The 133,347-nt window shown below is 40.9% G+C and overlaps 2 protein-coding genes and 1 non-coding gene across 6 annotated transcripts; 2 read left to right on the top strand and 1 right to left on the bottom strand.

Annotated features, from left to right (window-relative positions):
* The first annotated feature begins 1,500 nt into the window (after positions 1–1,500).
* Positions 1,501–17,211, top strand: SIGLEC15 (sialic acid binding Ig like lectin 15). Its single transcript, XM_063076637.1, has 7 exons — positions 1,501–1,552; positions 10,444–10,503; positions 10,914–11,297; positions 12,197–12,568; positions 13,741–13,771; positions 14,983–15,099; positions 17,094–17,211. The coding sequence occupies exons 1-7, from the start codon at positions 1,501–1,503 to the stop codon at positions 17,209–17,211; spliced, it is 1,134 nt and encodes a 377-aa protein (XP_062932707.1).
* Positions 17,212–21,020: 3,809 nt separating this feature from the next.
* Positions 21,021–121,400, bottom strand: EPG5 (ectopic P-granules 5 autophagy tethering factor). Of its 4 annotated transcripts, none has more exons than XM_063077056.1 (44): positions 121,333–121,400; positions 109,023–109,967; positions 107,511–107,754; positions 106,250–106,386; positions 105,277–105,384; positions 104,342–104,415; positions 101,016–101,118; positions 98,646–98,760; positions 98,110–98,260; positions 97,867–98,022; positions 94,640–94,797; positions 91,485–91,639; positions 89,642–89,782; positions 85,026–85,190; positions 83,240–83,359; positions 82,323–82,582; positions 78,793–78,933; positions 77,510–77,654; positions 77,081–77,278; positions 76,587–76,697; positions 75,328–75,450; positions 74,262–74,428; positions 73,202–73,423; positions 71,206–71,329; positions 67,492–67,636; positions 63,985–64,156; positions 62,721–62,883; positions 54,693–54,835; positions 53,167–53,323; positions 50,599–50,793; positions 49,148–49,361; positions 46,950–47,098; positions 46,150–46,351; positions 45,534–45,606; positions 44,713–44,816; positions 39,489–39,664; positions 36,295–36,480; positions 35,540–35,749; positions 34,654–34,798; positions 29,776–30,018; positions 28,290–28,506; positions 27,571–27,786; positions 25,762–25,876; positions 21,021–23,208 (listed from the first exon to the last, which is right to left on the bottom strand). In XM_063077056.1, exons 1-44 carry the CDS (start codon positions 121,393–121,395, stop codon positions 23,026–23,028), a joined length of 7,734 nt encoding a protein of 2,577 aa, XP_062933126.1. In that variant the 5' UTR covers positions 121,396–121,400; the 3' UTR covers positions 21,021–23,025. The 4 variants fall into 4 exon arrangements, with proteins under 4 accessions (XP_062933126.1, XP_062933125.1, XP_062933124.1 ...); XM_063077055.1 differs by having other exon boundaries at positions 44,713–44,819; XM_063077054.1 differs by having other exon boundaries at positions 67,483–67,636.
* On the top strand, positions 113,217–113,321 carry LOC134362324 (small nucleolar RNA U13). Its single transcript, XR_010021600.1, has one exon. It is a non-coding gene; the product is annotated as a small nucleolar RNA U13 (small nucleolar RNA).
* Positions 121,401–133,347: the final 11,947 nt, after the last annotated feature.

Consider the following 133,347-nt stretch of genomic DNA (forward strand, 5'->3'; position numbering starts at 1 on the left):
GGGCTTTGTGGGCATGCTGAGGTGAAGATGTCTGTAGGCAGCTGAATAAACCGGTCTGGCTCTCCAGACTTGTAGCTGAGCTGGATAAGTGGGTTCAGGGTACTATAAAGACCCCAAAGTGCTAGGGGCAGAAGGGGGCAGAGGGACCATAGGACAGGTAGGTGACTAGCAGGAGGTATCAGGTCACTGGCTAAGGGAGAAATGGACAGAGAATCTGCTCCACAGTTGGATCAACTGCTCAAAGAACAAACATCTGCACATCTGCCCCATGCATCTTTGACTGGGCACTGGAGACCCTGTCCAAGCTTTGGGAACATCAGACCCTGATTCACCTGCTAGCCTGCCAGGTAAAACGTCTACTCTATTTATCCTTCTTCCAGAATGCTTGTTGTAAACCAGAGCCTCCTTGCTTACACTCTGAGCTTTCTGCCCCAACAAGGGCCCTCCCCAGCTCCATGCAAATAAACCACCTGCCCCAAACCACCTGGATCTGAATTTGCAGTTTAACAAGATCCCCAGGTGATTCTTATGGCCATTAATGATTTAGAAGTGCTGTTCTAGGACCCCAGGCCCTTTGGAGAGCTCTGTTCATGAAAGTGAACCGTCTGCTGGACCAGTCTTTTTCTTGCAAATATTGATAACTTTCCATGGCCTTATCTCAATGAGTTGTGATGTTGGCAGGCTCCTCCGCTCTGTCTTTTTTGTCATCTTGCCAAAACCCCTCTTAAGAGAGGTGTGAAGGAGAGAAAAGAAGGGACAGAAACCCCATCTGGCATACTAAAAATGTAGAAAAGGAGGGTGGGAAGGAAGGAGTGAAGGGAGGGAAGGAGGGAGGTAGGAAGGAAGGAAAGGGAAGAGGGAGGGAGGGAGGAAGGAGGGAAGGAAGGAAGGAAAGAAGGAAAGAAGCAAGGAAGGAAGGGAGGGAGGGAGGGAGAGAGGGAGGGAGGGAGGGAGGAAGGAAGGAAGGAAGGAAGGAAGGAAGGAAGGAAGGAAGGAAGGAAGGAAGGAAGGAAGGAAGGAAGGAAGGAAGGAAGGAAGGAAGGAAGGAGGAAGGGAGGAAGGAAGGAAGGAAGGAAGGAAGGAAGGAAGGAAGGAAGGAAGGAAGGAAGGAAGGAGGAAGGGAGGGAAGGAAAGATAGAAGGGGAGGCCCAGGGAGCAGTATATGGACAACAGTTTTTCACAGTGGCCGGTGGCCACAGGAGATGGCCCTGCCTCTTCCACATCCACTTGCCTGTTTTCTGTTCTGGAAAATCATCCCAGCACTTCCCCTCTTGGTTTTCCACATGACTAAACTCCACTGGTCTTCTCTAGTCATCCCTCTGGCCGCCTGGCCGCCTCTCCCCAGTTGTTCCAGCTCCCGCAGAGCCCGGCAGGGGATGCAGACCTGGGCACCCTGCCCACCCCTCGCACCCTTCTTCCCCACACCCACACCAAGTAGTGTTCTCGCTGGTGGCCTGGCCGAGTGACAGGACTGGCCTGGGGTCTGCAGATGCTCACAGCATGGAAAGGTCCATCCAACTCCTGGCCTGCATGGCGTGCATTGTCCCGATCGGTGAGTTTCCACTGTTGTCTCTGGCCCATGCTCAGAACAGAATAGGCACAGGCAAAGTCTTACGTACAGTCTTCTCTCCTTGAAGCCAAGAAGCCAAATTTGCCCAGGGCTTCCAGGCCTGTGGAGGAGGAAGAGCTGCACTTTGGGGGCTGTGGTGACAGGAACCAGTTCAAATCTGGGCTTTGCCAGGTGACTTGAGTCAGTCTCCTGACCTCTCTGGGCCTCAGTGTCCCCATCTGTACAAAGGCTGCCTGCTCCACCCATTGCTGTGAGGATCCAGGGGGACAATAGGCCAGGTATGGGGAGGACAGCGCAGGCTCTGAACAAACTTTGAGTGTTGCTGTCACCAAGTGCTTATGTCCGGATGGGCACAGCCTTGAGGACAAGCAGAGGAAAGCACATGGTTGTCTGGGGATTGTGTTGGGGTAAGGGTGGGGATAATTTCATGTGGGGAGTAGGACAAGTCATAGAGACTCTCCTGGCAGGGACCCCCAGGGGTGAGTGGGAATGCTGTGGCAGACTTAAATAACAATGTCACCATTCACTTAGCACAGCGTCCCTGGGAACAGTGTTTCTCAAAGGACACAGGGACTTTCTGCATCTGTGTCCCAGGGAGGGAGGACATTTGTTAAAATGCAGAGTCTCTGGCTCCACCCCAGACCAGCAGAAGCAGAATATCAGGCAGCAGGGCCCAGGACTCTGCATTTTAACCACCTTCTTGGGTGAGTCTGATGCCCAATGTGGTATAGGGTGTCTGGGATAGATGGCAAAGGGCGATCCTGGTGAGACCCTCTCCCAGGCCCCAGGCCCTTCCTCAGCCCCAACCTGGGATGGGCCTCTGTGACTGTGCTCCTGGACTCAGCTGTGCCACCGTGTACATGGTCGTTGCGTGCCACATGCTGACATGGAAGTGCTCTGGGCTGCTTGTCAACATTCCTCGTGTGGGGTCCCATCGCCACAACTCATTATAAACTCCCACACCTTCGACTTCTTTCCTTCCTCTCCAGTGTTTTACACAGAGCGGAGTACAGTTCGGGTCTTGTTTGGACAGTAACAGCAAGCGCCTACATAGGTCTGACTAAGTCACTCACATAAGCCTCATCGCCCTTTGAGAAGGAACTGTTTATAGTCCCTGCCCACAGGTGAGGAAACTGGGGCACAGAGAGGCTCAGTGAGTGCGATGTGAACCCGAGCATGTGTGGCTCTAGGCTGCTTCCTGCCCCACACACACGGCCATTGCCCCAGGCACAGAGTCCCCAGTGGGCACTGACAGAGAGGGTTCTGTCTTTCCTAAGTTGACCTAACTTACCCATCTTTCTGTTTTGATTTAGGGTTGGATCCCTCTAAGAGGGTGGGAGCTAGAGGAGTGGACGCTGGCCAGACAGGAGGTGGCAGATAGGAGAGCGGTTAAGGGTGTGAGACCCAGCTTTGAATCCTGGCTCTGCTATTATTAGCTGTGCAGCCATGGGTAGGTTGCTTGCCTTCCCTGAGCCCCTGTGCACTGGGGTCCCTGCCACCTGGTGCTGCTGGGAAGGATAATTCAGTCTGGATGAAAGGCTCCCAGCGCAGCTGCTGGTGCTCACTGGTTGCCCAATAAATCAAATGAAATGTTGCTGAAGTCAAATAACTTCAAAAGGGGCAAGGCTTTGGAGGTTTCAGTTTGGGGATTTTTTTCCTCCTGCTAAGGGTCAGCTGCTATGAATCAGTTAAAGACAAAACGATTTACAGGAAGCATGAGCCGTGCAGTCACATGTTCAAGAACAAAAAACAAACCACACGGGTGCTCTAGCTGTGTCGAGACCACTGAGAGAGGCCAAGCCACACATGTGAGCCGACTCCTTTACACACCAGCCGCTGCTTCACTGGTGAAACCACAAGGCCTGTGCCCCGCGGTGATCCAGGGACCCACTTCCTGAAGCCCTCTGGCTGCCATTTGCCTGTGCGCCTGTCCATGTGGCTCAGCCAGAAGATGCTCAGGCAGCAGGCCTGGCAGGCAGGCAGAGGACCAGGCGTGGCTCAAGGGGCCCGTAGTCAGTCTCTTCCTGTCACATTTCAGAGTATGGGGCCCAGGGCAGGCCCTTGGCAAAAGACAAGTGGGAGGAATTCGTCCCCGGATCCCCCTCTTCCACTTTCCACATCCTTATCCTCGAAGCCATTGCCACCTATAGCCAGCACCCTTGGGCAGCCCCTGATTTCCCAGGGGCTCCTCAGTCTCCCCTGTATTTCCTCCCTCTGCTTTTAGAAAGCTGGAGGGGCCAGGGAATGTGGAGTAGGGGGAATAACCCTGGCCTGGGAACTCTGACCACCTGGGTGACCTTCAACAAGGTCTCAGTGGGCCCACAAGCCTTTGAAAAGCTCGGGTAGCAATCACAGTAGCTGCTACCCTCAGGCACTCTGTGCCAGGCCTTTGACAGACAGTTAATTTATTCTTCACTACAGTCCTGCAAAGTGAGGATGCTTATCCCTGTTTTAGGGTGGTTCAGGGAGGTTAGGACTTTGCTGGGCGTCACAGCCTGGATGTGAACAGGAGGCTTCTGAATGCATGCCCAGCTCCTCACACACCCATGTGCAGGGAGCGGGGAGTCTGGGGCCAAGTGGGGTGCCAAGAGCTATTTACCGCACTAGCTCTGAACCACCACAGAAAACAAACCAAAACGGCAAGACAAATAGCCACAGTTTCCCCAGGACATGGGGGAGATTATTGGGGATGCAGGGGAAGGTCGGGGAGGAGGTGCGCTGCTGTCATGGGTCCAGGGAGAAATGGCAGGTTTATGAGCCAGGACACTTCTGCTCCCAGTGGCTGTGGTGGGCAGGTGTGCTTGGACTGAGGAAGTCCTACCCAGGGAGGAGTGAAGGGGAGCAGGGCCCCCTGCGGAGACCAGGGAGCAAGGGCAGGGACAGGCTAAATTGCAACTCTGAAGAGCAGCCCCATGTGGTGGGCACTTGGGCCCAAGACAGGGTCAGCCTGTGGCTCTGCACCTCTGTCAGCTCAGGTCAGCAGGGCCACATCGACACCCACAACCACATCCACAACCACATCCACACCCACACCCACACCCACACCCACACCCACAACCACAGCCACACCCACACCTACACCCACAACCACATCCACATCCACATCCTGGCTGGAAACACAAGGCTTATAGGGGAAGCTGAGACAGACCTAAGGGCAGGGGGAGAACCACCAGTCCTTTCTCTCACACTCTCTCTACCTCACCTGTTCTCTGGAACCTTCTGGGTCTGATTCACCCTCAAGAATGGAATTCCTCCTTCCTCTGCCTCCTCTCCTCTCTGGTCTCCACCCCATTCTCGCCTTTTCTCCACTGGTAACCTATCTTGACAACCTGCAAGTCCAGCCAAAGAATTGGTGGGAGCAAACTGAGGGGCAGGTGGGGACTGGACATCAGGCAATGGGCCCAGCTCGAGCCACACACCTGCCGGTGAGGTTCAACCGCCAAGATGAACTTCGCTCCTTGCCCCCAAAACACCTTCTCCTGGCCCTCCAGGCACCATGATGCCCCAGAGGCCACCACAGAAGCCACTCCCCAAGAACACCCATCTGAGCATGCTCAGGTGTCCCCAAGGAGGGTAGCCCCTTAGATAGTTGAGCTCATCAGATTGGCCACCTGTAATGTCAACCACGGAGAGGCAGGTGGGGACAGAACACAGCAGATCTCTGAGGGCCCCCAGCTCTGGGTGCCAGGACGCTATCCCTCCAAGAGGCATGGTCCATCCACGGTGACTGACCATCTAACGTCAGCTTTCCCTCCCCACTCAAAATCCATAACTTGCTCTCTCCTAAAAACTGTCATAGAAAGCCCACCCCAGCAGACCTAATCCTTGTTAAAGTGCCATTCTGTGAGAGCACCCCATATGACTATTGTCCCACCACAACCGCCACGGACGGGCTCACTTTCCTGTCTGTGACCCCCCGAAGAGGTTAACTCCATTATGAATATACCAAGTATCCACAGACAGCACTTGACCCACACTCGACGGCGAAGCCGGCAAGCAGTGTGCTCTATACTTAACCTAAGCGCGATTGCATAGGCCACCCCACAAATGATCTACCCAGAGGTTCTCACGCAGGTTCCTGCTTCCTTCCTCACCAAGGAACTGGTGGAAATCTTTGGTCAGCTGTGGCAAAACCCAGGTTTCTATCTCTGCTCCCACCCCAATGTGCCTTCTGCCCATCCAGGTTCTGCAGCTATGATTCTGTCTCCCTGGATTTCTCTCCCCTCTCTGGCACCACGGGCACCGGGCTTCTGGATATTAGGTCCGGGTTTAGTTGTCTACTCCCTTGTTGGGCCATGATTATGATTATGCGAGAGCTAATGCCTGCCGCTGTGTTTAAATCAGTCACCACGAGGAGGCATAAAGAGAGCTCTGGTGGAGAGTTTCGTAAAAGGCTGTGAAGGACCAGCAAGGCGTGGGTGCATCTCTCCAAGAAGCTGAGTTTTCTGTAGCGGCTTATTTTCAAGGACCTAAAGTCTTTGAATAAATTTAAATAGCATATTTCCAAAATGATTTATATGCTTCCTTGTCATATTTATTCAAATATCATTTTCAGACATAGACTTTTAGACTTAAAAGTCACCTTAGTAAACAAACATCTAGAAACATCATCTCACAGATGAGCCTAAGGTCTCAAAGTCAGTGTCAGAACCAGGTAGACTTGCCTAAGGTCTCAAAGTCAGTGTCAGAACCAGGGCTAGGGGCCCAGACAGACCCCTGACACCCCACCTGAGGGGTGTGTCACTAAAGCAGGACACCTCTCATAGCAATGAGCTTTTCTATGGTGACTATGGTCACCTCTGTGTATACCTGTTACACTAGCCTGCTGCAACGTCATGATGGCTCAAGGCCCTCTGGATTTCATCCTCCAATGGTCCTTTTGATGCTGTATTTTTATGCTTTCTGTCCCAAGCTGTCTTCTCATTATTGTTACTGAACCCTGCCTCTCTGAGTGAATGTCAGCTGTCACTTCTCACTGCTTTCCATGGGCCTACTAAAGAAAACTACTTTCCAGCTCTTCAATTTTTATTCTCCTGGCCTGGAAAACTGATAAATGTGTTAGAATGTGTATAACTTAAAAACAAACAGTGACTGAGCAATGGCTCAATTGTCACCACACTGAGGAAGGCTACTAATTGTCACCACCACTATATCCCCAACACCCTGCACTGTCTCTAGCACATGGAAAACTCTCAGTAAATACCTATCAAGTGAATAAATGAATAAATCAATGACTAGCTTCCAGCCAAGTTGAGGCGAGGACTGGCTACTGTACCTCAGCTGGTCTGAGATGCCAAGCTGAGCTGCACATGGTGTGATGTCAGGGTACCAGTGCCTCACCCCCTGCAGCATCACCCTGAGCGCTTCTCCACCACTGGTCAGCACCCCACCCTACTCCCTCTGTTTACACCCCCCTACGCAGGGCTAGTGAGGGAAGAGAACTAACACGTGTGGGTATTTGCTGTGTTGGGCACAGTGCCAGGTGACCTACATATGTGGTTCCATTCAATCCTCAACCCTATGAGGAGGGTGTTATGCTCCCCATTTTGGTCAGAGGCGTCTGAGACCTGGGGTATTAAGTAATTTGTCCAGAGTCCACCTAGTGTGCGAGGAGCCTGGGATGGTGCCAGGCACAAATCAAGTACTTGATAAAAGTCTGATGAAAGAATGACCAGAGGTGAGATTGTCATCTATGTCCAGCTGTGCCAAAGCTAGCATGCTTTCTACTACACCCCGTGGCCCACCATTGAGGGGAGGTATTTTGGACAACAGGAAGAATGTGGGCCTTCTGTTGACCCATGGCGGTTGACAGACGTGAGGCTGAGAGATGGTTCCAGTTCAGGAATCATCCCTCTCCTGTCTTAGCAGACAGGCATGCACTGCCAGAGGGAATGGTAAATGTCACAGGATGCTGGGGAGCTTGGATTCCTGCCAAAGCAAATGCACTTGTTCCCTAAGCAATTCCTGCTGAGCCTTCCCACCCTCACCTTGCGTCCCCAGGGCGGGCTCATCCAAAGGTCTCTGTGTGAGAGGGAGTCCAGGCACCCGCCTCTATGAAGCCCGTTCAGCAGGTAAACAGGAAGCACAGTTCCCCTCCTTATGGGAGCCAAGATCGAAATCTTGGTGAAAGGGCCTCTTTCCCTTTCTGCTCCTAGAGCAAAACCCACACTGGGAGGGAGGCCTGCCGTTTGTATCACACTTGAGGATGTTTCCAAACTAGCCTGAGCAACTGAGCGTACAATAAACGTAAGAACATGAACAAAGAAGGCACAACTACCCAGGGCTGAGCCCTGGCTCTGCTAGTGGGTGGTCAAATGACCTTGCCAAGTCACTTGGGCTCTGCAAGCTCCAGTTCGCCCTCCTTTAAAAGGGGGTGAATGATAGCGCCTCATGGGGTTGTCATGCATTTTAAATGAGATGAGGAATGTCTCCCAATGATCCCCCAAAGCACTCTGGCCTCCTTTCCCATTGAGCCCCACAACCTCTATGCTAGTGTTTATGCCTCGTGGTTTTGCTCTGCCGCTCCCATTTCCTAGAACGATACCTCCGGGTTTAATGAAATTCCCCTCCTTTCTCAAGGCTCTGCTAAAATGACATCTTCTCTCTCATCTCCTCTCTCCCTACCTGCGTAATATCTGCACACCACTCTTCGCCCACCCCCACACTCTCCAGCCACCCTGATCACCTGCCTTCTGTTCTCACATAGCATTTCAATTCAACATCGATTACTAGGTGGCAGGTACAACACTGGGCAATAGCAACACAAATAGGACCACACAGACACGGTCCCTGTTTCTGGGTGTCTGGGCAGGACACAGTTAAACAGGCAATGCCCATACTGAGGAAGTACCTATGCCAGCCTTGGGGCACAGGTGAGGAGACCCAGGCTTGGGGCTCAGGAAGTCTCAGCAGAGACCTGAGGATGGATAGAGGGAGCTGGTGAGTGAAGATGGGCCGGGAACCATGTTCAGACAGAGGGAGTATTGTTCATGTCCATCATTAAAGCACTTGCAAGCTAGTGTAATTATGCGTACACAGATCTGTCTCCCTCTCTGAGCTGTGAGCTCTAGCAGGCTGGTAAAGTTTCCTGTCCATCTTGTTACTGCAGCTTGAATCCCAGTGCCTGGCACAGTGTAGGGAAGCGTCTGATAAATGTGCCAAATTGATGAACGCACAATAGCAAACAATACACGGGGATTCAGCGCTTGGCTCTGTGACACCTGCAAGATGCAGGAGGCCAAAAGAGGTTGAGGTCACAGAGAGCGGGATGTGGCAAGGACACGGAGGCAGCGGCTGAGCCTCAAGATCAGGAAGATGCTTTCTGCAGCCAGAAGTACTGACTGAACAAGCAAAACCTTCAGACAGGGTTTCTCAAATTCAGAACTAGACTCTGATTACTAACAACTGAGCAAACAAGCTCTTACTAGGCATAAATGCCAAGTCCTCCACTTGAGTTCAAAAATATAATTCCACTTGTCCAGAAAAAAAGACGTTAGGCTTAAAAGCAGGTTATATGAAAAAAGAACTTGTGGGTTTACTTGATGGCAAGCTGTGCATGAGCCCACAGGGGGACTGTACTCAAGGCACAGCTCCCACACCCGCAGTGGCACCACGGGGCTCATGCCACGCTGCAAGTGTAGCACACCTGCAGCCATCTGAGTCAGGACACTACACTGCAGGGAGAGGACAGTGAGGATGGGGAGGAGAAGGTGAGGGACCAGGACTTTCCCACCAGAAAAGGGGAGGCTTAATAGGTCCAGGATAGCCCTGATGGGATCCTGGGAGGCCCATCCTGGAGAGAGATTGTGCATGCTCCAGAGAGCAATGGCGGGCCTGAGAGTGGCAGAAGATATTGGTCTGTGCAGGACAAATGTCCTGGCCTGTAAGTCATTCATAGATGGATGGGCTCCCTGGAGGATGGTTGGCCAGTGATGGGCTGGACAGATTCCTACCCAAGGAGTGAATTGGGCTAAATTACCTGAAAGAGCAAAGAGCATAGGGCTTGGAGTCAGAGAGGCTGAGTTTCTCCCAACTTTGACTCGCGTGACTCTGCATCTTCATTTTCTCATCTGTAACAATATCTGCCCTGCCTTTCTCCCCTTGGGTGTTCTGAGAGTCACATGACATGGTGTATACCAAAGAGCTGTGTAATTGTAAAGTCCTTTGGAAATACAAGGGCTGCTATATTACTTCCTCTAAAGATCCCTTTTGTGAACTGCACCCCAGGGCACTGGCCGCGCATGCTTAGCAGTCTGCCCTCCCTCCTCAGGGAGGCACCACCCCTGGCCTGATCTTCTGAGGCTCAGCACTGACACCCACCCACCCACTGCTTCCCCTCCCGCGCACACACACAACAACGGGGGGCCCTGTGGCTCATCAGTGTTCCGTGGGCTGGAGGCAAAGCTCATCTTCCAGACTTTGGCTCAACCTTACTTCAGTGGTTCACAGGGTGGGAGGTGGGGAAACTGAGACCAGAGGCACTTACACAGAGCAAGGACACAGACTAACAGCCCACCATTCTGGTCTGTCAGCTCCCTCCCTGAGCACTGTCTTTTGGGAAATCAGTCAAGGCACAGTTCATTTGGGTTGACCTGGATGAATCTCAACCACCAGCTGAACACATTAGCTTCAGAACATACTGTTCCCTCCCAGGACCTCAGCTTCCCCTCTGTAAGTGGGAGTGTTGATGTCCTCGGATGAGCCCCAAGGTTCCCAGCCTCTAGTGCACTAGAGTGCGGGCTGTGGAGTGAGGCAGTCCTGAGTGTGATCGCTGGCTTTGCCTCATTCTGGCTGTGTGACCCCAGACAATTACTCAACTTTTCTGTGCTTCCTCAGTTTAACATGTAACGGGGGATAACTGTGCTTACCTGTAGGATCATTTTTGAGAACTAAAAGAGATACTACTGAGAACTTGTTCAACACAGAGGTGCACAGTAAGTGCTTTTATTATTGTCACCATCCTGGGGATCTTGGGACTCTATTGTAACCACAGGATACGGGGCAGCAGGGCAGGTTTTGATGGGGTAAAACTAAGAGTATGGGGTCACTGGGCTGGTAGGTGAGGCGGAATGTACCATGAATGAGGCAAATAGTCTCAGAGAAGAGGGGAGAGGGTCTAGGTAGCTCCCGAGTCATGGGAGTGCAGGTCCCCAATGATACCTCTCAAGTCACAGTTCAGGGTTTCGGATCCCCAAGGTGGGAGGGCACTTCCCGAGTCCTGGGGAGTTTCCAGGATCCCGGGGTCAGAGGCTGGGGGTGGGGAGAGGGGCACTTCCCGAGTCCTGGGGCTCCCAGGCCGGGGGTGGGGTGCGGGCCGGCCTGACGCGCCCTCCCCCGCCCGTAGGCGCGCCGGCGCAGCGCTGGTCCATGCAGGTGCCGGCCGAGGTGAGCGCGGCGGCGGGCGATGCAGCGGTGCTGCCCTGCAGCTTCACGCACCCGCACCGCCACTACGACGGGCCGCTGACGGCCATCTGGCGCGCGGGCGAGCCCTTCGCGGGCCCGCAGGTGTTCCGGTGCGCGGCGGCGCGCGGCAGCGAGCTGTGCCAGACGGCGCTGAGCCGGCACGGCCGCCTCCGGCTGCTGGGCAACCCGCGCTGCGGCGACCTCTCGCTGCGCATCGAGCGCCTGGCGCTGGCCGACGACGGCCGCTACTTCTGCCGTGTCGAGTTCGCTGGGGACGTCCACGACCGCTACGAGAGCCGCCACGGCGTCCGGCTGCGCGTGAGCGGTGAGGCGTGCGGCCGGGGTGGGCGCGGGCCCCGCTTCCTCCCTTCCCTGGCCCGAGGGTTTGCTGGATGCCAGGCGCTGTGCCCGCCGCTGCGATAGCAAGGGCAACCACATCCAGCCCCTCTCCTCCACCCCCGGGGGTCTTAAACCTGGGGGTGATTAAGGGCCACCTGGGAACTTGGCGAAAATGCAGAATCCTGGTCCCAGGGAGGGCTGGGAGGGACCCGGAATAAACATTGTAATGAAGCTCGTAGAGAGTGACTGTCCCGAGTAGGTCGCAGAGAAGGGGAGAGAGAGAAAAACAAGTGGACAATGAGCCTAAATATGGCAAGGGCTGCAATGGAATGTGTGCTACCCGCACTGAACGACACGCGCAGCCTCTCGAGGGGTGCACAAGGAGCCCGCCAAGTGCCCAACAGACTGCTAGACCCAGAGATATAAAGATGCCTGGACCAGGGTCCCCGTCCCTAGGGCAGTGGTTCTCCATTCTGGCCCCAACCGCGCACTGCAACAATAATGACCGCTTAGTGAGCACTTGCTATACAAGGCCAGGCCCTAGACCGAACACCCCAGAAGGATTAATTTGCGATATCTTTCCAATAACACCATAAGGTAAGTGCTGTTAGGATCCTTATTTTACACATGGAGAAACCGAGGCACCTAGAGGTGGACTAGCTGGCTTAAGGCCATACCTGTATTGGGACCCAGACAGCCTGGCGCGCGAGTGCCCACTCCTTCCTCTCCGAGCCCCCCACTCCTCCAGCGCTCGCGCCCGGTGGGCTGAGGAGAGGGGTACCCTTTGCTTTGCCCGCTGGCTCACTGCAGTCTGCTTTCTCGCCCCCTGCCTCCGTGCGCCTTGACCGCCGCTCGGTGACCGTCGCTCGCCTTCTCCTTGAGCAGCTGCGCCGCGGATCGTCAATATCTCGGTGCTGCCGGGCCCCGCGCACGCCTTCCGCGCGCTCTGCACGGCCGAAGGGGAGCCGCCGCCCGCCCTCGCCTGGTCTGGGCCCTCGCTGGGCAACGGCTCGGCTGCCGTGCCGGGTCAGAGTCACGGCCACCAGGTGACCGCCGAGCTGCCCGCGCTGACCCACGACGGCCGCTACACGTGTACAGCCGCCAACAGCCTGGGCCGCGCCGAGGCCAGCGTCTACTTGTTCCGCTTCCACGGCGCCACAGGGGCCTCGGCGGTCGCCCTCCTGCTGGGCGCACTCGGCCTCAAGGCGCTGCTGCTGCTCGGGGTCCTGGCTGTTCACGCCGCCCGCCGCAGTCTAGGTGGGTGCGCTCCAGACCCGGGTGGGCGCGAGGGGCGGGGCCAGGGCTCTCCTGTTAGGAAGACCATCTGGCTGACCACCTGGCATGACACAGCCAGAATGTCCTTTTTGCACCTCTGCATCATCTCACTTTCCTCTCCCTGCATCAAACCCAGCAGGTGGGAACCAGAGTGAGCCTCAATTTCCAATAAGGAAGCTGAGGCTCAGACAGATTAAGTAACTTTTGCCTAGAGCCACAGAGACCCAGAGGTGTCTAGCTAGCTCTGGAGCCGGCCCCTTTACCACAACCCCGTAAATGTAAGGGATTTGTAAGGGTCCCAACCACAAACTTTCCCAAATAGCACCATTCCATTATGTTACAACCAACATCCTGAGGGCCTACTACGTGCTGCATAGACGCTGGGAGTAGAAAAACGAATAAGCGCAGGTCACTGCCCTCCGGATGGGATGCTGAGGAGTAAGCAGATCATTGCAACATGCTGTGAGAAGTGCTCTCCTAGGCCCCAGGTTCTGCAGAAGCCAGAGGACAGTGCCTCTCTCTGGTGGGGCGTCAGGAGAGGGAAGGCTTTACACAAGAAGGGAGGTGAGCACTAAACCAAAAAATACAAGTAGGCATGAGCTGGGAAAACAGAACCAATGGTGTTTCTAGCAGAGGAAACGGCCTGTGCAAAGGTGTGGCAGCTTGAACTAGCAGGGGGTCCTTAGAAAGCTGCCACGTGTCGCTGAACTGCATGGGAAATTCACTCTGTACCCTAGAGAGGAAGGGGGCTTCCCAGAGCCTTTCAGACCTTCCAGGTCAATAGCACTAGCCTCAAGCTCTCCCAGGATGAAATCCAAGATTTGTCACAGTCATCCTGGATGCTGCCTCTGCTGTGGCCGCACTGGCTTTCTTGCCAGTTCTTCAAACTCGCCAAGTATTTTGTGCTTCGGAGTTCCCAGAAAGGCGTTTTTTTCTGTAGGACCACTCCTCGCTCCACTCTTTTCAGTCACCCTCTGGTCATCTTTCGGGTCGAGGCTTCGGTGTCACTGCTTCACACTCTGCTAGTCTGCTGTCTGTGGCACATTTCCTTGAGACCACTTTCCCCTGTGGGGGGGGGTGGGGTGGGCGGCAGGCATGCAGGCTGGAGGCAACAATGGAGATTTATGCCTCCTCTCTCTCTATCCCTCCCACAGAGCATCTGGCCACCCAGGGCACCCCTCCACGGTAAGTGCACTCCCTGCCTTCACCCCACCCCACCCCATCTAGTCCCCATTGACCAAGTGTTACAGGCTTCTCAGGGCAGTGACATGAGGAGAAAGAACAGGCAAAGGGACCGGGCTGGGGCCTTTTCTTTGCTAATTTACTGCCACACCAAGGCTCCTGAATCAGAAAGCAGACTGTGATTCAGTCATATAACAAATGTTTATTGAGTACCTACTACGTCAGACACTGGTTTGAATGTTAAAGACAGAGCAAAATACCTGACCTCGCAGAACTCACATTCCAACGTGGAGCATTTTAATAAACACATAAGCAAGATCATCTTAGACTGTAAAATAAGAGCTGAAAAGGAAATGGACATGGTGGTGAAGCAGAATCCCTAGTGACAGGGTGGCCACTGGGCTCCTTTAGATCAGTATGTTCTGAGGGCATGACATTGAGGGGACCTGAAGACGGAGGCTAGGGCCTGGGGGTGGGGGCGATCCAAGAAGGGGAAAGGCTGTAGAAAGGCGCAGGTGAGACCCAGGAAGGAGGCGGGCATGGCTGGAGCGTGGGACACAGGGAGGGCAGGCACACTGTGGCAGTTGTTCTGAGTGTGACAGGAAGTCACCAAGTGGTTTTAAGCAGATGAGTGAACAAGAGGGTCTGGGAGACCTGGGAGGAGGCTGCTGGCAAGGCCGAGGCTGTCCTGGCCCCTTGGTCACAGGCAGCAGGGGGAGAGGTGGGAGAGGTGGGAGAGCCGTGGGCAGCACGCTGTGAGGCAGGAGCCAGGATGCCCAGGGATAGAGCCCGAGCCCTGGGTGCCATTACTGGGATGCAGAGGGGAAAAGAGAGTAGGTGAGGTGTCAGGATCATGCAAAGTATGGTTTGACATTTAGGTTTGAGATGGCCATTAGAAAGTCCCAGGAGAGAATCAGGAAGGAGGTCAGGCCTGGAGATATCAGTCTAGAGGTCAGGGACATGGAGATGGTTTTGGAGCCTCATACGAGACCCCTTCAAGAAGGGAAAAACTGTGCAGTCTGGATGCTGTCACTCATGGCAGCCCCTCCCTGCTCCTGATTCTGCCCCTGACATTGCTGGTCTCCAAGCCCTGCTGGTTGTACCCCACAGCCCCTATCTCATCTCCCCTTCCTGGCCCATTGCTTGGGTACAGTGTGGGCAGTCAGTACCTCCCCTCTGTATCGGGTGGTCAGTCAACTTTTTCCTGTCTGCAGGCCCCAGGCTCAGGAGTCCAGTTATGAAAATTTGAGTCAGATGAACCCCCAGCGCCAACCAGCCACTGCGTGTTCCCCGTTAGGCACCGTTCGGCCACCAGCATCCATTTGTGCGCTGTGAGGAATGAAGACGGGTGTGAGGCTCCTATAGCCCTTCTTGTTTTTGAGCACCTTGGCAGCCCCTAGCCAGGCGACACCCGAGGGCATTGGACCTTGATCACAGAGGTTCAGATGGTCTCCTACAGGACATCTGTCTCGGGGCCCCATGATACTTATGCCAGTGGGGCCGCAGTTTGAAAGAAGGTGCATGTACATGTGGGTATGCACATGTGAGCCTCAGCCTGAAACGTCTGAAAAATTCCCCTCACTCTTCCTTACCTAGAACACCATAGTCAAGCAGACAGGAAACTGGTCAGAGGGTCTGGAGGCCCAGCTTCCATTCTACTCTGACACCAACTTGCTGTATGGACTGGGACACTTTCTTCACATCTCTGGGTCTCATTCACCCACTGTTGAATATGGACAATAACATTCTTCTCTCCTGGCTGGTAGGACTATGAAGATCTGAGAAAATAACAGATGGGAAGGGGCTTTGGAAAGTACAAAGACATCTGCAAGATGTGTGACCTTTGGATGTACAGAGTCCTTGGATAAGTGTGGCACCCATATCAACCTTGCAGAGAACAGGTTATAGAGAGTAAGCCTGGGGCTGGGGATGTGCAGACCTGCGGTCAGAGGAACATCAAATCCTGGAAACTCAGCAGTACAGAGAGGCCTGGAGTCCTGCCTCCTGGGTCTCCACTGTGACTGTTCCACCCCTCTGCTCACTTCTCAGCACATTGGCTGCTCCACACTGCCTTGAGCTGGGACTCCTGAGAAAAGGAAACCAAACACTCATCATCTCAAAGCATCTACGAACCACTGCCTCAAGGACTGAAAACTGGGAGACCTGAGGGGAAGTCTGGGCTGCAGGGTCCTCAAGGGTAAAGCAGTGACAGCTGTGACCGCTTTGCACGACCTGCATCTTCCCAGGATGTGCAAAGTCCAAAAGCACTGGCAATTTCAGCCCATTTGCCCAAGTCTAGGCAGGCTGACTTTGGGGGTGCTGCCTTCTCAATTTATACTTCAGTGTGAATGTGTTGATCATATTAGCTCCTGGGAGAGGAAGGGTGCCTGGGACTCTGGTGGGCTGGCAAGAGATAAAGGGATAGAGGGTAGGGAACTAAAGAGGCCACGATGCTTTTCTGGGGAGATGGCCCAAAGGTTGAGAGATCTTCACAAGTTACTAAGCAGGACAGTACGTTAAAAGGCTTCTCTCCTTGCCAGAGCCTTCTCCAGGGCACGTTTGTGATGGCAGCTCATGGTTGACTTGGGATCCAATCAGAAGCCTGTCTGAGCTGTTAAGAGGTCAGAGGAGTTGGCAATTGTACCTCCTTGTACAGGGATACTCCTGGACACCTTCCTGGAGAGTCCTGTGTCACCAAGGAAGAAGTTAAGGACATAAGAGTAATGTGTGTTGGAACATCTGCTTGGTCTTTGAGGCCAGTGGCACAGCCAAGAAAAAATGTGATATGAATTATTCCTTATGTGTCTGCTTTATGCTAGGAATTGGGCAAGCTGTTCAGGTATACAAACATGAATAAGGCATGTGTGTCAGTCAGGGTGGGCTAGGCTGTGCTATGATAACAAACCCCAAATCAAAGCTACATGCACATCACAGATCAGCAAGGTGGTCTTTGCTCATTGTTGTTACTTGGGACCCAGGGATCCACCATCTCTAATGTTGTGGATTTCTGGGTTGGAGGTAAAAAAGCTCTGGAGGGCCTCCCACTTGTGCTCATAGTTCATTGGCCAGAAGAAGTAGGTAGGGGCTCTGTGGGAGCACATAAAATGGTAAGGCTTCCTGGAGAAGGGGAGGACACATGGAGATGCTGCAACATTGGCCGTGCAAACAGGGGAAGCCATGGCAGAGAATGGAGGTTGGGAGGCAAAATAAGGGCATTCTGAGCAGAAGGGACAGTGTGAGCAAAGACCCTTTGTTTTGGACACAGCATGATGTTTAAGCAGTAGTAAGTTCCAGGGTTTAGTACCCCATACCTTGTCCTCCACAGCCTATCCCAAGTCCTGCCTGCCAGTGATCTCAAAGGGCCCCCAGAGCTGAAGATTGCCCAGGAGAGTCCTCGTGGAGACATTGGCCCCACACTTTCACCAGAAGCAGCTGTGACCTGAAGGTTGAGGAGGAGGGCGGGGGTGGGGTAAAGGAAACTAAGGACACAGAGGGAGGGAAAGTGGAGGAAGTAGAATGAGGGCCCTTAAGAAATATTAAGGAGGAAGCAGCAGAAGACAAGTCAACCAGGGAAGGCTGGGAGATTGCAAGGGAAATCTGGCCTAAGCTACAAATTTAAGGGTATATTAAAACATGGTGTCCAGGCCAGAGTCCATTTTGGTTTACTATGACCAGGAAGGTGGGTCTGTTTCCTAAGAAGGTTTAGGCAAACGAAGTCCAGGAGGAAAGAGGTCTGTCTTCAGAAGAAGAGCAATTTTTGGAAGATCTGAGCTCCTTCATCCTTAGATGAAGACCTTTTCTGAGTTGCCTTATGGCAGCATGGACCACCTCCAAGTGGTGTTTCTTTAGGGGAGTGTCCCTACAAAAATGCCTACTGGTCTGGAGATGATGAACTTGATTCCTACTCTAAAAGGAGGTGGGACAATGTGCCACTTTCCCACCCTTAAGTCTTGTGGCTCTATCTGGAAAAAGAAGCCACACCCAGACAAGGATGGGGAGGCACATCCCACATTTAAAAGGTCCTGTCCCTGGGGAATCCCAAACTGATGTTAAACCCAAATTTAATGTGCAGCCCTCCTACCACACCTTGGCACATTCAAGGTGTCTTACAAATGTTAATGAAATTAACACTAAAGAGGAACTGCCTGGCTTCCCAATGCTGAAGGTGGATTTCTCCAGCAGAACTTGACCAAGCTCAGGTTACACTGGCCTCCAGATAGCTCTCCCCTCCCAGAGGCACCCCCAGCCCCCACCCCGTCACAACTCAGGCTGGGAGCTTCTGTGCAATTTTATGGTTCTCTTCCTACCAAAGTTGAGGTGACATGACAGACCTGAGGGAAGCTCTCTTGACTTCTCTGGGATCACCAGGTGGCCTCCTGTCCATGCCAATTCTTAAATGCCCAAGTTATAAATTCTCTTTGAAATTAGAGGCCTTGCCCATTATAAAGAAACAGAATATTCTACCCATTACAAGCTTTCTAATTTAAAACTTTTCTTAGTGTGGTTTATGTATGAAAAGACCAACAACCAACTTGCCAAAAGCAATGAGACAGGCCTGCCATGTTGTAAATTAAATTTGAACCTCGTTTATTTGCAGAATTTTACTTAACCCATTCTCATTTTTTCCTATTTCTCACCATTATATAAAAACTCATACTTTACACAAGTACATAAAATGCTGAATATTGCACATTTAATGACCAAAATAAAGTTGTGGTTTTTAAAGTGCACACTAGACATGTAGGAAGGAAGAATTGAACACACTTAAAAAGTGTTTGTCTCCACATAAGTCATTTTAAACCATTTGAAAGAATAAATTCTAACTCTCAATGCTCAATGAAAGATATCTGTACATTAAAAAATAAGTACAATAAGTATAATAAACATAACACTTCTTCGTGATTTCATTATCTCAAAATAGGATTAGTAGTTTAATTTTCAAGTTATTGTCATCAGGAAGCAGGAACCCATCCAGAGTGAAAGAAATTTCAAACACAGAGCTGCTGCAGGACACATGACGCCTGAGGCAGCCTAGAACCCAGAGTATGCTCATGGACTAGAACAAAGCCAGCACTAGTGCCTGGCTGTAAGGCGATAACTGTCCCCAGCATGCAAATGGAAGAGCACAGAAGGGAACGCTATTTTTAAAAGCGACACGTGCTTATTTCCCAACATCGTATTCTCCATTTTGCTTAATAAGACAAAGTTAACTGAGCAGAAAAACAATCAGCTACTACCTCAAAATAAGATGTAAGTTGGCCCCAAATGAAGAGCAGGCAGTAGTAAAGGATCGAGTGCAAAGTGCCTTATTGTTAGGCCCATCCTGCAGATATGGCATGAGACTGGTCTTCAGCAGCAACGTATTAAATTGAGGTCTGGAATTTGAAATTGCCACTAGTTTAATATGTCAACCACAAGTCACAGCTACTGAAAGCCAGTGCAACCCAAGTGTCCACACTGGTGTGACTGTCATCCCAGGCCAGGGACAGCATAAGGCAAGTGAGGCACCAAGGGCACAGGATGTGACAAGCACCCTCTCTTGGCACCTGCAAGCATGTACCTGCTTGAATGTGTGCCCTAGGTGTCTCACTCATCTCGCCATAGTCCTGGCCTGCTCAGCCTGGGCACATCCCTTTTAGGATAACATGGATTAAAAGTGCAGCCCTGTTGGACACGTGTGGAAGAGGACTAACTGGAGACATTGGGGCATTTAGCCTGAAGAGGACTAAGTGGTGGGGAAGCTGGTGGGGGCAGGAAGTGACGAGAGCTAAGAATGTCTGAAGATCTGTCATGAGGGAGTAGGAGAGCAGCCCAGCCTGGACAGCTGCAGGCAGAACCACAACCAATAGGCAGAGCTGCCAGGAGGCGCTCAGCTCGGTGTGAGCAGAACTACGGATAGAGCCCGCCAGTGGCAGCCTGGGCTTGCCAGCAGGGGCTGAACTACCAGTCACTGGACGGGGCAGAGGAGAGGCTGGAGGATCCCTGCCGAGGGAGAGGTGGACTAGATGACTTTTAATGCCCCTTCTGGCTTTAAAAGTCTATGATTCTAGGATATTTGCTACCTGTTCCAGAATGATTTTAGGAATAGAAACCCAACGAAAGACTATTATTCAAAAGGAAGAAGAGCGTAAACACTATTGACTTGTACAACATGGACACACTGATTTGGGCTGTCACTTGGATGAAGGTAGTTAGGCTGGTCTGTGGGTTTTCGTTTTCTGGACTAGCCTTCCCCCAACCTCAAAGAACTGAGAGACCAGGCACAACCCCAGGGAGGTAGAGGTGGCCAAGCCAACCAAATGCTCATGAAACTGAGAAACGAGTCATGCTTTGGAGCTGAGGTCAGGAGTGTGTAGCAGCTTGGAGACCAGGTACAGGCGAGTCCTGGCTCCACCGGCTACTGCTACACTGTGCAGACACATCCAGCAGGACCTCTCCTGTTTAACATCCTGTGCCCTCCAGCTTTCTGCCCTTCACTTGTTCTAGTTAGGCGGTGGAACGGGGAGATGGGGAACCAAGTCTGCTTCTGTGACCCATCTGTGCATTGTAGGGTGGGGAGTGATGAATGGAGAAGCAAAAAGGCACTTTCCATTGAGATCAGAACACTGCCTCCCCCTGCTCCCAGGAAGCTGCTGGACAGCCTTATCAGAGCCAGATACCACTGTGCAGGATGGGCCAGAGTGTGCAGCAGTTCACCTTCCACACTGCTCGGCCCACGAGGCAGGCCTTGGCCTTGCTGGATCCCAATATCGACATGCAGCACCCATCCCTTTCTCTGAAACTGCAGCCCTGCGCTCTCTGGAGGCCAACAGTTTTTTCAAGCAAAGGCTTGTTACTCCTACAAGTCAAGGGCAGGTTTGTCCATCTGCTACCCTTCTCTCCCAGGGGGCCACAGCAGTGTTGTCATGATCTCAACTATCTCAGTATCTTTAAAGCTTTAGCTTCTTGCAGGAACCTAGGAGATGAGTAAACCTTTAATGTTAAGCATGAAGGAGTTAAAGAGGAAGCACTTTTCCTGACCATCTCTGGTAATCAGGTTACAGTGTCAAATAAATGAGATGACATCAGGCATAAATGTCTACATCAATTTTAACTGAATACAAGACTGCGGGATAGCCCTGTAATTCAGATTCTTATCAGTGATAACCAAAGATTGATTTTATTTTTCATAATTTTTACAGACTAAATAAATTATAAATATTATAAACTTCTAAAGTTAACAAATCATAATTTTCTTTAAAATGTACATACTGTCACTCAAAAAATTCACATTCTAGGATATCGATAATTACATCCTCCTCAAAGAAAACAGCACACAAAATATTTCCTGTCATAAAGTCAGTGCTGCCAAATCAGTCAATTAAACTGTCCACAGCTTCTAAAATTTTCTTATACACAAGATGAGAAGATGACTGATTTTGAAAGTGGAGAGAAGCAAATACAAGGCATTCTGAGACATGTCCCTCTGAGATGGACACTTTGTGGCCTGCAAAACTCACACTGAACATGGATGTTCTTTATCAGAGCTCCAAAGCAGTTCAGCGAAGCAGAACTCTTCTGTCCAACTAAAAAAGTTCAAAATAAAGCTCTCCTACAAATTTCCCAATGTTGGAAGCACTCCAAAAGGATGTTTGAGAAGCAATTATCACTCTGGTAATGGTATCTCTTTCCCTCTACTAAAGGCTCTTAGTGGCTGTTTAGACATTTTTAGGTAAATACTCCTGGACTACAGACAACCTTCAGACAAAGACACATTATGTAAGGTAGACAAAACCCATTTTGAGCCAATAGAATTATAAATATGATGACAGAAGTCAAATTGCTAATTCCTGGGGGAAATAACATGAGCAAGAAGATGAAAACAGAACAAGGCAATGTTACAGACAGGCTTTGGTAATGAATGAACTGTTAGCAACAACAGAAGGCATGTGGCCACTGAGAAAAAGCCAAATTTCTGTAATTCTCCTGACCTGACCCAGTTTCCGTGGACAAGTGTTTCAGCAGGTCCACTAGCTTCATTCAAGTTTAAATATGGAGTGAAGAAACAAGCAGAGAATAGAGAACCAAATCTTCAGGCTGTCTATCTCTCTACAGTGGGGCCTTCAGAGACCAAACTCGGTGTCTATGAAGAGTTGCAAACCGAAATGTCGAAGGGGCAGAGTAAGTGATGTGAGGGATGGCTGGGGGTAGAACCCGAGGGTCTGTAGGGACTCTGGTGACTGCAGAGTCAGCCCTGACTGCACTCCCCGCAACGTGAACCAAACAAAATACATCTGTGCACAGCATGCCCATCACAGACTGCCAGCGTGCCACCCTGATTCAGAGAGGTAGCTCCTTTATGAGGACTCATGCTGGATGGAGATGGACTCGTCACAATCTCTGCTGTGCACTAAAGTCAGGATCACATGACTCACTTCATTCAGCATTTTTAATCTCCCTTCTGAGAAAAATAACATAATACTTTTAAGCTGATCTTATTTCCCCACATTTGACAAATGTAGAAATTTTTCAAGTTGACTTTTTTACTTGGAGGAACACAAACAGGGTTGAAAGCAAGGGTTCTCCGTCACTCTTAAAACAGTCAGACCTGGCACAGGAGTCTTGACATTTAACTAAAACAGGGGAGGCAAAAGTTGAGACATACAAAGTACCCCATCTGGAGGTCCTGTGACAGGACATTCAGCAACTGTGGGTGGCTCTGTACCCAACTGGAACTTAGCAAGTTTCTCTTGAGGATAGAACATAAAAGCTAAAAAGTCTCTGGGAAGTTTTAAGAGCTAAGAAACACACACACACACCACACCACACACACACACACACACACACACACACACACACACACACACACACACACACACACACACACACACACACACACACACACACACACTCCTCTCTCTCTCTCTCTCTCTCTCTCTCTCTCTCAAAATGCCTCTGGGAAGTTTTAAGAGCTAAGAAACACACACACACACCACACCACACACACACACACACACACACACACACACACACACACACACACACACACACACACACACACACACACACACACACACACACACACTCCTCTCTCTCTCTCTCTCTCTCTCTCTCTCTCTCTCTCTCTCTCTCAAAATGCCTCCCGACTTGCATCTCAGTCAACTGCCTACTCCGTGGCTGAACTGAGCTCTGCAGCAAAATCAAGTATAGTTCCTCATGCAACAGCAAAGTTACATGTAAACATAAACGGCACCGGGGTTCCAAGAGCTTCAGTGGGACTATCGTATGTTGTCCAAATAATGCACTTCTGGGTAGAGAGAGTTAATGAGAAGAGCCAGGAAGCTTTTCCCATCTTGGAGGCAATGGCCAGGATGTTTTATAAATTGGGCAGCTTGCAATATCTGATCCTGGTATTCGACATACTGCTTATTTGATGTCATGGATTCAAGAGTGTTCAGAGCCTAAAAGACATGGAAAAAGAGAAGGTTAACTCCATAGATGCACATACCTTGATTACCAGAGCACATCTAACATTATTATATCTGGTTCAGCTGTGAGCCTCAAGGGAAGAAAGCACACAGAACTGGAAGTAGGAGTCTGGAAGCAGGCACTGATGAACTACAACCCAAAGGAGTCCAGCAACCCAGCTTCTCTGTAGCCTTCCACATTACATCCAGCCTTTCCTCTTCTTGACGCCAGCTATTTCCCGATCCTTCCTTGCCAAGAGTCACTGCTGTGGAGGCTGGTCTTACTGCTGGACTCCTGATCTGCCGTGCCCATTTCTGAAGCCTGCCTTGGTCTTCTTCTCCCCTGTCCCACCTGTGGGGTCCTCTCCACCAATCATCTGCTCCCTCTATTCCTAAAGTCCAACTGGAAATCACAGGCACCAGCTGCATTTCCATGACACCTGTTTGACTTGCTATTGGGTTTGTTCTTAGGTTACAAAATAATGTCATATTAAAGTGTCTAACTAAATGGAATTCTGAAGAAACCAGTTGCTAAGTGCTGCTGAGTGTAAACAACAAGGTCAACAAGCATAAAGCACAGACCAAGTTCCTTCTGATTCCATCTGACAAATGGCACAGAATCGATGGAAGAAAACGTTCCCATACCCCTCTTCTGAGGAATAAATAAAAGTATTATTTGATTCCAAAATTTTAATTTTTCCTTCCTTCATAGCAGGAGAAGAGAAGGAGAAGAGACTGTATATGGAGGGGGAAAAATAATCAGAACAGTAGTTCTTGGGGGTAGGGATTTTGTTACCAACTGCACAAGCTCATCTACTCCAAGGATTCTGAACACATTCCCCTCCCCACTGGGGCACACCCACCACACCCTCCCTTCCCGTTTATGGGAACCACTGCAATGGAGAATATATATTAAAAGATGGAATTTGCTTAGTTCAGAGAACAAGGAAGAAGTAGATTTTTGAGGATGGTAAATGAACTGGAAGCCTAGAAATAAATTACCAGGCATGCTATAGATATAAGTCTTAGAGTTAAAAATAAATAACTTGAAGGGATTTTGGTACCAAATTAAGAGCTCTATGAACAGAATTTAATCTAAGAACAGGAATCAATGGAGACAGGTACTCCCATGAACCATGGTGTCCCTCTGTCTCTCTCCTCCTCCCTTTCTTTTGTTTAAATTTAGTCCCCAAAATGGTCCACTTTGACAGTTTGCCTAGGACTAATCATTTTATAAAAAGATGACATTTTTCAAGTCTGAAAATTCTGATGACAAGTTTGCATAAGACATGCAGGGAGTCATCACTGTAAGTCTAAAGAAGTGCAGGCAAAGAGAGGCAGGGCATGGGTGAGCTGTGGCCACAGCTAAACGCATTGAACACCTCTCCAGTATTTCCTGCAATGCATCTCACTGACTTCACAACCCGCCCTTGGAAGACTCATCTGCCCACCCAAGATGTTTCCTGTAAGACAACAGGGATTCAAACAGCAGTTGTCTAGTCAGTGAGTGACAAGTATCAGGTATTTTATAAACTGAGATCCCTGTGAAGAACCTGCCAATCAAACCATCTGATCCTTGCTCTTAATAACCAAGAACTCACATGGCACGTAGCTGGCTTAGACATTACAAAGCTGCACAAGAAGAGGAGCTGTGGGGTCTAAGTTCTTACCACTTGACAGAGACACTCCCGTGGAGTGGCATGTGGGGAAGCCTGGAGCCACACTGGCCAATTTGCGGGCTCCCAGCCCCCAAGTTACTAGCTATGTGATTTGGGACAAATTACTTAGTCTCTCTCTGTCTCTGTTTCCTCATCCATGAAACCAGGATAATAACAACCCTGTAGCATAGGAACTATTATTATGAGGATTAAATGAACTAAAAATTTAATTCATTAACATGAAGTGAGTTAAAACTTAGCACAGTGCCTGGTATGTAGTAATCACTCAAGAATGCTAGCCATCACTTCATACTGTGAACCTCAGTACCTGGCTGGCCTTACAGATGAAAAACAGAGTTATAGGAATGGGACCACTGCCACGTGGCCTTCCAGGTTTTTAGAACAGTTATTTCTCACAGCTACCATTTTGTTTGTGTTAGGTTATTCCAGCATCAGCCAATAGTGGTCAGCCTTCAGACTCACAAAACAGGAACTACTTCGTTGGTTCCAAGTTACAACTCAGCTAATTTCCATTCATCTCAACTATGGCCGCATCTTCTGCACTAGCCCTTGGCCCCAGCCTGTGGCAGGTCGGTGCATATTCACGCTCATCAAAACCAAGTTCAATCCTAGACTGGCTTGCCCATGGCCTTACTTCTTCTACAATGATAGTAACAGTGATCCAGGCAAGTGCCTATAAAAATAGCTTTAAAATCTGAGGTGGGCACATGTGGTACCCATTTTCCAATAAATAGAGCACACAAAAGAGAACACTGTGCTACCAGAGAGAATCATATCATGGTGTGTACAGGCTACAGCTGCCACCTCCCCACCTTCTGGGGAAGCTGTGCTGGAAAACTTCTAACCCAGTAAATCTGTTTTTACTGACCTGCTGAGCTTTTGGGGTCAAATGTAATTCAGAGCCAGGCTTCAAACGGATCTGATCTTCTGCAGGAACCTGAACTGAAAGGAAGGCAGCCATGCCTCGGGCAACCACTCGGAACCTGAGGTGTTAGAGAGAAGTCAGAAGAAGTAAAAGACTATTAAAGGAAGCATTTAAAAATAAACACCATATTTTCTATTTAAACAAAAAACAAACAAGATAAACAGAGATCTACTGTGTTGTTAGCCTCTTCAGGAAAATCTTAAATATGATGTAGAAGGAGCTTTAATTTTCCCTTCAATTACCAACCAGACAATGGATGCATAATTCAGGTTCAAGAATGATGGTGTTGGCAAAGATGTGGAATAACTGGCACCCTCATACATTGCTGGTGGGAATGTAAATGTGCAGGTGCGAATGTAAACGTGCAGGTGCTATGGAAAACAGTTTGGCAGTTTCTCAGTAAGTGAAACATGGAGTTACCATATGACCCAGAAATTCCGTTCCTGGGTATATACCCAAAAGTGAAAATAGATGTTCTAACAAAAACCTGTATGTGAATGTTCCTAGCAGCATTATCCACCATAGCCAAAAGGTTGAAACAATCCAAATGTCCATCAGTTGATGAATGGGTAAACAAAATGTAGTATATCTGTACAATGGAATATTACCCAGCCATAAAAAGGAATGGTATAATGATACATGCTACAACATAGATGAACCTTGAAAATTTTATGCTAAGTAAAAGAAGTCAAACCCAAGAGGTTGCATGTTATATGATTCCATTTATATGAAATGTCCAAAATAAGATTTAATACATAAAGTCATAAAGTCAATTAGTGGTTGCCAGAGACCAGGAGGAGAAAGGAATGGAAGTGACCGCTTAATGAGTACAGGATTTCCCTTCGAGGTGACGAAAAGAGTCTGGAACTAGATAGTTGTGATGGCTGTAACAATATTGTGAATGAACTAAATGTCACTGAATTGTACATATTAAAATGGTTACCATGGTAAATTTTAAGTTATGTGTATTTTACCACAATTAAAAAGAAAAGAATAAAAGCACCTGATTTGAGCAAAAGACACATAAGCCAAATTTAAGTGAAACAAAATCATACAGTCCTGCTAAATTCTACCATGAACAAAGAAGCACGATGTTAACTGGTTTGGAATGAGTGGTTCCCAAAGCTGCAACAACATGAAGAGCTATTCCACAAGAATGCTGACATCAGAATGGTATGAGATCCCTTTTCAACACTGACATGGGCTTGAAAAGAAAACGATGATATAAATTAAGTGTTACAAGATAAAATGGGAGGCTAATAACAATCCTTTCATGCCTTGGGATTTTTAGCAACAAAAACCTAGACTCGTTTCTTAATTACGCTTCTTACCAACTGACTTCAACCCATCTCCACTAGACTGAGTCTCTCACAGGTTCTAGATTCCCCTGAACTCACAGCATGATTATCAAGTGCCTGCAATGAAGCAGCTAACTGGGGTATTTTAATCTAATCTCACACATCATCACTGGCTAAAAACCAAAAAGAAATCAGTAGTGTAGTCAGGTTACAAAGTGAAAACACAAGAGATACGACTAAAAAAAATACTGTTTGAACATAAAGTTGTTTTAAAGTGAGGAAAAACAAACATGCTTTTTATAATACAGAGATGTGATCAGGCTCTGATTTTTTTTCCTCAATCTTTTCAAGAAACCTAGTCCCTAAGTCGAAAAACGACTCAAGTATCACAACCTCTAAGTAGGTGCAAATATTTGAGACCTATTTAGAATAGAAGTGGTAGGGGCTTCTTCACCTGTTAGACAAGGGCGACTTCCGGCCCAACCCGATTGCCCCCAGAATCCCAGAGCTGACCCTCTCCTCGGCCACGAGGCTCTGCCTGCTCTGAAGCATGAGCAGAATTCGAATGATGGATTCTGTAAGGATCGAGTCATTCTGCTCCACCTGAATCAGGGACAGCTGCAGGACTTGGTGCCACCACAAAAACAGCTTTGCTTCTTCCTGCACGGAGCTGGAGGGAGGCACCAGAAGAACATAAAATTAGAAGTGGATTCTTCCCACTCCCATTTAACTGAAAGTCCACATTCGAGTTTTAAGTATAGGAGACATTTCACACTTGAAAAGCTTAGGCTAATACGTGATAATGTCAATAAAGCAATGGGATAGTAACAGCTACCATTTATTGAACACTTACTATATATAAGGCACTGGGTATGGGTTTTATGTTCTTACAATTAATCCTCATAAGAACCCTATGAGGTAGAGATTTCTTAACTGATAAAGAAGCTGAAGCTTGGTGCTTCAAAATGCTTACTTTAGGAAATAAAAAACCTGCTCAGAAAATTGGCCCATCAAAGTAAGAATTTTTCCAAAATAAGTGTCACTGTACCTCATAACCTTGTTTGTTTTTATGCACCACTTGGTTCTGTGTACTTAAATACATGCTTACTTAAGCCTTAAGTTCCAAGCTAACCAAATGCAGCAAGTTTGATACAATGGCCAGAAGGACGATACCTTGGATACACCTGTTCCAACCACTTGCTTAAGATGAGCAGCACTTTCATTTCGTTCCTCAGCGTTTGCTCACCATTTAAGCACTGAAGCAGGTAGACATAAAGAGTCAAGTAACTGCCAAGGGCTAGGCACTCCTGCAGAAATTCTTCTATGGTGAGCTCAGGAACTTGAAGGGACACCAGAATGGGGCCCCATCCTAAATTTTGATTGAGAGAGCCTAAAAAAAGAACACCAAGAGGAGACATCAATATATAAGAAAGAATCAAATTATTTAACTACTCTAATGAATTGTTTCACTTTAAGCTGTACGTCAAAACAACATTTCTCACATTAGCCCTAGAGGCCGCAAAAGTGAAATGTACCTTGGGGCTTAGACTGGAGAGCCCTCAAGCTAGATGCCTGTCTCCAGGCTAGGGGTAAGAAATCAGAATTTGGAGCAGTGTATTTATAAATCACCTTTCTCAACATTATTATGATCATTAAAATCACATGTAGATACTGCCTATCTGAGTCATCTAAGAGTTTTATCTAATACCATTTTAAAGTATGTATGAATAATTATGCTTTTCCAAGGGAAATTGTTATCACTGTGTGTCATAATTATTTTTGCTTATCAAAGCTCAGTTTGACTCATAACTCAATGGCAAACTTTTGATTTTAATAACAAGCAAATATGGAACAGGAGTGTTATCTTAATAGTTCTTAACTCTTTGGGAAGAGTGAGGGTGGGGTGACACAGTGACATGCACAGCACCTCATGGGTGGACATGGACTGTTCATGGGTTGTCAGGACAGGACAGATGACAGGTTATGTGCACTTCCTGGATCTTCACTTTAATATACTTCTTTCTCTCCCACTGTCTGCAGTATAATGTCTACCTGGATATCAGAGCTGAGAAGTGCTATTCTGAGCAATTCTTAATCAGACCAGGTTGTTTACAGAATCTGAAAGTTTAGAGGCAGGAAATAAGGAAGATTAAATGGGGGGGTCAGGGGGACATGGGAGTGACCCCATCATAATAGTTTAAAAGGTGTGACGGAAAGCAATAAATGTACTTTTATGAAAATTTGTTTTAACAAAAGTGATGAAAACAGGGAAAATTAACATCACAGAGCATTATTATATAGATTCTGGTTTATACCATTTGTTTTGAGGACTCTGACTTGGCCGGTGACTTAATGCAATTTGCCTATCACAAAAGGGTTGGTCTGGTGCTCAAAAAACAATGTAAAATGAATTAGAGATTTTCTTCCTTGAAACTTGATTGTACCAACAGACATATCATAGGTTCTTATGCTAACTGCAGATCTTTATGAAAAAGACAAAATATATTCTGAAATATCAATAACATTTACAGAGCAGAAATTAGAATGGTACAGTTTCCTCACTAGGAAGGGTCTGGAAAGATATCTCCTGATGACAAAGCTTTAATCTTTCCTGGAAAATACCAATATAATGAGAGCATAAGATGACATCCTCTCTTACTTTCTTTGAAATAGGCAGTGATGCAGGCTTCTGCAGTCTCAGCCATGTGGCGGACAGAAGCCAGGCTCTGGCAGGCTGCTGTTAAAAGGGGCAGCACCACCAGCCCATGCACTTTTTGGCCAATCCATGTCCGGATACTGCCCCGAAGGAATTCTGCCGTTGGAACAGTCGCATTGTTCATCATCATTAGGACTTCCATAAAGAGGCTGCTGAGGGCCATGTGGCGCATCTGGCTGTCCATGTCTGCAGGGGAACACAGACACACTAGAGAAAGGCTGCTGGAATGGTGATAGGAATGTGATCAAGAGAACAACAGTGCTTCAATCTTAGCTGCTCTCTGGCAGATTTTACAATTCTAGTGGCTGATCGCAAGGGACCAATAGGAAAGCCTTGCACGGTGTTTTAGCTTTTACGGATGGGATGTGGCACATAAGTATTTTGTAAGAGCAAAAGTAGAAGCTACTATGATTTCCCTGGGTACAGCAGTGTGGTAGATCAGTACCTTAATAAATAGACATACATCAAGCTGCTGTGAAAGAGTAACTAATTTACCAGAACACACCTAATCAGTCCTTATTTTCCAAACTTTGCTCATGTAAAACCAAATACATAGATACTGGCAGTCACTTGGTAAACTTGGTAAAATTAGCAACAGTATTCCCCACCCTCTCCACTACCATTGCCAATGCTGCTGATATTCTAGGGTAATTTATACAGAATAAAAGTTATTACTTAAAACTAAATATAAAAGTAAGGGAAAACCTTTTTAAAGGTTCCTAACAGCAGCTCGTTTGTTTCTTTGTTCTTTAAGTATACAGACTGGTAATATAAATGGGTCTTTCAAAAAAGAAGTGGAGGTGAAAGAGTAGAATGCAAGAAAAAGAGCAAATTCATTTTATAAGAGAATTGCAAATGAGTAGGAGAAGGTCGCTGAGGGAGATTCCTTCTTCACATTCAAAGACAGAAAATATATTTCACTGATAGCTAACAGGCATAATTTTTGCCAACTATTGTTTTAGCTCTCCTTGAGTCAAAAGGGGGTGAGGGGGGCAGGGGGAAGTACAGGAGTGACCCCATCATAACAATTTAAAAGGCGTGAAAGGAAGCAATAAATGGACTTTTATGAAAATTCATTTTAACAAAAGTGATGAGAACAGGAAAATTAATATCATGGATCATTATTATATAGATTCTGATTTATACCATTTATTTTGAGGACTATGACTTGCATAAATTTTTTTTTATGGAACAGAACTGTGGCTTTCTCACCACAAGGATTAAGTATTTTCATCAATGGGAACCATAAGAAGTTGGGAGATCTTACTCATCACATCTATCAAAACAAATTCACCTACCTGTCCAGCGCTAAATAAACCCTCACTTAATGTCACTGTAAGACCTACTTATTATCAGGCAGGAATTGAGAGATTAACAGTATATGTGTGTGTGAATATATATTTTTTCATGTATTTCTGTGGGTATAAATATTCTTGGTAATAAAGACCCTATCTCTGAATTTCAACTGAACAGCAATTTTAATTTTATCTTTTTTATGACTCATAGGAACAAATTACTACACTGAGTCTCCTAACAGAATCCAGCCTCTCCTCTTCCTGTTCATCATCAACATGGCCAACAAATGTTTTCCTAAAAACCAGAGCTGATCCTATCACTCTTCTGATTAAGATTTTTTTCCCCTCTCTCTGATCAGCAATTACTCAACCTTCATGGCCCAAACACATATGACCAATTCTAGAACAGTCTCTCCAGCACTGCTTGCTGATTTTTCTTTCTTTTCTAACATTCATTGAGTGTTACTGACTTACCAGGCTGGTGCTAAAACTTTCGCTCTATTATCTCATTCAGTACTTACAATACCTATATGAAATAGGTATAATTATTAACAAGGTTTAGCACCTTTTCATATGTTTGTTGGTCATTTGGATATTTTTCTTTTATAGAATGTCAATTCAAGGGTCTTGCCTATTTTTTTCTACTGGGTTGTCTTCTTTTTCCTCATTTTATCCAGCATGACAATTTTAGTCATTCACATTTAATGTAACTGCTGATGCAGTTGGGTCTAAATTTACTACCTTACTATATGCATCCTATTTGTCTCTCCTATTTTCTACATTCCTTTTTCTCTCTTTTATTTGCTCCTTTTGGATTATGTCTTATTATTCTACTTTTTCCCTTTTAGTTTGGAAGTTAAACACTCTCTTAATATTCTGATAGTGGTTATCCTACAAATTACAACATGCATTCTTGATTTCAAAGTCTAATGTTGATTGGCTCCCAGACAATGCAAGGGCTTTGGAACATTCTAACTCCTTTCACCTTCCCCTCTTTTGCCCTAACTCAGTAAGTAACACATTACCATTATTATTGTTTTGTATTCATATAGTCAGATTTTATTTAGATTTACCCACACGTATGCCAGTTTCATTGTTCCTCATTCTTAGTCTCTTCCTATTTATCTTCTCTTTATTATTTCCTTTCTTCTACAGTTTTTGGTTTTATTTGGCTGGGGTTTTTTTTTTTTAATAATTTCTTATGCTGGATGCTTACCTTATTAACTTTTACTTTTTCAAAAATTCTAACATAAGCATATAAGACAATGAAAGAAAGTCCCACTTTAGCTGCATCCCACAAGTTTTGATGAACTATATTATTCAGTTCTAAATATATTTAATTTCTATTATGATTATTTCTTTGGTTATTACTTAAAAGTTTGTGTCATAATTTCCGACATACTGTATAGCTTTTTTCTCCCCTAGCTATATTTTGTTACTGATTTCTAAGCTCATTACATTGTGATTAGAATATGTAGTCGGTTTGATATCAGTCCTTTGAGGTTGACTGGGTTGAGACTCGCCTTAAACCTATTAAGGGGTCAAGTTTCTTAAATGTTCCACGTGTGATAGATTTTGCATTTTGCATTTACAGGGCATTGCATTTTCCATTTACAGGGCATAGCATTTTGCATTTACAGGGCATAGCATTCTCTATGTATCCATTATATGGAGCTATGCTATTTGAATTTCCTATAGCCTTACTGATTTTCTGTCTACTTGATCTGTCAATTACTGTGACACATGCTAAAATCTCCCACTGTGAGTGAATTTGACATTTCTCTTCCTAGTTCTGCCAATTTTCACTTCCTGCATTTAAACTTCTACAGTTTTATTAGGTACAAATTAGTTTAGAATTATTATATCTTCCTGGTGAATTAAGCCTTTTATCAATTTCCAATGATTCTTTATTTCTACTAGTGCTGATCTCTATTAATGCTTCTTTTTTGTTTATTTTTTGTCATGCAACTTCAGGGCAGGAAAACACACTAGAGATTATCTGGCTGTTGTAATGCTTTCTGCCTTACAGTCCTATTTATCTAATATTAATACATCTAGGCCAACTCCCTATTTTAATATTTGTCTCATATGACCGTCTTATGGAAAGCTTACTGTATCCCTTTGCTTTAGATATACTTCTTATAGAAAGCTGAAAGCTAGATGTTGTTGATTATTAACCTAGTCTAGAGCTGGTCAGGTTGCTCAGTTAGAGCATGGTGCTGATAACAACAAGGTCCAGGGTTTGATCACTGAACCCGCCAGCTGCCAAAATAAATAAATAATCTAGTCTGACAATCTTTTTCTTTTAACTTGAGCACTGGTCCTGACTCTGTTGACTAGTGTTCTGTATAGACTTTTGCTTGTGGTGCCTTTTTTCCTTATGTTTTGTGATTTTTTTTTTTTTTTTTTTTTTTAACCGTGAATTCCTTGGAACTTTGAGGCCTGAGTTGAAGATGAGTTTCTCCAAAGAAGATCTATGGTTGCTTTCTGCCAGATGTCTGCTGGCATTGCCAACCCAAAACTACATTAAGTACAAGTGGTGACAATTTGCTTTATACTACACGGATATTCATAACGAATAAAAATAAATTTTTTAAAAATAGAACTACATTAGCTAAATTCTTAGATTGAGGTTGTGTTTGTTTTGGAAAATCTAGGTTGTATGAATTCTTGCTTCAAAACCACATGAGGGTCAGTTTGTACTTACCAATTTTCAAAATAGATATCATCTTCCCTGCCACAAAGACATCTGTTCCATCACCAAGGCCAAAACAGAAAACTGTCTTTGCTTTCCTCTCATAAGAGCAGGTTTATTTCTAGCTCATTTTCTACAGTAAAGATGTCATCCTGTGGATTATGCATGGGATCTCCTTTTCGGATCCCATCTTAGGTAGGCCCTGGGCTTTTTCGCTTTCCCTAATACCCTAAGAACGGTCAGCAAAAGCCTTCAGGGTGAAAGCCAGCCTCAGTCCTCCATCTACCTTTATGGGTTCCTCCTTTCACTTAGTTTCTAGCCTCACAGATGTCCTTACCTTTTTGCCACTTCATTGGTATAAGTTTAATTTTTGGTTTCTTAAAAACAATTTATCCAGCATTTTTAGTTGTTTTCAGCAGGACAGGCAGTCAAGATATTTAGTTCACCAAACTGCTAGGAGAAGAAGTTCTTCATATAAAGTTTCCTTACAAGTCTACAAGTGATTCTGGAGTGCTTTCCCAGTTAGGTGCCAAAACCCCTAGGATCACTACTTAGAAGGTCTCCTGTTATCTCCTGATAATTAAATACAGTTGTCCAGCTTAATCTTCAGTCCAGTTCACCTCACACCAGCACCTGCCAGTGTCAACCACTCCTCAGGCTCTTAACATTCATGCCTCCCCCAATGCTGAGTGTCCCCGGTGTCTACACATCTGTGACCACTGCTCCCCTGGAAACAGGAATGACCATGTCCTGATCATCTTCCTGATCTCACAAGGCCTTACAAGGAGTTCACTGACTGAATGAATATGTGACTTCCCACTGGTCACTTACCGGGTGGGTTAAAGACAATGATATCATCTAAGAGCTTAGACATCTCCTGTTCCAGGACTGCTAAGGTGATTTTTCCGTTTTGTTCCAGGGTGCTGAGGAACTGAACCATCTGATGAGTGAAAGCTCGGCATTTTGGAACTGCATCCTGATAAACAAAAAAAGGACCATTCAAATGAATCCAAGCAAGGAATGTTAACTGAGTTTTCCCTGGGTGCATGGCACTGCACTGAAAGCTTGTGCAGAGTGGAGAGGACAGATCAAGAAGCTATATGAAGACCTAATCCCAGGTGGCCCAAGGGCCTGTGTCTAGGGATATGCCAATGTGTGGTAACACTGACTGGAAACCGTGTTCTCCCAAATTCCAGCATAACACTCTTCCTTTTTTTACTACATTAATATCAACACTAACTAAACACTACCTTACTTTGCCAGGAACTTTTCCAAAAACTTTTATGTGATTTATCTAATTCATTCCTCATCACAACACTTTGAAGCAAGATATTATTTGCAATTCAGTCAAACACTAAGGGACCTGCCCGGGGTCAGAATGGCAGTGAGTTGGAGACCTGAATTTGTCAGACCTCAAGCTCATACTCATAACCCTCCCTGCTATTCTGCTGCCAATGACACTGAGATCACAAAACCAGCAGTGCATTGCAGCCTCAATCCTTTTGACCTCTCACCAACATGTGACACTGTTAGTAAGTAAAGGCTGACCAAAAGGGAGAAATCAGAATAAAAGATGCAAGAGGCCAAAGTATGCATATACAGTGATATACAGCCTTCAACTTTCTCTGCTGGGCAGTCACCAGGTTCAAGACTGTCCTCAGTTGCACTTATGCTACTAATCAGTCCCAAAGTCTTTTAAACTACGCTCTCAACTTACAAGATGTTTCTGGCTGTCAGTAGAAATGGAAAGGCCCGCAGACACTTTTAGGAGCTTCACAATTAATTCAGCAGAAGATTCCTTTGCCAGGATGATGGACGGTGGGTAATGACTGCTGAAATAACCTAGCACACTCTGGTATGACACAATATCCACAAGATGCCATGAAAGTGAGCTTGTCTGCCCAAGGAGACTAAGTAAAGGTGAATCCTAAAAAAGAAACACATATCCCTTTAGTTCCAGAGCTCCCATTATCCTAGAAATATGTGTCTCTAACTAGTCTGTAGAATAACCACTAAGATAGCCTATGATAATAAGCACAGAACTGTTGTCAAGTAAGTATCTATTCAAGGTAGGAGTACCAGTGAAAGCAATGACCAAAGTCTTGGCAAAAACACATTAATGTTAAGATTTACCAGTAGTTAGAGCACAATTTTCAAAGGAACTCTGTGCTCTGGTGGTACATACCAAAACTGACTTCACAAAGGATATAGGACATTAAGCTAAGGAATTAATGAGATGTAAAACAAAACTGATTAATATATTCTAACTCATTATGGTCCTTTTCATAATTTTGAATTAGATAATGAGTTATTCAAGAAAATCAAGCATTTAACTGAAGGTATATCTCACATGACAAACATCTATTCACACTGATAGAGGCGTTAGAGGAAGAACTGAAAAACTACAACCTAGTAGAAAGTGAGGACCTAAGGACCCTTGCCAAGTCTTTATCACAAACTCCCCAAACTTACTGTTTGGTCTACTAGTTGGACCTCCTTTGCCAATAAAATCATCATGAAAAGGAGGCAGACAATCATGCTCTGGGTTTCTGGGTGGGGACTGGGATTCCAGGCATCAGAGAGCACACTAACCCAATTGACTTCACAGAGTACAGACCCCAAAAATAAGAAACAGCTCTTGGGACTTCCTCGTTCCACCTAAAAGGAAATAAATTAAAATCAGTGTTTTGCTTTATGCTGTCTATGTACTTCAAAAATATGTATAAATCAATGTTTCATAAATTATATCTTAAAAACCAGTACTTCCCCACATTATAAATATCACACATAATGCCACCCCCCAGAGATTTATAATTATAATATTTATAATATCTTTCTTTCCATGTTCAGTGTATGTGTGCAATTTTGAGCCTGTCTGTTTGTTCAGATTTCATTATCCATTTCAATAATCTTAACAGGAAAGGAATGACCTTCCCTAACCCAACCAAAGTGAAGAACCCCTGCCACAGTAAGTCCCTGGAGCTGCAGGGAGCACATTGGGATCCTCAGGTGTGCCAAGTCAGGACAAAAGTTGAGATCTACTTGAGTAGGCATCAGAACCATCTGGAGGATCTATTAAACACAGATTGCTGGGCCCACCCCTAGAGTTTTGAATTTCCCAGGTATGGGCTGGGAACAGGAATGTATGTTTCTGATAAGTTCCCAGGTGATGCTGATACTGCTGTCCCCAGGACCACACTTTAAGACCTTCTACACTAGTATATATAATATTTGTACTGCCTTTTAACGCAATGTTATAATATAAAAACGTCTCCACATCATTAGTCTTTATAATTTTTGATGACTGTATAATACTTAAATTCTATTTTAAATATATTAGAGATGGAGGGGAGCAAACGTACTATAAAGTACATAATCAACTTCAAAGTTATCTTTTATATGCCTATTTCAATATTTCTAAATTATTTAAAATAAAATATGGCTAATCACAAATTTTTCCTTTAAAAATGAAGATTAAAAGCACTACTCCATTTATAAAATCATTATGAATGGAATTTGGTGATGAATCCCTTCTTCCCATCATAGTTATTATACTATGCTAACTACTGATTCTCTTCCTTTCAGAAAACGATTCTTCATCCTCCTTTACAATCTGTTCTCTATCCTCACCCTCAACCCTGCAAAAAAACCCATTTTATTATGCCAATGAGATACAAATAATTAAAATATTCCTAGCTCCTGGGCACGTCAGGGCCATCTACCATTGGAATAAAACCCCTAGAGACAGAGAGTCTACAGCATCCCTTAACAGACCATTCTACTATTTAATCTGTCTTATAGTTAAGGTATCCCTCTTACTTAGTTAAGATTCTATCTTACAGCTGTTTAAACCAACTTTCTCTCATGTGTTCATAATGGTAATAAATATCTACTTAGTGCCTGCCGCATATTCTAAATCTAACTGTAAAATCATTCCTAAACCTGGTATTCTAAAAGAACTGCCCTCGGCTTTCCTTAGAGATCAACTACAGAGGAAAGGCTGATGAGAGCAGCACTGGGTGGGGTTTTGTTAATAGCACCGAAAGACTCAAGTACATTTACCAATTGCTATCGTTGGGAAAGTGAAGGAAAATGGTCAGGGGCCCCTCAGATGTTGAGAATCTTGCCGAGCATTTGATGTAAATATGCACATGCATCCAGGTGTTCCTTGGTTATTGTCTAATGTAATTGCACATGTGCACCCAGGTGTCCTGGGTTACGGACTTAAGTATAAAGGAGGAGTGGCACTGACCCACAGTCCACAGTGCCCCCCACCCTCGGATGCCCCCGGAGAGGCCACTACTGCTGCTGGAGGCTGTTGCTGCCAGTGTCCCCGGGATGCTCCAAGAAGCTGCCACCGCTGCTGCTGGAAGCTGCTGTTAGCCACTGCTACTGCTGCTGCTGCTGCGAATTGAGCTCATGTTGTCTGCCAAAGGCTCCTGGGATCTTTCCCAATTACCTAGCATGGACCTACGTGTGAGGGGTCTGGGGACCCAGCCTGGCATATCAGGGGTCTGGGGATCTAACATGTACAATGGGTTTGAAGGAGCTGAGCCCTGGCCCTGACAATATAAATGGAAATTTAGTATCTTTAGTTATGATCTGCCTTACTCAACAACTGGCATAGTTGTGTAGCTTTACAGTCATAAATAACTGTAGACATGTATCAGTTAAAGCACTTAAAGTGTCTCAATAATAAGTGTCTCAGTAATAAATCATAAATGATAAAAATTAAGAGTAAACACAAATGAATTGATGGCTATGAACAAGTGAACTGAAACTATCGTAAAAACCTAAGATTATAAAGGGTTTATTTTTTTTTTTTTTTTTTTTTTGACTGGTAAGGGGATTGCAACCCTCGGCACGGTGCTGTCTGCACCACATTCAACCAGAGAGTGCACCGGCCATCCCTATATAGGATCCGAACCCGTGGCCTCAGCGCTACCAGCGCCGCACTCTCCCAAGTGAGACATGGGGCCAGCCCATAAAGAGTTTTTTTAAAATAGAAAATAAGAACAACAAAAACAGCTCCAAATGCCTGACTGACACATAAGTTACACTACAGAGCTTGCTCTCTGTAACTATTCCTTCTACTGCAAAGACTCACACTTATCGGCACTTTCTTCAGGTGATTTCAGGTCTTCATCTGATTATGATGCATCATCAGTTGCTACAATGCATTTTATCATCTATAATCTCATTATTTACTTGTGAGACTACAAATGAAACTAATGGCTTAAGCACCAATTTGCATTTTGCTTTGATAGAACATTTAACAACAAGTAGTACTAATGACACTATCCCAGAAAAACATGCATACACACAAACACCCACCAAGACTGAGAGTGACAAAGTCATTAAACTATGCCCTCACACAACATCATTGCGAAAGCCTGTGGGATGACTAACATACTACAAACAAAATCTTTCTCTTGGTTTTAAAAATGGTCCTAAAGACGTTTCCCAATCATCTACTGACACAATGAAATGCTTCCCATGGGACACTGCTTCCCATGGGACACTGCTTCCCACAGCACCATTTAGGCAACACAGAATGTGGGCACAGTCCGCTGTGACACACACTGCCACGTGCCCAACCACAGTGAACAGGCTGCTGCTAGAAGCCAGAGCTGCCCAGGATGTGACCTGGAGAGTGGAGGGCTTACTTTGAAGAAGGCCTCCATGAGCATCTGGTCGGGGTGGAGGTCCTTCCACTGGAGTTTCTGGTATGCACTGTGAAGAGCGTACAGAATGAACTCTGGCATTTTAGGTGCTGTACATGCTTCACAATAATGCATCAGGTGTAACCGAAGGGCTCCTCCGTCACCTGGCAACAGCTTATCTGAAATTCAAGAAAATACAGCTGAAGACCTTTGGTTTATCATTAAAAAGAAAAAAAAAAAAAAACCAATACAAAACACAAATTTGAACTGAAAGTCTAAAATCTAAGGTTCTCAACATTTACCCAATTTCAAAGATTTTTATGTTGAGGGGGCTGATGGGGGATAGACCACTGGCAGATTGATAATAAAGAACGGTACTTATTTGGAGCAAATGGTGTGTGGGAGATATTAGGGGTAATCAGTTTTTCTTCAAAACTTCTAAATATATGGCTTTTTAACTCAAATGCACTTCTACAGTCTGTTGTCCTCAGCATGTATTCAGTCTCATACAATTAGTGCTTCATTCATTTGGCACCTTGGAGGAATCCAATATTTCTCAAAAAGAAATGTTTCAAATGACTAAAACTTAACCCTTGGTGCAATAAAACTAGACTATTAACTCATTCATGTAAGACATTTTAAAATGAATCTCACACTTTTCTGCAACCTGGATTACTACATATTATCCTTACAAGTATCAATTCCTTTAATGCTCTTGACGACTAATGGCTATATAAGGGGCATTCAGTCTAAAACAAATGCAGACTTTCTGGTTCTACACAAAAGAATATAACACAGGGAAAAGAGAGCAACACTCAACGAGAACAGAAACCTGAGTGTTTCTCAACACTGATCTTCTGTTGAAAGAAGATCAAAATGGCCAATGAGCATCAACACATGGTACCAGAAAATTATCATTTCTAACATTCCTGTGCCCTCAATTCCCCGACCCTTCTTTTATTCTATACCATGAAACATTAATGCATGTTTTTTAACAACTTTAAGACAGTCGTTATATGGATAGCATGTTTTATTATTGATAAAAGATAGTTCATCTAGAAAAAGATGGATAAGTTCATAGAAGACATCCAGGAGGACAAGACACAAATAAGCTTTGTGACATCAGATAAATTCATTTCACTTTTCAGGTCTGAAAGGGATGGCCCGGAGTTGCAAAGAATTACACCGAGAGACAGATACTCAGCCAGAATGTATATTGGAGGGCTTCAGGGGCGAGCGGGTGGGCTGCCCTCTCAAAGCGGGAACAGCCGCATGCAGAACTAGGGAGTGCCTTATATATCCTAATAGGTCGAGCTGTCTCATTGTCATTGGACAAGAGGACCAAGCGAGAGTTTAAACTGAGCTGGGACTTTCCTATAGGTGGGGAAAATTGCACAAATGGGAAGGTGATGTGGCGATGGGGGGGGGGGGTTGTCTTTTGTGGTTCTCAGAAAATGTGAAACTTTCTGCAGTCATTTTGGGTGTTCTTCCTGTCCACCTGCTGCCATTTTAGACTGACATTGGTCATCACATAATTGGCTAACAAGGTCCCCATTTTTTCTTATCAATAAAGGAAAACAGCTGGATCAGATGATCTCCCTAAAAGACTACAGCTTAATACTTCTTCATCCTGCTTTGTGTAGCTCTCCTGCTCTCTCTCTGAACCCAGCTACCAGTTCTTTTTTTAAATTTTTTTCATTATTTATTATAAGCATATTCACTATTAAAAATCATGATTTTTCTTTATGCCCTTTACCCAACCTATGCCTCCCCAAACCCCCACCATGCCTCCCCCCCACCTCTAGCATCCTTAGGTTTGTTCTCTCCTTCTTTCATCCCTCCTTCCTTCCCTTCCTTCCTTCCTTGTACCCAGTTATGAGTGAGAACACGTGGTATTTCTCTTTCCTTGTCTGGCTTATTTCACTTAACGTAATTTTCTCCAGACCCATTCATGTTCCAGCTACCAGTTCCTGATGTTGCCTGTGTGTCCTCCTGTTCCTAAGCCACTTTCTTATTTGATATAAACAGGACTAAGGGAGCTTCCCCCTATACTAAGAAATTAAATATATAGCCTTTATAACTTGAATTTGATGCTCAAATTTTTTTCTCACTAATCAAAAAATTCTGGATGATAAAAGCAACTAAAAGTCTGCCCTTCACCCTGGGTTCCCGAGCTGGGACAGTGGGGGGAGAGGGCTTTTGCCGCATCCCCCTAACATCTGCACCCAGCCCGGCAGTGACCAAGCCACTGCTGGAAACCCCCTGGTCTCCCCTGTGGGAATGAGGGGGGTGCCACAGTCCTCAATCCCACACCTCCTCCTTCCTCCTTCTTCCATCCCATTTCCTTCCCCTTTCCCCTCTCCCCCCCAACATCCTAGAATGTACAAAATAATATTAATAAAATTACATTTTCTTTAAAAATATATAAATAAAATTAAATTTTTATTTAAGAAAAATATAAAATTTTTATTTAAGAAAAATAAATAAATAAACAACATAAAAGTCTGCCTTTCAACAAAATATACTGAAGTCAAGGGTTCAGATCTCAGTACTAGCCAGCCGCCAAAAAAAAAAAAAGAGTACTATTACAATTTCATGTGTTACTTACTAAACTAGTATTTATCAAACACTGAGACTATGGCATTATCTTAGTATTTTGAGGGATAAAAAGAAGTAAAGAATAACATTTCTGTCCACATAGAGTTTATGCTTTATATTTTGGGCAAAAGACAGGATCAGATATGTAAGGTCAATCAAAAAATACCAGATGAGGTACATTTAGACAAAAAGAAATGAGCTCTCAAGCCACGAAAAGACATAAAGGAAACTTAGAAGAAGCCCATCAGAAAAGGCTACACACCGTATGATTCCAACTGTACGACACACTATAAAAAATGCAAAACTATGGAGACGGTAAAAAATCAGTGGTTGCCAGGGGATGAGGGAAGAAGGGATGAATAGGCAGAGCACAGAAGATTTTCAGGGCAGTGAAGCTATTTTGTATGATACTACAATGGTAGACACATGTCATTACACATTTGTCAAAACTCAGAATGTACAACACCAAGAGTGAATGAACCCTAATGTAAACAAACTATGGACTTCAGGTTACAATTATGTATGTGTCAACATAGGTTCATCAGTGGTAACAAATGTATCACTCTGGTGAGGGATGTAGCAAGCAGGGGAGCCATATTAGATGACATATGGCAAACCCTATTACTAAACACCACACAAACACGTGGTGGCCACACAGGTGCACCACTCAGATTGCCCTTTAAACAGAACTTGCTGATCCAGCACCTTCAGGATCCACCATAGCATCTGAGTCAAGGGCTTCCCAGGCAGTCTTCAGCCAACAACTAAGCACAGGCCTGGCCATTTTTGCCCAATGTGGGGCTCCTCAGTAAGGAATTTTTGTACTGGAACTCCCCATTGGGCTGGTCAGTACTTTCTCAGAGCTGCCCGGGAGTCTGAGGCTCTTTCTGGTCTCTCTCCTTTCATGGGTATCAGACTTGCATTAAGGTCTGGAGGCTTTCCTTTCCTGTTCCTGCTCCTGGCCCTCTTCTCTTCACAGGCATAACCCCAAATGAATCTCTGGAATTCTAACTCCATCTTGGTGTCTGCTTCCCAAGGACTCAAACTACAACAATGTACTATGAAGATTCAGAGGCAGGAGAGAAATGTATGAGCACAAACAGATACGCAGAATATAAAGGGACCGAGGTTTCATCCAGGAATCAACATGAATGAAAGAGCAGTAGCAGGAAGGTCCAAGGACTCTAGTGAAGAGTGAGTAGAGCAGTATGGCTCAAATGGAGTGTTTCCAGAAAACCATCACATAGTGTTGTTGAAGTACACTGGGGCCAGAGACATTTTAAATGCTGAGCTAAAAAAATTAGACTTAAACGTTTCTGAATAGGAATATCATCGTACACAAATAGTATTTTAGGAAAATTAAGTTAGTAAATAGGCAGGAAGAGAAACTGGAGATAGGAAAAACAGTAGCCTCCTACAAGAATATTAGTTGGGTGGACCTAACATCCTTTTAAACCTCCCAATATAAAATATTCAGATACACTAAGCTAAATATAACAGCTCTGAAAATAAATAGCTAGGTATACTCAGTAGAAGAAAACACCAGGGGTCAGAAGTAAAGAGAGACTAGGAAACCAGAGTGTTAAACTGATGCTGAAACCACAGTTGCCCAATGACTATTTGTTTGTGGGTTTTTAACAACACAAGGAGACAGAAGATCTTCTAAGGACTATATCCTCATTGAAATGGCAGACTTAAGAAAAAAAAGGAACTTTCCCTGCCTTAGCCTGAACTCTCAGTCAGGGTAGAGAAAAAAGTTCACTGTGAGAATTGAGGCCAGCCTGTGAGTCTGGGATTCGAGTTCATATAACTTGTAGTATGAGAAACCCCAAACCAAGAAATTAAGTAGTTCCAATTGACAACAAATACAGATCTTCTTGGGAGGCCTTCACACACACAGCCTGGGCCTTACAGGGATTTCCATAAGTAAACTCTCTCTAGATATGGGCTCACAATAAAAAATTACAAAACAACACAATGAAACAAGCCTCCAAGAGTAAGAGTCAGAAGGAACATCAAACAGGAGCATAAGGGACCTCCCAATAAGAACTTCAGATAATGGAATTATTGTATTTGGATCACAAGCTAAACACATTTAAACATTTTAAAGAAATAAAAATTAGAATTTTAAACAAAAGAAAGAAAGAAGATGCCACCAAAAAGGATCAGGGTAGATTTTAAAAACAGATCTTCTAAAAATGGAAAATAGAATCACTGAAATGAAAAATTCAGTGGGTATATGTTAAACACATTAGACATACCTGGAGAGGAAGACTAAGTAACTAGAAGCGAGACTTCAAGAAATTACCCAAGTTGAAGTACAAAAACGTAGAAAATGCAAAAAAAGAGGTTAAGAGTCATGGATGAAGTTTATCACATAGGACAGGCAATATATGAAGAGAGAACTGGTGCAAATTTTCCATAACTGACAAACTCAGAGCAACCTCACAAAAAAGAGGTTACAAACTTAACACTAAATTATTCTATCAGTGACCTTTCTTTAGTCACAGATAACTGCCTGTCAACTAAAATAAAATTAAATACAGTAGGAAAGCAGAGGCAAAAGACTGACTGAATGACTTGGGGGAAAACAGAAAACTAACCAGAGACATACGTGACATCATCCTACCTTTAAAACTCTTGTGCAGTGAGTCAATACAGTCAGTGAACAACTCTACGATGCTCGAGGCCACCGCAGCATCACTTTCCAGCCAGGGGTAAAGTCGCTGTTGGCTGCTTAACAGAAAGGAAACACACACTTAGAAATGAAAGTGCCTGGGTTTAAATTACTGTAGGTCCCAGAGTCTAGTGCTGACCTAAGTCCTAGAAAACCCCGCATTATGTAGCTCTAACATACGTATAGACCATGCCAAAGGCTGTAAGTTCCTAAAGCTAAATTGTAGCTCATAACATCAACCATATAATTTTATTTTCTCTCCTTCCTACCCTTTATTCCAATGCAATTACGTTTTAGAAGTATACTATCTAAATAACTCAAATTAACATCTTTTTACATCCATTTACACCCTTGAACATCTCGTTTACATTTCAAATGCTTTAGAAAAACACCTAAGATGTTTTCTCTGCCCAAAGCATGAAAAACAAATAAATAAAATCCATGTAAAAAAAGACGGCCAAAAATTAACAAGCAGGAAATAGCCAAAGAAATTCTTTTATAAGAAAATTTTAATTTCTGAATCTGTAGAAAACTGGAAATGAGTGTCCAGTTTCATTCCAAAATTAATACTAAGACAATATCTCTGATCACCCCAACTAACAATTCCATAAATAGAAAATGTCTTAAGTTTCATAAAGAAGCATTTTCTAAATTTTAATATGGCCCTACACTAAAAATTAAATCTGCAAACTCATCACCCCTACCAATCACCATTATAACTTTTTTAAGTATATAAATTTCAAAGGAATTCGAATCTTTAAAAAAATTTTTACCTTTCATTGTCCTCTAAAACCAGGATCCATGGCTTAAAGAGCTGGATGATTACTGAATGTAGGGATCTCAGCACTAAAACAGCAAAATTTTTAGAAACAAGCTCATCCTTTGTCACTATCATTCACTGGTAACATTATATAGAAAACCTACTTCTTATCTGTATATTCATAAATCTATGTTGATGTACAAATAACATGCTTAGTGTGACAAAGTATGTTTGTGTTTTCATTTGCTGCAATGAAATTTCTTTGAAGATTTTTTACTACACAAAATGTCACAGATAATTTTATAACATATATTTTTTCCAAGATAAATGCTTAAATATTCAGAACCATTTCCTTAGCTAGATATGTAACAGGAAGAAGGAACTGGAGATACAAACCAATCTCTTCATACCCCACCCTACAAAGGAGGAGCAGACACAAGCCGTAGCAAGCACCTCATGTTCACTACATAAGGCATATAGGTATGACACATATATAGGCTCACATCTGTACTATATATCTTCTATTTCCTCTCCTTGACACTCGCTATAAATCTCCTAATGTGTCTATTCAAATCACTTTTAATGGAAAGTCAGAACACTTAGCTCCATGCTGAACTAAAAGCACATACCTGTTTTGCTGTTGGCAGATGGGTCTTGGGCCAAGCAGGCCATTTCTAAGTCAATTAGCCTTTTCACAAGATAGCCCAAGAGTGTCTTCACATCAGCCATGTAAGGACTCCATTTTGAGAATAAGCCAAAGCTTTTAAAGTCCAACTTGGATAACCGAAGCTTATAAAAAAAGTCTGAAAGCCACTGTATAGTCTCAATTACCTGGAAGAGACAACCAGTCAAAAAATGCTTACTGAATGTCTACTCTTAGCAGAGTATTATGATAGACTGTGATGGGGGTATAGTAGGTCTTTGACAATATAATACAGTTGCAAAATAAAGCATATGAAAAATAAATCAATGGGTTTCAAATTCTTTTTCTAAAGCAGTGGAACAATTATTTCAAGTAAATTCTTGTGTAAACCCATATCTGATAGAATTGATAAAACTGAGAGCTCTGTGGGACACTGCATGGAAACCCAACCAGTGGGCTCAGGGTTGAGTCAGATAGGATCAGACGAGAAGAGAAGGTTTATACAGAGGGTGCACCTGTCCTAGTCTTGGAGAGATGGATAAAATTAGACTCAGAGATAGGAGAGAAAGGCGATCCAGGCAGAGGGGTTCACAGGGGAAGCAAAGGACTGTCAAAGGAAAACACAAAGCTCTTAAATATAATACATAAACAGCAGCTTTTTAGGTAAGAGATTATCCAAAAGCAGCTTTTTAGATCATTTTAAATATGCTCCAATTGTTTAAAAAATAAACAGCAAGGGAATGGGAAAAAAATGCCCAAACACATCAGAGACCAAAAGCTGCACACCTGCTTGTCTGATAAGAGAACACATGAAGAGCTTGGAAGCACCGAGCTCTCAGCAGATGCTGCCCTCTGCTGGCAGCTCAGGGCACAGCAGCCCAGGGCTCTCAGAGTGGCTTTCCAACACTCCCGGCTCAGCAGCTGCTCAGCAGAGCCTGTGGACAGGGACAGAGAAGAGCAAATCAGCATCTTTCCCAAACTAACTTTTCCAGCTTGAATCAAAGCACACATGTACTATACAAAGGAATGAAAATGAAGTACAACTCCAAAACAATATATGTGGTAACTCTTCAAAGTAAAGAAGACTTATTAAATGAACTGACCACTTGATCATTTGACTTTGCTTTTCCTGGTACCCTGCTGGGAGTGAGCACAGCTGAAGCCACTGGAGCTTGAACTGACCACCCACCGACCCTGATGAGAGAATGGTGAAGGTGCCATTTTCCCTGATGGAGGATAGCAGATGTCTACGGGTATGATAGAGAAGACAGAAACAGAACAAGCAAAACTGGGTGCAGAACACAACTCCAGAGTCTAGACTCTTGGGAAGGAGTCTCCTACTACCCCTGAAATTCCACTCCTACATTTGGCAAAACCTAAACCAAAACCCAGAGGCAGCACGGAAAAGTGGAAACCAACTAGTCCCAACTCTGCTTAGAAACCTCCCATCCCAGAGAACAGGAATAATACCTCCTAAAGTACTTTCCACCTAGAGGGGGCATGAGAATCAAGTAGGACAACAGAGGTTCACAGGAGCAGGTCTGATGGGAAAGACAAGGAGGCCAGTTGCAGTGTGTCAAGTTGAGGTAGCTAGGGGACAGTGAAGGGTCTGTGTCCAATGGCTACGGCAGTCTAGACCTTAGGACAGAGGCCTGGAATCAAGCTATCAGTGTGAGAGTCATGCATGCCTAGAAAATGGCAGTGAAGCCAGGGAAAACAACAGGCTCACCCGGGGAGAATGAATACTGTAAAACAAAGGATGGAACCCTGGGAACACCAACATGGTAGCCAGGAAGGGAAGGGAAACCAGGAGGCTTTAAGTCATGGAATCTGAGAGGTGTGACACTGTTACTCTTAAGCCTCTAACTGAGATACTTTTCCTGGTAAGTATAAATTCCCTGCTAAATACAAGTCAATGGTGGCCTATATAAACAGTTTACAATCTCTTTAAAAGGTTTCAGGGGAAAACCCACAATACATACATTATCAAATTCTGAACGTTTAGAATAAAAATTAGCTATGCACATATTCATTAAAATTTGCACAAATATATTTCCCTACCATCATTCTCTACCCACTCTGCAATTTGCCTCTGCAGGAAACAAAGCTTAAAGTGCTTTGAAAATGAGAGGTCATACATTTCAGGATCCTTTAGGTAACCAAATACATTAGATCATTAACTTATGCATTAAACAGTTTCTCTTAAGTAACACAAAGATTTGGTATAAAGTAAAATTTAGTTTTCCATTATATCTATCAACAGTATGAAGTTCACATGAAATGAGTGAATACTATCTCATTTATCAAATTTCAGTAAAATTCCTGCCTAGTGAAATTCCAAAAATTAAAAAGCCCACACCCTTTATTCCTCCTCTAATCCCAACACTCCTATGGAAAATTGCAGGAAATAGAGGACAGAAATGGCGGGGAATGTGAAAATTGAATGCTGCTCTTTTCCTTAGCAAATATAGTCTATTATTATATAGGGATAAAATTCATTTGCAAAAAACAAGAATCAAAAAATTAGGAGGAAAAAACAAATCCCAAAACTCTATCCACTATTTGGAACTAGAGAAAAACCAATTGGCATATTAAACATATTGTAAAGGGACACCTTCTCTCCATCACCAGATCCACTGTCTGCAGAGTACGTAGGCTCCCTCCCACCCCACTCACTTCCGGACAGCTGTAAAGTCAAGGTGAAGAGGTAAAAAGCACATGACTGTGGACTCGAACACCAAAGACTAAGTGCTGCTTTGCCCAATTAGGGCCCATTCTAATACTTAGGACAAAAAGTGACCATTTTTACAAATATCAACTTTTTGGGCATTATTCATTGAGCCCTTTAGGTAGCGATTAGTGATTCTAAACTTCTGTACTCATTAGTGACTCTAAACTCCTGATATCTGCATAATGGTAAACATGATATTGATATTAAATATTCACTGAGATCTAGTTAGTCACAATTAAATGACAATACTTACTCTGCATCAGCAGCCTGAGAATGTCACTGTACTGGTCAGGGAACTGGTAGAGAAGAAGATAAGTCCAGTGCTTACAGAAAAGATTAAATGGCATCAAAATATCTTCATCTGGTTCAAGGCCCCAGGCAGTAAGTGCCAAATGAATGGACTCCAGAAGCCTGGTACGATCAGACAGAGGAGGTTTAATGGCATTTAACCACTGCTTAAGATCGAACTAAAAAGAAAAAGAAAAAGAAGCAAGAAGCAATTTTATTTACACTAGAAAATTAACTGAAGTAGACAGAGGTCTGTGCAAACTTAGTTTTAAAGTCAAAGATTATCTAGCATTTACCTTTTTTATAAAAATTGAAACTAAGATGTAAACGCAAAGGTACTTCAAAAAGTTTGTGGAAAAAGAATTAAAAGATAATACAAATCATTCCAAGAACTTTCTGAAGTACCCTCATAGAAGTATGCAAAAGGATATAAGAAGTTCACTAACTGATTGGTGCCATTATGTGTCCATCTCTACTTCACTCTCTGTGTCAGAGGCAGAGTTTTCTTAGCTCTGCAGGCTATTTTTTTTTATAATTTAAAACCTTACTGACCATGCATTACTGGTAAATAGTTTTATTCTGTTCCTGAAAGATCCATACATTTCTGTCTCTTTTATTATGCTAAGTTTCTTCTCCAAGACCTGGATCAGAACTTTGAAGGTTCTCCTTCACTGGTCAGAGTGTCACAAACAAGCAGCCACTTTATGGAACTGTCTCAATTTAACATCCATGTCTCTGAGTTTGCTTTAGTTACCTGTGTCAATTAATAAAAATTCAGACTGTTGATATTACCTTCCAGAATCCCAAACAATAAAACATGTTCTCCTCTACTACAAATTGAGATCAGTCTCTAGATCCTAAAAAAATCCAAGGTCTTATTGATTCATAGATGTTGGAGAAATACAACTAAAGGCAAAATAGCTAAAGCTCTGAAATTCTCAACTGGTTAAGTAAATTCCCTGCCTTGATCTAACAGAGTTACTATTCTATTCAGAATGAGGACAAAGGCAATTTTCTTAGATCTGGCTTATTCTAAATAAGACAGACTCTGACATATTACAACTTGTTTATCAAACACAATTTAGGCATGAATTCAGGATAAACTCAAAAGAAGGATGTACTAAACTACTATTAGGAATATTTTCAAAACTGTACTAAGTTTTTAAAGAGGGCTTGGTAACTAGGTCCTTTTTATACTTCGTGGAATACAACTGTCCTACACAACAGAACCAATGCTCCATCCCTACAGAGGAAGCTGTTGGGTCAGGATCTTTGAGCAAAGATCATGCAATATGTGACCTTGGCCTATGGTCTACCTGGAAATGAACCTCCAAAGGACTTTCCATTTCCATGGAGTGAAAAGCAACAATCATTTTTATGTTTCAACAATAACATCAGGATTGAATCACATCTCACCTTGGTTAGCAGCATGAAAATCATATCACTGTTGTCCTCACTTAGAAACTTCACCACTTTCTCATATAGCTGTATGAACTCTGCAGGCGCAGCATTGGGGGTAAAGAAAGGAGACAAGAGAGAGCAGAGCCTTCCATTCTTCAGAATGGTCTGAAGTACTTTTTTGCATTCTGATTTAGTGCCACTGATAAACACCTTGAAAAAATAAAAAGGAAAAATGTCACAAAATTCTCCCCTCCCAACCTTTATTTAAGCAACCAAGTTTTAAAGGGTTCTAAATAATTTCTTCTAAGTGAAAATATGAAACAATCAAAAGACATCTAAAATCAATGGAGATAAGCTTATCACTTCCAATATAGGTGATATTAAACATTCTAGATAGCCCATTAATCCAATTTGGACAAACTGTGTATAGAAAATTCTGAGTTAACTATACTATACAATTTTTAAAGAGATTAAAATACTGAGGTAATTTGAATCCAGACATTTGCAATGTGCCTTCCATGACTACTAAATATCCAAAGTCATTCAGTATTACATCAAGAAAATGGTTAGATTTTATTGAGATATGCACTTAATACCTTTAAGAAGCTAACTTTCACAATTAATACATAATCAGGATAACTTCAGCTTGTTTTAACCTGGTTCTAATTTTTAAAAGTACTAGAATATGAGGGTACTTCAAAAAGTTCATGGAAAAATTCATATTATCTTTCAATTCTACTTTTCCACAAACTTTTTGAAGTACCCTCATATAAGCAAATATTTAAATAATCTCAGGGTCTGAAAGGCTTTGATAAGGCTGACTACAGGCAGAAGTAATAAAAGACAGGACTGATATATTTGAATATATCAAAATTTTAACTTCTATAAGGCAAAAAGTACAAGTATTATAAAATTAAAGAAAAATGACAAACTAGAAAAATGTGCTGATAACACATTCCAGATACCAGATTAATAGTCTGAGGAGCTCTTTCAAAGCAATCAAAGAAACTCCAACAGAAAATAAGACAACAACCAGCAATTCACAAAATTATATATAGATGGTCAATAAACATATGAAGACATACAACTTAACAAATCCTTAAAGAAATACAAATTAAAATGACAATGAAATACCACTTCCCTTATCAGATTAGCAAGATTTAAAAAGAACGATAATTTCAAACTCAGATGCTGCTATGATGGTATAAATAGGTGCAAATTTCCCAGGAGGGCAGTGAGATAATATACATCAAATGTTATACAATACATGTCAAATGTGCAACACACATCAAATCCCTTTGACATAGCAAAATCATACTTCTAGAAAATTGCCCTAAAGAAAATAGTCCAAATTCACAAAGATGTACAAGAATATTTACCTCACCCTTATTGTAGCAAAACAAACTACCTAAATACCCATCCAAAGAGCACTGGCTCAATACATTACAATATATCTGTATCATGAACACTATGCAGACACTCAACATCACGACACAGATCTGTAATTATTAACATAAAATTGTGTCTAATAGATGTTTTTAAATGAAAAAAGGAGGCTACAAAATAGCATGTGCCCATTTTTAAGTGTGTATCCATATTTATCGAAATATATGTATATGTCACGCATATATATATACATATCATACATCACACTTACATATGCACACACATACACTTAATACACATACCTACATGAGACAAACTATACTAAAATGTTAGTTATGTAACTAGTATCTCCAGGTGGTTAGAATTCTGAAAAATGTTTCTTCTTTATACTTTCTATACTGTCTGCATTGCTTATAATAAGCACACATTAATATGATGAACAGGAAAAAAACTTCTCAGAGAAAAAATCAATTGTAACACCTGTTCAGCATCGCTTCCTTATAAGTATCCAATAAGTAAGTACTTATTCAATTGAATCTGGGTGAGAGTACATGGTTAGTGTTTACATGTTTTTCAAACAAGTGGCTTTCCTTCCTCTTATGACACATTGCATACTTTTGTATGAATACATTGCCCTTGCCCTTGTTAAATATCCATGTGTTTAACTGTAAGCCAGATAGATAAATAAATGCTGACCAAGAAAAGCAACTGGGAAGCAGCAGTGGGGAGGTGGAGTGAGCACTGAGAGTCATCAGAAGCCCTGGGATCCACTCACCAGCTGTATTCTTTAGGCCAGTCACTTAATCTTTAGAGCCCAGCTTTCTCATCTTTAAGATGGGAATGATATCAATCACTCACAGTAACTGTGTGAATGAAATAAATAATGACTAGAAAGTATTTTTTTAAATGATAAAGAATGTCAGTAATGTTACTGTTAACACCAACAACATATGATAGAGTCTGATTTCTCACTTGACTTTCAGATATGAATAATTTAATCCCCCTTGTATGAGAAGCAAAATTCTATACCAAGAATTCTATTCACATCTTGAGAAGCCAACAATTCTAAGGGGCTTCAGACTTAGGGAAAACTCTGAACCTGCAATATATAAGTCTGAAGTCAACACTGACTATATCTAATAAAGACTCTGCAGGGACTCATACCTGAACAAGGCTAAAAACATAGAACACCCTTACCTGACCCAAGATCTCAATGCATGAAGTAAAGAACTGCCTTGTGGGAGGATGGCGCTGTGTCTCATCACTGACATAACCCACAACAGTAAAGAAGAGGCTAATGCCAACTTTCTGAATCCCAGGTGTAGGCTGCAACTTGTAGGCATTCACTAAGGCCCTGTGGGAAAACATGGGTAAGGCTATTGATCTACAATAAAAGAATCCACAACCACAGTGTTTCTTTGATACTGTACATTTATCAGGTAGTATTCTTAAGAATCCTCAGAGCCCTGTACAAATGTTACTTTAGAAATTTTTCATGGGGTAAATATGTAACTTCCAACTTTACCCAACAATTTATTTTCAATAAACAGTAATGATTTTATGCTCACCTAGGGGAAAAAAAATCAGCTGTTTTATAAGGACTAATTAACATTCTTGGGCCAACCCCATGGCGCTCTCGGGAGAGTGTGGCGCTGGGAGCGCACTGGCACTCCTGCCACGGGTTCGGATCCTATACAGGGATGGCCGGTGCGCTCACTGGCTGAGCGCGGTGCGGACGACACCACGCCAAGGGTTGCGATCCCCTTACCGGTCACAAAAAAAAAAAAAAAACATTCTTACCCATACTAAATTTTTCATATTTTGTATGTAATTCATAATTAACTATTTAACTTTTTGTAATCCTTTTACAACACATATTTTTTAACACAAGAACCCTGATTTCTCTAAATTTTAAAATTCAAAACACTTACCAAGGTTGAGCAAAAGATTTTTGTATAGAATAAGATCCTAGAATAAAAATATCTCTTCTAATTCTCACACTTTTTTTAGTTCCCTTCCTGGTAAAAGAAATATCAACCTCTTGTTCACCTGATCACCTTCCAGGCCTTCCTTCCCAGGCTCCCAACTCAACTCACAAAAGGACTCTGTGCTCCACCGCACCCCACACACCCCACCACCACCACCATCCCAAGTTACTGAGGGGATTAGCTGCTGGTACTAGAATGTGCAGTCACCTCAAAGTAAAAAGCAGAGAGTCAACCTCCCTCATCCACAACCTAAAACTGTCCCTGGCAATTGTGCCGTAAACTTTGCTCAATAATCTGAGTTGACAATGATGACTTCCTGGGTAAATATGACTTTGATATAAAACTTAAGTACCAAATTGCTCTATGATTGAATTTCAATGCCCTCTATCATCTCATAATTCAGGGGTAAGCAAACTTTTTCTGTAAAGAGCCAGATAGTAAATATTTTATGCTTTGTAGGCCATAAAGTTTCTGTTGCAACTACTCAATTCTGCCCTTGTGGCATAAAAGCCATAGTCATTATAAATAAATGGGGATGGCTGTGTTCCAATAAAACTTTATTTATAAAAATAGGTAGCAGGCCAGATTTGGCCCAAAGGCCATAGCTTGCCAATCTCTGTACTAATTTAATTACTGGGTGTTGGAAAGGGGAGAGGGTAAGGATGTAGTAGCATGTATGATTACTCTTAATAATAACAAAATAGTATTTTAAATTATAATGCCTCTAAAACTTACGTAATCAAGTTTTCTGCATGCACAGCAGCTTCCACAATATTAAGTGAGGGTGGTTTAGCAGCCTCTGCTTGTAACTGCTTCACTTCTTTTCGCAGTATATGAAGTTGTTGGCTTACTGCTTCATTTTTGTGCATGCCTTCAAACTAACAAAAATTAAAGTGGTCAATAGACTTTAATTTTTCTAGAACAGATATTTTAGTACACATACACTGGACATATGATAAAGAGAGTATTATTACAATTAACATTATAATTTGATTCAAAACTCTCAGTCGAATCTAAGACATATGGGAAAAATTTGTCAAAAAACTCTTTAAGAATCAAAGGTTTTCCATGAAAAATCAAACTTAAAGACAGTTATTTTCTTATAAAAATACCAAAACTTATATCTATATATATGATTGCCTTATAAACTGATATGATCTCAAGTTAATTTTTCAATGTTCAAATCTCCATCAATAATACAGCCAATGTTTCCCACCACCAAAGCTTTTCTGAAGACATCCAGCCCCTCCCCTATTGATCTCCCCTTCCCCAGGACTTAACCCTCCTGCATTCTCTCAATCTCACACACATACAGTTCAACTTAAAACATTTAGCTGCATGTGTGCCCGGCATAAAAAGAGGATGACACAGACACTGTTAACAAAACAACTGCCATTTTGAAAGGAAGAAAAGACATATAATTATAAAAGAAACAACAAAATGAGGTAAAATATGGAAAAGTGCCCAAATCAATTGCCTGTCAAGGAAAGAGCAATCAGCTAATTCAGTGGTTCCTGAAAGTTGGTCTTTGAGAAACTTTTTATTGGTTCTCAGAAAAGATATGAAAAATAAGAATTTATTGAGCTTTTCAAAAAAAGAAAAAATAAATAAATTTATTTCAATTTAAAAGACTATTCTTTTCTAAGTTTATGTCTTTCCTACTTGATGGGGTTGTTAATATACCCTTTCTCTACTGATGGTAACCGGTATGATAAATGGTTTTATCTGTGCATTTTTAATGTCCTTTTTTAGATATGGATAGATGCAAAGGAAAGGGGAAGACAAGCTAGGCCCAGGTTGCAACACAAAGTTAGAACTGATGTGACAGCTCTGGGGGATGGGAGGCCAGAGGAAAGAAAGGAGGAGCCCAGCCAGGCTGATGCCAGGGGTTGGGGCTGAAGAGTGCAGTACAATCAGACTGGGGAGCAGGCGAACTTGTCCTGGGGAGGCCTTGACTAGGAGGCAAGGGAATTTGAACTTACCTTGCAGGCATAGCAAAGAATGCTGAAGAAATGAGAACATTTAGAAAGCAGGCATTTTAAATCCTACATTCTCTTCCAAAGGTCTTCCCCAATCACATGGGTGAGCAGTAGGAGCAACATTTTCCCTTTACATGCACCTGCCTAAACCTAGTCTTCAGCCACCACTGCAATGATTACAAGTATCCTCTGTTTGGAAATACTACAAAGTCTTAATTCACAAACATACTTAACTGAGACTGTCAGGGCTATTATAAATTTCACTTCAAAAGTTACTGAAGTGCAATGAACCTGTTTGTTTTGCTTTACACAGAACCCCGGCATGGCACAACTCTGATAAAATACTGAGCATTTACTTTTTATGATCATGATGATAACTTTGTCTATAAAACTCACCAATGTTGTATTAAAAATCTTTACAAAATGTCTTGTTTTAATGAAAAAATAAGCTCTTAGTATGACATCAAAAGGCATGAAAGTGAATACCCAAGAACATATCATTTTAACAATAACAACTTTAATTTTTACTACTGGAAAAATGAAAGATAAAAAAATTAAATTACTTGCATTAAATTACATAATGAATCAATACAAATATCCAAATTTAATTTCAAATCTTTCCAACAGCAGACCAATGCTTAATAGCATAGAATGTGATTGGGAGTATGTGCAGTAAGCTTTTTCGTCAATATGTTACCAACTACAGTGAGACTGGGTCTCTGAATGCCACAGAGTGGCCTAGAGAGAAAGCAGCCAAACAGAGAGGAAAAAAGGGAATCTGAGAGGAGGAAAGAAGACAGTGAGAATGAAGGAAAGTGGAAAGACAAAGGACAAGAGGTCACTTGACTAGGAAATAGACAGACAAAACTAACATCACTTTGTAACTCAAAGTTTAAAACTGCCACCCTATGTTGTAGAAACTATGAAAATAAAACCAACTAATTTAGGAAAGTTTAGACACTCTCACACACACAAAAAAAATCCCAAAATTATCGTTATTTTCTAGTCAATTTATTTTTGTTCCTTGTTCCCACCACTGTTGAAAGTTTTCTTTTCTTAGCAGAACAGAGGTGAGGGAGACTGAATGACCACCAGCTCATAACTACAAGAAGTTGCAGACAATAGAACAAAGCAGCATGGTGGAAGCCCCTCCACTTGAGTTATTTTAAGTAGACAAAGAAATCACAAAGTTGGAAACAGCATGTCCTTTGGCAAACTTTTACAATAATGTGAGGTCCTCAGTGGGTCTTTTCCATCTTTCCTTTCTAGGAATGAACAAATTTTTCACATGATAATAAATCAATCCAGGGCCCAGCAAACATGCCCCACAATACTGAAGTACAACAAAAGGAACCCAGTTATAAATCATCCCATTTCCTCAGGGAATATGACTGAATTATTAGAGGCTCCTATTAGGAGGGGAGATCCCAGAAGAAGCACGTCTCACTTCCCATAAAATATATTTTGGCTTTTCTATACCCCAAACAAGTTATACATAGTTCAAACACTTGCAGATAGCTGGAAATTTCCAGGGCTTTCCTGACCAGAAAAATTGCTAAGCAATAAAACATTTTCATGATATCATTTGAAATCTTTATAAATGAGCCATTAAAATTATATTTAAAATATACAAATCATCTCCATGAAGCTAATTTTTAAAAACTGATCCAATCCAACGTATTCAGTTAAAATTATGGGTTCTCTATCACTGAAAAAGAAGGCAATACTATCACACAGACTGACAGAGAAAATGGTACACATGTTCATTTAAATGAGATTTGACTATCATGGTCAACCTACTCAGAATCATACTGACAGTCATCAGAAAGTGGAGCTAAAGCAGCTAAATCAAAATGGCCTGGCAATACTGAATGTGAGAAGCAGAGGTCCTGGATTTAGATGGACTTGAATTCTGAAGTCTGACTTAGCTACTTGCTAGCTGTGTAACTTTGGCAAGTCTCTTAGCATCTCTGAACCTGTTGCTCTGAACTCATCCTCATTCTGTGACGATTTAGTGAGATAATGTAAGCAATGCACCTAGCTTAATACCCAGGATATGACAGTGTCTGGGCAAGCGACAAAAAGTACTATGATCAGTGCTGGGAAAGAAAGGGGGATACTGCAGTATGACCATCCCTACTGCTCTCCAAGGTCAAATGCCTGGAAGACATCTGTATTATGATAGAAAGGTAAGATGAACAGTGTGTACTAGTTAAGTTGAGATTTGTATAGAAAGCATTAAGCTGTTTAAATTGGCCATGGTTAAGCACAATCAAATGACTGCTAATTTCTAGTAGGAAAAAGTTCCAACTTTCAAGATATCTTTCACAGCCAAATAGTATCTATAAAATTCCTGAAAGTAGTTAAAATCAGGGAACTTACCATGAAAGGCACATCTATAGCTATTCTTTCTCTCAAACACATCCATTCTCTGGCACAGACTATGGGAGACACTGACATTATAAACATGAATAACACAAGGCCCTTGCCCTCAGGTAACTCAAAATCTAGTAACAGTGTTTGAACTTATAATACAAAACAAGTAGCATCACAGCCTAACAAGTGTGTACCGATGGCTTTCACTAACTCATTCAAGGGGTGTTAAGGCCACCTCTCATGTGCAGGAACCACTCTAGATGGTACAGGTATACAAATAAAGATGGAAACCCTATTCCCAAAGAGTTCAGTCTAGGGGGAAAAAAAGAGCAAGTGAATGCAACAGCACTTAGTCACAAGCTACCATGAGAGGAGGCAATATCTCAACTTGACTGGAGGAGTCGGGAAAGACCTCAAGAAGAGGGGTGGCCCAAACCAGGCACTGAAGACTGAGCAGGAGGTCAGAAACAGGTGGGAGAGAACAAAAGCAGCATATGCATTAGAACAAAGGTATGTCATGCTGTGTCTGGAGAACAGAGAACGTCTCAGTGGCTAGAAAATAGAATGTTTGGGAAGTGGCAGAATAAAATGATGATGCCACTAGAAAAAAATCAAGAACAGACTATGAAGGGCCCCAAGAGTCATGTTCCCTTTAGACACTAGAAAGCAAATGTGGATTTTTAGCCGGGAAATGGTGATCAGATCTGTGTTTAAAAAGATGCATGGTAACAAAATGGAAAACAGACTTGACAAGAAGAAAGACTATGGGCGGGAAGCCTAATGCAATAGTTCAGGCAGGAAGTGAGGTGGGCCTGCCATGGGGCAATGGCAATGGAAACAGAGAAGGGAATCAATTTAAAGCCATTTCAGAGGCAGAACCGGTATGATCTGGGGAGCAACTAGATGGGAAATATGGGGGTGGGGTGTATGAAAGAGAAAGTACTGACGCCTAGGTCTCCATCTGGGGAGACCAGGTAGGTTTTACAGGAAGAACAGACAGAGAGTAAGGATAAGGTTAGTTTGGGACCTATGGAGTTTAAGGTATCTACAGGATATTCAGATAGAATGCTAAGTAGGCAGGTGGAAATCTAATCTGGAACTCAAGAAAGAATTGTGGACTAGAGAAACAAGAGGATCATCAACATACGCGTAAGTTGTTCTTAATCTTTTGGGGGTCATAGACTGCTACTCTTGAGGATCTATTGAAGCTGTGAACTGTCCAGAAAAAACTTTTACATATATTTTCAGGGGCTTCACCGACTGTCTAAAGGCCATTCACAGACCCCCAGAATAAGAGCTCCAGCACAAATAGCAGGCAAGAGCAGATGTCATATGAAGAAAGGGATCAGGAGTAGAACCAAGCACAACTAGCATCCTAAGGGTTAAGGGAGAGAAACCTTGGAAACTGAGAAGTGATCAGACATTCAGGGGGACCAGAAGAGACGTCATGAAGTTCAGTATCATCAAATGATAGAAAGGTGTTTAACAGAATCAAAACTAATGGATACAGCCATGAGGTGATCACTGGATTCATGTATATAGAGGGCTACAGTTTTATTTACAAAAATAAAATAATTTATCTTTTGCAGGGCATATTCTCTCCCAATGACAGTTTCATAATGAGTCATAAACACTCAGAACTTACCCTCACTATCCTAACGCCTCTCTTCCTGAAACTAAAATCATCGATAACCAGAGTCATCCATTTGGCCAAGAGAGGGCTTTACATTCAAGTACTGTGCAATCTTTGGCCAAAAATCACAGCAAAACTAATTAACTTGCATAAATAATCCCCAAACTTCATTCCTCTACCTTTCTCTTAGCTATGAATGAGTAGACAAAAAATAATACTTTTTATCCTCAATTCATAGAAACGTCAATCAGCAAGTAGTGTCCAGGACAGCCTCAATTAGCAATTACTATATAACTTTCAAGAGAAATCTTATTTAAGTCTCAGACTACAAAAGTTGTTCACTGTCTTCATATTTTTAATTTCCCTGGCACATCTGCTATTATCAGGCAAATACTGTTGATACTGAACTTCTAAGAGCCATCAGAGGGGGTTCTCAAGCTTCTGGATCTTCCCAAATGGAACCGAAAATCAGGGCATGGGGCAAATGAGTGCAGCCAGCAGAAAATTAAAATCTGCTGTAAGAAAACTTGAATATTTCTAATGGGCTATGGCCACAAAATACAGCTACTTTTTCAAATTCTTTAGGCTTCTATAAAACCTCCTTTTATCCTGTCTGTCCTTTGTACATTTTTTTCCCCTCTTTCTTCAAGTAATATAACCGTCTTCCAATTTTCCTCCTGAGAAAAGAAAGCACAAGTATTTTGGTGTGTCTGTAAAAACATTTAAGCTGCCTTCATGTCAATCCTTCTTTCTTTCTTTGGTGGCTGGCCAGTATGGGGATCCAAACCTTTGACCTTGATGTCAGATCTTATTATTATAAGCCATATTCTTTCTGACCTCCCTCCAATCAAAATTACTTTGAAGATGTATTAGAAAAGGTTTACCTTTTTATTGAGAATTAACAAAGTTAAAGATTATAAATTTCAATTCAAGGTTTCAGACAAATAGTATCTCTTTTCTGAAAAGAAAAAGAGATAAGTCACTGGTAGGCTTGGAGTTAAAGCTCCCTGGTCTGCCTGGTGGTATTTTCCACTGCATGACCCTGAGAGTTAACAGGAGGTCAGGCTAAAGACCTGTTCTTTGGCTGGGGCAGCAAACATTTACAACTCTTCACACAGCAAGCTACCAGCCAGAATTGGAAAAACATTTCTTTGTACTTATCTTACTAGTCACTTATAAAAATGCATTTTAGAATTCCCTTCTCTGTATAGAATTAACAACCTGGCAAAAATATGTAGTTTCAAAATATGGAAAAATACTGTACTTGTAAAAACCGGATTGGTAATAAAACATCTCCTTTTTATTATACCAGGATACATTTGCAGTTTTTTCCCACCAACTAAATCTCCACCCTAAGTTGCAAATGATCTTTTTTAAATACCTCTACCTTGGTCTTGCTAAAGCATCAGTAACTGAGAAAACAAAACAAAACAAAACACCAAAAGTAAATTAACTTTATAAAGCACCCAACCAAAGTTATCTCAATGTTTAAGAGTCTCACATGTTTACAACAAAATATAGGAAAATAAGTTGGACTCATCCTGACTTCCAGGTTAAATTTCCTAGCTTTAGCAAATCATGTTGAAGAAAATCAGAAATAAATTTTAAGGGTAATAAAAATTACAATAAGTATAAAAGGTTATTTCTGAGAAGACGTTTTAGAGAAAACAGTCTCCTCAGGAAATTAAAGAATACATTCGAAGAGTTAAAATGTATATTAACAAAAAAAGAAGGGAAATTTTTGGAAGACAACCAAGGATAAACAAAATAAATTTTCCCCAATTTCCAAAAGCTAACAAAAAAGAGGAGCTATTTTTGTGCAAATGTAGTCAGGTAGCAGATAGTACCTATCTCCAAGAATTTTTTTTTCAGCTCATGGAATAATGAATTCATTCACAGAAAAAGCTAAGTGCAGTGATCAAAGAGCATGGGCTCTGGAGCCAGACTGCCTGGGCCTTCCTGATTCCGCCACTCTCTGCCTGTGTCACCTTGGGTATGTAACTTAACCCCTTCATGCCTCTATTTCTTCACCTGAAAAATGAAGATAATAATACTCCACCTAATAAGGTTATTGTGAGGATAAAATAATTTATGTAAAGTGTTTAGACAGTGCCTGGCATAAAGGTCTATAATGTGCTGGCTTAAGCTAAACTTCCATTCTTAAGTCCTTACGATATCACAGCGCAAGAAGGTGACTATGAGAGGCAATTCAATTTTAGTTATATCATTGCATGTCTCTCCTTTGCCTTTGACAAGCTCCACCTGACTAATCTGCTTCCCACATGGCTTTCTCATGTTTGTCTTCAGGGACTGCCTGCTATCCACAGCATATAGCCAGAGCTCCCAATGATCATTCATGCCATGCTTTCCAATTTGAATTCCCATTGCCATTCCCCAAAAAACTTGAAATAGAAATAATCTAGCCACTGACCCCTAAATGACATCATGGCCACTCCATTCCCACATTCCTTCTAAATGAACCCAAACTAGCATTATCAAAATGTTTTAAAGATCGGTGTAAGCCCCTCTAAGAATCTTCCCAATGTTTCTGCTTTTCCTTGAATTCCTATTTGAATTACCTGTCTTGTAGGATTCATCTGGCACTTACAGATAAGTGATTAGCTGTGTGTGTGTTTTCACTCTCCCTGAAACTATAAAATGTTTTGGAACATGGATCATGTGCTATATACTTCTTTCAATCTTTCTCAATGGTATGCCAATATTAGGGACTCAATTAAAATTCTCTGTATTACGAAGAAATAGAAACAATCTTACCAGAACTGTTATAACTGCTGCTCCTTGGCATTTCTTACCACTACTGCCTCTACACTCTAAATGTAGTGTGGTCTGTTCTTCTCGATTAACATACTGTTTTGGCATTGTGTCCAACAGCTCACTGTCCAGGGCAACCTGTTGAGATTCCCGAAGAGCTGCAGTTCTGAAAAAAATATCAGGAGGTAAAAGAAAGTCTAGAAAAGGAAACATGATAAGTGATAAAGGCTTCTGGTTACTCCCAGACAGCATTAAGGCACAGTAAGACACGAGTATTCCATAGCAACAAAAGACCAAAGATGCGTGTGCCAAAACTTACCCAAATCCTCTCCCTAGCAGATAGGCTAACCGGAAAGTTAAGAAATGAAAGAAAAACCTTATGGAAAAGTGGGATAAATTTTCAGCCAGAAACAAAGCTCCATTTATATCAACAATATTTTTTAAAGGGACTCTTAAATACACAAGAACAAATGAGAATTCTATACTAATTCAACCATCCTAAAGACGTGCCTTAATTGTGAGTGCCACTAACATTTTAGGTATTAGCAACTCAAACTGAAATGTCAAAGACCAAGAACACTAATTGTGTGCACGGGGTGTCAATTCTGTTCTAATCGTATTTATAATTACATTGATGGGCAGGTGCTCATGTGTACACACAACACATACTCAAATGCCTGGAACAAAAACAGCCAAGGAAACATATGCCAGTAAGAAATTTATTCACATGGGATTTGTAAAAATAAGGCTCATTTACTGTTAATAAAACAGACTTATTCCACATAAGCGTCTTCTCACAAGATCACAAGCTAGAATCCAAACCTTAAACAATTGATCATTCTTCTGTATATACCATGTGAATTCAAAACACTATATGACTTTCAGTCAAGTACCTACAACAGTTTTTAAAAGAACACAGAAAGTTAGAGAGCAAAGCAGTGATCCAAGAAAGTAAATCTCATTTCACACACTTCCAACATCTTTCCAGTACCAGGTCTCCTCAGGGGAAGCATAAGAAAAATCTTAGCAGCCACTGCTGATACTCAGAAATGCCACTACAGGAAATGTGTAAAATTGATAATCCATGAGAATATCACATATTAAGACCTGTCACAACTTAATTAACCAAGTGGACAGTCTGGGACAGTCTGGTCAAAGTACCCTCCTGGGGAGAAAGCTGATGAAGAAGCCATGCTAGGTGCTAAATCATCCAGGCTGTCTCAGCAGCAAGCACAGGAGCACGACCCTTGAGGTCTCACAGTCTTACCTGGCCTGCTGCTGCAACAGATTCAGGTCTGCACACACGAGTTGGGTGGCGTCCTTCTGACTCAGTAGTGCAGCTGAGGAAATGACTGGCACTGGAGGCCTCATTGGGTGCAGAGCAAGGGGAGGATGGGGAGCCTCATGTTTCTGCAAGTTATTTAAAACCCTTTCTTTAGCTGAAAGAAAATTAAGTCACATTTACTGAGAAATGGATAAATTACTAGGAGATCAGAAGCATGTGGCACAATTCAATATAATTCCTGTCCTCAAAAAGTATATAATCTAAAGCTCATGATCTTAAATTACTGCTCTAGAAGCCCTGCCTGACATGCTAAGAAGTTTCGACTTGATATTAGTGTGAAGGGGATCAGCTGTAAGCAAGCTCGAGACACATGCTAGCTATCATCTGGACAATGGATTGAGTGAATGGGGTAAAGTCTTGAAGCAGTAGCCCAGTTGAGAGTTTAATGCCATCATCCAGATAAACTTCATAGGAATAGGAGAAAAAGTAATGGGCATTATAGAATATAGCTAAGGGAAAAATCTGAAATTAGTTCAAGGTTTGAGTCGGAAGGCTGGAAGTAGTAAGAGATAAAATGAATAAAGACATGAGCATAAACTCCTTCAGCACTTATATTTATGCAGTCATACAGTCAGTCATTCACCTATTCACTCACTAGACAAATGATTTATGGAGTCCAAATCATACAAGAAAAATAAAGATGAAACTGTACCATGTGACTTTGCACTAGATTGCATATGGTTTCATAATGGTTAATCAAATTTAAATGTTTGATATTTCTATACCTAGTACAGAGCAGAATACATAGTAGGTATCTAATAAATTCCTATCTTCCCTCCCTCTCTCTTCATTACATTATACACATAATACACAGCAAGTGGAGACTGAAGAACATGAAGAAAAATGCTGCTACATACCTAATTCTTTTCAATAATAAGATAACGAAGGGAGAGGTCAATGGAATTTCAAGTCGATAAGTAAAGTCAACAAGTATTTAAGGAACTACTATGAATTACCGATTTCACTCCAGATGTAACACTGGATTTTCTATTCTTGTTGAGAAAAATTAAAGAAAATTAATAGCTATGACTTTACTTGGCATAAGACGACTTGTATTGTTCGTACCCCAAACACATGGAATTTAACATTTCAAACAGGTCAAGTACAGCATTGTCCCTCACAGCTGGTGGTTTTCCACTACATCTACCATTCTTTGCACAGACGTAATGCAGTTAAATATTAATCACTGGATAAGACTTGTGACTGTTTATGTTAAAGTTTCTTTCAAGCAACATTATAGGCTATACTCTAAAGAAAAACCAAGGACTTTTTCAAACCCTATATAACTTACCATAAAGGAAAAATTAAGAATAATATTCTGAATACAAAATAAAAGACAGAAAAAAATTTAGATACAGAGCATACTTAACTGTAGTTACCACTCTGAACAACAACTGACAAAAAATTTGAAGCCAACAAAGCCAATTTAGTTTAAGAAAAAGAATTTGGTATCACAAATGTGCGAGTGAAATTTTGCCTATGATCACACCCCCAAGTTCAATCATTTGATATAATCATCACCTAACCTGCTGTCATCTGAGAAAAACCTGAAACTTATTGTTTATAAATCTAGGCCCTAATTTTGTTTAGGCCCTGTATCGATGGTCAGAAACAAGAGGTAGGATTCTAAGTGGTAATAGCAGGGTCTCTGGAGCCAAACAGCTCTGCTGCATACCAGCTGTGTGGGCACACATTGACAAGTTACCCAACCATTTTACACTTTGGGCTCCTTATCTGCTACACGGGGATAACCTGCATAGGGCTGCTGTGAGGACTGAATTAATGTATGTAAAGTACTGGGACAGGGCCCAGAGCAAACTAAGAGCTTCATAAATTACTAGCTTAACTCCAGACAAAACAATTAGCCTTTTAGGGCAGTGTTCAGGCAACATGAAAGCACTGTGGATAGGATGGCATGAACAGAAAGCATTCAACAGTTTCCAGATCTACCCACAAATTTCTTCTTCTCGTTTAACAAACTTTCAGGAATAGAAAATGAGACTCTACGTGGCTGGGTTAAAGGCAATCTTCATTCCTTCCTCTATGTATCTTTCTATTCACTTATTTTCTCAATGAGCACATATAACTTTCATAATCAGAAAAAAATTATTATTTCAGGGAAAAAAGCAAGAAGAGAAATGTTGGAGGGAAAAATTTCACAGCCTTAGGGAGACCGTCCAGTGCCTTCATTTTACAGATGAGTAAATTGAAGCCAAAAGAGGTTCTTATTTTTCGTCTTCGCACAACTAACAAGTTGGTTAGTGATAGAGCAGGAATAAGAAATTATTTTTGTCTTTCTCTGAATTACTTCAGTATTCTATTACACTATATATTGCAATATTTTGGTCAATAATTATATCCATAATTTTATTATATGTCCTATATTTGAAAAATACATCCAGTTATTAAAATAGATGACCCCAAATATCATTTTCTATTATTTTTTGTTGTGAAGTATGTCAGCAACTTTGTAGGTCAAATGGCCTTTTGTGGCCTGGCAAAGAAAACTAACTTAAATTTCTAACACTGTTTTTCTAGAAAACTGTACCATGAGAAACAATTAACTTAGAAACTTTGGAAATATGATCCATTTGTATGGTAAGGATTCCAGGTACAAAGAAAAAGAGTTTATTTAAAAAAAGAAAGACTTCTGAGTTTTAAAACTGCAAACCCGGCGCACTCGGGAGAGTGCGGCGCTGGGAGCGCGGCGACGCTCCCGCCACGGGTTCGGATCCTATATGGGACTGGCTGAGTGCCAGTCACGAAAAAGACAAAAAAAAAAAAAAAAAAAAAAAACTGCAAACCCAAAATAATTACATTTAAAGCTGCATTTTACACATAGTTCTGTAAGTAAAATGAAATGTCTTTTTAAAGCATCATAGAAAAAATTTAACCACGAGCACACAACTGGTCACTCTCCAGCCACCTTTCCAGCTAAGTATAGCCAGGTGTCTCAGTTTGGGCAACAAGGTGGAATGAGAAAGTCTATGAGCAGCTTCTTGAAAGAGTCCTTAAAAGAAGTGGTCTCGCCCCCCTGCCTACTGGAATGTGACTGTGACAGCTTGAGATTCCGCAGCCATTGTGAACAGTGGGTGGACACTGCCTGGCAGAATAGAGGGGAAGCAGGGGAGGAAGAACAGGGGGCCTTGAAGGCCTGCAGTGGTCATGAAGCTACCCTACTGCTCTGAACTGCCTGCTTCCAAACTTATTTCATTTGAGAAAAAATAAAGCTCTATCTTGTTTAAGCCATTACTGCTTGGACTTTTCTCTCATTCACAGCCTAACCTAACTCTAAGTGGTAGACAAGTTAACACTGAACTCCTAAAAAAGCAACTCTCACTGGAGGCATGAAGTGTGTAAACCTTAACCCTCAGCAGCTCTGACTCAATCAGTCAGTCAGTCAAAGGGACTGATGCTCACATGACTCACCCAACAGAGGATCAGTGAAGTCCAGCTGCACTGACAAACTGCAGGGCGTGGAATGGGACTCAAGCTTGGCCTGCGTCCACAAACCGACAGTTTCCTGAAACTCGTGATATATGCGCTCCATGTTCAAATATTCCATCCACAGATCCTGGAATGGAACCACAGTATTTTAACTTTGACAGATGAATCATATATTCATATATAAAACTACACATTTAACTAGAAAGTGAACCAGTGAGTTTCAACATGAGGTGGTCCACTCCAAGCTCCCCAGCATTAGGATGAGTTGCATTTTAAATGGCATTAGTCGTGAAACTTTTCTGATTGTGTACCATGATTAGAAAAAACAATTTTAACATCCCCACTATATGTATATTTATAAATTATATACATATACTACTGAGCTAATAAATTATGTACACTATAAGACACAGGTAAAAAACAGAAAATTTAAAGAGATACAAAGTAAATACACTGAAAATAATCAAATCTGGATTAGATAAAGCCCCTAAATCCAGATAACAATTTACAGGAAATACAGGGAACAGAAAAACATATTAAACTACACCATGAAGGTACAATCAGCAAAATCAAGACTTTGGGGAACCTGTATAGACAAACTACCCAGTTTCTTCAACAAATAAATTGTAAGGGGAAAAAAGTGATAAGGGGAGGACCTATATAGATTAAACAGACTTATAAAACATATCAACTAATCACAAAATGTGGATCCGGATTCAAACAAACTGTAAAAATAAATAAAAACAAAACTTTAATGATATTTATGAGATAACTAGAAATTTGAACAATGACTAGATATCTGGTATTAAGTAATTACTATTAATACTTTTTAGATGTAAATGCTACTGAGTTATGTTACTTTTATATCCTTATCTCTTAAAATCTTTATGTATCAAATGCTCTCTGGGATATTTAGCTCCAAGACAATATGGCAGAGGGAGTGTATGGACTATGGATGAAGCTAGACACATGGTACACGGGGGAGGGGGAAAGGGCTTGCCCATTATACTACTCTGCCTATTTTTCTACATTATAGAATTATTTCATAATAAAAGGTGAAATAAAGATGTAAATTGATAAAATGAGAGAAAAATAGAAATAGAGGTTCCAGTTCTCTCTTTCCACACTCCAATGGGCTGTCTGGCATATGCTGAACTGTATTTACTTCGCTCTGGTGAACACTACATATCAGAATGGTGGAACACCTTCAACAACAACAGCAAAATAAATGTCAAATATCAATGAAAACTAAAAACTACTTCAAATAGTAACATCAAGTGATCAAATATGGACTATGGTTTTGCAAACCATGATTTACTTTTTTTCTGATTTTAAGTGTTCTACAGGCCCAAGGACTCCTGTAAACCTAAAAATGTACCTGGCTTCTCAATTAGCACACTGCCATGAAGTTCTAAGTCATTATTTCCAAACCAACCACATGGCACAAGGCATTCCAGACTCAGAAGAACAGCTCCAAAGTAATAAGGATCACAATCCTCCATCCTGTATGCACCCCTGTTCAATGTGCTGCACCAGACCCTCCTACTACATATACATACCTTCTTTAAACAGGGTCACTATGTCACCTTCTGCTCAACAACTGTTGGCAGAGGCTAACAATTAGAGAAAATATTAATGATAAGTAAGCAGAGATGTCTTAGAAACCATAAAAATATAAAATAACTCTGAGCTTGAAATATAGACAAAAAAGGAATTACATATCAAATGGCAAGCAAAGACTAACTTTAAAAAGAGAGAGAAAGCAATTGATTCAGTATCCTGAGGAATAAGGATAAATGTCAGAGAACCAAGAAAGCTAAGGTTAATTTTTAAAAACGGTGACCAAGTACCTACTATGTGCAAAGTCTTGAATAAGGACTTCGGGTGTGGAGTATAAAGAAGAGCTGAGTATGAAACTGCACTGAAAGTATTTCAGGACACCATGATCTCGTATTTATTTTTCCTATTTCTCTGGCCTTATATTCTCAGTCTTACTTCTCTGTGCCTTAAATGTTGTTAGTCCTCAGGGTTCTACCTTCAAGTCCTCTTCATAATCTAAACATTCTATTACCATTGAACACACATTTCTTACACTGCCTCATTCCTGAACTCTAGATCTGTATCTCCTCTCCAGACCAACTCCTCTGGTCCTCCACAGACAGCTCTCTCTGAAGTCCCTCAGTCACCTCCCCTTCTGGTATTCCCTGTCTTTGTAAACAGAATCTCTAGCTGCCCAAGTTAGACATGTGCAAGTCCCTGTGCATCTAATCAACCACAAAATCCTACTGATTCTCCCTCAATATATTTTTAATTTATCCATTTTAATCACTGCTGCTATTTCAATAGCTCTCCAAACAAAAACTTCAGAATAAAATCCAAATTCTTTAGAAAGGCTTATATGGCCCTTAGTGATTTTATCCCTATTCACCTCTCTGGTTTCATCTGCTCTGCCCCAGCTGCTATGCTCTCACCTGCACCTCTTTGAATATGCCAAATCCTCTCTCACCTGCCAGGTCTTTGCACACACTGGTCTTTCTGCCAATTAGCATCTTTTCTGCCCCTCCCCATCACATGCCTTTCTTTTCAACATGACCAACTCCCATTTGAACTTCAGGGCTCAGCTAAAAAATCCACTCCAGCGCCAGTCTGAATTAGGGGCTGTTACTCTATGTTCCCACAGCGTCCTGTGCATTCCACTCCCACAGTCTTGATCTTGAGATGTAATATTTGTTTATTTAGTCCCCCAATTGACAGTAAGCTCCTTGAAGGTGGGGACTCTATCAGATTTCTTTTTCTATCTTTTGCATTAGGTACCTGGCACTTAGAAGACACTCAATAAATATTAATGGAAGGAAGAAAAAAGGAAAGAGAGGAAGGAAAAAAGGAAAGAAAATAGAAGAAAGTCAAAGACACCACTGGAGATAAAATAGTACATACAATGTGGAAGTGGGTAAGTTTAAGGATCCGAATGAAAGTCTCTCAAGTCTTAGAAGTTCCTAAATCCCATCCCAGCATTGGGATCAATGCCCAATGGAGTTCAACCCCTAGAAAAAAGGAACTGGAACGTGAGTGATGTCTTCCCCACCACCCCCTCCCTCCATGCTCTGCCCCTAAGATGGCTATAGAAGCCTAAACAAAACTGAGATTAGAAGTTTGGGCCTGAAAAAGGATCACAGACATCTTTGGGTGCCAGAAAGAGGACAGCTTAGGATATATGAAGACTAGAATCATGTGGCTCCAAAAGGGCAGCGAGAACTATGACACTGACAAGCATCTTTGAAGTCAAAAGTGAGCTCCTTGTCTACTCCATGCAATTAGCCTCCTGTATAATGTATGGAACCTTATAAATTTTTAGTGTACTTTTTATGGAAGAAGAGATGATTGCTTAAAAGTATTCAACAGCTGACAATTTAAAATAAGGAAAAATCACAGTCACAGGAAAACTAAGTTTATGAGGTTGTAGAAAGCTCTAGAACAAGCTTCAAGCCCTCAGGCGAGGCAACATTGGGGCTGGAGATTCAAAAGGTAATATCCCTTCAAAATAATCACTTACATGCTGACAAAACCCACAGAAACAATGACCACTCGAGTGACCACCCATTTCCATATCAATAAGTGGTCTTACCATTATGTTATGAACATGACCCATTCAAGTTACACTGAGATATGCTAAAAAAGATATTGTCATAGTTTCACCTGCTGGTTCTGCATCACTTTTGCTAGCCTGTGAATATCATACTGCTTTGGTAGAGAAGGGATATAGGTATCTCCTTTTTGAAAATTCTCATCTTCTAGCCATAATATATATACATTGAAGAGCCTAAAAAAAAAAAAAATAATAATAATTATATAAAATATAAAAAGATGTGCAGTCAAATGAAGTTTCTCATATATCTAGGAACTCTGGCACTGTTCATAAGAGTAAAGAAAGCCCATAATACAGAAAATGTGTCCAACAACCACCACAGCTCCCAAGAAACTCATGGTCTGGCAGGGAGACACATCACAGATCATTACAATATGATGCAGTAAGTCCTAAAACAAAAGCTATAAGGTAGGGGCTCTGAGAACTCCATTATTAAAGTAGAGTTAAATACGGCACAAAGAAATAACTAAAGGTGGTTTTACCACAGACCTAGGATCTGAATTTGGAGCTTTTCTTTCCTGACTAATTCAGTCACAGTAAGCCTTAGTGCTTGGAAAAGTGAAAATAACATTCAATTAAGCACATTTTCTGTCCTTCAGAGAAAACACTAAGAGCCATTTTAAACATATGCATTAGAAGAATTTGCCAGCTTTATGCTCAATGACCGTCTCCTGCCTCAAAGAATCACAAAATTCACAGCATGTGTGCACCCTGCTTCCGTTAAAAGAAGGAATAAAACAAAACCAGACTTTTTAAAAAGTCTCAATTTTCCAGTAAAAATTTTTTTGAAAAATATCATAATGTTTCCTTTATTTTTATTTAGTTTTGTTGTGTTTTTACAAGGAAGACATTTAGCTAAGATCACTGGTACTTTAAGCAGCTGTTTGCAGCAACAGTACTAGAGAGGTAGTTGGCAATACTGTGCACAAATTACTGGGTGGGGGACCAGGAGGTGGCACAGCTTGGTTTTGCTCAATAAAGAGAAAAATTACCTCCTCTACTTCTACAACAGTCTGTCTAGAAAGAGAGACATGAATAGGGCTTTGAGGTTCCTAAAGGGAAGAGGTATGCTGTTTTCTCTACTGCTTCTGATTTGGTGAGATAGATGGCCACTTTATAAACACACCTCAGGAAAGGGGATTTAAGAGAGGCAGAAGACAAGGTCGAGGGTTCGGATGTCCTCACCGGTCAGCCACCAAAAAAAAAAAAAATTTTTTTTACTAAGAGGCAGAAGGGAGTATCCTGGCTGATCTAAAATGTCCAAAGAGAAAGTCTCCCACTGGTTAAGCCTGGTTAAAAATAAGTTTTCCTTCAACGGGGCAAGATAAGGGCAGAAATCATTCTGGAGGTCGAGAGTGAGCCCTGAAGGCTGAGGTCAAGCCAGCCTGAGGCCTCAGTGCTAAGTGAACTGCTGGGCTTCCTCGCCAAGCTATTTTGTATTCAGGGTTAATTATCAGGACCAAGTTTTTTTAAGTCTTATTTATAAAACTAATATTTGGTTTATCTCAAACTTACTAATGAAAGGTGAATGAATAGTGTAAAAGGAATCCAAACGTAGTCAGAGCTCTTAACCCTTTGGGGGATGCAAACATTGTGCCTGCTTTTATAGCAGTTTTGGGAGCTTACTAATCCCTACCCCCACCCCAGGTGGATCCCTGAATCCCTTGGAAGATCTTAAAGAGCCCTGCCCTGGTCATTTGTTTCTTTTAAAGAACTGTTCTTGCAGGTTTTAATAGTTGTTGAACCTGCTATGATGAAATTGTTTTGGTTTCTATTTTTACATAAAGAAATAGAAGAGGATATCAGCCCTCTGATTTATCACTCGGACTCCAGCCAACAGAGGTACATCTGAACTGCTGATTCACCTCTCTTAAGGAAAATAAAAGAGAAACATTTCAAGAAGCAGACCTATACCAAAGCCACCCCCCATGTTCAATCTAACAGGGTTAAGAGATTAAGGGCTAGCAGTTTGTAACACAGCTTACTGCTCTAGCACAGTACCAGTGCTACGAACAACAACGTGAATGGTTAAGTAACCACGCTCACCTCACAAGTTCTGTGTGCAGCTCTGGTGAAGTCAGGTAACCGGGGACACCGGCCTGACTCTCTGGTGGCTGTTCGCTGCCCTCTGCTGGAACTCGGAGGGCCTTGCTCGCAGCATGGTGGAAGTCAGCCACCTCAGTCAGACGCCTCTTCATTTCTTTCAACAAATTGATATGAGCAGGACTTTGAAAAAACCTTCTTCCAATACAACCATCTATGGGTAACCTTAAAAAATACAATCACAGATCTATAACCTTTCAACATAAGTGCCTTTTCATATGGCACAAAGTGGTAGTCAATTAGCAAGGCAATTTACTATGGCTGTATATATACACCATTAAATTAATACTACCTCAAAGGTTATTTTGAAGATCCAAAAAGATGGTGTATAAAAAGTAGTTTTAAAAAAAATGAAATGCTATGCAAATTTAAGACATCATCACCACACAGAGGTACAGATTTAAAGATGGTTTCTGATATTGAAGAACTTGAAATCTGGTAGAATACAGAAGTGACAAACATCTAAAAGTCATGAGTCAAGAAATGGGGGAGAGCTAGAAATTGAGGTGGACGCTAGAGAGCAATGGTCAGTGACAGTGGACAGTTCCAGCTGGCCAGAGTACCTTCATACCCAGTGGAAATGTTGCACACTCCAAAGCACAACCCCAGGGCTGCCAGACACAGCCTGGCCTTTGTCCACACCTGCACTACTCATCACAAGGTCTCCCCACATGAGCCCCACAACAGTCACACAAGCAGCTTCGGTCTGAGGCAGTTTCTCTCCCTTCACAACTCCAGAGGTTCTATGCTAAACCTTGCCCAGTCCCAGGGTGTTGTCTTCACCATGCTGGGTACGAAGGATGGTGAAAAGAAGCCCCCAAAAATACCCCAAACTCAAAAAAGATCCAGTCTAATAAATGCTAAACAGAGGAGGGAGACCTCTTAGTCAGAGGTCACCGAAGAATGATTCAAACTAACATTACACAGTTTAAGAACACACAGAATCAGAACAGTGAGAAGGCAGGAATGGATTCACAGAAACTTACTACACTTGGTACCATACCCATATTGTGGTCCTGGGCGGTGAAGATAGAGGAGGAAGAACTTCTGCCAAATGAGTGGCAGAAGAGGGTGATCAGAAGGTGTGACCAGGGCCTGATGGGCCCAGCGATAAATCAGCAGCCTCTGGAGGGACGGCACGATGGGGAGCTTCAGCTGGGCCTGGGCTTTCTACAAAAGAGGACACACTTTGAGCAACCACGAAATGAACACAATCGCAAAGACTTTACTCTGATCCAAATGAAATGCCAAACATTTTGTTTTCAATTCAGTAAGAAAAAAGAAAGTCATATAAAGCACTTCTCCTACCCACTAGCTAACACTTTAACCTCCTTGGTAGCAATACACGTGGGGCAGCTTTTTTTCTGTTAAAACACTTCCACAGATTCCAGAATTGGAATGTGTCTTCAGAGTCTAGTCTAACCAAATTTCCATTTGATATTCCCCTGCATGTACAACGCTATAGTACAAGAGAGTAGAATGATATAAAAACCAGAAGTCCATGTGATTGTGAAACTTTATCAATCTTTTGAAATTTAGATTTTAAAAGGATTTTCAAGAATGATAAATTCCTTGACAGGTTTTGAAACCCAAAACCAGTGTCTATATGATAGTACCTAAAATAGAAGGCCTTTAAATCTAAAGCCTTATTCCAGTCTCTCTCACACTTTAATGAGCTGAAGAATCAGCTAGGGAGTTTTTAAAAATAAATTCCTGGTCCATCTCCAGACTCAGAAACTCAGAAGCTGAGGTCCAGGAATCCAATTTTTAACAAGTTCTCCAGGGGATTCTGATGCATTTGGGACATGATGGCAAGTGCTTTAAAACAGCAATCTCCTTCACACATGTGATGAACACAGCCTTCAATTAATAGGTTGTGACCCTTGTTAAATGAACCTTGGGAAGCAAGTATACACTTCAATTATACAGCTGTAAGTACTGGTTTGTTTCTTGTGTTTCCCAAGTATGACAACAAAAGAAAACACAGAAGTTGAAAAGCTAAGGTGAATCCATCAGCATCAAAGTGTAAGCCACCTTACACTACTCAAATGCAATACTGTTATTTGCACCTTCAGAGCTTGGTCAGGGGTAAAACCAGAGTTTATAACCAGTTCCCCTTCAACAACTCTTCGGAGCTGCGAGTCTTCTTCAAAGATGGATTCCATGTTCAGTACCGTCCACGCCAACCAGACCTACAACAACACCAGGTAAAGGGGAGAGGAATGAGCAGCTAACTCCAAATGACAAAATATATCCTGACATTCTGCAAATTAAAATCTTTTCTTATCATTGATCTCAGCCAGCAAATACTCATAGTTTCTAAAATTAACACATTTTTAATACCTATGTATATTCTTGTCACAGGCATAAATTTAGATAAAAGATCATTGGAAAATGATAAATTCTTTTGGAAAGGCTACTTTACCACAAGAAGGATGTTTGTTTACTCAACAATATTTACTGGGAAAGTTCTGTATGTATGAGGGACTGGAAAGAGAGCCAGACGTGGGCTCTGCCCTTAAGAAGTTTTCCATCTAGTGGAGTAGACAAGACTAAGATGTAAGTGACCAAAATGGGAAGTGGGCAGTGGTGAGGACTGAGCCAGGGTAAAGTGCTATATCAGAGAAGGCTCTACGTAGAAATCAGAGGGAAAGGCATGCCTGGTAAGAGAATCAGCTAGGCAGAGGCAAAGGGGTGGAAAACCTAGAGATGTGTCTGGGTAACAGCAAACAGTTTGTTTCAGCTTGATCACAAGAGGTATGAGGAAGAGTTGGAAGTAAGACTGATAGGAGGTTGAAGAATGTAACTACTGGGTAAAATGGTGAAAAAGAGACATAATTTTACATACAAAATCTGAGAATCTGAGAAGTGGTAAAAATGAAAATAATGCTGTTGATGATAATGATGACAATAATCAAACAAGAGCCAACCACTTAGTGAGCACTGACTATGTGCTAAGCACTGTCCTAAATGCTTTACATATAGGTGCAATCATGAGGAAACTGAGGATAGACAGGTAAGGAAGCTGCCCGAGGCAAGATTGAAACTTGGGCCGTCTGGATCCAGCACCCACTCTTAACCTCTCTGCCACACTGCTGGGCAGGCTCTGAGGCCAACTGGAGTCTCATCAACAGCTGTCTGATCCTGAGCCAGCCATGTAACTCCACTGAACCTCAGCTAACTCCTCTGTGAAACAGGAATGGCAATAGTACAACCTCAGCAGAGGGCTGTTGTGAACATTAAATGAAAAAGTGTACTGATACGCAGCAAGCGCTAACAATGTTAAAGCCCACAAGATAATACATGGTCCTCTCAGTGGTTTGCCTACCTGAGTAGGTGTAGCCATGCCCTCCAAGAAGGAAGGAGTGATGTTGCCTGCGACGATCCAGCTCACCAAAGAAGAGAGCAGACTCCGGTCACAGTGGTAACCCAAAGCATTCTATACCAAGGAGATGTGGGGCAGAGAGGAGGCTTTAAAAAAAACCTTAGCAGTGAACTTTCCAAGAATAGCAGCAACTATCTCATTACAATAGAAGATTCTGGTAAGCCACAGATTTCAAGAATGAGTCCACCAGCAGCAACAGTCCCAGGAGTGCATTACAGCCAAATGTAATCAGCAGGGCTCTTCCTGCAGTGTCCTTTCATTTGACCTCCCTGGGATCCATGCTGGTGGACTATGAATACTCAGATAAGTTGCCATTAAGGCAAAGCTTTAAAAAGGCAGTGGCCACAGAGTGGTAGTGAGAACTAGGCATTTGAGGGAACCTTTTTAGAAAGCTATTATCAAGCCAGTGTCTGAAAGATAATTCTCTAACAGTTTACCTTATGTTGTTGGTAGAGTAATTTCTGCACACAGTCTTCCTGCATCAGCTGAAAAGCTGTTTTACACAAGTGGTCCATGAGGAAGAGGATGGGTTGCTCCCGGTACCAAAGATGCTGGCTTATAAGAGCCTGAACCCAGAACTCCAATACAGCAACAGGACCCACTTCATTGGGCTGAGTGCTTATAGATACGTGTGCCTGTGGAAAGGCTCGGGTGATGTGAAAAGTAACAACCAGCCTCCCATTTTTAAAACACTAACAGAATAATACCTACCTCTACTACAAAGCCCTAATCTGTTGACCTTCTTGGCCAAAGCACTGTGCCAAGTGATTTGAAATGACCAAATCATAAATGTGTTAACACCAGATTGGTATTTTTGGTTGGGAAGATGGGTGAGGGTATTTTTAGGGGCTTGCAAGGGCCCTGACCTGGATCATGCTGTTGAGAAGCTTCACGTTGTCCCCATGGCTGGCTCCTGTCAGATGCTGTGCCACCTTGTGTGTAACCTGCTGCGTGACACCCTGAGGCACACCACTGTCCAAGTGTAGGAACAGCAGGAGGTGTGACAGAAACCTGCCAAGCACACAGGAGGACACGCTTTACCTTTCAATCAGGAGTCAAGAGAATTTCCAGTAGCTTATTACTTATGAAAAAACAGAAAAATATTAAATTGGTCCCATTTTTAGACCAAAGCACTGTTTAGGGATGCTGAGAAATCTTCAGGAATTTCAGAAGAATAAGGTTTTCACGTATAACATGGACTAAAAGGAATTCTACCTACCTGCAGAAGTATAGTCAACAGATCTAATAAACACAAATACATGCAAGTTAAAGAGCATTAGAGAAAAAAAACACCCAAAGCACCAGTATCCCCTCCACTTCCCCACCCCTCCACTAATGAAAGTACAAATGTTTTCTAAATCATTCAGTTCCCACACTTGCCTAGTGCCCAGGGTGCCAATTGTTAAAAAAAAAAAAAAAAAAAAAAAATTGGTTCCCTGGCCCCAGACCCTAACCCATTCCTACTAAAGTAAAATCAGCAGGAGAGGAGACTGGGAACCTGTATTTAATAAGCTCTCCCCAGTGATTCTCATCACCAGGCAAGTTTGAGACACAATGTTTGAATTGACACAAAATAGGAAAACTGTAACATCCTCCTTGTGTCTGTGAATGCACTACCTGTCCCCTACCATATAGGGCTCCTCCACACTGGGCCTCACCTCTCCTTTCATCACTCTTCATGAGGCTCCAGCCAGATGCTCAACTCCCTGCCCCCTGGATAGGCATTTCTTTTCCCACCTTCCTACGTATCTTATCTGTTTGCAATACTGCATTACGCACACTGTAGGCAATTAAAAACAACCTCTTTTGTAATTGTTACAATGGCAAAGCCATTTGCTGCTCAATGTCAGAAGCACTATTCTTTGAGTCTCATGGAAACAACTGCTTTTTCAAATACTAATAAGCTATAATACACAATCCAAAGTAAATGAGAAGGAAAATATCTTTCATGATGATAAAACTAGAATCATTTTTAGAATCACTGTTCATCAATCTGCATTCTAAACTGGGGTAAAGTCTTCTGCCTCATAAAAATTACGCTGTTGAAATATTCCCTTTATTTTACTTGAGAAACCAGAAGACACAGTCACTTGTACTCACTGGGCTGTTTCTAAAGAACAATTCCTGCCACAGAACAGAGGATACTTACTGCTCATTCTTCAGAAGGTAATACTGGCAAGGATAGAACAAAGGTACAGTCTTATCTAAGACATGGACCACTGTTCTCAAATGCCTTGACTGGACCAGAATTCCCAACAGTGGGATGCCTTCTGCACAGAACTTCTCAATGCTATGGAAAAAGAAAAAGGCAATGAGCACACAAAGTAGCCAGTTCCTAAAACCATACTCTTCCAATGGGCTATCAGCTGGATCATCTCAGGTCTCCAACACATTCTTCATACCCCATCTTCACACAGAAATAGTAGAATCAGAACTCTGGAATTACAAAGGAACTTAAATGTACATCTAGATATTTACCTTCTAGATGAGGAAGGAAAAGTATTATGCCCAAATTCACATAATTTCCTACAGTAGGGTCAAAATGAGAACACAGGTTTGCAAATTTCTAGTTCAGAGCACTTTTCACTATCCCATTTTGCTTCTCAATTAGTGCTCTCCTTCTCTGGATATTCCCACAAAGTATATTACAGCAAAAAGAAGATTTGAAAGTGAGCTCAATCTGTCAGTATAAACTGGTAAAATTTCTGAAACCAATTTGGCATGATCTTATTCTTTGACTAACTTCAGAGAATCTATCCTTAAGAAATAATCTCAAACATGGAAAAAACATGAAAGGTGATCCATGTAAAGATGCACTTTTCAAATTTACTTAAAACTGCAAAACTCAGAGGCAGAAAATGACTTAAGTAAATTTTTGAAAACTCAATTCATTGGGAATATTATTGCATCATTTAAAAATCATATGATGGCCAAGGGCAACACGGAAAAATACTTCTACCATATGATACTAGGGGAAAAAAACATAAAATTTCATACTCATGATTATAACTACTAGAAAAGAAAATTTATATAGAGGGAAAAAAACACAGAGATGATGTCACACCAAAATGTTCACTGTATTAGAGCGGTAGATGTGAATGGCTTTTTCTCCACTTTCCTAATTCTGCAGTTTGGTTATATTGCTTTAATTCTAGGGGGGGGAATCATTTCAAAAAATAAACAGTGCAAAGTTTGTGCCACAAGGAAAATACTTGCCATACTAAAAGTAAAAAACAAAGGATATGAAATTATACAAACACTACAGCTCTAAAAGAGATCAAAGAAAAAACAACGGTGATTTGAGCATCACATATTGCACACAGGTATTGACATTCAACTCTGTACCCCACAGATATGTACAATCAACTATGTTACAATAAAAAAAGAAAAAGAAAAAATACTGAATAGATAAACAGAAAAAAAGCAATGTTTTTCGGGTGGGAAAGATTCTGAAGGGTTTTCTGACTACTGTTCTCTGTAGTGTCCGTAATGCTATATTCATGTACAGTTTATGTCTCTGCCTACTCTGCCCCCAGCCCCAAGCCCATTCATAGGATTGTTTTAAGTTACTTCTGTACTCTAGTACATCTACATCCCAGATGACCATGGTGGAGTTTTACACTAGAGGTCAGCCTGAAGGGAACAATTATTCTCACCCTTGCTTCCATTCAGGATTCAATAATCAGCACTACACAAATACTTATGTCTAGAAAGAACCCATAGCCCTGTCAGTGAATCATAAGCTACCATCCTGGAATGGATACAAGAAATCAGAGAAATCAAGAAACACTTCAGAAAACTGCACTCAAAGAATCCACATGCCAGAACAGACACTGTTCTAAGCATGTTACATTGTTCTAACTCATTTAAGTCTCATTAAATAAGTCTAATATTATTATCATTCCCAATTTAGAGATGAGGAACCTGAGGTAGACGAAACAGTTAATGACACTAGAGCTACTGGAAACAATGTAAAGAGTGCCTTCCTAAGGCCTGTACCAGGTCTCTCCTCTTCTCTTACTAGTAGCTTTCGAATCTGTCCGGGATTTGGCACTATCAACCACATGATCATCTCCGTTCCCCAACATGTATCTCAGGCTTCAGTCAAGAGTGTTTCCTCAGCATCTTCCCTCCTCCCTCCCTATCCGCTCAGACACCTGATGCTCTTTCCCACAGTCATGCGAACCACCAGCATTTGCTGAATACCTTCTAAGCACAAGTTCTGGAGATACAAGGATGAACATGACAATGCCCCTATCTTCAAGGAGTCAACAGTCTACGAGAAAAGGGAGCGATTACAATACAATATAATACAATACAGTGACTGTGCTGTTCAGAATGCACACATGCTGCAGGTGGCAGTAGATGGCCCTGGAACTGAATCGTCAACTGTGGGCACTAAGCACCTGGGGAAGGAACACATCAACACTGTGCTCCTCAGCCTCGAATGTCTTCTCTAAATTAAGACTCCTCTGCAAAGCTCAGCTCCTCCATGAACATATCCTGCTCTACTGATCTCTCTCCTTCCTTTCAGTCTTTCTGCTCATATTCTAGGTGGTTCTCAATGCAGGATATACCTTAGTGTCATCCGTAGAACCAGCTCCCACACCAAGGATTCTCACCCTCTTACTTGCACTGGCATTTTCAAAAAGGGTCTCAAAGAGCAGCCAAAGCTGAGAACCACGGCTCTATACATATCATTCAGCCCGTGATTATAAGTATATTCTACAGTACTGCCAATTGTTTTATACCTACCACTGGACTGTCAACAACCTGTGGGAAGTTATCTAATAATTCCATATTTCTCCTTCTCCATAGCACAAGGCTGAACACTAACAGCTGAAGGACAATGGTGTCCCACTGAAATTATACTTACTGTTGAAATGAGGATGCTAAAAAGAAAGGTGTTACAAGTGAGTCTAAAACACAAGAATCAGAAAGCACAGGTCAAAAAGGCTTTAGAAAAATGGACAGACTAGAAAAAAAATAATATTTCATAGGAGAGGGATCTTTAAAGAAAAGGATTTTTAACCAAATGAGAATTCACTCACGCATTCAATTATTTACTACGCCTGTTACAATCTTCATCAGTAGGAATAAAATGTTAACACAAGACGAACACCATTCCTGGGTACTGACCTCATACAAGTTATATACATAACAGGATCCCTGAGAAGATTAAATAGACAACTACTCTATGGTGTAAGAAATGTTCCAGTGGAAGAAATACAGACAACTACAGGCTCATACCAGAGAGGCAGGCACGTGACCTGATCAAGCATTTCATTCTCCTGGTCAGGTGTAGTCCTTTAGCTAAGGAGACTGAGTTGGGCTGCCATTGCTTTCTTTAAAAATTCACTATTCATTATTCAAATCATTTTCATTTGATCATTATTCTGAGGAAGACCATACAAATTTACTGCTGACATAAACATTCCTTTCTGGGTCACAGGTATAGCTTTCTTCATAATGTAACAAGATGGTTTTCTGGTACAAATCTGTCTTATGTGAATTTGGGCATTTCTCCTTGATAAGCTATTAATCAAGGCTTATTATCTGGCCCTAATTATACTTCAATAAGTTTGATGGAGGCCTCAGACCTTGGGATGTGAAATATGAAATTTCAGAACTACTACCTACAAGTTCAACAACCCTACAGGTTCAGGCCAAACACTGTACCTGTGGCCCACAGCCGTCATAGATAAGGCTAGGTAAGAGCCGAGGGGCATGCCCGCTTTCACAGCCTTCAAGAGAGGATGAAACGTCGGTGACTCTGTCATGTCAGGCACCGTGCTGGAGAAGGGAACAGTTGGACAATTCTGCTGTGCTCCATAATCATTTTTGTGCAGTTTTAACCTCAAGATCAAATTCCAGGCCCATTGGTTAAATGAGGTCTCAGGTGTCTCTCCATATCGAACAATACTGGCCAGATATGAAACCTAAAACGATTATTTATTTTAAGCCACATTAGTCCCACACAAATTAAATCAGTAAAGTCATATCCACCCATCTCCTTCTGTGATCAAAAATGCCCTCATAAGAAAGGCATATACTACTTAATGGTCTTCAATTAATGTTTATTGCACTACATTAAAGCTACTTCTCACAACTGACCAGTTCCACTTACTTGCTGGTCACTCTGTGAACCTGATCTTAGCTCAAATAAAAGAGAACTGACATAAAAGTTGACACCAAATGTAATGCTGATAAATAAGTTTAAGAATCAGGGTAAGGGGTCTCATTTATAATATTTGCCAATTTTGGTGGTGTAAAAATACCCACCACGGCCAATCTCAAGCTACTAACAGTTTAACAGCCTGGCTTGCAAGGTTCCTAAAAATTTAACAGCCAGTTCTCCCAAGCCAGTACAAGCGAGCTCTGGAATACAACTATAGCTCAACTCAAATCCCTAATATGAAAATGGTCACAGAAAGGCTACTTCTTAAAGAAAAAGTTTCACCCAATCACAGAAATCAATTTTAATATTTTAAATTGCCAGAAATGTTCTTAGGAAATCTAAGAGTAAATATGATTACTTTATCTACCCAGGCCATTCATAAAGATTCATGTTCTCAATACAGAAGAGAATTAAATACCTGCTTCATACTTTCAGAAAGAATCCCAGCATATGGCTTCTGCGCAAGGTACTTCTGATAAGCTTCAAGAACCATTAAAGCCACTTCAGCATGGACTGCTTGATCCAGATGAAGGGTACCCTTTTAAGAGAAAAATAATCACAAACATACCATCTTTTTTTTTGTTTTTTTGGGTTTTTTGTACCTTTGAACCAAAAGATTAGGCAGAATAGTAAAAACTTGGATGCAGAAGCCAAATTTTCCAAAAAACACATCTCCTAATAGTGAAGTCATAAAATTATGATAGGAAAAAACTGAACTCTTCAAAGAGCCATCACACTGCACCTACGTAGGTTTGAACCTGAGTCATCCCTCACCCCAGCCAAAAAAGGTATCTTTGAATGTAATCCCCCATCCCACCCTAGAATCTCTACAAAGACTTTGACTTATAGGTTAAGGGCACTGCCACAAACCAGGAAGATGCTTAATTAGTATTAAGTAAATAAGAAGATTTTTAATAAATTAAGCCTGCATTCCCTTTTCTTGTTCTACTATCAATGAAAATAAGATGCTCAACAACATAGGTAAAATATTCCTTCTGGAGCCCGAAGTTGCCTATTAAATTTCCCACCCAATCCTCCTTTGCAGTCTGAAGAAATATATTCCTTAACTCTTTCAAAGAAGATGACCTTCCTAACTCTAACAAAAGAGTGAGGGGACTCTCTAGTGGAGTCTTCATGCAGCTCTCTGGGAGAGGGGAGGCTGGGGGATTCTGGTCACAAGTCAGGGAATATGAAGGTGGAGAACAGCCCCCTGTCGCTCTCACCCACCATCACCTCCGTGAGATGAACCATGGGTAGTCCCAGGTGGTCAGGCACACCCTGGAAGAGAAGCTCCCTGACTTCAGTCTTCTCATGATGTATTAACAGGCATCATGTTAATACAAACCATACAAGATGGCCTAGAGTACTAAATGACTTGCTGAGAACAAAAGCTGGCAGACAGCTGTAGAGGGCTGAGTTCTCCACCATTTTCTCCTTACAATGTTAATATTTTGATCAAGGAGCTAACTAATAATACCTATTAGTTAAATAGAGGTAAAGAGGCAGGAAAGGTTTTATTTAAACAGTCAAAATCACTTCACATTGCATCTTTGGACACATATGATATGTAGCAAACCCTTAATAACAAACCATTAGTAACTACACCACTGAGTTCTTAACATGTGTCAAGAACTGTCCTAAATGTCTGATGTGTTCTGACTTGCTGAACCTTTACAACAACCCTATGAGGTATGCCTACATATATCAATGTTTACAAAGAGCAACCAAGGCTCAGAGAGTTTAGGAAACTTGCTCAGGGGCACACAGCCAGGAGGAGGCAGAGCTGGGAACAGAACCCAGACAGGCAGGCTCAGAGCTCAGGCTCTTAACCAATACATAGTGTTTCAGAAGACAACTCTGGCAATGACATGCAAGACAAACTGCAGGAGGAAGAGAGACCAGAAGCTGGACAGGCAAAGAGGCAATTAGGAGAAACTACAGTAACTAGCCAGAGACGAAACAACAGATACAAATGGTCTAAGGAAAAAGGGAAGAATTTTCAATGTGGAACAATTTATCTTCATTTAGAGGATGTTCACTATGCAAAACAGAATTAAAGAGAAGATTCTAAACTCTGACACAGCTAAATGAATTTGCAGACCTTGCAAATGATACTCTGAAACATTAATGTTTTGAGAAGATGCTTCCTTGAAAACTGATACATGTAGAACCTCCTGTCTCTTGGGAACAATTTTAACACATACCTGTTGAGCAAATCCCCAATTCAGTCCTTCTAGAATAACACAGGCCAGTTTATTCTTCACCACTGTCAGACTGTAATTCAATAACCAATCTCGAATCACAGTTATCTCTGAGGCAGAAGGTCGCCAAAGATACAAAGGCAGTTCTTTAAACAAGTATAGAGAAACCTTATTAAAAAGAAGACAATAATCATTACAATCAAGACTTAAGGATAATCCTATATTTACTGTAACACTACATTGTTAAACTGCTTGCAAAAATTTTTCTCCAAGAGGAAGTGGGGTTTTGTTGGATTTTTAGATAAGTGAAATGGAAATCATGGACACCCAAATCAAATGAGTATTAATATTGATGATGATACACTGAAAGCACATTTTGCAGTCCTTTGTAATCTTTTTTCAATATGTAAATTGGTAAGTTTCAGTTTAGGTAAACCACTATACTAAGACACAAATTTAAAGTCATGATAAATAAGGGGGTGGCCATTCATTTTACAAAAATTTTAGCACTTTCTTCTATTCTATGCATTTTAAAGGATATTTCTATGAGCTTCAAAGCAAACTGGGGCAGAGAGAGGGACAGGAGTAGAGATGAAACAAGATCAGCCAGCTGCTGAAACTAGATAACGGGTACATACGGATTCATTATAATATTCTCCCTACTTTATATAAATTTGAAATATCCCATGATAAAAAGTTTTAAAAATCCTCTTCACATAAAGTCTACAATACCACTTTTTTAATAATATATCTATTTAAAAAATTATGATAAATCTGGATTCCCTTATTACAATTTGTTTTAAGGGAGACTGATCAATTCATTTTATAATGTCTAGAACAGTGCTGTCCAATGGAAATATAATGCAAGCCAAAAATGCAATTTTAATTTTTCTAATAGCCATATTTTTTTTTAAGTCAAAAACCTTCAAAACTCAGTCAGTATTTTGTACTGGAGCACATTCCAGTTTGGATTAGCCACATTTCAAGGGCTCTATAGTCATATGTGGCTACAATATCAGACAACACAGGTCTACGACATACCTACTAGTGTTTTTCAGGTTCTGCACTGTTCCAAATTGAAGCCAAAACAAAATTTGAAAGAACAGTAGAAAGAATTTTTATTAAATAGACTTTTCTTTTCTTTCCTTTATTTTTACTGTGTGTGTGAATTTAATTAAATTTTCACAAGGACTCATTAAAAAAGATCTTGATTATTCTGAATAAAATGGTAAAATGGTAACCTTAAAAAAAGAAAAGTCCTACTTTACCCTGTAAGTATGTGACAGAAAGAAAAATAGTGGTGCTGGAACAATCAATATAGCATTGAGATCTGTCCAGAAAAGCATCTATGCCTATGTAAAATAATGGTATGGCACAATAGCTGCCCATCAAGAATGAAAGTGGGTTTATCGTGAAAGACCCTAGATTCATTAAAAGATTAACAAGAAAAATATTACAAAGAACTCAGTGCCAATACATTCAACTAGTTAGATGAACCGTGAAAATCCCTTTAAAAACATAATGTACCAAAACTGACTCAAGAAAAAATAAAAACCTGAATAGTCCTACACATGTTCACGAAATTCAACTTGTTATCAAAAGACTTCCCACCAAGAAAACTCCAGGCCTTGATGATTTCACTGGTAAATTCTATCAAACACACAAAAAGGAATTAATAGCAATCTTGCAAAATCTATTTCAAAAAAACAGAAGAGGAGAGAATGCTTCCCAACTCAAGTTATAAGGCTAACATAACCCCAAAACCAAAATCTAATAAAGATGTAACAAGAAAATAAAATTAAAGATCAGTACCCTACATGAATATACACAAAATCCTCAACAAAATATTATCACATTGAATTTAGCAATACCTAAAAAGGAAAACACACCAGGATCAAGTGTTTTTTATTCCAGTAATAATGGTTCAAACATTTGAAAACCAGGCAATGCAATTCACCACATTAACAGAATAAAAGAGAAAAATCAAGAGATCATATCAATGGATGTGGAAAAAGGCACCTGAATACCCATTCATGAAAAAAACTCAGCAAACTAGAAATAAAAAAGAAATTTCCTCAGTCTAATATAGAGCATCAATTAAAACCCTATACCTAACATTACACTTAATGGTGAGCTTTTGAACCCCTTCCCCTATGATAGGGAATGAGTCAAGAAATGTCCACTCTCACTACTTTAACTAAATATTGTAATAAAGGTCCTAGTCAATGCAATAAGGCAAGAAAAAGAAATTAAAGTAACAACAATTAGAAAGGAAGAAACCAAGTAATCCTAGTAAGAATTCTCAACAAAACAGGATATACACAGTATATTTCCAAATATATTTATGTTTTCACTTAAAATCAAAAGATCACTGCTATGGGTTGAGCTGTGTCCACCAAAGGTTCATGTATCATTCTCTACTGTTGAGGGTGGGAAATCCTATTATGGTAATTGAAAGGCAGGGCCTTTAAGAGGTGATTAGATTGTGAGGACCACACCCTAGTGAATGGATTGAACCATTCATGCAGTAATAAGTTGAAGGTTTAATGGGGGTAATGGGCCTGGTTCTGATGGCTTTATCAATAAGGAGAGTGAGTGAGCTCTCTCCTGCTTAACCCATTCACCATGTGATACCCGGTGTCGCTGTAGCCACCACCAAGAACAAGGCCTTTACCAGATGTGTCCCCTGGACTTCAGACTTCCCAGCCTGCAAATTGTAAGAAATAAATTTTATTTCTTCATAAATTACCCAGTTTCAGGTATTCTGTTACAAGCAACAGAAATGGAATGATACGATCATTAATTTCACTTAGGAGGTTATAGAGAAGATACATGGATTTCAGTAACAAAACTAAAATGTGACTTCTGAAGTAAGCCAATCTTTGAAGTTACAAAATAGGTCCAAAAAAAAATATGACATCAATTTGCAGGTGTCATCAAACAAACCTCTGAGTTCTGTACTTTGAGATCTCCCAAAAGGCTTGGTCCTTATCACCCACTATCCTAACCAGGAACAGTCTCCACACAGTTATGTGCCCTCTCATGCTGGGCCTCTAGAACAGAAAGTTATCTGCAGACACACTCCAAGTGTGTCACTAAAAGTTCGGGGTCCCCAGCCATAGCTCATTCCCAAGCTCTGGAGCTATGGTCTGATTCCAGAATAGCCCAAGGTATTAGCAAAAGTATTCAAAGTCATCATATTCATTTGAAGGCATAGGGGACTTGAACAAGGCCCTCCAAAAACCTGAGCAAGTTCACAGTGCACAATGGAACCACACGTATAAACTGAGAGTGGAGGCATCTTACAGAAAACGTGCTCTAAAAAACATTATGGTTCCAATTTTTACATTTAAAGTTAGCCATATCTCTGGGCACAATTTACTACCAGAAGTATTATTGCCAAATTAAAAATGAAAGTGTAGCCAAAAACAGAAAAACACTTGAGAGAGAAATGTCATCACAACAGGACACAATGTTTTACTTAAAAGGAGAAAGTACCACATACTGTCACTATGGAAAACAGTATGGTAGTTCCTCAAAAATTAAAAATAGAATTACCACATGATCCAGCAATTCCATTTCTGGGTATATACCCAAAAGAATCGAAAGCAAGGTCTCAGAGATATTTGTACACTCATATTCATAGGAGCATTAATCACAATAGCCAAAAGCTAGAAGCAATACAAGTGTCCATTAATGAATGAATGGATAAACAAAATGTGATATATGCATACAATGGAATATTATTCCAGCATAAAAAGGAAATTCTGACACATACTACAACATGGTTGAACCTCGTAGACGTTATGCTAAGTGAAATAAACCAGTCACGAAAAGACCACATATTATATGATTCCATTTATGTAAAATGTCTAGAATAGGCAAATCAATAGAGACAGAAAGCAGATTAGTAGTTGCTTAAGGCTGGGGGAAATGGAAGAATAGGATGTTGTAACTAAAGTGTATAAGGTGTCTTTCTCACGTGATAAAAATGCTGCAAAGTTGATTGTGGTGATGGTTGCACATATCTGTGAATATACTTAAAACCACTGACTTGTACACTTTAAATAGATGCATTGAATGCTGTGTGAATTATATATCAAGAAAGCTGTTTTTAAAAACTACATGAAGATTGCAAAAGGGATTGTGACATATGACAGAAATAAACTGTATCTGTGTCTTGCTCAACTAAAATTACTACGTTTAATTTTGTTTTTGACTGATTTCACATAGGGCCTCCTTTCATAGTCACAGTTGTTTTTTCTAAACATAAAATATAAGAATTGTGAAAGCCAAACAAACTATGAAATAAAAACTGTTAATTAACTACAGATTATAACTAAATGAAAACCTGTTATTGAAAGAAGTGGGAAAGTCAACTTTGAGGAGTTTTGAGAGAAACAATCACAGCTTTGTATAAGCAGCAGCTAATCCCAAGTTGGCATGGAGACTGGCACAGAGACTGGCACACAGTAAATGTTAGTTCCTTTCATCTTGTTGTGCCCTTAAGTGACAGAGTCATTCCCACCAACCTTCCTATTTTTACCATTGTTCTATTACTTCAGGATTTTTTTTTTAAAAAGGAAAAAAAAGCAAAGAAACAAATTCGGTGCTCTTACCATTCCAACCTGGTCAATGGTTTCTTGAACTCTATCCAAAAGGATAGAAATTATCTCAGGGTGAACAGCTGTGATGGCCCCTAAAAGCTCTCGACCAACCTTTGAAAAAGTCTCTCTGGTGGACAGGGTAACATAAGATACCTAAATGGAGGGAAAGGAGGAGATGGCACTTTTAATACCAATTATCAGTCTAAAACACATTTCCATAGTTTTTTAAGTAAAGCAGAAAGAATCTCACATTGAGCCTCAGTTCACACCATTTTCAAAAAGATGTCGAAACTTCAGATAGCAAACTGTCTACCCTTACAAGTGGAAGGTGGGAGGAAAGGGGATCTAGGGAAATGGCAACTATTTATAACAGCCGCTTCAAGTGCTGGATTCAAAATATATCCCAAAGTTTGTCAGTAGCAATAAAACAGTCCCTTCGTGTCAAAACTTTTTTAAATTTGAGGATATCACTAAAATGATGGAAATCAGAATACATTTCATGGAAATGCCTATTCTCTCCTACAAAATAAGACCCCTAACTGAAAGAGCTTCCAAAATTTCAATGTTTAACAGCTCCTCTTGAACAGTGTCTTTCAAGCCACAGGTTACAATCCATTTTTTTTTTAATACAAAGAAATACAACAGAAAAGTAAGAGAGAGAGTAAAATAGAATAGAAAAATGCGACAGTGCATCACAGGAAGATTAAGTATTGCTTCAATTATGTACACACACACATACACACGTGCACGCACACACACAGGATCAGAACATAATATAGAATGTAATTTTTACTATAACTCCTGGTCAAAATACTGGAAATATTATTCAAGAGCATAAATATTACCTTAGCAATAGATCTTGAGAATGTCACTTAATGTATGTGAAAATACAAATTTTCCCCATATTTTTTCCAGACCCTGAAGACAGTCTTGAATTCCAGATCCATCCAGGTCTTAACTTCATGCTTGATCACAAAGTTACAAGTATAGACAGAGCTAAATAGAGTATGTGACCATAGAAAGAATTTTAAATCATCCAGGTCTCTCACTCTCAAAGTGGAGTAATAGTGGAGGATAATAAACTCAGAGAATCTTCTTCGAACATAATTTTACTTGAATATACTTAATACTTTAGAGAGATATTTTTTATAAAGAATAACAGATACATGACAGTCCAAAGTGCAAAATGTGCATGGCTTTTTAAATATAGACAGAATTCCAACGAAAGTTTTGGTAGCCACTTTGAGCTAGTCCCTAGACACTAAGGAGTCCAAAGTTTACTCCCTTTCACCATTAGGGATGGCTCAGTGAAAAGGTGAATAGAGTTAGGTTCTCAGCCCAGCTTGTCATTTTACAGATGAGGAAAATGAAGCCCAGAGAGAAAAGATAATTTCTGACACGAGATAGGCAACTAATAGCAGAGTTTAAACAAAATTCATGTTCCGAACTCCAGGTTCAATATTCTTTCTACTGTCTCATTTAAAATGGCTTGGAAACCAGGCTTCTGTATTACTGGCAGGGGTGGAGGAATGGAGTTTGGGGGAAGGGTGTTGAGGAAAACATGCAGTATAAAAGCTACAAGTGTCAGGCTGTGCTAGATTGCCTATTACTTACCAAAACTCATGCATCACATGTCAAGAGACAGCAGTGAGTCATAGAATGGTACGATTTTCATTTCAATACTCTCAATAGCAAAATGATGTTCCTTTGATTCTCTATCCCCTTCCATGAGTACAGACAGTAGCTCAATACTCATAAGCCACATTTTTTTTAAGAGCAATCCCAAAAGAATCAACAGATGGACAACCCGAAAGAAAACATTTTGTAGCTGACTTAAAAAACTTCATATTCTAACCTCATATATCTCCAGAACAATAATTTTTATGAAGTCTTCATCCATGTTGGTTCTTCTGGCCTGAGCCATCTGAGCAAAGGTAGTCAGAAGACAAATCACTTCCGAGCTATTCATGGAAGAAAGACACTTCTCAAAGTTCACAAAGTGTTCTGGGTCTGCAAGTTTAAATCAAGAAGATTAAAATGGGGAAAAAATAAATTTATATACTTTAATTACTCTTCCAGAGAGAAAGAATTAATTACTCTTCCAGAGAGAAAGAGAATATAAAATTAAAAGATATTTTAAAATATTTAAAGATACAAAAGGTCTTCCACTGTTCCAAAATAAATTTCTACAGGCATCAAGAAGAAGGACGAACCAGATGGCCTCTGTAATTCCAATGAATTCTAAATATAATGCAGTCTCACGGGAGACATTTAACATCTCTAAGCCTCAGTTTCCTCACATGTCTCAAAAGGTTATTTAAGAAGATTAAATGGCATGTCACTGGTAAAGTGCTTTGTTAACTGCAAAGCACTATTACTGTCACTAGGTGAGTAACCTGCAAAGACAGTACTGCCAATTTAAAAGGGACATTAGAAGCTACTTGGCAATTGTCAACCAAATGAGTGAAGACCCTAATAATGAAAACTGCAATGTTTAGCAAACTATTCAGCACAAACATGGCATTCCAAACAAAAGAGATTTGCTTATAAATGAAAATTTGGGGCAAGAAATTAGTTATAACCATGACTGGAACTCTTGATGAATGTAATGATATATATAATATGTTTTCCCTATTTCTCAAAGTACACCATGCGTGCAATATTACATTCTGTCAGTAGGGGGCAGTATTCACAACTTTGCAATACATGACAGAAAACTAGATGTCACAAAGGCAGTTTTACAAAGGGAAGGGGGGAAAAGCCCATTTAAAATACATACCCCTGATGGAACTTTTCACAGTAAGAAGGCAACAAGCCAACAATTTTTTCATATTTACACATTTGAGAAATTTAAGGTAGTTCACCAAATTTTCTGTATTTTCAAAATAACTCTATGGGGCACTTACCAAACCAATTTTCATTTCCCATCCCCAGATTGGCTTTATAATGGAAATTATTATACAGAGCATTCTCAGAATAATGAAAATTGGAGTTGCCATTCTAACTTACAAAGTTTTAAGGTACATATCAAGGGAGAGGCCTCACATGCTAAAGAACAAATAAGAAAGAAAATAAATTTCTAATTAGCTTTTAGAACATTAACTTTAAGGACAAATCAGATAAACACAGTCTACATTTATTTGTCATTAAATTTCTAGTAGTCAGAATGTTGATTATACTAGAAACAAACAAACAAACAAAAAGAAGCCAAATTAAAACAAGCCAATTCTTAACCATCACTGTTGAGAAGTCTGCTAGTTAGGAAATGTTAAAATTAACAGTTGAAAATTGTTCTCTGGAAACTGGTTTCAGGCTCACTCTATCCCCATTACCACAGATAAATAAGAATTGGCTATAAAGAATAAGAATTCTGGCATTTACTAAATATGAAACATGTTAGGAAGGTAAAACAAAAAGTCTCATTCTCCCACAAACTCAGTAGCAATCAAGTCTCCCAACAAAATTTAGAAGATGAAAAAACAGCAAATTAAAGCAAGAGGATTCAATTTTGCAAAGACCCCACTCTTTAACTTAGGTTAGAACCTAATAAGACAAATGAAGTGTCTCTACTGCGTCACAGTAATTCATATCCCAGGTGATAAACAACATAAAAGAGATGAAAGAAAAGTGCTATGGTAGCCATGAGTTGAGTCCCAAGAGAAAACTTCCAGCAGCGGGATCCAAAGTCCCGTGGTGAGGCAAGGCTGGTACTGCCTCTTCACGGTCTGGAATCACATCTGTTACAGAGCAGACCTGTTCAACAGCTACATCTGTTACAAGTGCTTAACACGGAGCCTGGCAGATAGTAAGTACTCAATGAAAGGAGATGACACTACAAAGGAGACCTAACCAAGACTAAATTGTACAAAGCAGTGCTACTAAACGTACCGGGCACGTGCAAAGGAAAGTCTGTTTCTGTGTTAACTATTTCACCTGCAGAAATAGCTGCCAGGGAACAGAAAAAGGCTATGAAATGTTCTCACCTAGCTCACTTTAAAGCAAAGGTCCAATTATGGGAACACATTAACTTCAACACCTCCCCCAGGACAGTGGAGAAGCATTTTATGAAGCAGAACAACAAAAAGGAGTACAGAGCTACCACTAAAAAGACAAAAAAAAAAAAAACAGAGACAAAAGTGCATTCATGCAGAACCCCAAAAAGAGAAAAAACAGAAACAGAAGAATAAAGATATCAACCTAGAAAGAAAAAGAAATGAAGAAAAGAAGATCATGAATGTCTGTAGACACTACCTTGCAAATATACTAGAAGCTCAATAATTTTTAAAGCTTTCAAAAGTTTATGGTTTTCTTTTAAGTGATATACACATCTAAAAATTTGGAAGACAGAGTTAGCGTTTGGTATATTTCTTTTAAAATCCTGTTAGTATTTTGGTATGCTTTCTACCAGATCTTTTTTTTTAGCATACAGAGTAATTCTTAAAAATTATTATATATAAATCCAATTAAACAGCCTGATTTTTTTACATTTTTAACATTATAACAAAATCAAATAAATACCCTGTAGTTCAGTGGCGGTAGGACACTAAAGCTTACCAAGTTTTCCCCAAAATTAATTTTTTAAACTATACCTCTCTACATTTTTACCTCATTCATAAAAATAATACTTCAGAAAAAAGAACTAATAAAAGATATTAATGAAACAATTGTGCAGAAAACTTTAAATCTCTAGACAACTAATACATATTTGTTAATCTGACTGTAAACTAGAATCATTTCACACATAAATGCAAAAATGTGCTTCCTAAAAGTTAGAATACTGTGTTTACTGATACACTGGTTTGAGACCAATTAAATTTGGATTTCAGCCAGTGACTGTCTAAAAAAATCAAAACAATGGAGCAGTCTATGAAATTTCAAAATTATTACAGTTGATTACACAGAGTAAAACATCCTCCCTTCTTCCCTCTAAAAGTAAAAAGCATGAAGCAATGACAAGAGAGGCACAGAGTTGGGGAAAGCTGGATGCTGCGTCCTCCGGTGCTTCTGTACCTTGGAGCAGCTTCTTGCATTCAGCAGGCTGCAAGGTGGAGCAAAGCTGCTGCAGGTTCCCGCTCTCCACCTGGTGCATAAGGTAGAAAAGCTTCCAGAGCATTTGGACCGACAGGGTTCCAAAGGGCATTTCAGACATAAACAGCCAAATGCCAAGTCTGCATGTGAAAAAGAGCAGAAATAATTTTATAAATTAGTCAGCTTCACCAGACTAAGAAAGTAGACAAATCTTCAGCTCTCAGAGAAAAAAGATTCTTAAATCACATTGCTGCAATTTTTCTAAGCAGCTTGGGTCAAAAACTCGAGGATGGATAACGATAACAGCAAATACTCATGAAGCACTTATTCTGTTCCAGGTACTGTTCTAATCACCACCTCATACATATGTATGCAAGTATGTGTGTATATATGTGTACAGTATCAACTCATTCCATACTCACCAAAACCAAGGCAACAATTACTGGTATTATCCCCAGCTTACACATGAGGTTACTAAGGCACAGACAGTAGTGGGTGACAGAGAGGCTGCTACCTAGATGCGGATGCATGTCTGAGCATGCAAACAGGAACACAGGTGCACACAGACACATGTGCAGTGTGTGGGAGGGGAGTCAAAAACCATCCAGTGACTCCTCATTGATCACTGAATGAAGTTCAAACTCTTCAGCCCCACATAAAAAGAACCACATTTCCAACCACAACCTTCCTTGCACTCAGAATATTACAGCATTCCAACAAGCCTAGAGAACCCCCTACACCTCCAGGCTCAATGTCCCTCCATGTATGAAGCCCTTCTCTGATTTCCTACTCAGCACCGTTACAGAATTCCACCCATACCTGACTTTGGCATTATTATACCTTTCACCAGTGATTCGCATACTGTAGTGGGCAGAAAGATCTCCTGGTGACTCTGTGGAAAATGCAGATTCCCAAGCCCCACCTACAGAGATCCTGATTTTGTAGGTCACAGCTAGGACCCAAAAATTTTATAACCACCCTTGGTGACTCAGACTCAAGTGATTCTTAAACCACACTATGAGAAATATCTTGCAGTACTGTAATTTATGTAGCCATACTAGCTTACCAGCAATTTGAGAGCAGAAACCAGGTCTTGTTCATCTTTACATAAACCAGTCTGTAACTAGAGCATTGTATTTTAATTATCTGGTACCTAAACCAGTATCTCGAAAACAATCAACACACTCAATAGATGCTTATTAAAACCGTGTGTGAATTTTATCATAATAGTAAAAATATTTTTTAAAAAACAGTGAGGTACTAAGAACTGTTGCTATAATTTGGGCATAACTACAAATTAACCAATTACAAATAAACCAAGTTTAATAAAAGATAAAGAAAAAAGAAAGGAATAGTGTATGCCTAGCACACATCTATGAACCCAGGCAGGCTACTGGTGGCCCAAACCCACACTGACCCAGATCCTGGAAAAGCAACAGCTAGACTTCTGAGCAAGAGTAAAGAAATTTTTAAGTTCAAGTGTGGCCGGCTTCTATCTTATTAAATAATTACCCTAACATCTCCCAAGGGACCTGATGCTGCTCTAAAATGGATACCAAGACAATGAAGAGAAAATGCAAAAGCTTAAAAGTAATGTCACAAAACAGGGTATATTTCAGGCTACAAAATTCCCTATATGGCAGGCAGGCAGTAAGTCTGGCTTAGGTTTTTGTTGTCTGTCTTTTGGTTTTGTTTTGCTCAGGTTGAGGGGATTGTACTGTCAAAAGTTTCCACCGGAATGCCAAATAAATTTAAATTTCATGATTTTAAATATTTGTTCTTATATAATTTATTTTCTAAAATAAGTTATGCTCAAGAACAGTAGCTCTCAATTTTAAAATTTAAAACAATTATCTTTGTGAATTATATATACATATGTATAAGTAGGGTTCACAGCTCAATATATAAACCCTAGTAAGTAACTAGGAAGAGGGCTTTGCCTCTCAGCTAAACAAGCAGAAGAATGAGTGATAGAAGATCCGAGATGGAAGACTCTTCCTACGCACCACGCCAGCTTCAGCAGGCAGGTGCTACTACACTGACTTCCTGGCACAATTCTGCATGGGATTTGGTGCATCTCATGAGATCACCAAATTTATGGTATATATGTAACAAGAGTAATCTAAAGATAAATTTCTATGCCCAAGTTCTATTTACGTTAGACCCATGCCTTCTGAGAGCCTTAAAGTGGTTAACACTTAGCTAAGGAGTCCTGATCTGTCGCCCAGTCTCTAAGTTACCTTGTTCTTCATCTGAAACCACCCAAGAACTGCCACCACTCACATTTGAAAAGTCTTTTATGGTTTAAAGCACATTTCTACACATTACCACAGTTTATCCTAACATATCTATGAGGATGATGGAACAGTAATATCATTATCATCTCCATTTTTTAAATGAAGAAAATGAGACTACAAATATCAAGTGACCTGCCCAAAGTAACAGTAAATGGCAGATCAAGACTCAAACTCACTACACAACACACAATAAATCAAGGTCTGTAGCTACGAGCTTCATGGCAAGAGAGAGTACAGACAGCTAGCTGAAGAGAGGGCAAAAGTGGGGGAGAGCTAGCAGTTCACGAGTAGAGCTGGGTGGGGTTGGAGGCCGGCCCACATCTCCTAGTGGAGGGCACAATCATGCAGCAGAACCGGCTCCTACCCATGGCCAGAAGCTCAGGGAAGGCAATGCAGGATGCTCAGCTGTGCCCCTGCCTCTGCTTCAAAGGCATCCTAAGCTGTGAGCAGCAACACAGAAGGTATGATCAGAAGACAACATTTACACAGCCAAGACAGGGGACCAAGATCCATGACATTCCTAGACCTTAAAATCCTTACAGTTAAACAACTTGAACAATGATCAGCAAATCATTTGTATGTACTGAGCACCTACCATGCCTCACTGTAAGCACTGTAGTTGGGTTACTGTAATAGAATTTACCCTTGTCTTCCCCTGCTCAAGGCTGCCCAAAAATTCAGGGTGGCAAAACTGAGATCATAACTGAGTTATTTTAAGATAGAAAGAAACCTAAGAGAGAGATCATTTCAGTCGACAAGGGGTACACTAAGGATTAGAAAACTAAGACCCAAGAATTTTCCCAAGCTAAGAAATAGATGAACTTTACTACTTCAGTCAATGACTTTTATTCCAATCTTTCTTACTAGCCAAGGAGTTATTTCTCACCAGTTAGTTATCATCATATATATTACCTTTTGGCTTTCAGCACATGTAAGACAGCCCTCAAAAACAGCTCATCAAATTCAACCTGGAGTTTTTCCATGGAGTAAGGCTGCAGGGCCAATCCTGAGCCCGGGTTATGGCTCACATACTGTGCCCAATGGTCACTCACATAACCAAGGGTCATCCTGAGCATAAGGAAAGACATAATCAGGCTTTTCTCCACTTTCACTCAAACTCACCACAGAGACAGATGGACCAACAGCAGTTGTTACCTGATCATGTAACCTATTCGTTTCACAAACTGCCTGTAGCGTGCTCTATTAAAGGTTTCTAACCCCACAGCCAGAAGTTCTACTAATGAGTTGGCGAAGGCAAAAATTTTCATCATCTCTTGAGGTCTTGTTGTTTCAGGTAAATAATCACCTAAAAGTTAATCAGATAAAAGGAAAAAATTATAAATACTATGAAAAAACACTGAAAGATACTTTAATGAGGAAATAAATCCAAGATGGAAAGGAATTAACAAGCCCATTACTCTGGCTCCTATATCAACATGAAATAGGAAACTTGAGACAAAGTGCAAAACTAAAAAGAATGTATTTAAGCTGGGCTATGTGTAAGCTTGCTGGACTTCTCACATTTAAACACTATGTGGGAAATTAGAAGCTCAAGAGAAAGGAAGCTCTAGAGGAGCCGGTCACAGGAAAATCTGGATCAGGAGCCTACACATGAAGTAAGACTTCATGCAGAGTTCCTCTTTGAGCTTGCCACTACCACATTTTATATATGACAAAAGAAACTAATCTACCTTTTGCTTTAAACCCAAGAAGATGTTGAAAGAGTTCATGAAATGGAAACTGTGATAAAAGGATAACCAAGTCATCTTCATTAAGCAGAATCCAACTGGTCTCAGGGTCTTCATCCTAAGGGAATAGATGAAAAAGTATGTCAGCTGATTTCTTCAGACCACACTACAGTCAAGAGCAACAGAAACTAAATTATCACAGGTCTCAATGGCATACAGACTCAACAATCTTCACGGACTTTTCCACCAGGACAGAAATTTACAATCTCGGTTCCACAGATAGCCTGTAAATCCCCTGAAATTGTAAGCACAACTTTATACATAGCTGGGTCATGTCCATTCTTCAGGTGCTGAAACTGTTCTCATTAAATTTCCATCCCAAAGAAGATAGAAAAAAAAAAAATACTCTAGAGTGAGAACCTTACGATATGGCTCAGTGCTCTGACAATATCAATTAAAGTACCATGCCATAGAGTCCAAATTATTTTAGCTGCAATTCTCTTCCATCAAAATCAAGGTCTACTGTAGTACTCAACACACTCGTGAGGAAGCAGTTAGTATTTGCTACCGATTATTGAAGCTCCACTGTCAATTAGCGCTGCTAAAAGCAGGATAAAAATAACAGTGGTCATAACAGAGATTATATATGGGAAGTCTTTGGGGTCTTTTTGTTTGATACGGAGCATTAAAGTCACTTTAGAAACCAAGCTGACTTTTGTCCTAAGATATCCTACACTCAAAAGGGAAGGATGCAAAAAGTTCCTGAGAACTTGAAGACTATCAATTTCAACAAGGGACTAATGCAATTCATTCATAATTTCTTTAAGCCACTCATTCATACCCTCTTATGTGTCCAAATGGCTAACATACAAGAGCTTTAGAAACTCTAGAGCAGCAGTTCTCAACTCTGGCTGTATATTAAAATCAACAGGGAGGTTTTAAAACATCTGGATGTCTGGGTGTGGGCCTGGACAAGGTTTATAAGTTGTACAGGTGACTGATTCTAATACACAGCTCGTGCTGAGAAACCCCAGATGTGGATAATCAAGAATGCCTTCCTCCCACAGCCTTTTCTGATTCAGCATCACTCCCAACTTTCTCATCTACTCCCCAAGTTCTTGAATTTACTCAACACTGAGTGAGTGATAAGCATGAGCCAGGCAACAATGCAGGGTCCTTAATCACTATCTGTGTCTGGGATTAAATGCAAGAAACCTACCAGAAAAAAAGACTTCTCTCTCAAGAAAGACCACTCTGAAAAAAAAAAAAAATTACTCCACCACAATCTTTAAAAGGCCAATTTGTACCAGCTCCTGAGAAGTTCTCTTCAGGACAACTGCTCAGTTTCTAGCAAAGGTATTTGCACATTCACACCATTTATCACCATCTCACCACCTCCTGCAAGTCTCAATAGGAGTAAACCATTGTGAAGGAGGGTCTCCATTCTGAATGAGCCCTTAAGGAAATACACAGACATGATCCCCACAGCTGCCGTGGCTGTCATTCTGAGAACTGTCTGCTACACACTTCAACTCCTTTTAAAGAGAGAGATTTTAGTAAATCCAATTGCTAGCTATCCCAGATAAGAATATCAAATCAGGATTTGGACCAGAAAAAAGCACTAGTGCTGCTAATTAGCTGGAGGAAAAATTCCTTACAAATACACAACCATGTGTGAAGTACAAAGAAAAATTAACAAATATTATTTCAAGAAGATGAATTTTTGACCATAAGATTCTCACCAAAAACAGAGAACCATCTTCTACCTTCCAAATGAGATCTGGGGACTGGCCAGTTACCTCAGCTGGTTGAAGCGTGGTGTCATAACACCAAGGTCAAGGGTTAGGATCCCTGTACTCGCCAACCATCCAAAAAAAAAAAAGAAGTCAAATAATATCTGGATAAGAAGTTTATAGAAATTAAGGTAGAACCCTGGTAAGCTCCAGCTCTTTATTATTCAGATTCAGATCATCTGTAGGTAGGACTCCTTTACCCCCACCTCCAGAAACTAGTTACTACATAAAAGAAATTCCTAATATAAAATTTTACATAATATGGCTGTATTTAATTTCCAGGTTCCAAATAATTCCAACTGAAGAGAAGGATACTCTAGAGAAGGATGGCACCATAGCACATTGGCTCAAAAGCACAGGCTCTAAAGGCTCCACATTTGACCAATGACAAGTTACTTCACCCCCCTGTACATTAGTTTCCTCATCTGTAAAATGGGGATCACAATAGTCCTTACCTCATCTGGTTGTTGGGAAAATTAAATGAGACAATACGTGAAAAGTACTTAGAACAATACCTGGCACATAAGAAGAGCTCAAAAATGAGCTTCAAATCAACATAGAGGCAGACAGGACAAGTTACCTCTTCTCCTCCCTCATCTACTAGTGTCCAAGTCCCAGACATTGGCTCCGAGGATGGCTTCCGTTCACTGGGCTTCATGTGGCACATAAACTCTGCTCGATTTCTAAAGGAAAAGGGAAATCACTCCAATCACATAAACATAGAAAGCCCCACAAGTGCATTTTGGATCATATACTCACTCTGAAGAAGAGTCAGACATCGACCCACTCTTCAAATGGTTTAAATAAGTAAATAAGAAATACAAAGAGGCTAAAACCTCACTAATTTTTGATGGAGAGATCACACCATAGTTCTAAATTAGTAATGATGGGGGCTGGCCGTTGGCATGCTTGGGAGAACATGGTGCTGATAACACCAAGGTCAAGGGTTTGGATCCCTGTACCACCCAGCCACCAAAAAAAAAAAAAAAAAAAAGATAAATTAGTAATGAGTATTTGCAGGAAAGCAGTTATACCAACAAAGCTCCTGGCACACAGTGAGACCTCAACACATATGAGTACTTCAAAAAGTTCATGGAAAGATTCATATTATTTTTCAATTCTACTTTTCCCCTTAACTTTCTGAAATACTCTCATATGGATTGCTGCAGTACCTTAACTCAAACTAGGCTTACAAAGTATTACCAGGGAAACATGCCTTATCGAATAAAATAGGTTAATCCACACGTAATGCAAAAGATTGTTTAGGGGTAAAAAGTACAAAAACAAAATGCAAAAACACTTGTGAGTCAAATCATATCTGCCATGTGTAGGAGCAGTCCCATGCACCCAGGCAGTAAGGGAGAGGAAGCTGGTAGAATTCCTGCCGGCCAGGCTGTCACAAGGTGTCAGGTAGATCTGATGAGCAGGTGTAACCAGGAAAGTTTCTTCTCTTAGAACACAACCCAGTTCTTTTTTTTTTTTTTTTTTAATTTTATTTTGTCGATATACATTGTGGTTGATTATTGTTGCCCCTTACCAAAACCTCCCTCTTTCCTCCCTCTCCTCCCTCCCCCCCAACAATGTCCTTTCTGTTTGCTTGTCATATCAACTTCAAGGAATTGTGGTTGTTATATCTTCTTCCCCCACCCCCCCGGTTTTTTGTGTGTGTGTGTGAATTTATATATTAATTTTTAGCTCCCACCAATAAGTGAGAACATGTGGTATTTCTCTTTCTGTGCCTGACTCATTTCACTTAATATAATTCTCTCAAGGTCCATCCATGTTGTTGCAAATGGCAGTATTTCATTCGTTTTTATAGCTGAGTAGTATTCCATTGTGAGGATGTACCACATTTTCCGTATCCACTCATCCAGTGATGGACATTTGGGCTGGTTCCAACTCTTGGCTATTGTAAAGAGTGCTGCAATGAACATTGGGGAACAGGTATACCTTCGACTTGATGATTTCCATTCCTCTGGGTATATTCCCAGCAGTGGGATAGCTGGGTCATATGGTAGATCTATCTGCAATTGTTTGAGGAACCTCCATACCATTTTCCACAGAGGCTGCACCATTTTGCAGTCCCATCAACAATGGATGAGAGTTCCTTTTTCTCCGCAACCTCGCCAGCATTTATCATTCAGAGTCTTTTGGATTTTAGCCATCCTAACTGGGGTTAGATGGTATCTCAGTGTGGTTTTGATTTGCATTTCCCGGATGCTGAGTGATGTTGAGCATTTTTTCATATGTCTGTTGGCCATTTGGATATCTTCCTTAGAGAAATGCCTACTTAGCTCTTTTGCCCATTTTTTAATTGGGTTGCTTGTTTTTTTCTTGTAAAGTTGTTTGAGTTCCTTATATATTCTGGATATTAATCCTTTGTCAGATGTATATTTTGCAAATATTTTCTCCCACTCTGTTGGTTGTCTTTTAACTCTGTTAATTGTTTCTTTTGCTGTGCAGAAGCTTTTTAGTTTGATATAATCCCATTTGTTTATTTTTCCTTTGGTTGCCCGTGCTTTTGGGGTCATCTTCATGAATTCTGGAACACAACCCAGTTCTTAGTCCTCTGTTCCTTCCTCTGTGCCCTGACCTTGAAAATTCTTCCACTCCTATCTTTAACCAAGAACTTTCTTTCTCTCATGACTTCCAGCTCCATTGCTCTAGTGCTGTCCTTTCTACCTTAAGAGCTCCAGTCCTGAACTCCAGATGTCCCCCAGTATGCATCCTTTTGTATGCATCAATAACTTCAAATTTTCCTCCTTACCATACAGCTCTCCTTTCTGTCTTTCCTGTTAGGGCTACTAATACAATCTCAGTCACTTGGACTCAGAAGTCCAGAGTTATGTCTGACCCATTTCTTTCCCACATTGTTTACTCAATCATCTACTAAATCTTTTCCTGGGAAGATGATCATTAGGTTCCCCTACTTTTTCCCACTAACATTACCCCAATTCAGACCTAGAAGTAGACAGGCTTTCCAGGACCTAAGAGCCAGTGGTAGTAACACTGTTTAGGGTCACTTACACACAGACCCTGCCTTCTCCCCCAATCAAGAATGTGCTCTCTTGATGCTCGGCTGGGTTCCAGAGCCAGAAGAGCCAGATGTTTGTAACCATTCAAGCAGAAGTACACATTCTTCTTCTTCCTTCAGTCTATCCTAATCTTCCTTAAATACAACTTTTACCCCTGCTCGAAAACCCTCAATTGCTACAAATACAACACCATATCAAATCTAGATTTCTCTACTCTAATATCAAGGACTTCTACAATCCAACCCACCCAGGTTATTCATCTTTATTACCATCTCCTGCATGCCTTCATCCCAGCCAAGCTGAGCTCCTACCTGTCCTCTGCACAGATATCCGAACCTGCATTTGCACCTTTAATCACTCTGTTCTCCCCACCTACATGCCCTCCCTACTCCTCCTCTTCTGAAATCCTATCCATTCTTCAAACCCAGGTCATCTACCATGGAACCCGCTCAGACTACTCCACTCAACTCTTTATTCTCCTCCTTTTTATTGCATCAATCATAGCTTCAAAACTTAGCTATGATATAAATCTCTTTGACTTTGTTTTCTTCTTCTGGCACTAAATCTCTTCTTCTAAGAAATGGGTCATCTTTTCTGTCTATGGCATCTTTTAAATGGCATATATGACAAGAGAGGCAAACCCTGTAAAAAGGGACCTAAAGAAGGATAATTGTTTATACATATGCAGTTAAAAGGGTGACTTTAGAACAAGGGGTAAAAAATCCAAAGAAAATCTGCAATGTTAAATTCTAGAATGCCAACACTTCCCTCAGCAGTTCCTCTTTGGATCTGTGCAGTTTAAGAAGCCAATTCTTAAAAAGAAAGAAGCATTTTGATTTCTACTACACAAAGAAAGCTCTTCCACACTTACTTAACAGGAGACATCACCAGGGCAAGGGACTGCATAAAATGGAAAACCCCTGATGGGTTATTCAACACTTTGATCTGAAATCAGAAAAGGAAAAAGTATACTGTAGAAACCAATAACCCAAGTGTCCATAATCTTAGTTCACAAGCATTCTAACAAAACAGCATGAAGCTGAAACTGGCACCTAATGCATGAGAGTGAGACACAGCTCATGGGTTACCTGGCAACACTGACTCGGCTGTACCAAAGACTAGAGGCAGCCGAGCAGTTTACATCGATTACCTGCAACAATATGGGATGAAGGACAGTACTGCTACTTTAATCCAAAAAGAAACCAAAAATCCTCCTTCTAACTGACGTTTTGCCACCAGAAATACTAGAGAGGAAAAAGGAAGAAGTTGAACTTGGCATACATTGTGGCTTCTGCCCTTCTGAATCGCTGCTAAGAGTAACAAAGTGACCAAAGGCAAGCACCAGAGAGGAGAAACTATTAACTACATAGTCACCTCCTAAGTATATGAGAGTTGATCACACAGATCTGAGATTTCGTCTAGTATCAAAGAACTTTAACATTCTGACGGGTTTTGTTTTACCTATACCAATCGTGGTATGAAACGGATTAATTTAGGAAGCTGTGTTGAATACTACAGAAAAAAGTCCTGGTGAACCTTCCTACACAGAAATTTTATAGAATTAAATACTACTGAATCTATCACGCCATACTACAACTGAACTTGTGCAATTCTATCATATCATCATTTATGGGTGGTTTCTGCATAAAACTCTTACAAATATATACTGGGTATATTTTAAGAATTTTATTTTATATCAGTATTTTTTAAGTACTTTTTTTTTTTTTTTAAGCAATTTCTTCATGAAAAATGTCTAATAAAACCTCTACTCCACCTTCTTCAGAATCAGAAGGCTATTCATCATACCTGGATGAAAGGAACAGCCCATTTACTAACACCAGCTGGGCATCGAAGTATATGGTTTAGAAGAAAGAGGTGATCTCCTGGACAGCCAACTCTTTGTAACACTGTTACCTGAACAATAAAGAACATATGGTCTCATTATATAAAAATCAGAATAATTTATCAAGGGGTCTAGTAAAGTCATTTATTCAATGTTTAAATACATGCAATCTTTAAGAGTAGTAACCAGACATAAGCTATACTATTTACTGGTTGAGTTTCTAGCACACAGAGGCCTATGAACCTACAAGTACCATGACAACACCATAAGTAGTTTCTCTGCAAATCTAATTTTTATTTTCTGGCAAATTACAAATCATTAACGTTCCTGGCCACAAGTGAATAGATACAACTTAAGTAGTTTATTCTTAATTAGTAATAATTTTTCAAGTCTAAATTGTATGCTTGGAACACCACCCAATATTTAAGAACTCTAGTCTAAATGTAAAAAAAGTACCCAAGGCAGCACCATTGAGAAACATAACCAATAAACAAATACCCACCCCCTCTGTAATACACCTAACATCCTTCCTAAGTTTTCCAAATCCTGATACCTTTCTTCTTTCTCTTCAAAAAAAAATTTTTTTAAATATGATTAAGTACAACACTAAACACAGATGACAAAAAGAATGAGGAAAAACTTTAGATCAGATACCAATATTCTGAATACACATTTAGTCTTCACTTTGAAATACTTCCCCCATTCCCATTTCTTCCTAAGTTGAAGGCCAGAGTTCACTTAATACAACGTTTATTAGAAAAGCACTTTGTGCTCAATAATGAACTAGACAAAGAACTTATTACCATGTCATATCAAAGAAGTCACTAATTAATCCATTAAATGGATCAGCTGTTGAAGAAAAAATACATTGAAATAAGAGATAATTCTTAAATATTAGGAAATTAAAATACTACTAGTCTATTTCTGTTTCCTTACCAATTTCCGCAGCCAGAGAAGAATATCGTCATGGAACTGAGTATCCTCATTAACTCTCCTGGTGAACATGAATAAGACACTAATGCACTCCTTCAGCTGACACAGATCAGAGGGAATGCTTTCTGCCTGTTTAGAAGCTATAAATTAAAGAGAGAATTAAATGAGTCGCACATAAATGAGGTTTTTGAAAGAATTTTTAGTGTCTTTGCTTAGAACAAACAAATCAAAAAAACCCTCTAACAGATGGTTTTTAACAGAGTTCAGAGGGCTAGCCAGTTAGCTCAATTGGTTAGAGCACAGTGTTATAACACTAAGGTCACAGTTTCAGATCCCCATACAGACCAGCCACCAAAAAAGAAAAAAAAAGATTTAGTTCAGATAAAAATACAATGAGAGAGTTGGATCAAAATATTTGAATTGGTACTAAACAGATAAACCAAAAAAATATTTAATTTTGAAGTATTTCAACAAGCAGAAATCAATTTCATCATAATTTATTATTTTTTATTTGAAAATAGGGCTGTTAGCTCAGTTGGTTAGAGCATGGTGCTGATAACACCAAGGTCTAGGGTTCTATCCTTATATAGGCCAGCAGCAAAAAGAAAAAAAAAAAAAAATCAGTAAATCTCTGGCCTACCCACAGCTCTTTGATTAGTTAAGAAAACAAGGTGGGGGTGAGGGGGTAAGGGGATGGAATTTCACTTTAAAGGATCCTAATATCTCTCCCAGAAATAAAAATCACATAATTCAATGAGCATATTTAATACTTAATATAGGTCACATAGTTAAGGCTAATTTCTTAGAACCCAAAATAAGATGGAAAATTCAGAATATTATATACCCTATGTTGAAAATTAAACAAAACAGCCCAACAAACTGGACAAGCAAAATTAAAGTGCAAGAGACAGAGGATATAAAAAAGCATTCTGATTTTTATTTTTAGAATCAAAAACTCCATTTGGACTTGAGTTGGTAATGAACACATAAGCCAAAACAGCGAAAGACATTAATGATAGAGAGCAAGCTTTATGGAATCCTGGAGGAGAGAATGACAGCTGTGGGGAAGGGAGTCCTAGCTGCTCCCAAGAAACGTCATTAAGGCAGATCTCAGTCCTACATTGGGGGACGCAAGGTAAATTGCAAGCACAAATGGTACCTTATAGGACCCATTATCATACAGTCAATTCAACCAGACTGTACCCCTGAATTCTTTTTTCATTTCAGAACACAAGAAAGAGTGAGACCTTCATTACTTACACACCTCGGCCTTGCTGATGAATTGCTAAAGATCTCAGAACAGCTGAACTATTGAGCAACGCATAAATGTAAGACTCTACTTGCAACTTCGAGAGCACGGAAGTGTAAGAATGAAGGGCCAGGGTCTGGTGGAGGTGCTCAGATTTGGCATCAAATAGCTTCTTTAGTTCCGCCAGTGCACTTTCATTCATCTCTACTCTTTGGTAGCGATGATAGCCAGAAACTTTCACTTGATCTGCACAAATACCCTACCGGTGGAAAAACAGGTAAAATATGAAACCAGTTACTCTTTGCATTTGAAGTAATCAGGCAGCAGATATAAGATACACAGGCTTCAGTACCATCTTCAAAGAGCTTATAATCATGGTAAGGAGACAATACTGTGTAGAGAACAATACCAGAGAATACATGAGCAGGTGCCAACGAGTATAATGCCAACCACAAATACATCACCAGTTCAGAGAAGGGGGGAATAACCCTAAGAAGTCAGTAGGGAAGAGTGCAAGAAAATAATACAGCTTGCCCCTAAGACTCTCAAGATTGATGATCTCACTTTCTATCTTATGAACACTGAGACCAATGTGGTTTCCTCTCAATTTCAAGGTACCTCAAAATCTAATAAGATCTCTGGATATTATCATTCTTTGTGGTTCTGCTGAAAAGAAAGAAACCCCTCTCCTTTCCAATGCTAACTCCTCCAGCTGTATTCTTGATTCTATCCTTTCTTTTTCATTATTTCCAAATGTTTCCCTCTCCACAGACTCCTTCCTATCTATGAAGAGATATACAGGTCTCCAAACAAATGAGGGTTAAGGATGGAGGAATCAAGTGTTTCTCCCCAATATCTCCTCCAGCTTCCCTTTGCTGCCAAACTTGTCAAGAGTAGCTTTCTCTTCCTTGCCATCCCTCCTACACCACTATGAAATGGCTTATGGTAACCTTGGCCTCCTCCATAAGGCTGCATCTAATGGCCTTCCCTGTTTCATCTCCAATCAAACTTGAAACTCTCTACCCACTGGATGTTCATGGCATTACACCCAAGGTCACAAACTTATGATCCAGTTCAATTTAACCTGGAGACATGATTTGTTGGTCTATATTGTGTGTGTGTGTGTGTGTGTGTGTGTTTAATTAGTTGCCAACATTTACAAATCCAGATCTCTCACATAAAAATCCAGATTCCTAGCTTATTCTGGAAAAAAATAAGAAGATGTGGCAATTCTGGACCATCACAACCTCACAGCAACAATCAACCAGAACTCAAGAGTGGCTGCCCCTCTTGAGTAGGCATGAGCTTATCCAGTGACCACTATCCCACCCTGCCTCTTCACCTTCCAGGTTACATGCCTGGGCCCTGCAGATATGTGACTTTGTGATCCCTGCACTGTACTACTCTGGGCTAAGAGAGTGTGGGTGTAAGAAGCAGACTCTAAACCTGGACAGCATCACAGGAACAGCAGCTCTGCTAAAAATTCCCCAGGCTCCAGAAAGCTTTATAGAACCGTAGTCAAAATACCTGAACAGACATTTGTTCCTCCTTAAAGTGCCACAGCCGACTTTTAGCATTTTGGCAATCAGATGTCAGAGTAAGTAGCTCAGCTTCAGCCAGCAACAGTTGCTTCCTACATCGAGAGTAGTTCAAAAGCAACTCATAAAACTCATGCCTGTCCTGATGAGCCATGCTGTCAAATTCTTCTAAATATGACTCAACATTTTCCAACCATGAACCAGGCTCCAAGATTTTTAGCTGTTCTTTAGTAAACGGTACTAGGTCTGGTTGAGATGGGAGTTCTGGGTAGAGTCGCTCACTACAAAGCAAGGGTTTCACTGCCACCAATGCTGGAACTTCTCTAGAAATTTCAGTTGGTAACCCAGGATACAATTTCTTCACTCTAGGTGGCTGAAAAACATGTCCGGCTTCACAAGAACTCTGCAAGCCAACATCCTGTAGCACCTCTGAAGTATGACCCAGGATTTGTTTGTTTTCTTTCCTATTCTGAGTTTCTCTGACTTGTAAATTTTCCATTTCCTGCTGAGTATAAGAAAAATTAGATTGCAGTGTGCTTTCTGAAGGTCCACATTGTACCAATCTATTTTCCTCTACCTCTGTAAAGTTCTTGGGGGTTTCTACTTTAGTTCCAACACTGTCTCCAGGGTCGACCTTTGGCTTGATTGCATTGTCTCCAGCATAGGCTCTGACTTCTCCCCCTTCCTTCAGGGGTTCCGTGTTACATGTCACAGACTCTTCACTGCTTACAGTTAAGGAGGTGAGTGGTACATCAAACATTTCACTTTCATTTTGTCCACTGGCATCATTCTGGAGCTGGGAATCAGTAAACACTTTCAGGTGGTCTCCTTTAAATTCACAAGCTGAAGAAGGGATTTCCTGCTCTCTGGAGGTTTTTGGAAGTGAGACTTCCTCAGACTCTTCCCTCTGAAGGGTTTCATACTTCTTCTTTTCCTAAAAACAAGATTTATTATGTCAAATAATGATAACTGATGCTTTCAGCATAAAGAATTTTTAAATTATATATAAAATCTAAATTTTATCATTTAACAAATGGAACCTAAATTCACTTCATGTGTTCTGTAGTTCACATTATCCAATTTTGAGTGTGTTGAATTTGGAGATTCTCTAGTCTGATCCTAACAGAAAAACAGTCTGCAAGTAACTTAGGCCATAATAGATTTTTCTTCATCTTGACACATTCACTCAAAATTCAGGCAGCAAACGTCGGAACAACTTGAGCAACAATGAACAAATAGCTGCAGTACGGGATTATAACCTACAGAATAAAATAAACAGGAAGCCCACACTGACATAAACAGTTACCTGAATGAATAAACAGATAAACAAAAAGTGACCACTCTTCCATATAGAAGAATTCCAATTGATAAACGTAGAAAGAATGGGAAAAATAGAAAATCGCCGTTGGAGCACCACAGTAACTGCCACAGGTGAGAACTACCAATAGATGCTAAGGAGAGGAAGAGTGAGATTAAGCAGAAACAGGGTATCTGCATAGTCTCAAAAGTATCTTCTCCCAAATACTATTCAGTAATTACAAGAAGGAAAATAGTAAGTTTCAGTGGAGAATCCTGGCAGACAATACCTTAACCAGGTAATCAAGGTTAACATCCCCGGTAACATATATTGACATCAGATACTCCCTGATAATGATATCTAAGAAGGCCTATCACCTCGGTGGTGTCCTTCCCAATAATGTATTAACCTCAATCTAATCATGAGAAAACACCAGACAAAAACCCAAACTAAGGGACAGTCTACAAAATAAGTCAAGTGTTATGGTTTTGAAAGAAAAGACAAGACCAAGAAACTGTCAGAGACTGGAGGAAACTACAGAGACATGACAACGAAATGCATTGTGGGATCCTGGACTGGATACCACAACAGGAAAAGGACATTAGTGGACAAACAAGTGAAATCCAATAAATTCTATATTTTAATTAACAGTATTGTACCACCACTAATTTCTTAGTTTTGATAAATGCTCTATGCCGTAGAATGTATGCTTACATAAGATAATTACATAAGAGGATGCTGGGTAAAGGGTATATGGGAACTCTCTGTATTATATTTGCAACTTTTCACTAAACCCAAAGTTATCTTCAAAAAACAAAAACATAGAATAATTAACCACTAAAAAAATAAATTATGGTTTTAAAAAATACCTCAGACATTAACACACAAACTACATTAACATAGGAAGCCAGGCTGAATAAAGAAAACATTACAGAAGTATTAAAATAACACTTAAATGAAGTTGTTACATTGAAACAAACTAAAAACCTGACTGAAATCACTCAAATACTTCTTTTTCACTACAAAACTTTAAGGAAGAAAAACTTGACAGTTACATAGCTATCAGTGATTTCAGATTATTCTGCTCTGAATGTCCAGCAAAAAGTCAACAGATTAATTAACAGCCAAAAACATGGGGCCTTTATATATTACAAAGAAAAGCTGAACGTTTTTGAAATGGAATTTGAGGTCAGCGTGCTGAAATGAACATGGCCAGAAAAGATTTACAAATGACAATGATTCAAGAAGCAATATGTCCCTCCAAAATCACTTCACATTGTGAACTGTGGATATCAGATTCAGAAGTCAACCACACAATGCATATCTAGTATAAATCAGTTTGTTAAACTGCCTAAAATCATGAATAGGAAAATATTATACAAGTGTTAGTAAGAAAATGAAAAAGTAGGCCATTTACACTGAGATGATGTTTAACACACTTGCTAAAATAAAGAGGTTTCTCTGACTGGGAGGTCAGAAAGAAAAAACTAGGAGGAGAAATGGTGAGTAGAGTGAGAGAAATGTTGGTGCACTGGTCTGGGCTGACACCAAATTTTAGTGAATTGAACAATCAGAAAATGAAATTAACAAAACAATTTCATTTATAATAGCACAAAAAGAACAAAGTACTTAGGGATAAATTGAGCAAAACAAGTGTAAAACTTGTACCCTGAATATTACAAAACATTGCTGAAAGATATTAAGGAGGACTTAATAAACTGAAAGACATCCCATATCTTTCACAAAATTGTTAAGAAGGTAATACTCCTCAAATCGATCTACAAACTGAACACGATCCCTTGCAAAAATCCCAGCAGTCTCTTTTGCAGAAATCAACAAGATGATCCTTAAATTCATATGGAAACAAAAGAACAGACAAGAAAATCTCAAAAAAGAACAAACGTGTAGAACTCACACTTTGCAATTTTAAAACCTACTACAAAGCTACAATAGACAGTGTGGTGCTAGCATATGGACAGACAAATACATCAATTGAACATAATTGAGAATCCAGAAATAAAACCTTATGTTTATGGTCAATTGATTTTGACAAGAATGCCAAGACAATTCAATGGGGAAAGAATAGTCTTTTCAACAAACAGTGCTGCAGCAACTGGATATCCTCATGCAAAAGAATAAAATTGGACCCTTACCTTATATCATATACAAAAATTAACTCAAAAAGGATCATAGACCTATCAGAGCTAAAACTTTAGAACTCTTAGAAGAAAACAGAGGAATAAATCTTTGAGACCTTGGGTTAGGCAAAGCCTTCTTAGATATGACACTAAAAGCATAAGCCACAAAAGAAAAAAATAGATAAATTGGACTTCATCAAAATTAAAAACTTTTGTGCTGCAAGTGAAACCATCTCGAAAGCAAAATGACAGCCCCAAAGAATGGGAGAATATATTTGCAAATCAAATATCTTATAACTGGCTTATATCTAGAATATACAAAGAACACTCATAACTCAATAATAAAAAGATACACAACCCAATTTTAAAACAGGCAAAGGTTCTGAATAGACATTTCTCCAAGGAAGATATACAAATGGCATATGAACAGATGCTCAACATTATTAGCCATTAGAGAAATGCAAAGCAAAACCACAATGAGATACCACATCACATCCACTAGGACGACTATTTAAAAAATCAAATAATAACAAGGGTTGGCCAGAATGTAGAGAAACAGAATGCTCATACACCGCTGGTGGGAATGAAAGTAACATGAGGCAGCCACTATGGAACATAGGGCTGTGATGTGACGGCTGTACAACTCTGTGATCATACTGAAAAACCACTTTAGCTAGGTCAATTGTATAGGATGTAAATTATCTCTCAATAAAGCTGTTAAAAACAAAGATTAAAAAAATTTGGTGAGACCTTTGTTTGGTTCATAAGCTTGATGATTGGGTTTTCATGCTGTTGCGTGAGAAGTGCCTCCTTCTAAACCTTGTTAAGACTTTGGCACATTACCCCTCTGACATGGTAAAAACAATAAAACAAAAGAACATAGTGAGTTGAGAAATAAATGAAAAGTAAGAAAGTAGAAAGTGGAATGTAGAATAAAGATTTTTGTTTCTCCTTTCTTAAGCTTTAAGAGACTCTGGGATATTAAATGCTAACTGGGAGAAAGGCTGAGAAGGCAGGGAGCTGGAAGCGGTCACAGGATGGGCCACGTGATCCAGGCACAGCATACCACCACACCTCCCCCACCCCACAGGCCACACCAAGGCTTCTTCCCCAGCCTTGTCCAACACTCAGGCAGTTTTTAACCTCCCATTGTCCCTCACACCACCTCACCCCAACCCCACCTCACCGCTCCCTCTCCCCATTCCAGGGTTGCCCTTGTAATTTCAAATTCTTCCATTCCACCAGTTACTACTCCCAAACTTGCATGCCCATACCCTACAGATCTATCTTCCTGGGAATAAACGTAACCATGATAATAGCAATAGCTAAGGTGGTCAGATAACCAATAATCGAGACTTTTTTTTTTTTAACCTTCTCAACACCTCCTGTAAGAACACATAAGCCATTGTTTAGACTTTTATTTCCCCTGCAAGTGGAGTTCACTTTTCTAGGTTTCAAAACTGGAACCAAAGAAAACTCCCCACCCCTACCTTTGTTAGGGAAGTTAGGTCCAACCAGGGAATTAATCTGGAGTTGCCTCAGGGAAGGAGGCAGGGGAAAAGGAGAGAAGCTGGTGCTTTGATTCAAAGAACTGACTAACCAGACCCAGAGAGGTCAGCAGCAGGAAGAGACGGACAATAGCAGGAAGCACAACTGTTTGAGTAGGTGGCATAGGACTGGCCCTGCTCCCTCAAAGAGATTCCTGGGATAGAGGCAGGCCCCTGGGGTACACACAAAAGCAAAGGGGATTTGCTGTGATCATCACCGACTACCATGGCCTCAAGAGCAGTGGCAAGGGCTCCTTGTGGCTCAATTCCCTTCTCCAAAGCACAGAACAAGGGAACAAGTCATGAATGGTCTCTAAGCCTCCAGCCTCTTCTTCACCACCAGTTCATCCCAAACACCATTATAAGATTGGTCTCCCTAAAACAATGCTCTGAACACACCACAACGGTCCAGCTCTCCACTTAACAAAAGACTGATGCTGGCATTCAGTGCCCTCAATGATTCTGTTATGATCCTGCCCCAATAACAAACCTTCCGGGGGCTGGCTTGTTAGCTCAGTTGGTTAGAGCAGTGCTATAACACCAAGGTCAAGGGTTTGGATCCCCATACCAGCCTGCCACCAAAAACAAAGAAAAAAATCAATAAAAACCTTTCTGCACAGGCTTTCCTCTGAAGTTTTACAACAGGTACTTGTCATCCAGCCCTGGTCATACCCTACCTCACATGGTTATTTATCTTTCTGTTCTGTCTCCCGAAATAGACCACAAGTATCTTGAGGGCAGGGACGGTATCTTATGCCTCTTTGGATCTGATTTGGTTCTGATCTGCCTCTGATTTTTGACACTGTGCTCAATAAATGTTTCTTGATATAACAGCAATGACCTATATTTCACAAGAATTTACTGAGTACCAAATGCCTGCTGAACTCTGTCCCAGGTACTGGAATTCTAAGATGAAAAAATTATTGAATTATCCAACAAATATTTATACTTACCATATGCTCTGGCACATTCAGAAGTTTATTTTTATATGCCTCTCAGAAAGCAAAGAGAAGATCAATGAATTCAGGAGAATTTGAACTTACACTCTGAAGGCTGACTCTATCCTTATTCTTAAAAAGCAAAATTCCCTTTCATTTAAAATAAAAAAGTCAGCTTCCAATTACTTTGCCTACTTCCATTAAACAAATTGATACAGGAGGAAGGCATATTGTATATATAATAATCACTACAGATCACAAAAGTAACTCCATGCATAGCAAAGTCACATTAGCAAAAATTAGTGCTTACAAATTTTAAGCAAGACATTTCTTACAGCTAACAATGGCCAGGCAGATTAAGAAGAATCTATATTTCTTTACTTTTGATCTCCACATAAGTTACATACAGGTAAAAAAACAATTTTAATATATTCAACAGGAGAAAAAATAATCTGGAAATTATATAGAAAAGGAAGAGTCTATGATTAACACAGAAAATCATATTTTATATATTACGGTAAATATGCTGTGGAGTGTTGGTGTATGCATGGGAAAAAACCTAAAGAACCCACAACAAACTATTACCAACAGTAATCTCCAGGAGACAGAGCTCCATGCATTTCATTTCTTGGTTGTACATTTCTCTCTCTCTCTCTCTCTCTCTCTCTCTCTCTCTCTCTCTCTCTGTGTGTGTGTGTTTGTGTGTGTGTGTGTGTGTGTGTGTCTGTACACTCATACACTTACTTTTTTTTAGCAGAGTACTTTTGTAATCAGGAAAACATTAAGTTTGTTTTAAGTTCTGAAAAACAAATGGGAAGTTTCTATTCATCACTTGCAGTTCTTTCTCCATGAACTTAAGTAAAATTACAACTCCTTTCCTTCCTTAAAAATAATGAGATGCTTTTTCATGAATGATGATGGTACAATTTTACACATTTTGTGGAATACTTATCACTAGATTATTTTAAAGGCAAGGTCTGTTTATCATTCATGTCTGTTTCCCCAGCACCTGGCACAATGCCTGACACAGAACAGATTTAAAAAGGGGTTGGACACATTGGTATGATTATCAGAGCAAGAGCTCTCAAGGCACTTTTACCAGCTCTCTTTGAGACATACAAGAATGCTACATAAGTAGAAAGGCTTTGCAGGAAGGATGAGGATTATACATTTTGCTATGAATTGGCTATCATTTCTTTGATGTTGCTCTTAACAATCTTACTTCATGTATTAGCAGCATTTTGCACGCTTGGTCTCTCACTCCTCCTTCCTACACTTTCTTCGCTCAGTGTCTAGGACACTACCCTCTCAGCGAAGGGCACTGGGAACACATCATACCTTGCTGGTCTCTCCTTCTCACACTCCTTCGCTGATTCTGCCTCTTCTCTCCAACCCCTTAAAATTAGAGTGCCCCTGGGTTCAGTTCTTGTCACCTTTTTTTAACTACACTCATTCCCAAAGTGACCTAATTCAGTTTCTGGCTTTAAATACCATCTATATGCTAATGACTCCCAAATCTATATCTCCAGCCTCAAGCTCTCTCTCAAAATCTAGAGTCACATATCCAACCCTACTTACTTCTCCATTTGAATGTCTAATAAACATTTTATTTCAAAATTATATACAAAACTGAACTCCTGATTTTCCCCCAAAAATTTAACCCACCTTCTCCACCTTAGAGTCTTCCTTGACTGTTTCCTCTCACATCCCACATCCAAATTTCAGCAGATCCCCTTGGCTCTCAGACTTCAAACACTGCTCATCACGTTCCGTCTGACAACTCTGGTCCTAGCCACCGTCACCTCTTAACTGGTTTATTGCCAAGTATTAGATAATCTCTCTGCTTCTACTCTTGCTCTGTGATAAATCTATTCTCAACAAAGCAAGCACTTGATCCTTTAAAGCACCACTCGGGTCATATCACTCCTCTGCTCAAAACCCTGGTGTGTCTCCATATGTCACTCAGAGTAAAAGTCCTTACTAGACCGTATATGACCTGGCCCTATGTTATCTTTCTGACTTCATCCCTGTTGGGAAAATTAAGGTTTATAGTCTTGTTCAGGCTTCAGAGACATTGCTAGGCCTCTGACCGAAGAATGACCCTGCATAGGCTATGTGCCAGACTCTCAGAAACTGTGCAGGCCTACGGGACAGGTGCTTAGTAACCATCAGATAAGAAGGAAAGTAAGTCCTGGAGCTACTTGGACCTTGGGAACCTGGCCAGTTCCCAGGGCCAAAGAACATCCCAAAGACTTGTGAGAAAAGATCCAAGCATTAATAAAATAACCACAGCTGCATGTTTGCATGAAGACTAATGTTATCAGTCTGCAGCTGGGTGATATAAGCAGGATTTCCCCAAACCGGTGAAGTTTCACCTGTGGAGTGGACGAACTGCCCAGGACAATCCCAATTGGGACTCCAGATCGCTGTTCACAGGACTTCCCAGCACTGCTTGGATCTGTATATAGGTATTTCCCCAATTTGGTGATGTAAACACTGTCTAATTCTTTTTCTTCTTTAATATGCCTGCATAATCTAGCTTTCTTTGCTTACTTGCATATTGCTGTATATTAATAAATATCATAAACTGGCTTATTAGTGTGATGAGTGGTTTATTTTACCAACGAGTCTTTGAACCTAAATGAAAGTAAAAACTATCAGCAAAACAATCCCCTACTACTCTCCCCTCACTCACTCAACCCTAATACTGCCTCCTTGCAGTTTCTAGGACAGAACAAGCATGCCACTGTCTGAGGGCCTTTACCCGGCTGTTCCCTCTGCCTGGAACACTTCTACCCCAGTATCCACATGGCAAACTCCATCTCTTTCACGTCTTTACTTAAATGTCACCTTCAAATAAGGACTATCTTGACTAACTTTTCAAAATTGCAACCCATCCCCAGCCTCTTAGTACTCCCCAACTCTTTACCCTGTTCTTTTTCTTTTTTCCATAACACTAGTACCTTCTAACATATATTTTGTTGGTTTTGGTTTGGTTTTGTTTTGGGGAGTTTTTTTGTTTGCTTGTTTGGTCTGTCTTCTCCTTCTAGACTGTAAGGCCAGATTCTTTGGGATTTTTCTCTTTTACATCCCAAGTGCCTAGAACAGTTTCTGGGACACAATGGGTGATCACTGAGTGTTTAACAAATGAATGGATCTTAGGAGGCACAAAAAAAAACAAATAATACCATACAGCATACCCCAACTTCACTCCAATGACCACTCCTGGCAGAGAGGGATTAGAGGTAGAAATCAATCATCTAGGCCATAAGCAAGAGGGGATGAGGATTTAAAAGTCTTTCTGTTTCTGTTATCAGCTTTCCAGGACACATCTCAATCCATCCCTAGCAATTACCAGAAGCTTTTATTATTAATGAGTTGGTGACATTCAGAAATTAATATGAACTGTAAAAATATATCCTACGACTACAAAATACACTACTGCTGCAGAGAAGTTCAAATCTAAGAATTTACTATTCTTAACCCACTATTTCCCAAGATCAGTGAAGTCAGAGTCCTCAGACCTGGGGGATGTTTTAGCAGAGAATGATACTAAAAGAATGAAAACATTATTAGGATTACTTCTCAGGTATCAGGTGATACACATAAGGTACCTAACCACAACCTAGGAATTCAGGTCACCTACCAGATGATTAACATTGAGGAATGTAGGTCAGCTGCTGAGTAAAATTCAGAAGCCACTCAAACTATCTAAAGACAATAGCACATGACACTATCCACTTCCTAAACTGAGCTTTGGAACCACTTTACATCTCTAAATAGTTGCCAGATTATACCACAGATGTTAAAGTTTTCATTAATGTAGAACTTTATAACCACGCCAAACCACAGCCAGCACTAAGAAATAAATGCATCTGTCTACTCCAAAAGAAGAACTAATTTTCTAGACTGACAACTGTGAGGGCCTTGATGGTGTTGTGGACTTTTTCTGTTTTTTTCCTCATACTAGTCAGAGGAAAATTACTAGAGCAAATTTTTCTGAGTGACAGCACTTGAAAATATTCTTCAATATTTATTTATTTCATCATTTAACAAACATTACCAAGTGACTCAGGGGCTGTGAAGGGCACAGGGAACAAGACAGGTCCCTCCCTCAGTGAGTTCACAATCTAAGGGAGAAGAGAAATGTTGATAAAGTAACTACAAATGAGCTGAGGGACACAAAGGGGTGCAGAGTGCTACTGGAGGGGGCAGCAATACCAGGGTGATGAGGGAAAGCTTCTCTAAGGAAGTATTGTTTAGGCTGACATCATAAATGAGCAGTAGTTAGCTAAGTGAAGAGGGGCAGGACAGAGGAAATAACGTGCAAAGGCCCTGAAGCCAGAATAGACATATATGGTTGAGAATCAAGAGACAACAGTGGTAGAACTGAGGCTGAGGAGGAAGACAGAGACCAGATCATGCAGGGCCCTTAGTCGGAGCTTTGGGCTCTAGCCCATGGGTGATGGGAAACCTCTGAAAGGTTTTAAGGTGAGTGACCAGTTTGTTTTTTTAAAATATCAACCCAACTTCAGTTTAGAGAATGGGCAGCAAGAATGAAGGTGAAAAGGCCAGTATACCAGAAATCAAAGAAATATTCCTCAGAGGAAGGTCATTGGTAGTTAGGAAGAAGAGAAATGGGCAAAATCAAGAGGATATATAGGAAATACAATTGGTAAGATTTAGTGATTAATTACATTTGTAGAGTGAGAAAAAGCATGTGTCAAGGATTTTTGGTTTGACTAAAAGCCTCTGAAATGAAAGCCTCTACATAAACTTTAACAGATAAGAAAACATGTTAATGTTTGCATAGGAAAGTTGCCTGGAATGTATCAATAAAATAAACAACTGGCTTTTCATGATGGATTTAAAAGCTTAGGATTTTCAATTTTTTAATTTAGAAATCCTGTTTTAAACAAAATAACTTAAGAAAGAATCTTCTTAACTATCTTTAAGCATTTATAACATTGTATATATGGACACACAAAGACATAAATATATAAAATAATTATTAAGCTACTGGATAGAGTAAGTATTTCCAACTTTAACTTGAGTATCCTCACTAAGTACATAGCTTTAGGCTATCATTTAACCTCTCTAGGCTTTGGATTGATCATTTATTTGGGGAAAAAAACACTAAAGATTAAGATTTAACATTCTGCTCTCTAAGGACGACTATTGTTCACACGTTATGCACTACTGTATTCTGCATTCAGGGATCTTATGCATGGCTGACCAAAGACTTTCTTCTTCCTCCTCTGCCTGGATAGTTCTTTACCAACCTAATACCATGCAAAATTATTTCTCTTAAAAACGTTCCTAAAATTAAGTACCAAAATGGCTTTCTCACCATAGAGTAACTCCTCACAGACCTGGGTACACTGATGTGCCTAACTCTACCACAGCCTTTAAAAAGGCGTAACAATGAAACGGATCTACTTAAGTTATTTACAGTTTATTAAATATGATACCTATGAACACTCCTGTCAAAACCTCGTTCCCATGTAAAAATCAGATTAACAGGTATCACATCATCAGGTATCACGTTTAAATTACACCTGCTCAGGAACATCACCCACTTCTGGGAGAGGAAGCTTCCTGTTCTTGTAATGCCACACCCCCTTAATGTAAATTCTGTTTCAGGTAAGCCAAATTTTCTAGTTCCGGACATCTAGTGGCAGCATTTAATCTGTTCACTGTAGAAAATACATAGGAACCAAATGAAAATCCAGACTGCATCTAAAAACAAAACAGATCAACTTAAAACCACACTAGTCTAATGCAGGAAACCCAGACAATTTAAATACATACTTACTGTGTGAGTCCAGCCCTGGGTTAATTTCTAGACATGCATGCCCCACCATAAACCCCTAGGATAATGCAAATCACCCCGAATTTCGAAAGTAAGGAGGACTAGCACATCACAACACACTATATCTGTTGCGGCCCATAAAGCTCTACCGAAGGATACCTTCTCCGCGTGGAGGAGAAATCTCGTCCCTCTTTATGCATGGGAGAGACTTAAATGTTCTCAGGAGATAAAGAAAAGAGACTCAAAGATGGTGCTGGAAAGAGAAAAGATGCTTCAGAGCAGGAAACCAGACCCAGGTGAGGAAAGCCGAAAAGGAAGCCCAGTGAAGTCAGAGGAGGAAGAAGGAAAAATATGCTCCTGACAAAGTGTGGCAGGGGGACGTGGAGGAGGAATGCAGGAAAAGGGCCGGTGTCAATGGGTGGTGGGATTAAATACTGGAAGGTGGAAGCAGAGGATGCAGAGGGCTCGGGGAATAGGGAGTACAGTAGGCTGCAGAAACCGGAGAAAGGAAAAGGAGACAGCGCGCACCCACCAGGGCCTCCGCAGGCTGGCGAGGGGGATCCTCACCTTGGTTTTAGTACGACTGGCCTTGGCCTTGGCCCGGCGCTGAGGTCTCACCGCCTCAGCCATAGACCCTGCCGCGACGCCGTCGCCGTTTATTTTTGTCAAACCCCTCCACTTCACGCAACCTGCCCAGTTCCGGCCTCCGGACTGTCACATGACCGAATCTCCACCACTGCCGCGGAAGAGGCGTCAACTCGGAGCCTCGACGGGCCGCAACGTGGGACAAACCACTCCGGGAGGCACTCGAACGCGCGGGTTGTGGCCCCGCCCCCTTCCCGACGCCCCGGCCCCGCCCTCTGGGCGGGTCGCGCTGACTCCGCGGCGCTGTATTGGGCGCCTGCAGCGACTGTGGGGCTGGCGGGTCCCCACCTTCTTCCCGGCTCTGCGGATCCGCGTTCAGTCTGGCCCCCCGGTGCCTCACACACACCTCACCCACGCTGGCTTAACGGAGTCCAGGAAGAGGGCTTGTCAATCTTATTTTGATCTTTAGGTAACCAGATCCAGCCTGTCAGCCTAAATCTCTGCGCTGCGCTCAAGGAAAGAACCTCGATGTCCATCGGGATGTGCACTTCAGTTTCCTCTTTTGTAAAGGGAAATGATGATAGTTGCCTTCTCGGATGTCATGCATTAAATGGGCTAATCGTGCAAGACGCCTGATAGCGGCAGGCATGTCGGTAAATGGTTGTTATTAATTATGCTTACTATACAAATTCTCAGGCTGGAAAAGAGACATCTGCTCTGAAAAGGGCAGACAAAAAAGTAATAAGACAAATAAAACCCATAAAAGTATTCTTACACATTTTACTCACTTTGCTTCATTTGAAAATTATAGATGTGAAAAACTTGGCCCCATCTCCCTTTCCCAGCTTTCCCCCCCCCCCCCCCCCCAAGCACTTAGTATCACTTTTTTGGAGGAGAGTAGGGGGCAGCTGGCCTTTATGAGAATGGGAACCCTTGGCCTTGGTGTTATCAGCACCATAAATACCGAATTAGTATATGATTTGCTTTTATCTTTTTATTGCTAGTGTCTGTCAACCCCGCTAAAATGTAAGATCCTCAAGGTCAGGGTTCTTTGTTTTGATCCTTGATGTATTCCAAGGATTCTGAAATAATGGCCGGCACATGGTAGATGCTTAATAAATATTTGACGAATCCAACGAATGAATGCGAGTTGTTTTTTCTAGTCGTGAGGTAAGATAGTTGAGATAGAGTGTATGGGAGTGGGGAGGAAAGACTATCCACCTACTGGTAGCATGAAAAATCCAGGAACATGGCCTAAGAAATAGAAAGGACTTAGAGATGCAGTCTGCATGGTATCTTGTTTATGAGCTAATTGATCATGTAAAGTACAGTTTCGTGTATTTTGATCCCAAATCCTCAACAACAGAAAGTTATCAAGCTACTCAGAATGTGTATATATACATTGCTTTTTTTTTTTTTTTTTTTTGGCGGCTGGCGGAAATGGAGATCCAAACCCTTGACCTTGGTGTTATCAGCACCATTCTCTCACAAGCAAGCTAACTGGCCAGCCTGTGTATGTACTTTGGATGTCCTGAGTGTGATTGTGTGTATATCTCACCTGCTAGATGTGGCAAATGTGAACAAAATCTTTATAGCACCATTACTATTCATACTTTTTGCTGGTGTTTCTCCCAGTCTGGAATACTCTTTCTGGCCTCCACCAATTCAAATCCTTTTTGGCTTTCAAAGTTCTCTATGTGCCACCTACTAATTGGTCAGCAAAACATAACATGCCCTACGTTTGCTTTGCGTAGTTTACAGTTTAGTTGGGAAGCAGATGCAATACATAGATAAATTGTTATATACATATATTGAGATATATATATATATGTATATATATACACTGCCTGTGGGGGAAAAGAGTCATACTTTGGAAAGATTGAATGAAAAGGTGACACCAGGGCAGGGATGAGTTTCACATGAAAAGGGGTTAATCGGGGAATATGGGTGTTGGGAAAATATAGGAAAAATGATCAGGACCCCTCAGATGTTCAGAATCTTTCCAAGCATTTGATGTAAATATGCATGTGCACCCAGGTGTTCCTTTGTTATTGTCTAATGTAATTGAGCATGTGCACCCAGGTGTCCTGGGTTATGGACTTAAGTATAAAGGATGAATGGCTCTGATCCACAGCACCCCTCCTCCAGATGCCCCCGGGGCTGGGGCACAGGGAGGCGATTACTGTTGCTGCCAGTGTCCCTGGGCCCCTCTGAGAGGCCGCCGCCACCGCCAGACCTGTAAGCTGCTGGACCTGTAAGCTGCTGCTGCCATTGCTGAAGACTGAGCTCATGTTGTCTGTCAACAGCTCCCGGGATCTTTCCCAATTACCTAGCATGGACCTGCGTGTGAGGGGTCTGGGCACTCAGCCTGGTGTTTGACGGGTCTGGGGACCCAGCCTGGCGTGTGAGGGGTCTGGGAACCCAGTCTGTAAAATGGGTTTGAAGGGTCTGAGCCCTAGCTCTGACAATATAAATGGAAACTTAGTATAACTAAAATAATGAAACATTTTGGCTTTAGTTATGACTTATCAATAACCCTTAAATTTACAGTACTTCTCCATTTACATGGTGCACTGTACTTCTCTAGTGGAGGATGGGGGTGGATGTGAGAATGAAGGCTGGAGAGGCCAGAGAGAGCCAAACTGCTCTGTGTGAGCAGATATTTAGAGAATTTAGAGAAGGGAAACTAGATAAAGGGAGGAAGAGACCAATTGGCTGGCAGAGAGCTAACTACTAAACAGAATTAAATGTCATATTGTTGAGCAGGAATCTCAAATCCTTCTGCCCCTTCCATGTACAGGTAATAAGTCAGGTAATTGAAAGAAGATTCTGACAGCTTTATGCAAAGTAGACATACTTTATTCTTCAGATATGAGCTTCACAGACATGCTTTCTCCAAGACAAGCTCAGGCTCTGCCAACCAGCAGTTCAGAGTAGTTACCTTTATACACTTAGTACACAATAGCATCCACAAGCCAAGCATTACATAATTACAACAATCATACTGAATCAGTAAATAGGCACACATGCACAGTCACAGTACTTTTATAACTTGTTCCTAGTGAATGTGCTGAATCTTGCCTATTTGTAACAGATGTGAGGTGACTGAGCCTCACTAAACTTTTTCTACTTTCCTTACACCTATCATGAAGGTATCTATCATTGGAATAATTTTAGAATTTGGGCCCAACAGCCAGATAATTCAAGTTCTGTATTTGAAGGGCCAAGCAAAAAACAAAGAGGTCAGTAGTATCCAAACAAGTGGTAAAGCAATCAGGTTGTCTGTTAGCCAAAACAAAATTAGGTCATGTTGTAATTTGAACCCAGTGGGTGATTGTGAAACTACGCCTTTTAAAGGATATAGACTTGAAGTCTATATTGCCACAAGGACTATTTAAAAAGGAGTGGGGAGGAAGAGACTCAGAAAAGTTCCTGAACATACGCAGTCAAAGATTTCATGTCCCGGCCAGAAATCTGATGAGCACTCTCAGCTCCCAGGGCTGCTAAACCCAACCTGCTTGGGACAGTAGCTTGAAAAAGTAAAACAATTCCTTGAGTTGAAGTATTATCTTGGAAAAGTTTAGGATCAAGTACAAAGAAGATAAAGTAATTCAACCTAACAGCATAATCTCTTTGTGTTATACGAGGAATAATCTGTGTCTTTTTGTATTCAAAATGATTGTACTGGTTAAGGGAATCTGACAAATCAGAGTATATAACATACAGATCTTGTGACTCCAAATGAAAACATGTATTTTACTATTTGATTCTAGATTACATTTTTTTTTAATGACCAGTGAGGGGATCTTAACCCTTGGCTTGGTCTTGTCAGCACCACGCTCAGCCAGTGAGCCAACCGGCCCATCCCTATATAGGATCCGAACCCATGGACTTGGTGTTATCAGCACCACACTCTCCCGAGTGAGCCACGGGCCGGGCCCTGGATTACATATCTTTAGCTGAAAAATATAAGATAATTTTATAATGTTTACATAATTCTGGAATATTTCTGAGAAAGAGATTTATTATATTTATATATACTGAATTTGTTAGACCTTAGTTGAATGGTTTAAGTTAGAAACGTTTGGTCAGTTCAGGCAATGGAAGAAATTAAAATATTAAGTATAATGCTATAGTTTAAAATGTTTGAAGGAATTTAAGTCATAAATGGGATGGATTGTTTAAGGGATTTTGGTCTGTTGATTTTAGTTGATCAAGTGTTGTTTTACCACCTTGAAAACAATTATTATTAAAAACTAGTAGATTTATAAGTAGAATGTTGAGATTTATAAAAGATAATTCTTAGAGTCAAGAAAAAGTAAATTTTAATGTATAACTTTAATAATTGAAGGTTAATAAACAAATTAATTTTAAGTAATTTAAAATATTAATGCAAAAAAAAAGACAAATTGTCTTTCCTATATGTAAATGCTGTCTGTAGAGACACTAAAAAATTAATTGACAGTAAGCAGAGTTAATCACTGGCCTAATTAGCAGTGAAGGGTTTGCTACAACTAATCCCTTGGTGGTAATAATCACCATTTCCTGAGCTCTTATTATCTGCTGGGCACTGTTCTGAGTGCTTTTCACATATTAAGTTATTTGATGCTCCTAACAACACTATGAAGCTGGTAATTTTATTGTTCTCATTTTATAGACAGAGAAATAACGCTCAGAGAGATTTAATTATTTGCCTAAAGTCACACTGCTAATAAATGGTGGAGTTGAGATTTGAATCAAGGCAGCTAGTTGTACAGTATAAATGGACTTCTAAGATAGGAAGCCAGGCTTCCTTTCTCTGTGTTTGCAATATTTTACACGTATACATGGGTGCTAAGATGAACATAAGAAATATTTCATTTAAAAGATACTGGATTATTCCCAAGACTCACAGTGTTGACTGTTGGGTATTGGGATTATATGTTTTTTATTTCCCTCAAAATTTCTACACTAGTTTTAAATTACAATATTTTTAAATATGTCCGCTAACAATACAGAAGTATATATGATAAAAGTTAATGCTCCTCTCACCAGAGTTAATCATTAATAACAGTTCAATATGTGGCCTTTTTTCTACCCATGTATAAATATCACACTCTTAAATACTCAGTTCTATGAATATATTGCCTGTGACCTTCTAATTAATAAATCAGAGAGATATTTCCTTGTAAGGACAGATAGCTCTACCTCATTTTCCCCTTGATTAAATATTTCATAACTTAAACACATTTCTGATAGCCACTAAGTTATTTCCAGTTTTTCATTGTTAACAATGCCTGCAAGTAACCATTCTTATATATTTTTGTACGTATATTTTTCTATAAGATAGATGCCTAGATGTGAAATTGCTTATCAGAGAGGCATTCTCATTTTCAATTTTGATAAATATTTGCCAAATATCCCCCCAATAGGCTGCAACTTTGAGAATTTTAAAAAATTTTAATCTCATGAGAAAAATCATCAATTGGTTAAAAACAAGAACCAGCCATCGTAAAAAGGACTATAAGTCACATACTGTGACATTCTAAAACTTAATGTGATTATAATTCATAAGTCAGCCAGTGCTTGTCAAAACAGTAAAAGCTGCTGAACTCTTGAAGGAGCCCAAGGTTGATCTTTCTTAAACCCCCTCACAAAATCAAATTCCATAGTCTCTGTTGCCATCTGGTGGCAATTCCGCATTGGTTAAACCTCTTACAGATGATTTCTGGGAAGTCATTCATTCTACAAATAGTTAATTACTTCCCGTACATCACTCTGTATGAGGCATTATTTCATCATTCTTGATTACTAAATACATTTTGTAAAATTTTGGACGAATCATGTTACTTCTACATTATATCAGTTTCTAGAGACAATTTGCTCACAGAGCAAGCAAGTACCAAAAGTGTCCAACCTACATGTTTTTAACAGACTCTTTTCTACAGATGGGGTCTCTTCCATTAACAGACTTCTGCTTCCATAGGTAGCAAAACGTATAAAACTTGTCTTTTTTTCTATTATTTTCCCTCTCATAATCTTTCCCACTTAAAAAAAATTAAATGCATCATAGAAATAATTATTTGCAGCCCCAAAGCATCAGAACTGCTGGTGCCCCACTCGTATCCCAGGCACTTACCTGCTGAGTGTGCAGGCCCAAATTCAAACAATTAGTATATGACAGGCCGAAGGTGCCAGGTAAATAACACACTGCCCCAAACCGAGAGCAACCCTCAACCAGTGACAGATGGGAGTTGGCAGATAAATACAGTTATGGATTGAATCGCGTCCCCCAAAAAACTCCTATGTTGAAGTCCAAAATCCCGGTACCTCAGAATCTGACCTTAATAGGTGATAGGGTCTTTACAGAGGTAATCAAGTTAAAATAAGGTCATGAGGGTGGACCCTAATCCAATATAGCTGTTGTCCTCATAAAAAGGGGGAATTTGAGACAATATGGGATAATAAATGTTTGTTGCTCTAAACTGCTAAGATATTGTTATGACCCAGTTGACATACTCAAGTGAAAAAGCAAGGGGCAAAATATTATGCACACTAAGATCCCTTTTTCGTTTAAAATACATCTGTGCATATATGTAGATAAAAAATCACGGATACGACTATCTCCAGGTGGATGGGCTCCCCTTTGTCTGCTGTATACCATGTCACCTAGAAGCTGCTGTCCTGATTGAATGTCAGATGGCTGCTTAAAGGTGCAGCAGCTTGAGAATGATACCTTGCAGGGTTGGGGCGCTGGCCTTAGAGATGAGGCAGTGTATGGTGCTTGTGTAGCTACAAGATGGTACTGTATGTTATGTCTTTAATAAGTAGGAAACACAAGTTGGAACCAAGAGGTAAGAGTGGCCTCTGTCACCATAGCTCCCATTGACCCACAGGGAGAATTTGTGCTCCCATCCCTTCAACCTCAGGCTCTGTTGGACTAGAGCTCCTGGCTCTAGGAGGTTGCAGGAGAGATACATCTACCAGGGGATATAGAAAGGATTCTACTAAAACTACAAGGTGTAGTGGATTGAATTATGTCCGCCCAAAACTCCTTGAATTGTGATGCTTGAATTGTGTCCCCCCAAGTTTTACATGTTAGAAACTTGGCCCCCAACTGAGACTGTTAAGAGGGTGGGAAATCCTGTTATGGCAGTTGAAAGGTGGAGCCTCACTTTGACTTAATCACCTCTTTAAAGACCTTGTTTCCAAACATGGTCATAGTCTGAAGTACTTGGGGTTTGGACTTCAACATATGAATTTAGGGGGGATGGAGGGGCGGCTGAGCACCCATAACAGGGTGGTGGAGGAAGGAGATAACAAATATCAGTTATGGACTTAGGACCATCTGTAGCAACAGGGACTATAGCTTGTCCTCCAAGACTTTCTGTTTCGTGTGTGTGTGTATGTGTGTAAGTTGGGACTTGAAGTAGTAACAGGATGATGGTGTAAAATTAATGTGGGCACAGGTGGATCTAAGCTGTGGGAGGATCAAACACTGTCAGTATCCCATGCACATTTGCTCAGTACCTACCTTTTCCTCAAACACCAGCCCAACTTCCAATTGCCAGGAACTCTGTGTCCCTGCCTGAGGACTTTCTCAGACTGCTGAAACTCACTCTGCCAGCCTTCAAGGCAGCAGAAAGTGTTGGGAAATTAATGCCTCCCAGAAGAAGCTCTCACCCCATGACTGACCGGAGTTTGTTGACACCCCAGCTCCCTTGGCCATCAGGTGAGCTATCAACCCCCAGCAGGTTTAAGCTCCAGTTGCCCACAGTATAGTTTGCTTGGTAATGCACACTTTTTCTGCCGTCCTTCCTTTCCCTTCAATTCCCCACTTCCATTCCAGTGCCTTCTGGGATCACCTCCCAGAAAAAGCAGGTGCACTCAAATCCTTATGTCACGGTCTGCTTCTCATGGAGCCCAAATGAATACACCGACAGTCTGCAGAGTAGCTTACATTTACTAAATTTAACATGTGTCCTTATTTGACTGGCTTCACTCTAGTTACACTCCTCCAGTCTAACGCTCTCACAGCTGACCTGTTTTGCCTTCTGTTACACTCCTTATTTTTCTTTCAAGTAGTTGCTTCTCTAGCTATGTTTTCTTTAATAGGCCACCAATTCTTTAATATTTATATGTATCAGGTGCTGGGGACGCAGCACAAAAAAGGATAAAAGGCCCTGCTCTCCTGAAGGTAACAGTCTGGGAGGGAAGACAGACCTTAAACAATTCCAAGAGCGAATCATGGAATAACAGGGAAAAGGGAGTGGCTAAGAAGGATACAGTAGTGGGATCCAACCTAGTGTGGAGGCAGGGACAGTGGCTCTCAGTGGAAGTAACACTGTAATTGACACCTGAAGGATGAGAAGGAAGTGGTACAGCACCTCTCCACGTGGCCTCGCATCAGCAGTTTGTCTTTTTGTAGTCTGACAATTGCCAATGTGACAAGGGGTCAAACAAAGCTTTGAAGAGAGATACGGTTAACACAAAAACACAAAATAAATCCCAAATCACCAAGAACCTTTATTTTACTTTATATCAAATTGAAAGAGAAGTGAAATAAAAATATTAGTATTTTCCATTCACGAAACACTTCACATCAATTACACCGACCAACAGAGAGAAAAGTGAAATCCCTGAGGAACTGCCAACAATAAATAATATACTTAAAAATAGAATGTTCTGAGTGCAAAGGAAAATTTCCTGAGCCTGTTTGGTTTGGGGAAGTTTGGCCCTTTGCAAACTTGAATTTCTCAAAAGGATATCTAATTGATGCAAGTTTCCTGTCCTGACAAGAAGCTGCCACATTCAGTGGCACCTTACATGAAAAGTAGGGAAAATAATCAATCTTCTTTCAATCAATTTGTCTATGGTTCTGGGAAAGCCATTGCACAGAGCAGGAAAGGAAAATATTTACTCTTTGTGGTAGCATAGAAATTTACATGCCCAAAAAGTGGCAGTGCTGTTTTAACTTGTCATTAACTAAAATACATTTATTCTCACGGTGTGCAAATGTTGTGCAAAAGGTGCATAACCTCCCCGCTGTTTGTGAGTGACAAAGAAAGATGCAAATATTTGTAAAAGGGTAAGATTGCCACTTTAAAGATTCTTGAGGAAAAGAGTCAAAATACCCTATTCCACTGATTCTAGGATGTCCTTTTTTTCACACTTTCAAATCACAAATTCAAAGGGGCTTGGCCATCAGCGGCCTGTCGCAAGTTAACTGGCAACTCCCCCACCCCACATTCTTAGTAGCACATAAAGTAACAATTGATTGCTTCTTAAATTAGATTAAATATTGTGCTCTGTAGTTCAGTACACACAGTGATCCACATAAAAATAAATCTGACATTTAAACCCTGGTAACTTTCCCAATTGAAAAAACGCTGGCAAAAATATTTGGTGTCTTAAATTTCAGCATGAGCATCTCAGCCTCAGGAAGGGTTAGAAAGATGCTGGTGAGGAATGAGTTCACGCTGTAGTTCTGGTTCTGTCCCTGATTGGATGGCAGAACTGTAAGGCAATTGATTTCACACTTCTGGGCCTTGTTTCCTCTTCTGTAAAATAAGAATGTGCAATTGGATGGCTTCTAAGTTTTCCAGCCAAAAAGGAAGGTCATTTTAAATCTTGCACCACTGAGTGTGTGTGTCACTGTGGAAATTCTGCAGTTGATGACTCAGACTCCTCTGCAGCCACATCTGCCCCCTCTAGAGTCAACACTCCAAGTCCAGGCACTTTCTTGCTTCCCAAGTAGAAAATACAATTCATTCACAACTTTAGTAACTGACCGGGAAAAAATATTTCTTCAGTCTGGGGTAATTTGTAAACTTTGTCCAAAAGCTTCAGAACTCTACCAGCTTAAGTTGTACTAAATGTCTACCACAAATTTAAAATATCAAAAAATTACAGCAAAGGTTCACTTCAAAGTCTTCAAGATTGATATAAATTTTGGCTATAGATTCTGTTGCTCTGGGTGCTTCTTTCCATGCTGTAGAAGCACTAGCAGAAAAATCTTTGTTTTCTGAAAGAAAATAACAAAAAAATTTCATTTGAATGAACCATGCATGTCAGCCCGGCTCCTACCTTGAGAGTGTGTTTGGCTAAGGAAAACAAATGGTGAGGAATGGGTATTACAAGCTATGAAAAATGGTATGGGATGATAATAGCATTGCTTTATGGTAAATAATACATGTGTTTATATTTTTGATACACACACACACACACACACACACACACACACACACATATATTTTGGTGGCTGGCCAGTACAGGGATCCAAATCCTTGACCATGGTGTTATCAGCACCATGCTCTCTCCCAAGTGAGCTAACCAGCCAGCCCATATACATATTTTTAAATTCAAAAATTATACTGTCTTTACCTAAACATGTTAGAATTTAAAACAGGAATAACAGCAAAAATCAACAATTGCAGAACAAATTGCAAATTCCTAAATCTTCCTGTTAAATTTTAATTCCCAAGGTTCATTCCAATGATGATAAATGTTGTAATAAATTGCTTACCTGAGTTATTAACTAAGCTAAGCTCCCTTTTTAAAAATTCTCTGACATTCAGTCAATTATACACGTATATGTGGAGTCTCTATTCACTGAGCTGGCACAGACACAAATGGACCCTAATAAAATGTTATAACTCAAGAGATATAATTCAACCAAATATGCCAGCACTAACGTCTTGCATTCAAACATCAGATTCTTAGACTCTGAGGAATAAGAGTTGTTAAGCCAAATGCTACTATTAAGCCACTAGAATTTATGCTTTATCCAAACAGATAAAAACAGGAAAGAAGGAGGTAAAAAAATAAAAAGAAACACTGGGACTGCCTACGGCCTGCCCTATCACCATCATCTATACACGGTGTTCCAGAGAGCAAGTTTCACCTCTGAATCCCAAGTCATAGATTTACCATGTTCCTGCTCTTCCCCTAATTAGGGCTTTGCCCCTTTCCATGAGAAAGAGGGAGGCTTATGAAATGAAGAAGAAACAATGATGTTTGTTAAGACTACAATTTATGTAGGTCAGAAAGTTATCTATAGCTAGATAATGGGGTATTTTATGTCAATTTTTGTATCTTTAACAGCAAAGTTGCTTAAATATTAGATACATCTCTTAAGCAATTTAAGCAGTTTAAATATAAATTGATAATAGCTGATTGTTTCTATCTACTTAAGACACCTTGGGGGCTTCCAGTCAAGATGGGGGAATAGACAGTCCCCAGCGTCACTCTCTCCCACAAATTAACCAATTTACAACCATAAAAAAGCAACAACAACCAAGCCAGGGCCTCTAGAGCTCAGAGGAAGAGGAGGAGAGACCTATGGAGTACATGAAGGCAGGAGAAGCCACAATGAAAGAAATAAAAAACCACTCTGACCATTTCATTCCGTGGCCACTTTAAGCCTGGCGCTGCTGAACGCACAGAGCAGGAGCTGGCAGAAGCCACAGCTATGTCCTTCAGATGGAGTTGCTTGGAGGCAGCAGGGGAGAAGAGGACCTTGGTGGCCCCCAGGCCAGCAAGACCACTAATACGGTTCACATGGACCCACATAGGAGAGAGGAGCCACAACAACTGAAAAAAAGGAGCCACGCAGAGGCCAGTGAGTCATCACAAGGGACCAGTGCAGGGCCTGTCCCATGGAAAGTGTTTAGAGCATGGGCAGTGGGGGAGATGGGCCCACCGGGTGAACACTGGGGTACAGCAAGGACAGCTGACTGGTACCCCAATCAGCAAAGGACCACTCAGAGGAGACTGGTCAGAAATATAGAATTGCGTGGGGTGCAGTTTGATGAAAAGACTCAGGCCCAGATCAGAGTTTCTACACAACTCAGGTGCACCCAGTCTCTGGAGAGCTGGAAGTACCTATAAAGTCAACCATTAAAACCTGAGCTGCACAAAAAGCCTTCCCTAGGGAATCAGCAGCAAAGCAGCAATTTAGCTTAACCACACACTTCAATTCCTGGTTCCCACAGGAAGTTCCCCCATTTTAAAAGTAAG

Source organism: Cynocephalus volans, chromosome 13 (assembly GCF_027409185.1).
Source record: "Cynocephalus volans isolate mCynVol1 chromosome 13, mCynVol1.pri, whole genome shotgun sequence".
NCBI classification, from domain to species: domain Eukaryota; kingdom Metazoa; phylum Chordata; class Mammalia; order Dermoptera; family Cynocephalidae; genus Cynocephalus; species Cynocephalus volans.

Excerpts from the sequence above, each read along its gene's own strand:
- SIGLEC15 (XM_063076637.1), top strand. The coding sequence starts at position 1,501 with ATGGAAAGGTCCATCCAACTCCTGGCCTGCATGGCGTGCATTGTCCCG. Across the intron at positions 13,772-14,982 it reads ACCCAGGGCACCCCTCCACG|GCCCCAGGCTCAGGAGTCCA; the intron begins GTAAGTGCACTC and ends TCCTGTCTGCAG. Across the intron at positions 15,100-17,093 it reads CCAGCATCCATTTGTGCGCT|CCTATCCCAAGTCCTGCCTG; the intron begins GTGAGGAATGAA and ends TGTCCTCCACAG.
- EPG5 (XM_063077052.1), bottom strand. The coding sequence starts at position 121,395 with ATGGCTGAGGCGGTGAGACCTCAGCGCCGGGCCAAGGCCAAGGCCAGT. Across the intron at positions 78,934-82,322 it reads ATGACGGCTGTGGGCCACAG|CATTGAGAAGTTCTGTGCAG; the intron begins GTACAGTGTTTG and ends CTTTTTCCATAG. Across the intron at positions 64,157-67,482 it reads TCCTCTGTTGGGTGAGTCAT|CTAAAGAAAGGGTTTTAAAT; the intron begins GTGAGCATCAGT and ends ATTTTCTTTCAG.